The following is a 144,179-nucleotide window of genomic DNA, read 5'->3' on the forward strand; positions in this document are numbered from 1 at the left end:
GTTTTATAGTCTTATATTAAGTCTTTAATTTACTTTGAGTTGATTTTTACATATAGGGTAAAGTACAGATCCAATTTCAATCATCCACATATGGATACCTACTTTTCACATTTATGGAAGAGACTGTCCTTTCCCCCAATGTGTGTTCTTCACACCTTTGTTGAAAATCAGCTGACTATAAATGTTTGGGTTTCTTTCTGGTGTTTGCAAGGGTCTGGAGAAAAGAGAGCCCTTGCACACTGATGATTGGAATATAAATTAGCACAGCCATTATGGAAAATGGCATGAGTATTCCCCAAAAACTGAACAAAGAACTAGTATATGAATCAACAATCCAATTTCTTTGTTATATATCCAGAAGAATTAAACTCTAAGTCAAAGAAGTACCTGCACTCCCATATTTGTTGCTGTGTTATTGATAATAGCCAAGATATGAAATCAATCCAGGTGTCTTTTAATGGATGAAGAAATATGGAATATGTATATATTATAAAAATGGAATATTACTCAGCTTTAAAGGAAAGTCTGTGACTTGAAACAACATGGATAAACCTGAGAAACATTATGCTAAATGAAATGAGCCAGACATAGAAACACAAATACTGCATGATCTCACTTATATGAGAATCTAAAAAAATTAACTCATAAGAGAACAAAATAAAATAATGGTTACTAGAGGGTGTGGGAATGGGGAAAGGGAATGGGGAGATGTTGGTGAAAAGCTATAAAGTTTCAAGCAGACACGAAGGATAAATGTTTGAGATCTATCAAAAAGCAAAGTGACTTTAGTCAATAATATGTGTTATATATTTCAAAACAGCTAAGAGAAGAAATTTCAAATGTCTCATCAGAAGTAAGTAAATAAAGTGATGGGTGTCTTAGTCCACTTTGTGCTACTATAACAGAATACTGTAAAGTAGGTAGTTTATAAAAAAGCAGAGATTTATTTCCTACAGTTCCAGAGACTGGGAAGTTCATGCTCAAGAAGATGCACAGGGCCAGAGCTGTGGCGCAGTAAGTTAATCTGCCTGCGGTGCCGGCATCTCATGTAGACTCCGGTTCTAGTCCTGGCTGCTCCTCTTCCAATCCAGCTCTCTGTTATGGCCTGGGAAATCAGTGGAAGACAGCCCAAGTGCTTGGGCCCCAACATCCACATGGGAGACCTGGAAAAAACTCCTGGCTCCTAGCTTCAGATCAGTGCAGCTCTGGCTGTTACAGCCATCTGGGGAGAGAATCAGCAGAAGGAAGGTCTTTCTTTCTGTCTCTCCCTCTCACTGTCTGTGACTCTACCTCTCCAATAAATTAATTTTAAAAATCTTAAAAAAAAAAAAGCTTAACATGGTAAGGCTTTTTTATTGCACTATAACGTGACTAAAAGCATTTCGTAAAGAGAGAGAGCAAGGCCTCAAGCCCTTTTAGAATCAGCATTAATCCACTCATGAAGGTGGTGCCCTCTTGACCTAAATTCCTCCCACCATTACTGCACTGGGGATTTACATTTTTTTCATGGCATAATTTTTAAAATTTTTTTATTTATATGAGGTGAACAAATTTCATGTATTTCATATATACAGATTTAGGAACACAGCAATACTCCCGCCCTACCCTCCTTCCTGCCCACACTCCCACCCTCTATCCTCTCTTATTTTTTCTTCTAATTTTTACGATAACATACTTTCAGTTTATTTTATAATTGCAACATTAACCCTCTCCTAAGAAAAGAATTCGACAAACAGTAGGTATTGTTCCTTAACAATAGAAACAAGATGTATAAACCATAATCAATTCTCAAAATGTCAATTTTGCTCATATACATTACATTTTTTGTACTCTGTTAACTACCACAGATCAGGGAAAACATACAGTATTCGTCTTTTAGAGACTAGTTTAGTTTACTAAGTATAATGGTTCACAGTTACATCCATCTTGTTGCAAAGACATGATTTCATTCTTTTTCACAGATGAGTATACACACCAAATTTTCTTTATCCAGTCATCAATCTACAGACATCTGGGTTGATTCTATGTCTTAGCCATCGTGAATTGAGCTGCAACAAACATGGGGCACAGGTAACTCTTTCATATTCTGATTTCATTTCCTTTGGGTAAATTTCAAGGTGTGGGATGGGTGGGTCATAAAGTATATCTCTTTTCAGCTTTCTGAAGCATCTCCACATTGTCTTCCACAATGGCTGTACTAGTTTACATTCCCACCAACAATTGATTAGGGTACCTTTTTCCCCTCATCCTCATGAGCTCTTATATTTGTTTACTTCTGCATGATACCCATTATAACTGGGGTGAGGTGAAACCTCATTGTGGTTTTTATTTGCGTTTCCCTAATGGCCAGTGATCCTGAGCATTTTTTCATGTGCCTGTTGGCCATTTGAATTTCTTCTTTAGAAAAAATGCCTGTTCTAGTCCATTGTCCATTTCTTAACTGGATTGTTTGTTTTGCCATTGAATTTCTTGAGCTCTTTATAGATTCTGGATACTAACCTTTTACCAGTTGCATAGTTTGCAAATATTTTCTCCAATTCTGTCAGTTGCCTCTTCCCTTTGCTGAATGTTTCTTTTGCAGTGCAAAAGCTTCTTGATATAGGGGATTAATTTTTTTCAAAAACTGCTTCTTGGATGACACATTCAAATCACAGCAATGGAAGCGTTGGTTAACTTGATTTAGTCTTTCCTCAATGCAAATATATATCAGAAGATCACATTGTGCTCTACAAATGTACATAATTATGGCTTACAAATTAAAACTATTGTTAATATTTTTTGTTGATTTGTTTAAGAAACAGAGAGATACAAACAGACAAATAGAGAGAGGGAGAGCTCCTATCTGCTTGTTCACTTCCCAAATGCCTAAAGTGACCAAGGCTAGGCCAGCTAAAGCCGGGAGCTGGAAACGCAATCCAGGTCTCCCACATGGGTGGCGGGAATCCAACTGCTGGAGCCATCACTGTTGCTTCCCAGGATGCACATTAGCAGGAAGCTTGAATCAGGAGCTGGATATGTGTACTGAACCCAGGCATTCTGATATGGGATGCAGACATCATAACCAGTGTTTTAACCAGTAGGCTAAATGCCTATCCAAATAATTTTTTAATATAGTGATTCTTCCTGGTTCCAAGTGAAGACAGTGTTTTCAGAAGGAAAGAGGAACATTAACACCAAGTGATGCTTATAGAGGAAGTTAGGTTAGGACTCAGGACAAATGATTTAGCCACATAGATCATTGGTAACCTTGACAAAAGTAGTTTCTATGGAACGTGAAGGTGAAAACACCCATGTTGAGTGGAATGGATTTGAAAGAGGATGGGAGGAGAGAAATTGAAGACATAAAGCGTAAATAATCATTCAAGATGTTTTATTGGAAAGTGTTACAGCAAAATAAGAAAATAAGGAGATAGTTTTTATAATAAAGAAGTTTTTAAAGAAGGAGGCATATGGCCGGCGCCGTGGCTCACTAGGCTAATCCTCCGCCTTGTGGCGTCAGCACACTGGGTTCTAGTCCCGGTCGGGGCACCGGATTCTGTCCCAGTTGCCCCTCTTCCAGGCCAGCTCTCTGCTGTGGCCAGGGAGTGCAGTGGAGGATGGCCCAAGTCCTTGGGCCCTGCACCCCATGGGAGACCAGGATAAGCACCTGGCTCCTGCCATCGGATCAGCACGGTTCACCGGCCGCAGGGTGCAGGCCGCGGCGGCCATTGGAGGGTGAACCAACATCAAAGGAAGACCTTTCTCTTTGTCTCTCACTGTCCACCTCTGCCTGTCAAAAAAAAAAAAGGAGTCATATGGTATGTATTTGTTACAGTGGGATTGACTCTGGAAAAAGGGAAATGCTGATGATGTAGGAGAAGGGGTTCTACTGGCTAGTGAGCAGGGGTAAAGGCAAAGTATCTGGCTCCTAGGCCAGGAGCTCGTTACAGATGTAAATAAGTGATTGACCAGAGCGACAGGCAGGGAAAGCAGAGCACATGTGTGAAGATGAGGGTGTGGGGAGAGCTGAACACTGGAGGTCTATAGAAGTTCTCTTCTAATCCTTTCCCCATCTCTGTGTTAAAAGAAGGAAGTTACACAGCTCACAAGGTAAAAAAAGGAAAGATGTTGGAGGTTTGAGAAGAGTAATGGGAAATAGTTTAATAGAATAGTGAAAGAGGAAAGAGACTAGGAAAGTGTATTCTGATTGTGCATCTTCTCAAAGAATGAGTATGGCAGTGCCAAGTCCAGCTTGATTCTCTTCAGATAAGCCCCAAATGAAATCATTACTTTGTTTTTAGGGACTATATTACACACAAAACATGGTATTTTATTTTTCACATCATTGCATGTTTTTTGATTGTTTACAGTTAAGTTTGAGAAATTAAGTGTTCATATGATGATATCCACTGACCTTAATTTATTCACTCACCTAAGGATTCTGTATCCACACCCACACATAGTATTAGTCTCAAAATAATCTTGCTAAGATTAATATCCAGGATCTATAAACAACTCAAGAAACTTAACAACAACAAAACAAATAATCCAGTTAAAAAATGGGCAAAGGACATGAACAGGTATTTTTCAAAGGATAAGATTCAAATGGCCAAGAGGCACATAAAAAAATGCTCAGGATCACTGGCCATTAGGGAAATGCAAATAAAAACCACAATGAGGTTGCACTTCACTCCAGTTAGAATGGCTATCATCCAAAAATAAAAAAAATAACAAATGCTGGTGAGGATATGGGGGAAAATGTTCCCCAGTTCACTGTTGGAGGCCATGTAAGCTAGTGCAAACATTATGGAAGACAGTATAGAGATTCCTCAGAAATATAAAAACAGATCTACCATATGATCCAGCCATCTCATTCCTGGGAATTTGCTCATATAAAATGAAATCACAATATGAAAGTTATCCATATTCCCAGCTTAATTCACAATAGCTAATACATGCAATCAACATAAATATCCATCAGCTGATTTCTGGGTAAAGCAAATGTGGTAAATAACACTGTGGAATATTACTCAGCAGTAAAAAAAACAATGAAATCCTGTCTTCTGCAACAAAATGGATACAACTGGAAACCATTATACTTAGTGAAAAAAAAGACCAGTCTCAAAAACATAAACATTGTATGTTTTCTCCGACATGTAGTAGTTAATACAGAATACAAAAAAGTATAGTAATGAAATGAATATCTTGTGATATGACTGTTGCTTTTAGTCCTTGTTTATTCCCCTGTTGAACTGTGATCTTCCTACATTGTACTTGATGAATATTAAGATTAGTAGCAAATTAAATCTGTGATTAAAGAGTGGATTAAAATTATGTCTTTGCAAAAACTAAAGAAAAAAGAGAAAGGAAGGGGGGAATTGAGGGAGAAAAAAGGGGAGGGAGGGAAGTATGGCTATCTTCTCAGAACTCGATTTACAAATACATGAAATCGCTTCTGTTTATATTAATAAAATTTTAAAAATAAACAAATCATCTTTTTTTTTTTTTTTTTTTTTTTTTTTTTTTATCTTTTATTTAATGAATATAAATTTCCAAAGTACGACTCATGGGTTACAATGGCTTCCCCCCCCATACCGTCCCTCCCACCAACAACCCTCCCCTTTCCCACTCCCTCTCCCCTCCCATTCACATCAAGATTCATTTTCGATTATCTTAATATACAGAAGATCAGCTTAGTATACCTTAAGTAAGTATTTCAACAGTTTGCTCCCACACAGAAACATAAAGTGAAAAATAATAGATGATTTTTTTTAAATGATGATGAAATCAGATCAGACCTATTGTCATGTTTAATCCCAGTGAGAGTCAAGTTGGGAATTGAAAATTTCTTTCTTTTTTTTTTTTTTTTTTTTTTTTTTTTTACAGAAGATCAGTTTAGTGTACATTAAGTAAAGATTTCAGTCGTTTGCACCCCCATAGAAACACAAAGTGAAATATACTGTTTGAGTACTCGTTATAGCATTAAGCCTCAGTGTACAGCACGTTAAGGACAGAGATCCTACATGAGGAGTAAGTGCACAGTGACTCCTGTTGTTGACTTTACCAATTGACACTCCTGTTTATGGCATCAGTAATCTCCCTATGCACCAGTTATGAGTTTCCAAGGCTATGGAAGCCCCTTGAGTTCTCCGACTCTTATCTTGTTTAGACACGGTCATAGTCAAAGTGGAGGTTCTCTCCTCCCTTCAGAGAAAGGCACCTCCCTCTTTGAAGACCTGTTCTTTCCACTGGGATCTCACTCACAGAGATCTTTTTGCCAGAGTGTCTTGGCTTTCCATGCCTGAAATACTCTCATGGGCTTTTCAGCCAGATCCGAGTGCCTTTAGGGCTGTAAACAAATCATCTTGCTCTCAGCAGCCTAAGTGCACAGATGAATGGAAAAGTGTGTAAAAACTTAACCATTTATACTTCTGTTGGTTGACACTTAAGTAGGACAGGTATTGGAGAAGAAGAGATAGACTTGAATTTCCCTGGAGTAGGCAACATTTCTCCCATAAGTTTCACAAACGTTCACAAGTGAGAAAAGTCATATAAGACTTGGTCCTTGGTCTAATTTGTCCCTTGAAAATGATCCATCACTTCTTTACAATTTACAAGGTAGAGATTTTTTTAAAAAACTTTTATTTAATGAATATAAATTTCCAAAGTACAGCTTATGGACTACAATGGCTTCCCCCCCATGACATCCCTCCCACCCGCAACCCTCTCCTTTTCCACTCCCTCTCCCCTTCCATTCAAATTAAGATTCATTTTCTATTCTCTTTATATACAGATCAGTTTAGCATACATTAAGTAAAGATTTCAACAGTTTGCTCCCACACAGAAACATAAAGTGAAAAATAATGTTTGAGTACTAGTTATAGCATTAAATCTCAATGTACAGCACACTAAGGACAAAGATCCTACATGAGGAGTAAGTGCACAATGACTCCTGTTGTTGACTTAACAAATTGACACTCTTGTTTATGGCATCAGTAATCACCCTAGGCTCTTGTCATGAGCTGCCAAGGCTATGGAAACCCCCTGAGTTCACTGACTCTGATAATATTTAGACAAGGCCATGGTCAAAGTGGAAATTCTCTCCTCCCTTCAGAGAAAGGTACCTCCTTCTTTGATGATCCGTTCTTTCCACTAGCATCTCACTCACGGAGATCTTTCATTTAGGTCATTTTTTTTGCCAGAGTGTCTTGGCTTTCCAAGCCTGAAATACTCTCATGGGCTTTTCAGCCAGATCCGCATGCCTTAAGGGCTGATTCTGAGGACAGAGTGCTGTTTAGGACATCTGCCATTCTATGGGTCTGCTGTGTATCTCACTTCCCATGTTGGATCATTCTCTCCCTTTTTGATTCTATCAGCTAGTATTTGCAGACACTATTCTTGTTTATGTGATCCCTTTGGTTCTTAGTCCTATCATTATGATCAATTGTGAACAGAATTGAAGGAGAGTGCATGCCACACAGACAACAGCGGGGAGACTTGGGACGCTCAGGGCTCCGAGTCCACACATCGGCGCTGGAAGGGGAGGTGAGCTCAATAACCCGAGACATTGGTGGGGAAACGGGGGTCAGAATCTAGAGGGGGGCCGGAAAGTGCAGCAAACTCACTACTGGAAAGAAGGGAAAAAAAAAAAAAAAAGCTTCGTGGTTTCTCTTCCCCCTAACCTTGCAAAGGTTACAAGGCTGCAAGGCTTGAAGAATTCCCAAGAGACAAAGAGCAGGCCTCCTCTCTGGATTTACATATCAATGGGGGAGAGCTAAGGAACTGAGTCACTACAATTCAGTAGCCTAGGCAACCCAGTGGGAGTCCAGAGGAGCCAAAGACTGTTCTACTTAATATGACTGGTTTAGTTCTGTAATTGATGCACAGTTATTCTTAAGTGTTGAAAATTAACTGAAATGTGATCCCTGTTGAACATGGGAGTGGGAATGGGAGAGGGAAGAGATGTATAATTTGGGACATGCTCAGGCTGACTTGCCCCAAGTGGTGGAGTTGGAAGCATACCAGGGGATTCCAATTCAATCCCATCGAGGTGGCATGTACCAATGCCATTTCACTGTTCCAGGTGATCAGTTTCAGTTCACAGTTGGTCATGGTGGAGGGACTGGGAGTCAAAGGGAGCACATAGACAAGTCTAGTACCTGCTAATGCTAACCAATGGAGTAAATAAAGGGGAGAGTGATCCAACATGGGAAGTGAGATACTCAGCAGACTCATAGAATGGCAGATGTCCTAAATAGCACTCTGGCCTCAGAATCAGCCCTAAAGGCATTCGGAGCTGGCTGAAAAGCTCATGAGAGTATTTCAGGCATGGAAAGCCAAGACACTTTGGCAAAAGATCTCTGTGAGTGAGATCCCAGTGGAAAGAACAGGTCATCAAAGAAGGAGGTACCTTTCTCTGAAGGGAGGAGAGAACCTCCACTTTGACTATGACCTTGTCTAAACAAGATAAGAGTCGGAGAACTCAGAGGGCTTCCATAGCCTTGGAAACTCATGACTGGTGCATAGGGAGATTACTGATGCCATAGACAGGAGTGTCAATTGGTAAAGTCAACAACAGGAGTCACTGTGCACTTACTCCTCGTGTAGGATCTCTATCCTTAATGTGCTGTACATGGAGATTTAATGCTATAACGAGTACTCAAACAATATATTTCACTTTGTGTTTCTATGGGGGTGCAAACTGTTGAAATCCTTACTTAATGCATACTAAACTGATCCTCTGTAAAAAAAAAAAAAAAAAAAAAAAAAGAAATTATCAATTCCCAACTTGACTCTCACTGGGATTAAACATGACAATAGGTCTGCTCTGATTTCATCATCATTTAAAAAAAATCATCTATTATTTTTCACTTTATGTTTCTGTGTGGGAGCAAACTGTTGAAATCCATACTTGATGTATACTAAGCCGATCTTCTGTATATTAAGATAATCGAAAATGAATCTTGATGTGAATGGAAGGGGAGAGGGAGTGGGAAAGGGGAGGGTTGTGGGTGGGAAGGACGGTATGGGGGGGAAGCCATTGTAACCCATGAGTCATACTTTGGAAATTTATATTCATTAAATAAAAGTTTAAAAAAATAAAAAATAAAATAAAAAAAAAAAAGAAAATAATCTCAAGAACTGGAAAAAAAAAAAAAAAAAGACTGGAAGCTAAATACCATCAATTCTGCACAGCCGTGCCCTGCGGTGTTACTTACCCCCTGAATAAATAAAATAAATAAATAAATAAAAAGAGAGAGATTTACCACGCATAACCTGAGGATGTCACCTTTGCACACCCTTAACCAGGAAGAACCAAGGCAGAGCTCTCAGGCCGCACCCATCTCAAGCCTCCAAGGCTCCTCCAACAGCAGGCAGTCCACTTAACATGGACACAGTATTAAAAAAAGAAAAAAGAAAAAAAAAACGCACAGTGACGCAAGAAGAATTAACTATGCCGAGTAACAAACACAGAAATAGAGGGAGCAAGATCAACAATGACACTATGATGCCTCCAAATAAGCAAAACACCCCAAGCCAAGAGTATGAAGATGATGAGATAGAAGAAATGCAAGATACGGATTTCAAAAAATTTATGATAAGAACATTTAGAAGTTTTCAAAAGCAAATCCTTGAACTACAGAAATCCTTAATGGACAAGATTGAAAATCTCTCTCGTGACAATGAAATTTTAAGGAAGAGTCAAAATGAAACTCAGAAACTAGTAGAACAGGAAAGTGTAATAGTGAAGAGAAATCAAAATGAAATGAAGAGCTCAATAGATCAAATGACAAACACATTAGAAAGCCTTAAAAACAGAATGGGTGAAGCAGAAGAGAGAATATCGGACTTAGAAGATAGAGCACAGGAAAACATACAGTCAAACCAAAGAAAAGAAGAGGAAATTAGAAATCTAAAAAATATTGTTGGGAATCTACAGGATACTATTAAAAAAACCAACATTCGAGTTCTAGGAGTTCCTGAAGGCATGGAGAGAGAGAAAGGATTGGAAGGCCTTTTTAGTGAGATACTAGCAGAGAACTTTCCAGGTTTGGAGAAGGACAGAGATATCCTAGTACAGGAAGCTCATAGAACCCCCAATAAACATGACCAAAAGAGATCCTCACCACGACACGTGGTAATTAAACTTACCACAGTGAAACATAAAGAAAAGATCCTAAAATGTGCAAGAGAGAAACGTCAGATTACTCTCAGAGGATCTCCAATCAGACTCACAGCTGACTTCTCATCAGAAACCCTACAAGCTAGGAGGGAATGGCGAGACATAGCACAGGTGCTAAGAGAGAAAAATTGCCAGCCCAGAATATTATATCCTGCCAAGCTCTCATTTGTGAATGAAGGTGAAATAAAGACCTTTCATAGCAAACAGAAATTGAAAGACTTTGTGGCCACTCGTCCGGCCCTGCAAAAGATACTTAAAGATGTGCTACACTCAGAAACACAGAAACACGGCCATCAATATGAAAGAAGGGAAAGGAAGAACACCTACCAGTAAAAGAGCATGGGAAGCTCAAAGCATATACTAGAAAATATTTCCGGGAAAATGGCAGGGCAAAGTCACTACGTATCAATAGTCACATTGAACATTAATGGTCTGAATTCTTCAGTTAAAAGACACCGTTTGGCTGACTGGCTCACAGAACACAACCCAACTATTTGTTGCCTACAAGAAACACATCTCTCTAACAAAGAGGCATGCAGACTGAAAGTGAAAGGTTGGAAAAAGATATTCCATGCCAACAGAAACCAAAAAAAAGCAGGTGTAGCCATATTAATATCAGACAAAATAAACTCTAATACAAAAACTATTAAGAGAGACAAAGAGGGACACTATATAATGATTAAGGGTTCAATTCAACAGGAAGATGTAACTATTATAAATGTATATGCACCTAATTACAGGGCACCGGTCTATTTAAAAGATATGTTAAGGGACTTAAAGGGAGATTTAGATTCCAATACAATAGTACTGGGGGACTTCAATACTCTACTCTCAGAAATAGACAGATCATCCGGACAGAAGATCAACAAGGAAACAGCAGATTTAATTGACACTATTGCCCAAATGGATCTAACAGATATCTACAGAACTTTCAACCCTACATCTACAGACTTCACATTCTTCTCAGCAGTGCATGGAACCTTCTCTAGGATTGATCACATACTAGGCCATAAAGCAAGTCTCAGCAAATTTAAAAGAATTAGAATCATACCATGCAGCTTCTCAGACCACAGCGGAATGAAGCTGGAAATTAGCAACTCAGGAAACCCCAGAAAGTATGCAAACACATGGAGACTGAACAACATGCTCCTGAATGAACACTGGGTCATTCAAGAAATCAAAAGAGAAATCAAAAACTTTCTGGAAGTAAATGAAGACAACAACACAACATATCAAAACTTATGGGATACAGCAAAAGCAGTATTGAGAGGCAACTTTATAGCAATAGGTGCCTATATCAAGAAATTGGAAAGGTACCAAATAAATGAGCTTTCAGCGCACCTCAAGGACCTAGAAAAACTGCAGCAAACCAAACCCAAATCTAGTAGGAGAAGAGAAATAATTAAAACCAGAGAAGAAATTAACAGGATTGAATCCAAAAAAACATTACAAAAAATCAGCCAAGCGAGAAGCTGGTTTTTTGAAAAAATAAACAAAATTGACACCCCATTGGCCCAACTAACTAAAAAAAGAAGAGAAAAGACCCAAATCAATAAAATCAGAGATGAAAAAGGAAACGTAACAACAGACACCACAGAAATAAAAAGAATCATCAGAAATTACTACAAGGACCTGTATGCCAGCAAACAGGAAAACCTATCAGAAATGGATAGATTCCTGGACACATGCAATCTACCAAAATTGAACCATGAAGACATCGAAAACCTAAATAGACCCATAACTGAAACAGAAATTGAAACAGTAATAAAGGCCCTCCCAACAAAGAAAAGCCCAGGACCAGATGGATTCACTGCTGAATTCTACCAGACATTTAAAGAAGAACTAATCCCATTTCTTCTCAAACTATTCAGAACAATCGAAAAAGAGGGAATCCTCCCAAATTCTTTCTATGAAGCCAGCATCACCTTAATCCCTAAGCCAGAGAAAGATGCAGCACTGAAAGAAAATTACAGACCAATATCCCTGATGAACATAGATGCAAAAATCCTCAATAAAATTCTGGCCAATAGAATACAACAACACATCAGGAAAATCATCCACCCAGACCAAGTGGGATTTATCCCTGGTATGCAGGGATGGTTCAACATTCGCAAATCAATCAATGTGATTCACCACATTAACAGACTGCAGAAGAAAAACCATATGATTATCTCAATTGATGCAGAGAAAGCATTTGATAAAATTCAACACCCTTTCATGATGAAAACTCTAAGCAAATTGGGTATAGAAGGAACATTCCTCAATATAATCAAAGCAATTTATAAAAAACCCACAGCCAGCATCCTATTGAATGGGGAAAAGTTGGAAGCATTTCCACTGAAATCTGGCACCAGGCAGGGATGCCCACTCTCACCACTGCTATTTAACATAGTTCTGGAAGTTTTAGCCAGAGCCATCAGACAAGAAAAAGAAATCAAAGGAATACAAATCAAGAAGGAAGAAGTCAAACTATCCCTCTTTGCAGACGATATGATTCTGTACTTAGAGGATCCAAAGAACTCTACTAAGAGACTATTGGAACTCATAGAGGAGTTTGGCAAAGTGGCAGGATATAAAATCAATGCACAAAAATCAACAGCCTTTGTATACACAAGCAATGCCATGACTGAGAAAGAACTGCTAAGATCAATCCCATTCACAATAGCTACAAAAACAATCAAATACCTTGGAGTAAACTTAACCAAGGACGTTAAAGATCTCTACGATGAAAATTACAAAACCTTAAAGAAAGAAATAGAAGAGGATACCAAAAAATGGAAAAATCTTCCATGCTCATGGATTGGAAGAATCAACATCATCAAAATGTCCATTCTCCCAAAAGCAATTTATAGATTCAATGCAATACCAATCAAGATACCAAAGACATTCTTCTCAGATCTGGAAAAAATGATGCTGAAATTCATATGGAGGCACAAGAGACCTCGAATAGCTAAAGCAATCTTGTACAACAAAAACAAAGCCGGAGGCATCACAATACCAGACTTCAGGACATACTACAGGGCAGTTGTAATCAAAACAGCATGGTACTGGTACAGAAACAGATGGATAGACCAATGGAACAGAATTGAAACACCAGAAATCAACACAAACATCTACAGCCAACTTATATTTGATCAAGGATCTAAAACTAATTCCTGGAGCAAGGACAGTCTATTCAATAAATGGTGCTGGGAAAACTGGATTTCCACGTGCAGAAGCATGAAGCAAGACCCCTACCTTACACCTTACACAAAAATCCACTCAACGTGGATTAAAGACCTAAATCTACGTCCTGACACCATTAAGTTATTAGAGAACATTGGAGAAACCCTTCAAGATATTGGCACAGGCAAAGAATTTCTGGAAAAGACCCAGGAGGCACAGGCAGTCAAAGCCAAAATCAACTATTGGGATTGCATCAAATTGAGAAGTTTCTGTACTGCAAAAGAAACGGTCAGGAGAGTGAAGAGACAACCGACAGAATGGGAAAAAATATTTGCAAACTATGCAACAGATAAAGGGTTAATAACCAGAATCTACAAAGAGATCAAGAAACTCCACAAAAACAAAACCAACAACCCACTTAAGAGATGGGCCAAGGACCTCAATAGACATTTTTCAAAAGAGGAAATCCAAATGGCCAACAGGCACATGAAAAAATGTTCAAGGTCACTAGCAATCAGGGAAATGCAAATCAAAAGCACAATGAGGTTTCACCTCACCCCGGTTAGAATGGCTCACATACAGAAATCTACCAACAACAGATGCTGGCGAGGATGTGGGGAAAAAGGGACACTAACCCACTGTTGGTGGGAATGCAAACTGGTCAAGCCACTATGGAAATCAGTCTGGAGATTCCTCAGAAACCTGAATATAACCCTACCGTTCGACCCAGCCATCCCACTCCTTGGAATTTACCCAAAGGAGTTTAAATTGATAAACAAAAAAGCGGTCTGCACCCTAATGTTTATTGCAGCACAATTCACAATAGCCAAGACCTGGAACCAACCTAAATGCCCATCAATGGTAGACTGGATAAAGAAATTATGGGATATGTATTCTTTAGAATACTATACCGCAGTAAGAAACAATGAAATCCAGTCATTTGCAACAAAATGGAGGAATCTGGAACACATCATGCTGAGTGAAGTAAGCCAGTCCCAAAGGGACAAATACCATATGTTCTCCCTGATCGGTGACAACTGACTGAACACCAAAAAGGAAATCTCCTGAAGTGAAATGGACACTATGAGAAATGGTGACTTGATCAGCATAGCCCTGACTGCTAATGGACAACTTAATATGTTATCCCTCATAGTATTTTTTTTGTCTGTTCTACTTAATATGACTGGTTTAATTCTGTAATTATCACACAGTTATTCTTAAGTGTTGAAAATTAACTGAAATGTGATCCCTGTTAAACATAAGAGTGGGAATAAGAGAGGGAAGAGATGTATAATTTGGGGCATGCTCGGGCTGACTTGCCCCAATTGGTAGAGTTGGAAACATACCAGGGGATTCCAGTTCAATCCCATCAAGGTGGCATGTGCCAATGCCATCTCACTATTCCAAGTGATCAATTTCAGTTCACAATTGATCATAATGAAAGGACTAAGAGTCAAAGGGAGCACATAAACAAGTCTAGTATCTGCTAACACTAACCGATAGAATAAATAAAGGGGAGAGTGATCCAACATGGGAAGTGAGATACTCAGCAGACTCATAGAATGGCGGATGTCCTAAATAGCACTCTGGCCTCAGAATCAGCCCTAAAGGCACTCGGATCTGGCTGAAAAGCCCATGAGAGTATTTCAGGCATGGAAAGCCAAGACACTCTGGCAAAAAGATCTCTGTGAGTGAGATCCCAGTGGAAAGAACAGGTCTTCAAAGAGGGAGGTGCCTTTCTCTGAAGGGAGGAGAGAACCTCCACTTTGACTATGACCGTGTCTAAACAAGATAAGAGTCGGAGAACTCAAGGGGCTTCCATAGCCTTGGAAACTCATGACTGGTGCATAGGGAGATTACTGATGCCATAAACAGGAGTGTCAATTTGTAAAGTCAACAACAGGAGTCACTGTGCACTTACTCCTCATGTAGGATCTCTATCCTTAATGTGCTGTACACTGAGGCTTAATGCTATAACGAATACTCAAACAGTATATTTCACTTTGTGTTTCTATGGGGGTGCAAACGATTGAAATCTTTACTTAATGTACACTAAACTGATCTTCTGTAAAAAAAAAAAAAAAAAAAAAAAAGAAATTATCAATTCCCAACTTGACTCTCACTGGGATTAAACATGACAATAGGTCTGATCTGATTTCATCATCATTTAAAAAAAATCATCTATTATTTTTCACTTTATATTTCTGTGTGGGAGCAAACTGTTGAAATCCTTACTTAAGGTATACTAAGCTGATCTTCTGTATATTAAGATAATCGAAAATGAATCTTGATGTGAATGGAAGGGGAGAGGGAGTGGGAAAGGGGAGGGTTGTAGGTGGGAGGGACGGTATGGGGGGGAAGCCATTGTAACCCATGAGTCGTACTTTGGAAATTTATATTCATTAAATAAAAGATAAAAAAAAATTGTGAACAGAATTGATCACTGGGACTAGTGAGATGGCATTGGTACATGCCACCTCAATGGGATTGAATTGGAATCACCTGGTATGTTTCTAACTCTACCGTTTGAGGTAAGTCAGCTTGAGCATGTCCCGAATTGCACAGCTCCAGGGCAAGCAGAATGCATAGTGTTCAAAATGGAGTGCACGAACATCAGTTCATAAGATGCATTTTTTATTCCTCTTAGACCTAATAAATTCAAATGATCTCATTCAAGAAATAAAGTTTAAGTTCTAGGCTTTGCTTTAGACACAGGGGCTCCAAAGTACTGATGCTAACTCACAGTACAGTGGAAAAGAAAAGAGTTGGAAATTAGCCACCTCCATGGAAGACAGGATGAGCCTGCAGATATCAAGTTCAATATACAGCCAGGTGTCAGGGAGAATCAAGAAGGAAGATTTCAGGAGCCCTTTGGAATGAATGTTAAGTGGAAGATTTGCACTATCAAATGTCCTAGTTCCAACTGTGTGGCTTTTGGCAAATTCGCAATATCTGAGTGAGCAACCATTTTCTCATCTGCAAAATGAAGATGATGTACTACTAATAATGTAAGTTACAAAAGGTTGTGCTACTAAATGAGATGCTCTTCAGCTGCTCAGTTCAAACACAGGGCTTTGCAAGGGCTCAACCAATGCCAATTCTCTGCATTGTTTCTGCCCTTGTTATTTGAAATCCTCAATCATAAGTTGGAGGCAAATATCTTCAGAATAGACCTGGAAACATTAAGATAATCAGAGCTTAATTCCAACTTAAAGGTCATGACTTTGGAATTAGTAAAAGATTTAGAATTAAGAGGTTTCCACAAAATAACTTGCCTACAGTCTTCACAAATGTCAAAGTCATAAAAGACAAAGACAGGGAAACAGATTAAGTGGAACTAAGGAGACATGACAATTAAATGCAACTTGTGATTGTGATTTGTATCCTAGACCCAAAAACATTTTTTCATTTACTACAGAGGACAAGAATGGGATAAGGTCTGTTGATGTTGATTTTTATATACACATAAGGTAAGAGAATAGTTTTGCTTCCAGAAAATACACATTAAGATGCTCTCATTTAGGGGTAAAAAGTAACACAACTACAATTTAATTTCAAGTGGATAAAAAATGTATGTGTGTGTAGAGAAACAGAAAAAGATAATGCAAATGTGTAGAATATTAACATTTGAGTATTGTGCATGTGTATTGTACATGGCAATTCTTAGTACAATATTTGTGATATTTTTGTAAAACAAATTATTTCAAATTGACATTTCTTAAAAGAGAAAATTTCCATTATGCAAGACAAAATAAGAGATTCTTGTGTCATAAAGGCTCAAGAAATCCTATGAGGAAAAAAAAGTCAAAATCAGCAGTCCAGCATTAGAATGGATTCACAATAGAATGACCCAAGCCAGAGTACTGGCAAGGTTCGCAGAATTCTGGAGACACTAATTAGAAGTGAAGAAACCTGAATGGGTAATATCTTGACACACTCTCATTAGCTCAGCTTCAGTTCCTTCTTTAAGGCAAATTCAACATGAGGGCACCATTTGTGTGGTTTCTGAGATGCCCTGAAGGCACTATAGTTTGTTAGACCTTTCTGTTCAAAACCAAAGGAAAGGTAAAAGCTTAATTGTAGGAGCAGAGCAATCAAATCCACACACATCAGCCTCTACCTGCAAATAGTGGGTCTAGAATAATGCCTTATTGTGACTACTTGGAATACTGGTGTTTATGTAATGCAATGTCTGTGTATACTAGTGTTTATTTAAACCTTAACCTGTCATTTTCATTGCCCTGTTTCCATTTCAGATTGATTCAGCCTCCCTTAATTTAACATGCATATTCAATTCCAACAAAACAGACTAAGGAAAATTCACATATGTACTAACAGAAAATATGAACTAATAATCATAATATAATACATTTATGTATATCATATAATTGTGTGGTTACATATAAGTATATGTAATGAGCCCTTAGGAATCCATTAGGAAGTTGCTAGAATTAATAAGGGGCTCAATAAAAAGTGTAAGTACAAAATTCAGATACAAAAATCAGTAGAATACTAGGAAGCCACCTCTCCACCTTCACTCTCATTAAAAAACCTATTTAAGAAAATTTTTTTAGATTTACTTATTTATTTGAAAGTCAGAATTACAGAGAGGGAGAGGCAAAGATAGAGAAAGAGGTTTTTCATCTATTGGTTCAGTCCCCAAATGGCTGCCATGACTAGGGCTGGGCCAGGGTGAAGCCAAGAACCAAAAGCTTCATCACAGTCTCCAAAATGTGTGCAATGGCCCAAGGACTTGGGCCATCATCCATTCTCTCCCATGTGCATTAACAGGGAGATGGACTGTAAGTGGAACAGCCAACTAGTTGAGGCATCATTATCAGCTATCTCCCAATATGTATACTAGCAGAAAGCTGAATCAGAAAGGGAGCCAGGACTTGAAGCAAGGACTACAATACGGAATGCAGGGTCACAAATGGCATCCTAACTATTATGCCAAATGTCTGTTCCTATTGCACTGATTTGACCTGACCTTCTGTAGCCTCACAGAGGAAACAAGGTAGTCGTCAGGGTAAAAACCGTAGATCCCATGAAAGGGAAGTGTCCTTCCATTTCTACCACGGTGGCAATAGTGGCAGACATATTCTTGGTCACATGCTGATTGCTAGAGGTCTTAATCTGATAGCTCTGTTTGGCTTTTGATCTACCCATAAAGAACAGAGAACAGATGTGTCTGACTCTTAAAGCAATACTCAGACACACACAGGTCTGCGATGAGATATTGGCTGACTTAGCTGTCTACAAAGGCATCAGCTATCACTGCTAAATCAGTGAAAAGGAAGGGAAATCCATTCAGGGATCTTGATGTTTGCTACTCTTGTGAGAGTGTCTCATAATCCTCACAACTGTAAGGAAGGCAAATAAGAAGAGAGATCTAAGTTACAAACTTCCCTGGGGGCACTTGGAGGTCAGAACATGCCACACAGCCACCTAGTTTAGGCACAGATAGCACAGGTGACTGGATTAAGAAACTATTCTCTAGCTTCTGCATCAGATGCTTTCACAGTTGGGACCTCCCTGACCAGAGAGGGCGTGCCCCTCCCAGGGTTAGCTAGGTAACAAACTCTCTTGCCAGTGTGCCTTTCACGAGTAAATTAACCAGTTCAGAGCCCAGCCATCTTCCACTTTATGAGTCCTTACACGGTTGGATTCTGCTACCCTGTTCTAATCACCAGAGGCTGGACATCAAGAACTAGCTAATCAAACTAGCCAGTCCTAAGCCTGCCTAGCCTACGTACCCTGCCTCACCCATTCCTTCCTACAAAATCCACAGGAGCAGCTCTTTTCCACAGTCCCCTCATCCTGTGCCTGCAAATGGCCTCAGGGCCCCTCTTGCAGCCCTCTGTAGGTGACGTGGCATGCTTCCTTGCTCTTAGGAACTATGAGTACTAAATTACATTTTCAATGGCAGTGGTTGCCTCCAGATCTGTTGGCCTCACCATACTTGAATCAAAAGTAAAATCTGCGCCAGCGCCACGGCTCACTAGGCTAATCCTCCGCCTTGTGGCGCCGGCACACCGGGTTCTAGTCCCGGTCGGGGCGCCGGATTCTGTCCTGGTTGCCCCTCTTCCAGGCCAGCTCTCTGCTGTGGCCAGGGAGTGCAGTGGAGGATGACCCAAGTCCTTGGGCCCTGCACCCCATGGGAGACCAGGATAAGTACCTGGCTCCTGCCATCAGATCAGCGTGGTGCGCCGGCCATTGGAGGGTGAACCAACGGCAAAAGGAAGACCTTTCTCTCTGTCTCTCTCTCTCACTGTCCACTCTGCCTGTCAAAAAAAAAAAAAAAAAAGGAAAATCGGAAAATCTGCATTTCTAAAACAGTATCTGATGGGCAGATTTTGAGCCTCCAGGCTGACGAGTTTCAGCATTTCTATCTCACTGATTTGAGAGGGTCACAGTGTCTAACTGGCCTAACACCTGGCCAAAGACAGCTCACAGATGTAGAATCGAATTAACTGTGCTCAAATGCACTCTGTGTCCTGTGGGTTTGTTCTGGGAGCATCTGGGTCATTCAGGTCGCAGGAATGTGTGTCCATGTATCCACCCACACTGCAGAACTGCCCAGGAGGCCTATAGGTTCAGGAACTAACTCAATGGTTACATAAACCACTTTAATCTGGGTGAAGGGAGAGATACGAGATCACAAAGACTTCTGAAACGCTGCCTGACATCGTAGAGGTTAGCACTCCCCCAGCCTGACCTGAAAGCCCTTCTTGTGTCAGAGCCTGAACTCACATCCTACAGAGTCTGGAAGATGAGGCTCCCGCCAGCCCAGCAGTGTGTTTGGAATGCATGGGACACATCCAGAGACTGGCACTGAGGCCCACCTCCAGGAGACTGGAGCAACTTCGTCCTGAGGACTATAAGCAGACGCCCATAGAGAAGGGGAGGCAGAGACCTTTCTGTGATTTGGTCTTACAAGTACTAATGTCTCTAAGGAGGTCCAGTCCTTCAACTTTCTTTTCCCTATACACACAGGAAAGAATTCAGATATAAGCCTTGCCATTATTGCTTGTTAACGATGCCTTCGATATCATCATTTAAGAACAAGGCCAAAACAGAGCCTCTCACCCTCTCGCCATTTTCCCTGAATTAACCTTGTCCAAGGAACACTGGGCTGCACAGTCTCTCTCACATATGGGAACAGTCTGCTCTACCACACTGGCATCAAGCAAGCTGACACTCGCACAGTCAATCCTGAGGTTAGGACTGAGCCTGACCTTGTGCAGCACTCAGTGAGTCACAAAGCCAGGCAGACCACCCCATAAACCCACACACCCACAGAGGCTGGGTAAGGAAAAAATGTCCCCGAAAATCAGTGCCCTCAGGGGGAAAAGCCACAGAGAACATGTGTGGGAGAGAGGAGGTTTTCAGGTTTGCTGGCCCGGAAGCCTCTACAGGCAGCTCATAGCCCGGACACCGAGACAAGTAGGGGTAAAGTATCCACCCGTGTTGGCTTTAAAGGAACCATCCCACATGTCCTAAGTGGGCAAATGCAGATAGCTTTTATGGATGGAATGTTTGCAGTCATTGAAAAAAAATTAGCATGTTTCTTGGTAGCAAGACAGACTTGCCCCCTAGTCACACTGGGACATCTTAGGGTAAGCTGTCATCTCACTGGGTCACTGGGGCACTTAACCTAGCCTCTCCTGGCTCACAGGAGTCTGACTGCATGTCTGGCTTTCCTTAGTTCAGTCCTGAATGCTAGGCTGCATTGTCCAGTTACTAACTAGCTCTGCTCATGCCCTTTCTGATTCCCTGGTGAACTTTGCCTCAGCTCTGCCTCACTGCCCTACGTTGGCATGTCAAGCAGAATATTAGCCTGGTTGAACCCTGACCCACCTCCGGCATGGACCAATCCTACCCTGCTTTGCTTCAGTCACTCTGCAGTGTCATTCAGCCTTCCCACGGGGCAACATCCAGCCAGCTTAAAGTGGCCAGGCAGCAACACAGAATCATGATCCACCCAGTTAAGTAACAAAAGACGATACAACTTGCATGATCATACCTCAAAAGGCCTGTGGAAAACTGAAACTAAAAAATAAGTTAATTTTGGCACAAACCATTTTGAAATTCACACATGGTTTTTTTCATTATAAGCCTTTTCCATGAACTTGTTGAAGACTCTCATATGCATTCATTTAAAAAGTAAATTGCACCAAAATAAATATCTTTTAATTCCATTTTCCCAAAATTATGAAAGATCTCTCATAATTTGATTTTTTCTATTATCATTGTTATATTATTATTGTGTAAAGTCTCATCTAGGACAGTTCAAACCATGTTTTATGTGGCTATTTTCCCTCAAAATTGGCGTCAATCATTATCTTTAATTATACCAAAGATCTGCATATATTATTTGTTAGCTCCTTTGTCCCTGGGCAGAGACTGGTAAAGAGGAGCAAGTAATTTGGATTCTTTTGAGTGGAGAAGAGAAAAAATGTAAATGTCCATCCTCAGTGCAATTTATTCTAGAAAATTGAAAGAAAAGAAAGTTTTAACTATTGGCAAAGGGAAATTGCTATTCTAACCACTCCGAAAGCTTTTATTGTGCTGTTCAACTTCATAAAAAGTGTGAGGACCTGAAGTACTCAGACTATAAATGGAAATGTTCATGGCTAAGTAATCATAAGTTTTGCCCAAGTTTACACATTTAGGAAATAGCAGAAATAGGGTCTCCTGCTTGGCATCTTGACTTCCAGTTCTCTTTCCCACCCATATCCACTGGGAAGCTGGACAAAAGACAGGACAGGTGAACTGGACAGGAAAGGGGTGTGACACCTGACTTCTAAACAATTCAATGTAATCTGTGGGTACTGTGGATGAACTGGGAAGGCTTCACTGATAGAAATAATGCATCACCGTTGCCCACCACCATCATCTACATCCTCTTCCATTCTGAGATTCTCTAACTCTCTCGATCCTGTTCATTTCTCCCTGAAAAACTTCCAGGCTAGATTAACGTGAGAGCTGAATCTACAGCAAAAGATGTTAAAGTGATAACATAAATTCTAAGGACAATGTATATTATAAAACAGATTGGCTCCAGATCAGGTTTATGGAAAATTCCAATAAATGTCAGAAAATTGCAAGCTTAAAAGTATGCCATATTTGTGCAAAAATAACATGTTCAACAAGAAAACTTACTGCGGACATTTCCTTAAATTTGAAGAGGAAACTGTGATGAGATTTGACATACATTGAAAAACTTAAATCCATATGGAAATATAAAAACCTTGTTCATGTTTGTTTAAAGCACTTATAGCCATATCTTGATAGGAGATGACCAGGGAGTATTTCCTGATTGCTTTGGTGCCTTCTCAGTAGGCCTCCCCTCCCAAAAGCATCTCTCATTATGTGAGGTTCTGGTTCGTCACCCACCCAGTAAACTCCTCTAGCCCAGATTTTGCCAAGTTAGGCAGCAGGAAAAGGGGAATTGGAATTTTACATCCAGTCCACAAATTTGTATACATGAAAGTGCCTACTTAAAATTGTTTCCTTTCTTTTTATTGAGTTGTACAGGACTTCCTCAAAATCAGAGTTGAAAACATCCAGTATTAGTTATATGTCTGTGTTTATATAACCATCAGTACTTAAATCAACATAATAATTGTACTAGCAAAGCTCCTTTAAGTGTCTAGCAATTTCCTAGAATCTATTCCAAACTGGTTAAACATCTATTTGCAACTGGTTAAACATGAGGCTAGCTGGTTCTCTTCTGACATCTAGTGTTCCTGACATATTATTGCAAAATATTCCCCAGTTAGATGCTATTAGAATGAAAATGCCTGTGTGGAATAAAAAGTTTATTCATTTTAGGAAGAAACCTAAGAGGAATAAAATTCCAAGTGAAATAATAACAAAGCTTCTGTTGCTGAAGAGTGAAAGCTCTCTTTCTCTTAATTCTTAAATAGTCTATTTTCTTACAATTCTGATCAGTAAAAACAGAAGGATTCAACCATGTTTGTAGGGCTGTTCAAACATTGCAATGCAGGGAGAGAAAGTGCAGGAAGGATACTTACTGAGGTCCTTCTGTGTATGGGTGCTCGGCTTGCATACTTTCTCATGCATTTTCTCTGTGCTCTTTGAACCTACAAGACCAACCTAACCAACGAATTTTGGCCTAATGACAAGATTTTTAGGGTTTCCCTACTCTGCAATGTGAAAATACATTCACACCCAACATCCCCTTATAAACCATCTGGTGCCAGGCCTCAAATTACACAAAATTTTGGGCCCTCAAAACTATCTGGCTAAATAGATATAAGCATAGGGCCAGCCCTTTAAGCCCATCATTTTCATTCCATTTGGCCTATCCTACGCAGCAAAGAGCATAGGAAATGCTGGGAAGAACTTTGGCATCTGGGCAGAGGTGTGATACAACTACTAAGATTTAGCTTGGGATAGCTGTATCCCAGATTGATCCAGCTTCCTGCTAATTATGTGTTTCCTGGGAGGCAGAAATTGTGACTCTGGAACCTGAGTCCCTGCCACCCATTTGAGAGACGCAGATTGAATTTCCAGCTCCTGGCTTTGGCCTGGCCCAGCCCCATCTGTTGTGGGCATTTGAAGAATGAACAAGCAAATGGAAGCTCTCTATTTATGTGTGTGTGTATGTTGTGTGTATTTGTCCGCCTTTCAAATAAATGAAAAATAGAAATAAAAATGTTTTTAAAAAATAAGGTGGGCATACATCATTAAAAAAAAGCAAAGAAAAAAAATTTAAAACCAAATTCAACTATAGACCAGTGTAGAAGGCCTTGCTTCCCCAGTACTTTTTCTTTTGTTCTTTCTTGCTGTTCTTTTTTCTAATCTACACATTCACTCCCTTGGTCACGTTTTGTCTTTCAGCCTCAGCTTCTCCTTTGTTGGCAAAGCATGATGTGTCCCCATACCACCCCAGGCTCTGCACAAACTGTCAGAGAGCCCTCCAAGAGTGGCGGCCATCTCCTCCCAGGACTTTCCAGGAAGTTGCTCAGTGACATCAGTAGGTACCCTAACCAATATTCTCTCTTGTTCCTAGTAATATGGTGGTCTCAGGTTTGACAAAGGACAGGCATCCTTGGCCTGAATAGGACTATTCTTCTCCCTGGCCCTCAAGCCTTTGCCTATCCTTCCTGATGGAGGTGATGCATGGGAGGTAGGGCTATGGGCAACCTGGAAAGATTCCATTCTTAGAATAAAGAGATTCCAGCAGAAACATTAAAAAACACACAGTTGAAAAATGGCAAACTTAACATGATCAGAAAACCAATGATCATTCACATTCTCATACACTTGTGGTCATCATCAATGAAGCACCTTTGGGAGCAAGCAGAAGTCAGCTGGCAGAAGAATGGATCTTACACCTCATGAGCAATGCTGTTATCTGTTGAAGAGTTGTTAAGGAACTGCAGAGATAAGCAGATCCACACAGTTTCAACACAAACAGGTTGGGAAGGGCCCTGTCATGGTGAGTAGTAAGTGGCACTACCTTTTTTTAGTGGTGGAAGACATGAACTTGGAACTTGGAATGGTTCATTCAACAATAAACAACTTCAAATTATTCCTTTTTTAAAAAGATTTTATGTATTTATATGAGAGGCATAGTTACAGAGAGAGGGAGAAACAGAGAAAGGTCTTTCATCCTCTGGTTCACTCCCCAAATGGTCACAATGGCCAGAGCTGGGCTGATCCAAAGCCAGGAGCCAGGAGCCTCTTCTAAGTCTCCCACACAGATGCAGGGCCCCAAGCACTTGGGCCATCTTCCCATTGCTTTCCCAGGCCACCAGCAGAGAGCTAGATTGAAAGAGGAGCAGCTGGGACACAAACCGGCACCCACACAGGATGCCACTGCCACAGGCGAAGGCCCCATCCACTAGATCACAGCACTGGCACTCCCATTTTTCTACATGCAAAATCATTCGTAGTTGCATCTTTCCCATTCACTCTCTTCCTGTGTTTCTACCTCCCTAGCAGCAGTTCTGGAAGACCAGAGAACAAAGGCATAACCACCATTTTTTAAACAATTCCCTCTTTCTCCTAGGAGCTTGTAACGAATTATGAAATTTCAGACTTTTGAGGTTTTCTATATGACTGTGAAAAGTAGAGGAAGAGACCACAGATAGAAAACTCTATTAAAATGTACCAAAATTAATATATGACAGCTATTTTTCGTAAGAAGAAAGTTCACCCATAAGGAAGCAGTTATAAGTATTTATTGAGGGCCTACTCTGTGCTTAGATGCCATGGAAGATAAAAAATTCAAGACAGAGTCTGCTTTCAGAAAATGTGTATTTTAATTGTAGACTAAAAAAGAAAAGATAGCATCTATATTTGCTCTTATCTACACACACACATACACACAAGTACTGAGACACAAAGGAGAGTCATCACAGTAAATCATAAGTAAACCATAAACATCTTCAGTATCACTAGAATCAATTAGAAAAAATATATATTTTCAATAAATTTTTTAATCTTCAGATACAAGAATTTTTTCATGAAAAACACTGATTACTTATCTGTCTCCCTGTTTAATTATCAAATATTATATAAATATCTATAAACTGAATGAAGAATCAGAGGCAGTCACATTGCAGAAAAGGACTTTCTATGGTTTTCTAACATTGGCTTAAGAAGCAAGTTATTTTAAGAGTTTAATCAAGGAATTACTTAAAGTTGATCTGTTAACATGTCAAAGACTTTCAATCAAACATGTAACACTGCTGAAATGAAGAAATACTTCCAGTATAAATTGGACGATAGTGATAAATCAGTGCTTCCTTCTCTTCAGATGGAGAATCAAAACGATGATGGTTTTTCTGAGCTGTAAGAAAAAGAAAGTACGAATTTTTAAAAAGATTGAATGAGAAAATTATCAAAAAGCTACTTTATAGCTTTATAGTATAGTATTTCTTCCCACAATCAGCAGTAAGTGGGGGAAAAAAAAAAAAAAAAAAAAACACCAAGAAAAACGCTTAGAAAATTTTCCCCAATACAGCAGCGCCTGATACAGAGCAGTTACCTCCTGAGAGCAGCTTATTATCCTGCAAAGATCTCAAGGGTTACCTGCTCCCCATTCATTCAAACTTATTAAGTGGCTACGTTGCTTAAGACAAAATCTGGAGCTGGAAAATACAAACAAAACAAGAGCCCAACGCTCAAGAACTCCAACCTAGACCCATACAGAAATGAATCAGATGTGATGTTTTTATAATTTATCTCCATTGAACTGCTAAAAAAGAAACTGGTAAAACTGAGGCAGATAGAGATAATGCAGAAATAGGAGAACAGTATGAGACATAGTGAGAAAGTTGGGCATAGCTAACGTTTGAATATCGTGGGGTGAGAGCTCAGACTTTATCCTAAAGTCAAAATGAAGTAAATACAGGCTCTTCTGGTATTTTTAGAAAAAGAAGGACACTGGAAGATAAAGGCCAAATAGAGAGCCATGTATTTAATACTGCCACCCATGCTGCTTTTCGTTCACTCCTACTCAGGACAGGGAACAGTTTCTTTGGGTTAACACTGCATATGGGAGATTTTTTAAAACACATTTAGAATTTTTGTCACTGAATGATCCTTTCAACTGTGCATAATTCTAGAGCAGAGTGAACACAGTAGGACATACTTAACTTTCCAGTAAGGGCGGGAGGGTTGAAAAAGACAGGATAAGTGTGGAGATGAAATGAAAACACTGCTGAATGAGGTCTTTAAATGGCTTGACTCACCCAAGTGAGGCTCCATCTCTTGCAAGTTCTGTCCCTATCTCTGTTTTATACTTACCTTGCTCAACTAAAAAGTAAGCAACTACAATCAAATCCTCAATTTTATCCTCAAACAAAACATAGTATGAAAATGTCTGTGTTTTCCCACCCACACCCAAAAAAAGACAAAGCTTATTAACATTCTGCAATTTGATAGCTTCAGACAGGCTGCCTTAAAATCACAGACCAGTAGGCATAGAACATACCTCAAAACATTCATGGAAAATAGAATTATAAGGTAAGTTTATTTGAGCTTAATTTGGGGCAAAAAACTGAAATCATGTACATGGTGTTGGGGTCTTCAAAAAGTTCCTGGAAAATGTGTATTATGAAAAAACATGCATGGATTTCAAATTCTTTTAAAGATTATTTATTTGAAAGGCAGAATGATGGGGAGGGAGGGAAAGAGAGAGGGAGGGAAGGAGGGAAGGAGAGAAGGAGGGAAGGAGGGAGGGAGGAAGGGAGAGAGTGAGAAAGAGAGAGAGAGAAAACCTTCCATTTATTGGTCTGCTCCCTAAGTTGCTGCAAAGGTCAGGTTGGACATGGTCAAAACTAGGAGCCTGGAATTTTATCAGGGATTCCAACATGGGTGGCAGGGGCCCAAGCACTTAGACCATCGTCTGCTGCCTTCCCAGGCACACAAGCAGAGAGCAGGATCAGAAGCATACCAGCTGGGACCCAAGCTGGCTCTCCGATTTGGGAAGTCAGTATCCCTAAGTGGTGGCTTAACCCACTGTGCCACAACACAAGACTTAGATTTCAAATTTTTTTGCACCAAAATAAATTTATTATCTTTTAATTCCATGTCTCCACTTGCTTTCTGAAGTCCCTTTGTGTATTCAATTTATATCACTGTCTTGAAAAAAATCAGCTAAATCTCAGGGAACATTATAATGAAAACATCCTTCCTTAAAAAAAAAATAGAGTAATGAGAGAGAATCTAAATAGGGACTGTTCAAGAAAGAAAAAAAGAACCCAACATTCTTTATGCTTTTGTTCAAGAATTCAGCCCCTGTAGTGTGAATGACACTGTTAAATCAAATAACTAAGTGTCCTGGTTTTACTTGAGTACCTAACATCTCAATTTCAGGCTTTCATATGATTTAATATTTTTTATTATTTTTATTTAAAGTTAAACCTATCAAATGCCCTAAACAGCACTCTGGCCTCAGAATCAGCCTCAGAATCAGCCCTCATTCATTCGGATCTGGCTAAAAAGCCCATGAAAGTTTCTCAGGCATGGAAAGCCAAGACACTTGGAGGGAAAAAAAAAAAAAAAAAAAAAGACCTAAATGAAAGATCTCTGTGCGTGAGATCTCAGCGGAAAGAATGGGCCATCAAAGAAGGAGGTACCTTTCTCTGAAGGGAGGAGAGAACTTCCACTTTGACTATGACCTTGTCTAAATAAGATCAGAGTTGGCAAACTCAAGAGGCTTCCATAGCCTTGGCAGCTCATGACAAGAGCTTCAGGTGATTACTGATGCCATAAACAAGAGTGTCAATTGTTAAATCAACAATGGGAGTCACTGTGCACTTACTCCCCATGTAGGATCTCTGTACTTAATGTGTTGTACTATGCGAATTAATGGTAAAACTAGTACTCAAACAGTACTTTATACTTTGTGTATATGTGTGGGTGCAAACTTTTGAAATCTTTATTTAGTATATACTAAGTTGATCCTCTGTATATAAAGATAATTGAAAATGAATCTTGATGAAGAATGGGATGGAAGAGGGAGTGGGAGATGGGATGGTTGCGGGTGGAAGGAAGGTTATGGGGGGAAAAGCCGCTATAATTCAAAAGCTGTACTTTGGAAATTTATATTTATTAAATAAAAGTTAAACAAATTTTTTTGGACAGGCAGAGTTAGACAGTGAGAGAGAGAGACAGAGAGAGAATTATAGACAGTGAGAGACAGACAGAGAGAAAGGTCTTCCTTCCGCTGGTTCACTCCCCTAATGGCCACCATGGCCGGCGCTGTGCCACTCCGAAGCCAGGAGCCGGGTGCTTCCTCCCAGTCTCCCAAGCAGGTGCAGGGCACAAGGACCTGGGCCATCCTCCACTGCCTTCCCAGGCCATAGCAGAGAGCTGGACTGGAAAAGGAGTAACTGGGACTAGAACCCGGGATGCTGGCGCCGCAGGCGGAGGATTAGCCAAGGGAGCCACGGCACTGGCCAAAAGTTAAAAAAATTTGTAAAAAAATAAAGTTAAACCTATACAATAGAACATTTATATAACAAAGAGTATACAAAATTTACAGTGAGAGTAATTTCCTTCAAAACTATACTAGATTGATAAGATTATGTATCCACATAGTACCTTCAGAAACAAAGAACTCTGCTAAATAAAATGCAGCCTTCACAGCATTGGGTGCATGGGAAATGCCTTTTAATTTTGCCCACTCATAAGGTGCTTTCTCAGGATGCCACTGAACACCATATACTGGATACTTATAGCCTGTAATGAGAACACAAACTAGTATTAAGAACAGTTTAAGATGTCACATAATTTTTCATGTCTAATGTAGAATAGTATTTTATAAATGACTACAGCACACAAAGTAAAACTGTACGTATTTTCTCAGACAAAAAAAATTTCTTTTCATAGTCAATGCAAAAAATCTCAATAACATATTTCACTGGTCTGTGACCTTTTACAACTTGTAATATGATTTGTTTTCCCAGATAATCACAGTAAGGTAAAATAGTTGAGCCTTGGAATATATTCCAGTTCAGTGGTCAAAAACACATTTTAGTAGACATATAAGTTTCTCCCATAGGTCTCTTTCTCTGCCTTTCATATCATGAATTCTCCCCCAAACGACTTATTCATATGAAAATTAACTACACCAGCACTTTCAGTGTCCTTTTACATAAGCCAATTTGTCTACACCTAAATTGTGTGTCTTTCTCAGTCTATAGAATGATTCATGACTTTATGGTATTAATTCTTAAAACAGTTTTTTTAAAGTTTATGTTAAAGACTGTTGGTAACAATTCAATTCTTTTTACTTCTACTATTACTATTTTACTTATTTCCTTGAGACGGAATGACCATGTGTCCACAGTTGTTGAAACAGAAATGGGCAGCCATTGGTTCATTATATTACTCTCTGTACTTTAACATATGCTTGAAAAATCCATAATGTTTAAAAAATGTGAATATGCATAATATTTACCTTCTGAAAAGTTTACATACTCAACTCTTCTGTTTTTTTCTCCTGACTTTAATAAAAGAAAATATTCCCTCTATTTTTTTTTTATTTTGGAATTATAACCATCAAAAAATAGTTGAAGAAATGATGAGAATTAGCTGAAAGTAGAGACATCTAGGTGAAAGAACACTGTAGAAAGATACATAAATGCACAAACACAACACAACACATACTGATATTTCGAAACAAGGGAGATTTTCTCTCTTTATTTAGCTGCATTAAGAAAGGACCAATGCAGGTTCCTGACAACTGCAGGACAAAGTATTAAGAATGGAAAGAAAAAATGAAATAACAGACCATCTCATGTGTTCCTTTCTTTCAGGTGTCAGGAAATGTTCAGGTGGTAAATTTTTCAAATGAGCTTGTTATGACAACATAGCAGGAATAGAACTACATGAAGCCTGATTCCTTGACTTCCAACCCAACACTCTTTCATGTAAATATTCATTTTTTTTACACCTGTGAGGTTTACTCAAAGTCCTAGAAACACAGGAGAATAAGTACAGTTCCAACTCTCGATGAGTTCTTAGAGTAGAGGGAAAGATAGACTATGAACAAACACGTGCAGTAAGAAACATTCTTAAAGGGCACAAAGCAAAGCAAGGAAGACTCTGAAGATGCGGAGGAATAATTGAAGATGATCTCGGGGAAATGACAACTGACCCAAGTTTTTCAAGATACTGAAGACTTCCTCAGAAGGCAGGATGAGGAAGGGAAGCTCTCAAAGAGGAAAGACGACGAGAAAAAGCACAGAGGAGAGAAACAACGCCATGTGGAGGGCTGTGTGCACCAAACAAGTACTCTGTGTGTGTATATACTGAACAGGTCACCTTATTCCTATGGCTACCGGGGAAGACAGGGGAGAGCACGGAGTTCATAATCAGGTAAGTCCATACTTTAACCTCCATTGCTAGAGGAGTCACTGAGAAGTTCAAGCAACAGAGTCAGACTGGAATTTCAGAGGGATCACCAGTGGTTGCTGCAAGATGGGTTTGTGGGGTGGTTAGGAGGCTGCAGCCACAATCCAGTGGAAGGTGATTGTTTTATTAATGTTTATTTGTTTGTTTATAATTTTAAAGACAGAGCAACAGAGATGGAACGAGAGGCTGATCTTCCATCTGTTTCCCAAATGCCCACAACTGCCCGGGCTGTGCCAGGCCAAAGTCAGAAGCCCAAAACTCCACCCAGGTCTTCCACATAGCAGGTACAGGGATCCCCATACTTGAGCCATCATCTGCTGCCTCCCAGGGGCATTAGTAGAAAACTGAATTAGCAGTGGAGGTGGACTCCATCCTATGCACTCCTATATGGGATGCAGGTGCCCAAAGAGATGGCTTAACCCACTGCAACACAATGCTTACCTCTAAAGGTAGTTAATGCTGGGGTAACACAGAGCAGGCTGGGTACAGAGGAAGAAATAGAGCCAAGAAGGATATGGGAAGCAGAAATTGGCAGAGATGTTTTAAATGTGTGGAGAATGGGGGCAGGAGGTCAAGGACAGTTCCCAGGTTTGGTGAATGGCAATATAAACCAACTGAAGTAAATACACAAAGAACAGGGTTAGAGAAGATGATAGGTTTACCTCAGATTAGGTTGATCAACCTTCCCCCAAAACTGTCCAGAAGTTATCTCTAAATTCTTAGGGGTTACTTCTCTACACAAGCAAGCCAGTGACATAGCCAATCTTTAATGCCACGTGACACTCGCACTTTATTCTTAGTCACTCCACTCCAGTACTCCAGCCTCTCAGGTGATGCTAACCATGCTCACCAACTCAGAAAGACAGGGTAAGGAGTCCATTGGGAGCACAGAACAGATGGAAGACCCTCCTTCTTGGGGGGTCCTTTTCTATTTCTGATTTCTCCTGACAGCATCAAGGCTGTTCACAGAAGGACCCACTTAAGTTGATAGTCGTCGAGTCTTCCAAATCAATGGAAACCAGGGTACAACAGATTCTCCTAATGTGTCACTGTTCACAGTTCACCTTCCAGTGTGAATAAAGGTTAATATTAATAAAGGTTAAACTGCAATATCCTTATTCAAAGTTAAAAATCTACCATGGCAACTCGGCAAGCTATCATCAGCTACCACAATTTTCTCATTTAACCCTTCTCATCAGGACTCAGGGACCATAAAGAATGCATTGGGATTAAAAGATCACTGATCAGGCAATCCACTCACATGACAACCAGAATGATCACTCTATTTCCCCGTTTTTGTCTCCCTATTATTGTTCATTTGACAACATTTCTTTCTTCACCTTCTTTTTCAATTTCTAAAATTAAGAGATTCCACTTGGAACAATGAAAAAAAAATACATACTGTTGAAGAAATAACATGAATACCTGATTATCGCCCAAATAAACAGAACATGATCAAGACTTTCACAGACCCTCAAAAGTCCTTTCCAAATTGCATTCCCCTTTCTGCAGCACAATGAAGATCACTCTAGAAAATCATTCATCACCCTATCCTTTCTCTGGATTTACCACTAAACAATATATCATTTCCTTTTTGCCAAGTCTTGAATATCATAGAAAGGAAAATATTTAGTATGTATTCCCTTTGATTTGCTTCTTTAACTAAAAAAATTGTTTCCAAGACTTATTCAGAGTGATGCATGCAAGTGTGCTCATCAAGTTTAACAGCTGTACAGCATTCTACTTCATTAATTTAGTGATACTTTGCACTGTTTCCCATTTTTTTGCTACCCTGAATGATAATGCCATATACATTTCTATATACATCAAAGAGTTTCACTAAGATGTTTGTAATCAAGAAACAGAATTGCTAAGTATTAGGACTGGGGAATGTTCAACTTCATTAGAAAATGACACAAAGTTCCCAATATGATTGTAATCAATCTTAAGTGCATGAATGCACCCACTGGGTCACATCCTGGGTAGTGCTTATTATTAGCACATAACCAAATTTCGCCAATTGGGTGGAACTAGGATGGTTTTTCACTTTGGTTTTCATTTCTTACACTATCCTCCAGATTCCAAGCTTTCTTTCACACACTTTACATTTCTATGTTGTATCCTGAATGTTTCCTTCAGATCTATATTCTATTCTAGTTCATTAATCTCTCTTCAACTGGATCTAATCTCCTGATTATCTACTGAGTTTTTATCTCAATCATATTTTCATTTCTAATAACTGAATTTGGTAGTTTTCACATCTGATTGTTTCATGCTTATTTTTTTCAAGTGTCCCTTATTTCTTTAATACTTCAAATATGATTATAATGTATCATCCTTTATCTCCTTATTCTAATATCTAGGGTTTGTGCACGATTATCTCTACATCAGGTGCTTCTGCATGTTCTCATGGATGGTATTTTGTTTCCTTCTGCACCAGTGATCTTTTGGCTATGAACTACTCACTAACCTTCAAATCTCATATGGGAAATTCCTTGAAGCCTAGGAGGAAATTCTAAAAAATAATTAAAAATAATTAAAAAATTATTTACAGTTGTCTCTGCCATGGATGTGCAAGAGCTATTGATCTGAGACAACATCACACAAAATTCTTGTCTTGAGATCTGTCCAATGCTATAGTTAGTATAATACAGGCAACACTGGGTGTCAAGCCTGTCATTATGAATGGTGGTTAGAATTATTCACTCTCCTACCCCTAATCCACTGCCTTAGTTCTCTATGCAGTTCTGCACATGGTTTTCAGGTGTATTCTGGGTTCACCCTTATATACAGGTATAGACTTTTAGGCACTGCTTTAGCAAAGATTTTCCATGTAGGGGTCCCCAAGTTTTGTCTCAAGTTCTCCTAATTCAACAATAATGCTGGTTTAAATATTCCAAACAATGTGGAGTTTAGGGACTGGGTATCCTTATTTTCTTGCCACTTCATCCATGTACTTAGAAAGATCTCTACCTGTATCATATTTTCCTATATGTGCTGTCTGGAAGAGAATCTGTCAAGGTACTTATTTAGCAATACTGCTAGAAAACAGAAGTCACTTTCTTAATTTATTTCTCTGTCCCCTTTCACTTATTCTTTACTTTTCTTCTTCATCCTCTAATTCTAAAAAATACCCAGGTAAAATGCAGATGATTTGGAACATGGACAAAACATGCCTCTTGTCTTCAAAAATGCTCTTTCATCATCAGGTCCCAAAGTAACATGATCCCATTCACGTAAGAATATACATAAAATGAAAATAATAATAGAAAGCAGATGAAATAAAGTACATATGTCACAATGATATATATATATATATATACCTTCCAGTGTTGAAATAAACTCAGTCTTGCCATCTGTATTGGTAGTCAACACATTGAAAAACTTCTTTAATTTTTCATTGCTTGTAAAATTCTAGAACACAAAAATAAAATGAAATAAAATGATCAACATTGAAGGCTCTGCAGTCAGATACAGAAAGAGAAATGCAACAAAGAGATAAATATACTGATGTGTCCAAGGTTCTGATGCCAGCTATTCCAAGCCAGTTATTTTTAAATATTTTAATTTCATTGTGTAATTAATGTGATACCTTAACGGAGAGACTCCACTTGTGGAAATTTGCAGTCAGAGGTTCTATTGCTAATGACAACAGCAGTTCAGCAGGAAAATTCTGGAACATTCTACTCTGTAATGCACCTGAAATAATGTAAGCACAACAGAAGTAATTTAAAAAAAAGAAACAATAATTTCCAAGATGACACTTATCTGAAGCCATTACTAGGACATAATCAGGATGACTAGTGCTAAGCAAAACACATCATTTCCACAGAAGTATCCCAATCAAGCACAGAATATGTTTAACATAAACTCAAATACACTCTAGACTTAGCATTCTTCTCCTAGAATATTAATATGAGTAAGTATAATTCTTCTGATATGAGAACTAGCAGGTTAGTCATCGAATATGTACAGAATCCTAACTCAGCTTCCCTAGACAGCTCTGTAAAACAGGTAAGATTTTCCATATATATATATATTTGTGCCCCCAGGAAAGGATCCAAAACTTAGAACATATTTTCAAAGGTATCTGGGACTTAAAAACACAAACAATATAGATTAATAACAACTAATCCAAGAAATTTCTTCTCAATAATCAATTAAGGAAACAACATTAGCCTATCTTAGTGGTCAAGGCTGAAGGCTCTGAAGTCAGACTCAGAAATGCAACAAAGGGATAAAAGTCCTGATGTGTCTAAGACTCTAATGGCAGGTATTTTAAATCAGGTCCCTTTCTTGCTAATGGCTTTCATAAGAACCCCAGTATCTTGGCCGGCGCCGCGGCTCACTAGGCTAATCCTCCGCCTAGCGGCGCCGGCACACAGGGTTCTAGTCCCGGTCGGGGCGCCGGATTCTGTCCCGGTTGCCCCTCTTCCAGGCCAGCTCTCTGCTGTGGCCAGGGAGTGCAGTGGAGGATGGCCCAGGTGCTTGGGCCCTGCACCCCATGGGAGACCAGGAAAAAGCACCTGGCTCCTGGCTCCTGCCATCGGATCAGCGCGGTGCGCCGGCCGCAGCGCGCCAGCCGCGGCGGCCATTGGAGGGTGAACCAACGGCAAAGGAAGACCTTTCTCTCTGTCTCTCTCTCTCACTGTCCACTCTGCCTGTAAAAAAAAAAAAAAAAAAAAAAAAAAAAAAAAAAAAAAGAACCCCAGTATCTTGAAACATTCTTTTTGTATAAACTGAGTTTCTAGGACACATAACCAAAACAGCATGGCCTGATACTTCCCACAGGGTTTTTAACAATCATTGAGATGATGGAAGAAAAGCTATCAAAAGTATAAAGGGTGGTTTCTGTGTAACTACAGTCCTTCTCAAATCCTTAGAACAGTTTGGCCAGCGCTGTGGTGTGGCAGGTGGAGCCACCGCCTGCAGGGCCAGCATCCCATGTAGGTACAGGTTCGAGACCTGGCTGCTCCACTTCTGATCCAGCTCTCTGCTGTGGCCTTGGAAAGCAGTAGAAGATGGCGCAACTCCTTGGGCCCCTGCATCCACGTGGTAGACAGGAAGAAGCTCCTGGCTCCTGGCTTCAGATTGGTGCAGTTCTGGGCGTTGCGGCCAATTGGGGAATGAACCAGCAGATGGAAGACCTCTCTCTCTCTCTGCCTCTCCTTCTCTCTGTGTGTAACTCTGACTTTAAAATAAATAAATAAGGGCCGGCGCCGCGGCTCACTAGGCTAATCCTCTGCCTTGCGGCGCTGGCACACCGGGTTCTAGTCCCAGTAAGGGTGCCGGATTCTGTCCCGGTTGCCCCTCTTCCAGGCCAGCTCTCTGCTGTGGCCAGGGAGTGCAGTGGAGGATGGCCCAAGTCCTTGGGCCCTGCACCCCATGGGAGACCAGGAGAAGCACCTGGCTCCTGCCATCGGATCAGCGCGATGCGCCGGCCGCAGCGGCCATTGGGGGGTGAACCAACGACAAAGGAAGACCTTTCTCTCTGTCTCTCTCTCTCACTGTCCACTCTGCCTGTCAAAAAGTAAAATAAATAAATAAATAAGTCTTTAAAAAAAATCCTTAGAACAGGAATAGTTTGTAAAATTCAACAATCTATAAGAATCATTTTCTACTTAACAGCCAGTGGTATAATAAAGAATCACCGGCTGCTCCACTTCTGATCCAGCTCTCTGCTATGGCCTGGGAAGGCAGTAGGGGATGGCCCAAGTCCTTGAGCCCCTGCACCTGCATGGGAGACCCAGAAGAAGCTCCTGGCTCCTGGCTTCGATTCAGTGCAGCTCTGGCTGTTGTGGCCAGTTTGGGAGTGAACCAGCAGATGGAAGACCTCTCTCTCTCTCTCTGCCTCTCCTTCTATCTCTCTGTAACTCTGACTTGGGTACTTGGGTCTCTGCCACCCACGTGGGCAACCCAGATGAAGCTCCAGGCTCCTGGCTTTGGTCTGGTCCAGCCCAGCTGTTGCAGGCATTTGAGGGGAGTAGAAGATCATCAAAGATTGTTTGTGTGAGCATGTCTACATCACCGTGCCTTTCAACAATCTCTCTCTCTCTCTCTGCCTTTCAAATAAATAAAAAATTGTACATGGGGGAAGAAAAAAAAAAAATAAAGAATCTGTCTGGTCTTCACCCTGGGTTCCTGATGGGAAACTAGTACTAAATCTCTGGGAATTTACTGAGTGTCTGTTACTCTAATGAGGTGACCCAAACTGGGCTCCTAGATTATGTCAGGATGGATGATCACCTGAAAGACTAATCACATAATTAGAGGCTGTGAACTGTGAGCCAACCCAACCTCCAGAGATGGAAGAGGGGCTGGAAATTGAGTTTAATCATCAGGCCAATGATTCAATCAATCATGCTTTCATAATGAAACTCCAGTGGAAACTGCACATCGATTCTCAACAGAGTTTCTGGCTGCTGAGCAAATATAGCACTTTTCTTGTTCACCTGATTGGTGAGCAAATTCTTATATTATCAAATATAAGAGAATCCTGAAAATATCAATATTTACAATAGCTGGTAAGAAGCTCTCTGCTGTGGCCTGGGAAGGCGGTGGAGGATGGCCCAAGTGCTTGGGTGCCTGCACCCGCATGGGAGACCAGGACGAAGCACCTGGCTCTTGGCTTTGGATCTGCATAGCTCTGGCCGTAGCAGCCATTTTGTGGGTGAACCAATGGAGGGAAGACCTTTCTCTCTGTCTCTCTCTCTCACTGTCTAACTCCATCTGTCAAATAAACAAAAAATTTTAAAAAAAATAGCTGGTAAGAAATGTGGGTGGGCCGGTGCCATAGCTCAATAGGCTAATCCTCCGCCTGCGGCGCCGACACCCCGGGTTCTAGTCCTAGTCGGGGCACTAGATTCTGTCCCGGTTGCTCCCCTTCCAGTCCAGCTCTCTGTTGTGGCCCAGGGTGCAGTGGAGGATGGCCCAAGTGCTTGGGCCCTGCACCTGCATGGGAGACCAGGAGAAGCACCTGGCTCCTGGCTTTGGATCAGGCGGTGCACCGGCCGCAGCAGCCATTGGGGGGTGAACCAATGGAAAAAGGAAGACCTTTCTCTCTCTCTCATTGTCCACTCTGCTGTCCAAAAAAAAAAAAAAAAAAAAAAAAAAGAAATGTGGGTGGCCTGGGGATGTGACTTGTGGCTGGCATCTGAAATAGGTTAGTCTTCTTGAGGGTCATACACTTTAACTTATGGAGTATGTGCTAACTCCAGATGGTGAATGCCAGAATTAAACCACAGTATATCCATTTGGGGTTGAAACAGTATACGGACAAGGAAAAAATGGTGACACTATTTTAATAGCTAGCATTTACTTTAGTTATATTTAAAGCACTCAACACACTAGCTGGAAAACATCATCTTATTTAATTCTCACAGAAAACCCTAAGAGGTAGACCCCAGGCAAGTAAGAAAATTGAAGCTAAAAGAGGTTGAATCATTCTCCAAGGCCAAAGTGAGAAAGCTAAGACTCAAAATGATGTCTAATTTTAGAATAAGAGAATCACACATGGTCCGGATATTACTAAGCATCATAAACAAGTTCAAAGGTGATTATTCACATCTTTAGCCTGTGTAAATAATTTAAAAATTAATGGCATAAACTCTTTTTACTTTGACATTTGCTGCTGATTAATCCTGATCAGTAAATGCATCTGAAAGGGCTGAAAAGCATATTCTTACCCTCAGTGAAGTTCAGTGGCAATTTACGTGAAATAGTATCTGTGAGCGTTAATAAGCACTCTCCACTAACCAGATAGGAAAGCTCTTCAAATCCAAGGCATGTGCCCCACACAGGAAAATAGCCTCCATCATCAAAACTCTTTGCAGAGCAAAAGAAAGACAAAGTTAAGTTTATTTAAACCTTTCCAAACAAAAATTACACACAGGGTTTGTCATTACTGGGCAGAAACCTGGGTTATGCATGGATTTCTGAAGAATTCTCCAGGACTAGTAAGTAGCCTATCATTCCCAAGCTCCCATGTAGTCTGGAAAATGTGATCTGTGGACAAACTATGGGTTTTCACCCAAAGACTGTAAGAAGCTATAGATCATTTAGCCTAGATCTTCAACATTTCCAAATAAGAATCTCAAATATATAAAGCAGTTATTTAGGAAAACATTTAAGGAAGGGGGAGGGAGTGTTAGCAACATACTAAGGCCAGAAAAATTAGAGAATTGCTGTTAATAGTTGAGGGAAGAAACAGTAGGCATCCAAGCTAATGCAAAGGAGAAGTTAAGAGTGTATGTTTCCTAGAAAAATGTGAGGTCTAGGGTACCAGGGAAGAAAGGTTAATAGGGAGGCCAGCATTGTGACACAGCAGGTTAGACTGACACCTGCGATGCCAACATCCCATCTGAGCACTGATGCTGGCTACTCCTTTTATGCAAAATCCAGTTCCCTGCTAATGTTCCTGGGAAAGCAGCATAAGATGGCCAAGTGCTGGGTCCCTGCTATGCACATGGAGGACCCAGAAGTTCCAGGCCCAGTCTTGGCTGTTGTGGCCATTTGGCAAGTGAATCAGCTAGAGATCTCTTTCTCTCCCCCTCTGTCTAATTCTGCTTTCAAATAAATAAATACACTTCAAAAAAAAAAGAAAAGAAAGGCTTAATAAGTTATATTTCAAGAGGAGATGAGAATTAATAACAGGGACAATGTCTGGGCTGTACAAGAACAAAAGAGGACAAAGGGGGACACGAGAGTCACTTAGTGCTGGAGGATACTGCTCAATTAATGAGCAGCAATAAAGAGGCCCAGGCAAAGTGGGGCTCCAACAGTTCCCTGGAGGCCTAGACTACGTGAAGCACACTGAACGAGCTGAACGGCCGCTGATTTCTTGAAGAACAGAGGTCTCCCAGGTTAATGGGAGGGGGATCATTGTATAAAGAGCAGTTACATATGCTATAAGAAAGGATCATTCTCAGGGAAACTGGAAAATCCCATCTAGAACAATAGGAAACAACTGGTAATAATAATAGATAGAATTAAAAAGGAGAGAATGTTCCAACATGGGAAGTAGTCCACACAGCAGATTCATAGAATGACAATCGCTTTAAGAAACACTCTGACCTCAGAATCAGCCCTTAAGGCATTCAGATCTGGCTGAAAAGCCCGTGAGAGCATGTCAGGCATGGAAAGCCAAGACACTGTGGCAAAATTTATTCTACATGAAGGATCTCTGTAAGGGAGATCCCAGTGGAAAGAAGTGGCCATCAAAGAAGGTTGTACTTTTCTCCGAAGGGAGGAGAGAACTTCCACTTTGCTTATGGCCTTGTCTAAATACTGACAAAGTTTGTAGATTCAAAAGGCTTCCATAGCCTAGGTGGCTCATGTCAAGAGCCTCGGTTGATCACTGATGTCATATGTAAGAGTGTTAATTGTTAAATTAACAACAGGACTCACTGAGCACTAACTTCCCATGCAGAACTTCTGTCATCAATGATTTGTATTATGAAAGTTAACTGTAAAGCTAGTTCCAAAAATGTGTGTGTGTGTACAAATTGTTGAACACTTTACTTATTACAGAGTTGGTCTTTTGTGTACAAAGTTAATTGAAAATGAATCTTAATGGAGAATGAAACTGGCAAAGGGAGAGGGAGGAGGGGCAGGGATGGGAGTGTGGGTGGGAGGGCAGGTATGGTGGAAAGAATAACTAGATTCCTAAAGTTGTATTTATGAAATTTGTATTTCTTTAAAAATTAATTTTAAAAATTTTATCTAACCAAAAAAAAAAAAAAGAAAGAAACAGCTGGTATTTACCTGTATAGCCAACTTGTAAAAGATCTTGGCCACATGGGCATAGTCTGAGCGTACAAGGTTAACACTTCCTCCAGGGAAAAGGACTCTGAAACAATATCAGATAAGGTACATTCCTCCAACTGTGCTCCCACCATAGAAAATAAACAATCTCTTCATCTTACAACAATTTTTTCCTAAGCAGGAAAGTACTACAGAAAATTAGAAAATGAAGACAAAAACATAAAATACTGACAAACACTAACATTCAGAAATAACTGCAGTTAAAAATACTTTTGGGCATATTCTTCCAAAACTTTTTTGATAAACAAGAATTAAAGAGAATGTGGAAAAATTAAAGGTCAATAAAGGGGAAGGGGCAGAAGAGTGTCATCAATGATTTGTATTATGAAAGTTAACTGTAAAGCTAGTTCCAAAACTGTGTGTTTTGGAAAGAAATCAAAGACAAACAAAAGTCCAGATCTATGGCTAGGTTTATATTAAGGTGATTAGTGCTGTCAAATTCAGCTCCATAATTGTGTGTGGGTATTAGTTCATAAATTACTTTTCTAACCATAAAGAACAAACTGGTCTTTATAAAACAGTATTTAGGTTATAATTAAATACCATTAAGACCATCATCCTGAGATCAATTCAGAAATAAGTATAGGGGCTGGTGCTGTGGTGCAGTAGGTTAATCCTCCACCTGCAGCACTGGCATCCCATATGGGTGCCCGTTTGAGTCCCAGCTACTCCTGTTATAATTCAGCTCTCTGCTGTGGCCTAAGAAAGCAGTAGAAGATAATGCAAGCACTTGGGCCCTGCACCCATGTGGGAGACCCAGAAGCAGCTCCTGACTTTGGAACAGCCCAACTCTACCATTGAGGCCATTTGGGGAGTGAACCAGCAGATGGAAGACCTTTCTCTCAGTCTCTCCCTCTCATTATCTGTAATTCTGTCAAGTAGATAAATTAAATCTTTTTTATAAAAAAAGTATAGAATCAGAAAATGTTGAAAACAAAAACTATGAACTTTCTAGAAAAAAATCAACAAAAAAAGAAAAGTCACATATTTGACTTCATTTTACTTTGTCTATAAAGGTAAAATATAGAAAAAGCTTATTATGCTTCTACATCAACTTTTATAATTAACTTAAAAATTAGTATAGGTGTTGAAATAAGGATGTTCAGAAGAGGTTACAAAAGTTGGTTTAAATATCATAAAATTTTGAAAATATTTCACTATGAATTCAAGATATGTAAAATATCATTTTTAAGACTATTGTTCATTCAAGAAATATATTCTATTTCTCCCATGAGTCAGGCTTAGTTCCAGCCTTGAGAGACAAAGATGATCAGTTTTTGCTGTTAGGAGGATCAAAGTCTAGGAAAAAAAAAACATACAAATATCTGTTTGGTAAAACATGTGCCCCAAAGCCATGCAGAAAACCCTACAATTAAAAGTGCTTCATGAAGACTCATAAGCAGTTCTTCTTTCCACTAACACAATATTTTAAAAGCCACCTCTGAGCAAATTTGATATACCTAATGCTGAAATCCTTTTATAACATAAAACTCAACTGTCTTTCCTAGATGACAAATACCTCTGAAGCAAGGGTCTCTTTTCATCTCTGTACTCCCCCACAAGATAATATGAGGGCCACTGTGTCATGGGAGCTCAATAAAGGTGTTTAGAAGTTGCATTAGAGTACTGCTCATTGACTTCTGACAATCAGACACCATAAACGCGGTCCCTGGCTTTCTCCGCTCCAGAGCAAGTAGGTGCCTGTGTGAGAGAGAATACGTAGGGAAGATAGAAAAGCGACTCCTTTATCAGCTGAAGAGCCACTGCTGTCTTCCCTGAAGGCACAGTGGACATCTGGACAGGCTGATTACCAGAAATATGTATTCTGCCCAAAGTATAAATACTTAAGGTTCCTTTCCAATAGGAATGCAGGTGGAAAGAGAGAAGGGACGAAATGACTCAAAAGGTGTATTTCTGAGGCTCAGCCATCATATTCTCTCCAGAACTTAGCTTTCATTTTCTGTGCCAAAGCACCTTGCACACACTGGGTGTTGTAAATGTTTAACCAAACTGAACTCATGTTCCAGTAAATATTTATTGAACAGGACCAAGAGCAAATGATTTTCTGAACACAGCTTTCTTGAAAGGCAGTAAATGAATAGGTTAAAAAAAGGTAAAATAATAATAATAAAGCTCTTCTAAAAATATATTTACAAAGACTCCCTCTTGGATGACTCCCAATAAAAACAACGACTGTGAAAATCTGTTGGGTTGGGTTGATTTGATAGAAATACATCATGTAGATCTCCTCAGTCCTATCATTAAAACAAAAGTGAATGAGAAACATAAATACCATTATGTACCTTTCTTTTCCCACATAATGTTGTTCACAACAGTGCTCCAAAGTAGCATCAATAGTTATCCTCATTTTGGAGCTACTGCATAGCATTCTATTAAATGCAGTCTATTTTAGTTCCCTCGTTCCCAACTTTAATGACTTCTAAATTGGGGAACTGTCAAACACTACTACAGTGCATACGTTTGGGCGTAAGTCATACTTCAAGGGGCTAGGGTGGGCAGTATGGATAAAATCAGGGTATTTTTAAAAGTTCATGGAAAATGGAATTGAAATATAATGTACATTGCTCACAAATTTTTGATGTGGGTTCATATATTAGTAAAATAAAATTCTTTCTCAAAGGTGATATGAGTTTCTAACTTCAATAGACATTGCAAATTGCCCCCCAATACTATATAAATTAAAATCCCACTAATATTTCTAAGGTGTTAGTGTGAATACTTGTTTCCTGCCACCCTCACCAAAGAATATTAGCAAGTTTTCTAATTGTTGCTAACCTAACAATTAAAATGATCTTAATGACTAACCAGCTTTCATTCCTTAAAGTGAGAGTAATGATGAACAATTTTTCATATGATTAAAAATCTTCTACAAACCAACCAAGTATATCTTTTTTGGTAAAGGCAGAGGATAGAGAAAAATTTTCCAAATTCTATCAAACTACCTCTGAAAGATAACCAATCAGTATCCTCAGATTTAGGATGGAAGCAAGCAGTATGTTATGCTGTTCAAAGTGGCTCCAAAACATCTAAGACAAGCATGTAAAAAGCAAAAATTAGTCATACACTAAAATAAAATTATACATGACTCGTGTAGAGCAATTATTTATTTCTTAACCTGCCTCCTCCCTTTTGTAGGACTTTTGCATCCCTAAAATACCTCCTATAAAACAACTCAGAATACTAAAGTTGCATCACACTGTGATAGTTACATAGAAACATGTACAATATTTATGTGTACTTCTCTGCAAAAGCAGAAATATATGTAGATACTCAAACACTGCATCAATTCAATGTTGCCAACTTACCCATTAATAGATTTGAAAAGCTTCTCATATTCTTTATGTTTAAGATCAAGCCTGGAAACAATAAAAACAGTTATAAAACACCTACTTCTGAAACTTAAGGGGAAAAAAACTTCCAAATGAAATCATTGCATTAATTTATTTATTTATTTATTTATTTTTTGACAGGCAGAGTGGACAGTGAGAGAGAGAGACAGAGAGAAAGGTCTTCCTTTTGCCGTTTTCACCTCCAATGGCTGCCGCAGCTGGCGTGCTACAGCCGGCACACCGCGCTGATCCGATGGCAGGAGCCAGGTACTTATCCTGGTCTCCCATGGGGTGCAGGGCCCAAGAACTTGGGCCATTCTCCACTGCACTCCCTGGCCACAGCAGAGAGCTGGCCTGGAAGAGGAGCAACCGGGACAGAATCCGGCGCCCCGACTGGGACTAGAACCTGGTGTACCGGCGCCACAAGGCGGAGGATTAGCCTAGTGAGCCGCAGTGCTGGCTGCATCAATTTTAAAAAGCCAGATGATTCTTAAATACCATACAATGTTTCCTTTCCTAGAGGCATTTTTTCAAACTACATGATGGCCATGTAATTATATCCGTGTTTTGTTAATAAGATACCCAAACATGTTTTTTCTGTGACCTAATGTAATTAAGTATTATTTATGGTTTCATTTTTTAATTTAATTTTTTACTTATGAGTGGACAAATTTCAAGAATCTCATACATACAGTTTTAATTACATAATGACATGACACTTCCCACCCCTTCCTTCCCATCCTTTCTTATTTTTCTTTTAATTTTTGTGGTAATATACTTTTTTTCTTGAGAACAAGTCTTATCACTAATTGAAGAAGCACCTAAGGAAACAGGCAATGGAATTGGGCACTTAGGCTTATCTAAACTTATGAGACATATGATTATCCTCCACTTAATACACTAATACAAAGTAGAGCTTTGAGAACGAGTTTTACTGTTAACTCTCATAATACAACTCTTTGAGGACAGAGGTCCTGCGAGGGGAGTAAGTGCTCAGTGAGTCCTGTTGTTAATTTAACAATTAACACTCTTACATATGACATCAGTGATCATCAACCGAGGCTCTTGACATGAGCCACCTAGGCTATGGAAGCCTTTTGAATCCATAAACTCTGTCAGTATTTAGACAAGGCCATAAGCAAAGTGGAAGTTCTCTCCTCCCTTCAGAGAAAAGTACATCCTTCTTTGATGATCACTTCTTTCCCCTGGAGTCTCACCCACAGAGATCCTTCATGTAGGAGACACTTTTTACCACAGTTTCTTAGCTTTCCATGTCTGACATGTTCTCACGGGCTTTTCAGCCAAATCTGAATTCCTCAAGAGCTGATTCTGAGGTCAGAGTGCTATTTAAAGTGATTGCCTTTCTGAGCCTGCTGTATGGACTGCTACCCACGTTAGAGCAGTCATACCTTTTTAATTTTATATTTGTATTACCAAACACTTAATCCTACTTATATGATCACTTTAACACTAAAAAATGCTTTATTTCACACCCCACTTATGGGGATTTGGCATCCCATGGCAAGTTTTTGAACTGTACCCTTAGAAATAAGTCCAGGGTCTGGCGCTGTGGCACAGCAGGTAAAACTGCAGCCTGCAGTGCCGGCATCCCATATATGTGCCAGTTCGAGTCCCAGCTACTCCACTTCCAATCCAGCTCTCTGCTGTGGCCTAGAAGAGCAATGTAAGATGGCCCAAGTTCCTGGGCCCCTGCACCCATGAGGGAAGACCCAGAGGAAACTCCTTGCTCCTGGCTCCTGGCTTTGGATCAGTGCAGCTCTGGCCATTGTGGCCAACTGGAGAATTTATCAGCGGATGGAAGACCTCTCTCTCTATCTGCCTCTCCTTCTCTATCTGTGTAACTCTGACTTTTAAATAAATAAATAAATCTTTTTTTTTTAAAGAAGTAAGTCCATACCAATGAATGCAGAATTATACAGCTTTACAGTAACAGGCTTCATAGATTTCATAATTACTGTTTTAGGAACATGGTGATATTTTTGAAGTATGTGTTAAAATGCAAAACATCAAAGACCATGAGATTTTGGAAACAGTAATTTCTCTGTTAGCCAAGAGCTATAAAAGAAATTAAGACTACTTAGGGGGCTGGCGCTGTGGCAAAGCAGTTTAAAGCCCTGGACTGAAGCGCTGGCATCCCATATGGGCACCGGTTCTAGTTCCAGCTGCTTCACTTCTGATCAGCTCCCTGCTATGGCCTGGAATAGCAGTATAAGATGGCCCAGGTTCTTGGGCCCTTGCACCCACATGGGAGACCCAGAAGAGGCTCCTGGCTCCTGGCTCCTGGCTCCTGGCTCCTGGCTCCTAGCTTCGGATCGGCCCAGCTCCAGCTGTTGCAGCTTATCTGGGGAGTGAACCAGCAGATAGAAGACCTCTCTCTCTATCTCTACCTCTCTCTGTAATTCTTTAAAATAAATAAATCTTTGAAAAAAAAAAAAAGACTGCTTAGTATGCTTAGTATTTTTATGGAAAAATTACATAAATAACTCTACTGCCATTCCTAGCTTAGCAAGAATCAGGCAGCTCTAACAGATAAAAACAATATACATAAATACCATGGTCCTGAGGCATCAGTCAGTTGCAATGGTCTGGGGACCACTGTGTATTCAAAAGCCAGAGCAGTTCAGATCTAGTGACAGGGTGACAGATTTCACAGACATACCACATACCTACCTGCCCAAAGCATCCTAGATCAAACAAGCCTGAGGGGTCGCCTAACAATCATCTCATTCTTGAAGATTTTATCCCTTTTCTCCAGAAAAATAAAAAAACTGATATGATTCATCAGTAACAACCTTTAATTGAGGCTCAGTTATATTTGCACTTCCAAAAGTTCAATAAAATGCAAGCACAAGGGAAAATAGCACCATGTTGTACAATCCTTGTATGAACTCTCTTACATTTAGTAGTCACCTGTTTCTACAAAAGAATAACAAGGCACATGCCCTATAAACTTGTTCCAAAAAGAGCAAATTCATGATGAGATGTCAGCCACAGCTCATGCCTGCCCTGAGGAAAAGTTCGTGAGGAGTTAGAACACCTCTCCCATTAGTAAGCAGAAATATGTCACATTCAGAACTTGGCTATGCTTTGCCAGCAAACCTGTCTAGACGCTCCCCTACATCCAAATAAACTGTGCAAGTCCAAGTTCATAGTAAATTCTTCCTGGCAAAGGGTCACAGAGCCGTGGGTGACTCAGGCACAGCGCTTATCATTGTCCTAAATGGACAATAAGCTGGCAGGCAGCCCTCCCTTGGGAAGTGACAGGGAAATGAAATGTGAGTGCACATGTTCAGGGTGTTCCACCAGCCCATCCTCCCTAGACTGCAGCAGCAAAAGAGGAAACAATTGGGACTGAGAATCCTCTGCACCAGTGTTTACACTGAGCAGGCAAGCACTACTGTCTGGAATTAGAGCATTCAGCAGTATTCCCTAGGCCATGCAGGCTGGTTTGCCTTTTCATTAATTCTAATTGCATGTGCCCCCACATTGTCCATGACTGAATTTCCGGGCCCCACTTATCACTATTAAGTGGCCTGTTTGAGGGGAGGCAGGTCATGAACCCTTCAATCTCAGGGGCCTGACAGAGAGAACAGGCCAGGTCACATTTTTTGAACACAAATAGCGTTTGTATGCTGTCAGATGTTTCTTAAAACAAAAGTTCCTCTTAACAAGATATGAGAAATATTCTCTCTCCCTAAATAAAAGAAAAATGTCGAAGCCTGGTACCATGGACAATGGCACTGAGCCTTTGAAGAATAAAAAGGAGGAGCAGGCACAGTCACCAGTGGACAGCATCTGCCTCATGAAAATCAGATCCATTCAACTGTCTGCAGGGGAAGCCAGAAATTCACTTTTATGAGGTCTTCTGATTTGCAAATGCTTTAAAATGTTGTGTGAACTAAACACATTTTTAAAACAAAAGAAGTCCATGGGCCACCTCTCAGAATGCAAGAAAGCAATGTGATTCAGTAATCCCACAGTGAGAATCTATGACAACCTGAGAGCGCCAATACCTGCAAGAGAAGGTAGCAGGAAGAAGGCAGAGGACACCAAAGACACGTTTCTATACTTACAGAAATTTGCCTACACCTCCCACCTTCCTCTTTCTTTCCCTCCCAAATTGCAAAATTGGCCCCATCAACCACAATTGACACACAGACCTAACATCATCAGTGTGATCAGTTCTGTCTCGTTCTTACGGAAGGTTAAGCTTTCCAAACTAATCTTGGATTCAGCCTCTTGTGTTACACTGTTCTTACAGGAGCACATGATTCTAATGCCAAGCAAGCTATCTTAAATGAACTCTAGGGACCCAAGCAGGACACTAACTTAAATGCTGACAGTCACACTTTCAGTGTATGTCATAAATACCAGTATCTCACAAGACATGAGGTTTCAAAATTTCCCGTTTCAAAACCTCTGTCTTCTTCATTTATTACCTCCTCCATATGCCCTTTCATTTAATTACTTATCATGTGTTGCTTATTTCAATATATATCTCTATATATTTACATATCAGTCCCACAACCACTGCTCTGAGTCAAGCCTTCATCACTTCACAACAGTCCCTGAACTGGTCCACCTGCCTGCCTTCCTGGTACCCACCCACACTATCAGCACTAACATCCTAACAGAAGAGCTTGCCTTGAAAAGCATCTGTGACCAAACTTTGAAACCCAGTGCCAAAAATTCTCAGGAGCCTCTTCCACAGCTCTAAAACTCTGACATTATCAGCATTCCAAATAAGACTTCATTTGAAAAACTAAATCTGCCACTAAAAAATTAAAGACTAAATACTTTTTGTAGTTCCAAGTGAAACCATGAGATGAATTCAGCTCCGTTCATATCAAAATATGAGACAAATCTTTTTTATTGGGTTATTTTATCACAAAAATACTGACAGTTTGCACTGAAGCAACACTGCAGCATTAGTCACTTATGAACTTTTCAGGTAGCATGTGCAAATATTTTCCACCTTCTAAAAAATCACTTCATTGTTTCCTTATCCTAATAACACTGAATAAGGTTGATTAATTTGCATATTCTTTTACTCTATTACTTTCATGGTGCCTAGGAGGATGATCTTTTCAAGAATAAAGGAAAAGGAAACTAATTTCACTCTTGATACTACAGTGTATAACACACCTCTATTGATGTAACAGATACATGTGTTAAAAAATTTAATGAGAAACTCTAAGCATCAGGTTTGTGGCAAAAATCAGATGTAATGTTAGTTTACTGAAATGATATAATGACAGAAGAAAAAGAATTAACTATATAAGTAAAACACAGTAATTTGGGGGCAACTGAATGGCACAGCAGTTAAGATGCTACTTGGGATGCCCACATCCCATAGCTCTACTCCCAAGTCCAGCTTCCTGCTGATGCATACCCTGGGAGGCAGTAAGTGATGGCTCACATACCTGATCCTGCCACATATAAGGGAGACCAGGATTGGTCCCAATTCCCAGGCTTTGTCCTGGCCCAGCCCCAGCTGTTGCAAACATTTGGGGAAAGAATAGTAGGTGATCAATTCTCTCTCTCTTTCCCACTGAATTTCAAATAAATAAAACAAAATTTTAACAACAGAGTAATTTTTATGTACAGCATAAAAAAATACTATACCTTATTGGTACAACTCTTGCACCTGCAGACTCCAAATACTTTACATAGGATGCAGCAATATAGTATTTTCCAAGGCTTTTCATGTCCTTATTATGGCATTTTTGCATTAATATTCCTAAAAAATGGGAAAAAAAGTTTTCATTTCCTGCAAAGTCCTTTTCTCCTGCTCACAAACAAAAGCACATCACAATGATAACATCACTATTTTATCCTTTCAATCCACAGCATTAAACAGGAAGCATCTCTTGCTAGGCCATCCAAAGACTTTGGGGAAAGAATGATGAAGGCAGATGTTAGTGTCAAGGAGCCTACTCCTCTCTCTCTCACCCTTTTCAGTAAGGCCAATGAGCCCCCAATGTGGGTTCACAACAGTACCAGCATCCTTCACCCACTGTGGACCTAGCCCAGAGCACAGATCCTTAAATCTACAAGGGGCCACTCCCTTCTCACTTGCACTCAGAGACATGCTGTTTCCTAGACAACAAAGCAAAACAGTAGCAATATCTTCCACCTACCTCTCTCACACCACTTTAATCCAAGCAACCAACATCTTTCCCCCCGTCTCCCTTGACTACTAAAAGGTCCCTATACATCCTTTCTTCAGGAATCCTTCAATTCCCATGAGTTTTCCACGTGAAAACAAGTCTTACCACATCACCACTCTTTCATTCATTCAATGTAATGTTGGATCACACTCTATGCCAGGCATATTAGTGACTAAAATAAAACTCCGTGCCCTGTGAGCTTTAATTTCAAGATGTAGAAAGAAGAAGAATGGGTAATCAATAAACAAGATAAAAAGATACAATGTGTGGTGTAATGGCTGACACGGTAAATGCTAAGAAGAAAAAGTAAAGAAGAGGAAGGGAGGGAGTGTCCTTTCTATAGAGGGGACCACAATGTCTTTATTTTTTATTTTATTATTTTTTTACTTTTTTATTTTTTGACAGGCAGAGTGGACAGTGAGAAAGAGAGACAGAGAGAAAGGTCTTCCTTTGCCGTTGGTTCACCCTCTAATGGCCGCCGCGGCTGGTGCGCTGCGGCTGGCGCACCACGCTGATCCGAAGGCAGGAGCCAGGCGCTTCTCCTGGTCTCCCATGGGGTGCAGAGCCCAAGCACTTGGGCCATCCTCCACTGCACTCCCTGGCCACAGCAGAGAGCTGGCCTGGAAGAGGGGTAACCGGGACAGAATCCGGTGCCCCGACCAGGACTAGAACCCAGTGTGCCAGCACCGCAAGGCGGAGGATTAACCTAATGAGCCGCGGCGCCAGCCGACCACAATGTCTTTAACAAGGTGACTCAGCAAGCCATCCACAAGAAGTTAGAACATAGCATTGGAGCCAGGACTCCAGAGTTAGCCCTTTACAGAAATCCAAGGGAAGGACAATTCAGGGCAAGGCAACAGCAAGTGTAAAGGCCCATGAGTCAGGTGAGTGCCTGCCACATTGCAAATCCACTAGAGCCCTGTAAGAGGAGAGAGAAAGCAATAGGAAATGAGATCAGAAGGAGATATCAGCTGGGGTCACAACATTGCTTAAGCACTTCATTGGGTTCCTGAATTTTTATTTTTATTTTATTATTATTATTTTTTTTGACAGGCAGAGTGGATAGTGAGACAGAGAGACAGAGAGAAAGGTCTTCCTTTTGCTGTTGGTTCACCCTCCAATGGCTGCCGCGGCCGGTGCGCTGCGGCCGCGCATCGCGCTGATCCGAAGCCAGGAGCCAGGTACTTATCCTGGTCTCCCATGGGATGCAGGGCCCAAGTACTTGGGCCATCCTCCACTGCACTCCCTGGCCACAGCAGAGAGCTGGCCTGGAAGAGGGGCAACCGGGACAGAATCCGGCGCCCCAACCGGGACTAGAACCCGGTGTGCCGGCGCCACTAGGTGGAGGATTAGCCTGTTGAACCACGGCGCTGGCCAGGTTCCTGAATTTTAACAAACTGTGAAGTTCCTCCTTGCAACCACCTATTTCTCTGGCCTCCTCTCACCAGCAAAACCCTTGCCCCGGAACTGTTGGCATCCAGAATTCATCAAAATATGTCTGTCCAGTGAGTTCCTTTACCTACATTTACCATTTGGAACATCTTCAAGGTCTCTGCAGGCCACCTAACAGGAAAAGCCATCTCGCAAATCAGCTGGTTTTGTATTCTGAGCTCCTCAAAATGATTGCTATCTATCAGGTATTCACTTAACATATGTCAAATGCCAACATTTGTTCACCAAAATTATCTCCTCCCTGGTCAGAAAGATTGTCTTCACTAAGGAAAATGGTATGTGGCTAGGAAAAATAGTGCCATGGAAAGAGAGGAACGGGGCTGGCAAGAAAGCAGCTACAAAGCAGAGACTGGGGCATCACAGGAATACAAGGCACAAGAATCAGAAAAGCCCATTAGAGTAAGCTCCACCTTCTCCTCCCACAAATATTCACTCTTACCTTCCATGGAAAGCAGCCAGGCTACACTCCCTGTCTTTCATCATGTGACCAGAATTCCACCCCTGCTTTAAGGCCATCTCACAATCTTTGTGGCTCAAATGTCTTTGAATCCTTTGTATTTCCTATTGCAATGCCTTGCATATACTAGGTGCTCAGTTAAATATTTTGTCTAACTAGATCAGGGTGATCAAAAGCATATTCTTTTTTTTTTTTTTTTTTTTTTTTTTGAAGATTTTTAAGTACAGAGTGAGTGAGAGACTGGGTGGTGGGGGAGAGAGGTTGGTCGGTCTTCCATCTGCTGGTTCACTCCCAAATGGCCCCAACGGCCAGGCTGGGGCAGTACAGAGCCAGGAGCTTCATTCAGATCTCCCATGTAGGTGGCAGGGGCCCAAGCATTTGGGACATCTTCCACTGCTTTCCCCAGGCCATTAGCAGGGAGTTGGATCAGAAGCAGAGCAGCTGAGAATGGAATCAGTGCCCCAGGCTGTGGCTTAACCCAATATGCCACCTTGCAGGCTCTCTTTTTCTATATTTGACCTCGGCTACTCTCAATTCTAGAAAAGGGAAATGAATCCATGCTCTTTCTTCCTCTTTTTTCTCTTCCCTGGACCCACAAAAGACAACTCACTACATATAATTGTATTTGGGCTAACTTCTTATAGAATCTAACTATCACTATAACTATACGGAATAAGGCATTCTATGTTCCAAATGTGCGGGACATGAAAAATTGCATGCTCTCCTTTAACACCAAACAGAAGTGACACTACGATCATCATAGTTGCTGCTGGCTGTCCTCTGATGCTGAAGATGACAAAGTCCAAGACAGAACCTTAATCTCCTGATTAAAGTACATTCAATTTTTTATATGCATAATACATGGTAACTTAAAATTCGCCAGCAACCAAGGAAATTTAAATAAATATAATGCATGTGCAGAATCTATAGGCGCCAGTTAGAAATTACAAGCTGCATGCAAAAAAGAAAATGTTTCTTTCAGTACAAATTCCCAGTTATGCACCAGAAAGCAAAATCCCGCAGAAGTTCTCACCGTGCACTCTTCCCCTTGCCAGTTTTGACAGCCTTAGGAGTGCAAGGAAATCAATCAGGCTTCTGCTACATTTCAGTGAGAGCCCAAAGGTGTCGGGCAAGGCTTCTTACTGGTACAAGAAATGCACTCGCACAGTAACCCTCTACCAGCGGTTTTCCAAGGAGTCTAGTGCCTGGGGGCGCCAACCGCCACACGCAAGCCCCCAGCCCCATCCTTCTTACCAATGATGGGCTTCTTGTCGGCGGAGCCGTGAGGTCTGGACAGCCCAAGACTCGCCGCCCAGAAGAAGAGCAGACCCTGCACGCACAGCAGGCGACCCAGGCTCGCCATCCCGCCGGCCGCCTCCCGCCTCCCGCCGCCTTTCAAAGGCACTGCAGGCGCGCCGGGACTGCGGCGGCAGCAGCCGGCCGCTGGATCACACGCCGGGGGCGCGGGAGGCGCAGCGCCGCGCGGGCCTATGGGAAATGCAGTCCTGGCGCGCGTGCTCGGCGGCCGCTGGGCGGGGGCGAGCGGCTCAGGGAGCGCGGACGGCGCGCCCGCCCCATCGCTCGGCCCGCGCTCCCCGACCCTGGCCCCGGCTGTGGAGACCCCCGGGTTCGCCTGGGGCGGGCCCCGGGTGGTTTCCGCGTCCTCGGAATCGGAATCGTCCCTTTCAGCTGTTATGTCGATGGGACCTTACGTGACCGCCACGAAGCCTGGGCGGCCAGCCCGGGTCTTCGAGGAGAAAGCGCTGGGGTTCCGCCTAGCGGAGTGTGGTAACCAAGCAGCCAGCGAGGCTGACGAGAAGTTCTAGAAGTCGACAGAGAACTTTGCGCCACCCGTAGCTCCGGTTTAAAAAGTCAGGGCCCTTCTCTAGGGATGCAGGCAGCAGCGGTTGACACTCCAGCGTTCCATGTAAGGACAGGCTGAGACTTGGGAGGTAATTTTCACACTTGTGGGGGGGGGGGGGGTCCAGGTGTCCCGGGGGTCCTGAGGTAAAGGAGCAGACAACGGACTTGAACCTTCTCACAGGCTCAGCGCCTCACCGCAGAACTGGGTCAGGGAGGGGCCTACTCCTTCTGGCAAAGAGCAGGTGCAGGCCACACCCGCAAACGATGTCTCCTGATAAACGATGTTGTGCTAACTACTGACAACCATAAATTCTCCAATAACCAGAGACACAAGTGATGAGTGTAGGTCCAAAGCGTTTTGAGGGTTCCTAAATAAATGAAATACTCGTATAGCTTGTAACAAGTGTATTCCTTTGTATAAAGGCCAAGTTAAATTCAGAATAAGGTTGAGTATTGGAAAACCTAGTTGAGTAACATTGCTGACGACAAGATGAATTGGACAATGTTCTTTTCACAAGAGGTTTACCATTTGACAAGGGATAAATAATAGGAAGTGCGGAAATATGAAAAAGAAAATGAATCAGAGGAAAGTTTGGGTGCTTTTCAAGGAGAGTAAGTGCAGTAAGTCTGGTTTAACAAGAAAATAATATTACTGTAAAAGGGTGTGGTGAGAGATGAGCCCCAAAGGATGTGATTAGAGATGCTGCAAAAGTGGTTTTGCACATAATTGAGTAGACAAAGGATCCTTTGTAAATATGAATTTGAGGTGTAGGAGCATTGACTATCCACAAAGGAAAAATTGAATTTTTACCTGGCATTACACACAAAAATGAACTCCAGGTGTAGTAAAAAGGTCACTGTGAAAGGCAGAATATTATATACTCTCATAAGAAAGTATATAAGTATGCATGTTCACAACTTTTGTGATCAGAATTAATGAAAATATTAATGGGAAAAATGAATTTGGTAATGATAGCATTTTAAAACTTCATATACAGTTTGAAAAATTAAAGAGAACATAGATTTGGAAAACATCTATAAAATACAGAATTTTAAAAGTAGTTCTAGAGACCACTGCTGTGGCACAGCAGGTTCAGCTGCCACCTACCATGCCATATGGACCCATTTGAGTCCCAGCTGATCCACTTCCGATCCAGCTCCCTGCTAATGCTCCTGTGAAAGCAGCAGAAGATGGCCCAAGTGTTTGGGCCCCGACACCTATGGGGAAGACCTGGGTGGAGTTCCAGGCTCCTGACCTCAGCCTCAACTCTACCTTTCAAATAAATATTTTTAAAAAAATATTTTTAGAGCATACAAAAATAAAACTACAGAAAAATAGGAAAAGAATACAAAAAGTAAACCAAACTTTCAGTGTTAATCAAAGAAATGCAAATTAGGACAAGACAAAATTCAAATTTATTTGGTTGACAAAAAAGTAAGCCACTGACATTAGCAAGTGCATAATGTAGTAAAATAAGAATTCTCAGACAGCACTGCTAGTTACTATAACTACTTTTGAGAGCAGTTAGGCAATATCTGGTAAAGGTGAAGATTCATGTATTCTATAGTTCCATACTTCTCAGATGTAAGTATATACCCTAGAGATACAAATGCACATTTAAATAAAGAAATATATTCAAAAATTTTCCTTGCAGCATGTTTTAAATAGTAAATATTAAATGCAATCCAAATGACCATGGGTAGCAGAATGAGTGAATAAATTGTACAATTAATAGATTTTAACCAGGAAATAATTGAATTGGAGGTACTTATTAACAGATAAGTCTATTAATAAGAGATAACAGAGATAAGTTATACATGGTCTAGAGGATAATTTCAACTACCTGAACCAGAATCTTTCATACATATTCTCCAAGAAAACATGAGATATACAAGAAGCACAAATAAAACTACTCAGGATCCAGGCCTTCTCCAAAACTGGTGAAAAAGAATACCACAAACTTCAAATTAACAAAAAACTGATAAATACAAAATTCCAACTGAGCTTCCTTCACTGCCATAAGACTTAGAGTGCAGAGTGGGAGAGGCAATGCTTCAGAAAATGGTTGAAAAAGAAAATGAAGATTATAGAATCTTGAAAGAAAATCTCAAACAGTAAGTGCCAAAACACTAAACAAGACTGGGTCTTCATAGGTTACAGCACGGACTACAGGCAACAGACAAGAAAATGAGATCAAAGATCACAGCTTCAAATGAGCATTCGGAGGGATCAGTTATATTAGCAGCAGATAATACCCCTTAAAGACATGGCAGTAAAGGGTAAGAAAGTAGTGAGGGGGAAAATTAAAGATTCTGTAGAAACAAGAGAAGTCATGCTTACACTGCACTGCCACCACTAAAACATGTTATCTATTTAAAGAATTGCACTTCATTATACAGACAGAAGAAAACACCTTTCAACTAGGAATGGGTCCACAAAGTACTATTGAAAAAAATAGGATACTTTTAAAAAGCAATACAGTGCAAAACTACTTTTGGAAGAAATAGAAAAGTTGAATTAGAACATTTCCTAATGAAAGGTCTTCCTCACACATACAGCAATGTAAAAAGAAAAAAAAAAACCCTAAGATTAAGCTCCAAACAGATTAAATATCCTCAAACAACTATTAGATTTTGTGTGTATGTGTGAAATTTAGAATCAGAAGTTACAGTTTAACACTTAAGAATAGAAATGGACAAAAAAGGAAGGAATTTCACAAACCAGTGAAAATAGAAGGAAATGACTATATGTCTAGAAATGAAGACTGGATTATCACAGTCTGTCCAAGACAGAAAAAGTTCAAAGTTGAATAATAAAGATCAGTAAACAGAAATAGGAATAAACTAAGGCAATTTAAGTGACAAAAAGAAGTAGAAGCAGATCGCAAAGAAACTGCTAAGGTGAAGAAGACCCAACATATGTAACATGGGAATTCTGAAAGCAGCAGAAAATGAAGCAACAGAACAGGAATATTTTATAAATAGGATCCAAGAAAATGAAAAAAATGACAATTGGTAAAACTGACCTGGAATAATCAAGTCTGAAATTTATCTTACTAAAATTATAGCACATTAAAGAAAAAATTATCAAGACCAACAGGCAAAATAATCGATTTATAATGGTAAGAATATTAAGATTTTCTTGCACTTGTCAAGAGCAATATAAAAATCAAAGCAAAAATGGAACACCATTGTAAAAATCATAAATTATTAGTTCTATAATTCAGCCAAGCTCTAACTGTGGGGGCTTTAGAGACACATTTTAACATGTTATAACAGAATAGTTTACTCTTGAGCCATTAGTGGAAACCCTACTAGAAGATGAACTTTATCCAAACAAAAAATGATAGAGAAAATTTTCCAAATTAACTGACAGCATTTAATATACTTAATGGCAGAGCTAATTCTAAAATAAGAATGCTTACATGAGTCTAAAAATAGAATATGACTATCTTGTTGTGCCAAGTAGAAAGAATACAACTGTGTATATGTAAGCAAAGGGAGAGGGGAAGAAAAGATAAAGTAAAATGCTATAGTTTGGATGTGGTTTTTCTCCCAAAGATTCATGTGTTGAAGTGTGGTTCCAATGTGGCAGTATTCAGAGAGTGGTAGGACCTAGAAGAGGTTGGCCATAGTAGAAAGTTGTTGCTGGCTCCTTGCCTCTGGCTATCTTACTGTGTGACTGATCTCTCACTGTCAAGTGTGGTGGTACCGTGATAGCATACCATCTGCTATAAGATCCTCGCCAGTGCTGAGCAGAGACCAGCACCATGTCCTTGAATATCTAAAACTGTGAGCTATATAAACCTCTTTTCTTTATAAAGTACCCACCCTCAAGAATTTTGTTATAGTAAGAGAAAACAGACTAATATGTAAATAAGATCATTGTGTATAGATAACAGGTAGAAGTCGAAAAGTGCCATTCAAAACTAACCATCTAGATGAAACATATTAGGAGGGATCAAAGACTTAATAAAAGTTATAAATATTTGTACCTATAAATACCTATAGATAGATGATTAATTGGATTGTGGATTAAATACAGAAATATATCCTAGGCAAGCACACATACTACTGGGAAAAAGACAAATTAGTGCATTTTTTTAGTTATATAAGAGTGGGAAAAAAGATAATGAAGAAAAGCATGAGTAAATTTTCCCATGGGATAGGTGGTGAGTTCTGGGATGGTAACAGGGTAGAGCAGGAAAGACCAGTGAAACCTTTACTTGTCTTGCAAGGTTGGGGAGGCAATGTGCTATTAGGAGGGGTGTGCAAGAAACACACAACTACTTACTAGATTTTAACTTGCAAAGGGTAAGAAGTAAGTTTAAAACCTGAAAAAGGAAGAAGCTTAAAGGTTGAGAAGAAAAAGGTTGAGGATAGCAAAGGCCTGATTTGATGACTTACCTGTTACCATATCTGACAAAAGGCAAGAAGAACTACCACTGGTAGAAAATATTACTTCTCTCTCTCTCTCTCACTGCCTAACTCTGCTGTAGAAAGAAAGAAAGAAAGAAAGAAAGAAAGAAAGAAAGAAAGAAAGAAAGAAAGAAAGAAAGAAAGAAAGAAAGAAAGGAAGGAAGGAAGGAAGGAAGGAAGGAAGGAAGGAAGGAAGGAAGGAAGGAAGGAAGGAAGGAAGGAAGGAAGGAAAAAGAAAAGAAAAGAAAAGAAAAGAAAAGAAAAGAAAAGAAAAGAAAAGAAAAGAAAAGAAAAGAAAAGAAAAGAAAGAAAACATTACTGAGGGGGTGGGGTTTGGTGGGAGGGGGCATTGTGGCACAACAGGTTCAGTCGCATCTTTATGTTTGAGGCCCAGGAACTGTGCTGCTGAACCAGCCTCCTCCTAATGCATCTGATAAGCAGCAGAATATGGCCCAATTGCATGAGCCCCTGCCACCCACGTGGAAGACCAGGATAAAGTTCTGTTGCAGCTATTTGGGGAGTGGACCAGCAGATGGAAGACATCTCTCTCTCTCTCTCTGTCTCTCTCTGTCTCTCTCTTGCTCTCACTCTTGCTCTCTCTCTGCCTTTGAAATAATTTTTAAAATTTTTTAAAAAAATAAACTATTACCAGGAGCCTCAATAGTTAAATACAAAGTCCAATTATATAGTAAAAGATTGCTAAAAATATCAAGAAAAAATATTTAGTAATAACCTAAAAATAAAAATAAAATGAAAGATCCATAAATGACCCTGATAATGAAGTTAGTTATTTTAAAATGTGATTAATTTTAAATAAAATAGAGAAAAAGATGGACAAAATGGACAAAGAGGTTTTCAAAGAATTAGAATTTATACAGAAAGAATTTTAAAAATCTCTCTAATTTACCATAAAATCAAGTCTCTGGGGCCTTGTCTCACAGTGGTTAAGCCATTGCTTTGCAGTGTCAGCACCTCATTTTAGAGTTCTGGTTTCAGTCCCAGCGACTCTATTTCCAACCCGGCTTCCTGCTGATGTACCTGGAAAGGCAATGAAAGATGACCTAAGTACTCTGTTCCTGGCCCCATGTGGGAGACCCAGATTGAGCTCCAGGATCCTGGCTTCAGACTGGCCCAGACCTGGCTCTTATGGCCATTTGGGGAGGGAGTGAACCATAAAATGGAAAATCTCTCTCTCTTTCTGCCTTTCAAATAGATAGATATGATAGATAGATAGATAGATAGATAATAAATCTTTTTTAAAAGAATAATGTCTCCTTGTTGTATCTAGTAATTTTAACTTGAAGATATCACATAAGAGGATCCCATTTTACTGGCACTCTTGCTTCTATGACTGTGAGGACTATTAGTTAACAAAAACAGGTAAACAAAAACCTTAGCAAGTTTAACAAAGTGTCATGCAAAACAAAAATCAAAAGTGGATACTTAAGTTTTTGTTTATGACACTCACATTCCATGTCAGAGTGCCTGATTCAAGTCCTGACTCTCCCATTTCTGATCCAGCTTTCTGCTAATGTGTATCCTGGGAGGCAGCAGATGATGGCTCAGGTACTTGTGTCCCTGGAAGACCTGATTGAGTTCTGGTCTACTTCAGCGTGGCCCAGCTCCGGCTGTTACAGCAAAAACCTCTCACTAGGCCCCACCTCTTCTGCCATATTGGAACACTGCCATATTGGGACCACATTTCCAACAAATAAACCTTTGGGAACAAATCACATGCAAACTACAACATTTTACTCTTACTTTTCTTCCCCTCTTCCTTTGCTTTCATTTCCTTAGTTACATTCTTTGTACTTGGCAGAATATGATGTGCACATTCGATTCTAAGACTCATGTCCCCATTCTTATTTTTAGTATTAGCTGTACCATTAAAGCTGCTGGCACGCTGCGGCCGGCGCACTGCTGCTGATCCCATGGCAGGAGCCAGGTACTTATCCTGGTCTCCCATGGGGTGCAGGGCCCAAGTACTTGGGCCATCCTCCACTGCACTCCCTGACCACAGCAGAGAGCTGGCTTGGAAGAGGGACAACCAGGACAGAATCCGGCGCCCTGACCGGGACTAGAACCTGGTGTGCTGGCGCTGCAAGGCGGAGGATTAGCCTAGTGAGCCCCGGCACCGGCCGCTGTCAGTTACTTTGTTAAATTTTCGCAATCACCTTTTATTTGGATAAAAGTCATCTTTTGGCTGGCTTTCCACTAACAGCACAAGAGCACGTCATTTTCTGTTACAAAATGTTAAAATCTATGTCTCTAAAGCCCTCACACTTAGAGCTTGGCAGACATGCACAGAAAATATGTACAGAATTTCTCCTCTTTTATCTCCTATGAAAGTGTACTCTGATACTCAAAATCAAGTGATTCTTCACTGAAGTCAGGAAGGGACATGTCTTTGTAAATCCTTCACTCATTATGACATCCTTTCATGGCATGACAATTAGTGTGGCTTGTTTAAACTGCAGTAGGACTATATGCAAGGGCACAGTAGTTTAAAAAGTGGTTGAGGAAGGAAAAACAATGAAAAATTGAATTTGAAATTATATAGATTTAATATGTACAAATGAAAGGAATAAAAATAAGTATTAAAATTGCCTAATCTCTCTGCCAGAAAAAGTATAGAATTAACACTCAAAAAGAAAAACAGGTGACACATAGTTATTACTAATCCATCCCATTCTATTTCCATACTTTGTAAAGAGTGCGAATCTTGGAAGAGATCTTTTGTTTTGTTAAAGGATATGGGAAAGTAGTTATGGATGTTGAGCAACACCACAGGAAACCCCTGACCAGGAGATAATGAGAGAGAGAAGGGAAAGAAGGAGGGAGAGGAGAGCAGAGATATTTGGATAAATGAATCATCAAATACAAAATCTCTCTTTCTCTGTCTTTCCCTCCTTCCCCTCCCTCTCTCTGCCTTTCAAATAAAAATAAATTTGATTCTATAAAAATTAATTAATTAATAAAAATTAATTAAAAATTAACAAAAATTTGATTTTCATTGTTTTCAACAGATTCAATGTGATTTGACATACAGTTCTAAAAACATAATGATAGCCCCTTCCTCCCTCTCTCCTCTCCCTCCCACATCCCTCTCCATTTCCCTCTATTTTTTAAGTTTTTGAGATAACATGTTTCAAATTTGCATTACAGTAAAAAGTCTCAGTATTTCACCACTTAAAAAGTTTAACAAGTAAGAAGTGAAAAGATCCTACTTTAGTGGGAATACAGACAATGGCTATAAATAATAATTGAATGGAAAATGACCATTTCACTCATATACAGTAAATTTTAAAGTAATCACACATCACTAAAATTGTAGTAGTATAGCATTCTTAACCATTGGTTTGACTAAAGTATAAAACAAAGTTTTGTAAAACTTATAAAGCTAAATTTGTAGTAATATTGATATACAGACATTTCTTTGTTTTTTCCTTTTTGTTTTTTAAATTTTAGCTCCCACATATAAGGGAGAACATCTGGTAGTTGTCTTTCTGGTTCTGGCTTATTTTACTCAATATGATGTCCTTCAGTTGTGTCCATCTTGCTGCAAAAGGTAGAATTTCATTCTTTGTCATAGCTGAATAATATTCCATTATATATAGATTATATAAATTTATATATTTTTCTATATATTTTCTTTATCAACTCATCTGATAATGAACATTTTGGTTGGTTCCAAGTTTTGGCTACTGTGAACAGTTCTGCTATAAACATGGTAGTGTGGATATTTCTTTGATACATTGTGTTCGAGCCTTTTGGGTATATACCCAGTAGTGGGATTGCTGTATCATATGGTGAATCTATTTCTAATTTTTTAAAACATCATCATACTATCGTCCACAGTGGGTACACTAATGTACATTCCCGCCAATAGTTGTATGTGTTCCTCTTTCCCCACATCCTCATAAGCATTTCCTAGTCTCTGTTTTGAGTTTTAGCCATTCTGACAGGGGTAAGATAGTATCTCATTGTGGTTTTGATTTGCATTTCCCTGATGGGTTGTGATGCTGAGCATTTTTTCATACATTTGCTGACGACTTGTATTCCTTCTGAGAACCGTCTGTTGAAGTACTTTGCCCATTTCTCAACTGGATTGTTTGTTTTGTTGTTGTTGTTGTTGTTGTTGAGTTTTTTTACAGTGCTGATATACTTAGGCTATTAATCCTTTACTGGATAGGTGGTGTGCAAACATTTTTCCCATTCTGTTGGATGTCTCTTCATGCTAGTGATCATTTCCTTTGCTGTGCAAAAACTTCTGAGTTTTATGTAGTTCCATTTTTTTGGTTTTGCTTTTGTTGCCTATACTTTGGGGGTCTTGTTCAAGAAGTCATTCCCTACACCAATGTCCTGGAGTGTTTCCCCCTATGTTTTATTCCAGCAGCTACACAGTCTTGGGTCTTAAATTTAGGTCTTTGATCCATCTTGAGTTGATCTTTGGATATGGTGAAAGGTATAGATCTAATTTCATCCTTCTACATACATAAATCCAGTTTTGCCAGCACCATTTGTTGAATGGTCTGAGCACTTTTGTCAAAAATCAGTTGGCTGTATGTATGTAGATTAATTTCTGGCCCTCTGCTTTGTTCCATTGACCTATGTATCAGCTTTTATGCCAGTATCATGCTGTTTTAATTACTATAGGTTTGTATATGCTTTGAAGTCAGGTATTGTGATGCCTCCAGCTTGATTTTTCTTGTTCAGTATCGCTTTGGCAATTCTGGGTCTTTTTTGATTCCATATGAATTTTAGGATTGCTTTTTCTAGTTCCTGAAAGATGTCATTAGTATTCTGATAAGGATTGCATTGAATCTGTAGATTGCTTTAGGTAGTATAGACATTTTAATGATATTGAGTCTTCCACTCCATTAGCAAAGACTATCTTTACATTTTTTTGTGTGTCCTTGATGATTTTCTTATCAAAGTTTGATCATTTTCATCATAGAGATCTTTCACTTTTTTTAAAAAAGATTGATTTTTTTATTTGAAAGTTAGAGTTACACAGAGATAAAGGAGAGGCAGAGAGAGAGAGGTCTTCCATCCACTGGGTCACTCCCTAGATGGCCGCAATGGCTGGAGCTGTGCCCATCTGAAGCCAGGAGCCAGAAGCTTCCTCTGGATCTCCTACGTGGGTGCAGGGGCCCAAGGACTTGGGCCATCTTCCACTGCTTTCCCAGGCCATAGCAGAGAGCTGGATCAGAAGTGGAGCAACCAAGACTTGAACCATATGAGATGCCGGCACTGCAGGTGGCAGCCTTACCCACTACGCCACAGCACCAGCCCCAGTCTTTTACTTCTTTAGAGAACAAAAAAGATAAAAGTTTAAAAGAGATTAAAAGAGATAGAAGTTTTGTTAAAAGAAACAAAGTTTTGTTAAGTTTTGCTAGATGAGCTGCAATTTACCCCTCTTTTCCATTTTTGCATGAAAGCTTTAGTAGAAGCCTATATTATTATTAATATTTTATAGTGATGGGTATGTGTTTACTAGGTATGAAATTTGTCTAGACATCATGGCGTGTGAGGACAGAATTATCTAAAAGAGGCCCAGTTGCATTTGGTGTCTGCATAAAAGTTACATATAGCAGAGGCTGAATAAAAATGAGGTAAGATTATACCTCACAACCCTCCCTAGAATTCCTGCATTGATTCCAGACAGACTACCTGCCAAACTGCAAAGAGTATCTGGGTGGCTTCTGTCAAAGACAAAAACTTGATAAGTAAAGAAACTGTCTTTGTTCTGGCAATTGAAACATGAATAGTTGTGCAGAACTAAATATCAGAGTATCTTAGGAGGATGGTTTTGCCATAGATTTTCATGGAAAGAAGTAAACACATGGCAAATTGGAGATTTACACTAGGGGTTGTTTTATAAGCAGGAAATGTTTCTAAGATAATTCAACACAAAATGTTGGGGGTTCTTTTGTCTGTTGTTAGCAAGTTTTGGGGGACAAACAATTCAAATTTCAGCAAATCAATCATAAAACAAACAGCAGGATAGTAAAAGCAACAATTTTAAGAAAGATTTTAAAATTGAATCATCAATTCACCAAACACCATTGAAAAGTTTTGGGGATCCTGAATTTAATCTGTATATTTTTAAAAGTTGGTGGAAATTGAATTAAAAAGGTAAATTTATTTTGGAACAACATATATTGAAGTTGATGCACAGTTTTCTCTTGACATGTGTTTTCCATGAACTTTTTTGTAAGACCCTCATAGGTAAATGAGGAGTAGAGATGAAGGAAATGTTAGAGGGGGCACAAAAAGGAAATGAGAAGAGACGCTTTCTCCATCTGGAGAAATAGCATGTCCTGGAGACTTGAGAGCTATTAATTGTATTTTGTGTTTAGAGATATTATGTCCCTTGTTGGCAAGGGTTTGGAGTAAATATTGAGATTGGCCGTCATTGATAGCTTAATAAGAAAGTCATCTACCCACTCAATCTACCAAGGCTCAATATTTTCAGAGGTGACTGATGGACTGAAATTCCTCAAAAGAGGTGAACCTGACTTTTAATGGATGAGACTGAGCTGCAGGGAAGGAAGCTGACCATTTCCCATCACAAACCATCCACATCTCCCCAAGCACACGGTCCTCTGAGAAAGAGAGGGGCTCTGCTATGGGAAACCTTCCTCAAGAGCTTAACATAGCAGCTGTAGGTGTTTTCATTTTGGCTGGAGAGCAGGCTATGCATGAGAGCCAAATTATGGTGGGCTTTTATTTAACATTGATTAATGGTTCTCCTGAACAAATCCATAGGGGCCAATCTGAATGTATATGAAATTAAAAGAATTGGAATTTAAAATCAATTAAAAATTGACATTAATATATTTAAAACAGAGAAACCAGAGGGAAGTTGAGTCAAAAATAAAGCCTAATGTATAGGAACTGACCATTATAAGACAGCTAACATTTACAGTGAGAGAAAGGGTGGAAGAAGGTCAACTCTGAGGGTTGTAAGGAATGTGCAGAAGTCAGCCCACTTCCATGTAGACTATATTCTAGTTAGCACATTGCTGGGCTTTAACACGCCACAAAGGCCCTGGGGGCGGGGGGGAGGGGGCTGTCTCCATGATGGTTGTCACCCAGCTTTGAATTAAGAAACTTATCTTGATCAGTTCTGTTTCTGAAAATTTACTCTATGCTAGACCTGGTTAGATACTGGTTATACAAGGATGAAGAAGACAATGTCTGCATTTAAGAAGACTTTCTGGAATAGACATAGGTGGGTAAGCAGCTATACATTCATTCAGAGAAACACACAGGCGGGAACAAAGAAGTCTTACTGAACAGGCAAAGACTGTGAAGATAAGCAGACACTGAACAAAAGAAACAGCAGGAACAAAAGTTCAGAGTATGAAATACAGCTCACATCCCTTCTGTCCTGTGTGGAAGGAGTAATGTTTCCAATTAGTGAGGTTAGTGTGCCTGAAGTATGGGTGGAGTCAGAAGTCCTGCAGTATGAGGATGGAAAAACAGGTTGGGCCTGGGTGTGAACAGCCTTGGGTCCCAATTTGCATTTTACCTGCATGTAGTGTTGCTTTCTTAAAGATCAGAGAAGGCAATCTTGCACAAAGATAATTCTGACAACATGGAATGGTTGGGTAAAAGCAGAAACAATGGGAAGCTCAGTCTAAAAGGGAGCTATTGCAACAGATTGGATGAGAGATTGTTAGACTCAGAAATAGGTCAGGGCTGGACACTTCCAGTAGGACTGATAGAATCTGGTAGCCACTGATTGCCATGGGCTGCAGAGTCAGGTCTAACAGGAGCACTGGGGTTGTGCTGGAATGTGTGTACTTCACAGGCCACATGAGTTCATTCTGGTTCTGTCATCCACTGGCTCTAATTCTGAGCAAAGGATGTAAAAATAGCCGGCACCACGGCTCAATAGGCTAATCCTCCACCTTGCAGCGCCAGCACACCAGGTTCTAGTCCCGGTCAGGGCGCCGGATTCTGTCCCGGTTGCCCCTCTTCCGGGCCAGCTCTCTGCTGTGGCCAGGGAGTGCAGTGGAGGATGGCCCAAGCTTGGGCCCTGCACCCCATGGGAGACCAGGATAAGTACCTGGCTCCTGCCATGGGATCAGTGCGGTGCGCTGGCCGCGGTGCGCCGGCCGCGGCGGCCATTGGAGGGTGAACCAACGGCAAAAGGAAGACCTTTCTCTCTGTCTCTCTCTCTCTCACTGTCCACTCTGCCTGTCAAAAAAAAAAAAGGATATAAAAATAGGCATAATACCACCTAACTCTTTGTTTTCTTCTTTGGAAAAAATTAAATGATGCAAAGTATATTAATCTAACATAGTACCTGGTACAAAATAATTAATCCATAGGGTTAGTGCCTTTCTGCTGGTATTCAAAGCCTCCCATAATTTGACATACATGAATCTTTCTTATCGGATGGTCCACTTCTCTGTACAAATACAGGACTATTCACTATTTCTCAAATATGCCTTATTCTTTCTTATCTCTAACTTTGCTATTTCTTGTCTTGGAATGTACATCCTTGACTCAGTTTTCATTGCTACTGAGGAAGGTTAATTCTCATAAAAGGCTTTGCTTCAAACTACCACCTCTAAGAAGGCATCCTTGGTCACACCACGTGGCAATCATCTTTCCTTCTAATAAACTCCAAAAGCACTTTACTGGAATCACTCTAATGGCCCTTAAAATATACTACTTTTGATCTGGAGTCAATTGTACTTTTATTTTCCTCATTTCTAGTTCCATCTTTGTAATTCTTAGTTCTTCAACAGCATCTAAGAGAGGTAAAATCCAACAAAGAGGGCCTGGAAAGAGGGTTTAAAAAACACCATCTTTCTAGTTGGCTGAGTTTTTTGTTGTTGTTTGTATCTTAACCTGTTTTATGATCTATGGAGCTTAATTTAGATGAGTAGCAAATATAATACTTGCAATAGGACTTCAGGGCTATTTTTGTAAGAAAAATCTAGTTTGACAAAATGATGTGTACTAATAACAGATTGTTTCAAAATTGTCTGTCTTGCACCTTATACTCAATTTTCCTATGAACCTAAAACTTCTCGAAAAAAAAACAAAGTCTATTAAAGAAAATCAAATTATCTGTTTGAGTGGCACTCTATGGCTTTTTTGCTTGGAAGTTTTAACTTCTTAAATATGTATGATTTAGCTTGATGAAATTATTTTGTGGTCCCTTTATGTAAAGCAGTTGGAGAAAAAGTTGGTGAACTAAGCAACATGGAAAATCAGTCTACAGTTAAAACTTACAGAGAAAAAAACTGACTTTTGTGTAATGGACAATTAGTTGTGATACGTTTTCTTAAATTTTTAGTAAGGAAAAAGCAGGTTTTGAAAAAGAATATTTAATCACATTTTAAAAAAGAAAAAACTGCATACTATGGTTTATGCAAAAAAAGTTTATTTCTTTCTGAACAATATTAAATAAATTATTGTGCAGTTCAATAACACAATGAAAACATAATAGAGTTAACCTTTTAGGCACTTCTGGTATGGTAAAGTAATACAGACAATCAGTTATTTACTGTGGCATCTTGCCTGATCATTTCACATTGTTTTTTAATGCTCTTCAGGGAGTTGTTTTATTTATAAAAACCTCAAAACCCATCACAAAAAAAAATTGACTAACATTTTAATTCCATTTACTGTTAACCACATCACCAATGAATTACAGACATTTTAAAATGTTACCCTTTACTTGTATACTAAATTAATCATTCATTTATGGATGATTAATTCATAAGAAATTGTCTTAAATAGCCAAATGTAAATGAAGTGGGATTGTGATATCTACTTCTAGGAATAAAATTTGGAAAGCCAGAGACTTTTTGTTGTTGATGTTTATTCTTTTTAAATTTTTTGTTCCATTATCTTTAATTATACAGTTTAAGACTGTTAAATTTTATAAAGACAGTATTTTTTAAGAAAAACAGAACATCTGATTTTTTTTATAAAAATTATAATGTAAAGTTAGCTTCCCAAAGCTAAATCATAATCAAATATGTTCTCTAAAGAACATTCACAGTTACTCTCAATGTTATCAGACATTTATGTACAGAGAATCACAAGAATCAGCTCACCTGATTATACTAATTTTCTTATAAAGAAAAATATCCTTCTCTTATCCTTGCACAAAGATAGTATTATATAATTAAAGGTGAAACTCAACTGGCTGGGCAAACACTCCATGTTCTTTTATGTTCAAGTTTAAAACAAAATTAACTATCAAATACTATCAAATGTACATCATGAATTGAAAGCATATCATGAAGTGAAAGCCACACTGAATACAGTCTTTTTCAATAAATGAAATACCCTTTGATATAAACTGCAGAACAAACAGCATTTAATTATTGATTTTGTTTAAATAAACATGATTAATTGTGAGATCTGCTTTATTCTGATAATAGAAATGCAAAAATTATTTTTTGTACAACCTGGAAATACAACACAAACTTGAGAATGATTTAAAATTGTAAACAATTCCTTTCTATTGTATAGTTTTGTTATTATTCAACTAAAAATAGTTCATGTATAAAACAATTAAATATTATTATCTCTCTAAAACTATGTATCATCATAAGAATAACCATAAACAAAAGTCAAAATTATATTCTTGATTTATCTGAAAATATAAAATATTACTGAGAAACCAGCAACTGGGCCTGAAATACTTTGTGAAGTATTTGTTAATCAATTCTATCAATATATATGATTCATTTCAGAGACCATGGATGCTCTATACAATATGGCATAAACATTCTTTAATCAAAAGTTTCTATTGTGCAAATTGTGCTAATATAGAATTTCTCTGGGATGAACTATCTTGATGGCTCACAGAAGTAACTATAAACTGTATTAAGATTTTAATGTGAGGGGCCGGTGCTGTGGCATAGTGGGTAAAGCCGCCACCTGCAGTGCCAACATCCTGTATGGGCACCGGTTCAAGACCCAGCTGCTGCACTTCTGATCCAGCTCTCTGCAATGGCCTGGGAAAGCAGTAGAAGATGGCTCAAGTCCTTGGGCCCCTGCACCTGCATGGGAGAACTGGAATAAACTCCTGGATCCTGGCTTCAGATCAGCTCAGCTCCGGCCATTGAGGCCAACTGGGGAGTGAACCAGCGGATGGAAGACCTCTCTCTCTCTCTCTCTCTCTCTCTATCTCTTTCTCTCTCTCTCTCTCTGTCTCCTTCTCTTTCTGTGTGACTCTTTCAAGTAATATAAAGAAATCTTTTTTTAAAAAAGATTTTAATGTGAATTATAATCGAATCTGGCATCCACCCAAAGTGAGTGTTAACAGTTTTTTTATCATCAGTTAACTTGTGCTAATATCTCTTTTTAGTGGGCTATTTATAAATATATTACTAAACAAATGTGATCACAGAACTTGTTTAAAATGAAATATTCCAGAAACAAAGATATATATGAACAGCTACTTTAGAAATAACTTGCTATATTGTCTCTTCAAATGTGAAACTGGTAATCTCTCTGTGGTTTAAAAATGTACTGAACTTTATATTACCTCAAAAGCTTTTTTAAAAAAAGCATTTAAAAAATAAAAAGCCTTCCCAAATACCCATGTCACTCATTTCAGAAAATGTATTTTAAATGATCAGATAAGTAGTAATTAGTTTAAAAGTTTTGCTCTTTTTCTTTCAAACATATAACCAGGTAGATAGGATCTCACTCATATATTTTTAATCAGGAATCCATTCAAACAAAGTGATTTTCTCTCAATGAATGGGCTCAGAAATGCTGCTGAGATAATCTTCAGACTTCATTATAAAATTTGTCCACTCCTGACAGATATCCTCCATGGAAAATTCTTCACCACCATATTCCAGAGGAAGAATGTCTGGGAAATGCTGCAGTAAGCTTTGTTTGTAATTGTTCCCATGCATATGAATCTGAAATAACCGAAATATTTTATAAGGTATTCCTTCTGTTCTAACTGTATTCCCTGCACTTCTGGTTGAAAATCAACATCATAAAACAGGGTAATGTAATAACTTCCAAGACAGGAAAGCAGGTATATATAGTGCATTATCGATTCTATTTATGAATCTAAGAATTTACTTATATTTAGAACATTTTACTGTGAATCTAATAATCTTACTATTTTCTTTGTGTTCTTATAACTGCACAAGATTTATAAAAAGGTAATAATATGTACTATCTTACACATTAATACCTAAAGAAATGTATAAATTCTTATTAAATAAAAGCATATCTCTGAGCACACAATTAGATATATAAGGAATATTTTCTGTGGCATAAGTACAATAATCAAGTGAAAAGATGCTCAAGTTCATTCTATAAATTTTAAAGCAGTCACAAAATCATTGAAACTATAGTGGTATATAATTTTTAACAATTTGTTAAGTTGGCTGGTACAAAATTAAGAGACAATAATGACGGTTAAGAACCTTAGCTTTTTTTGCAGCTCAGTTCACAACAGCTAAGATATAGAATCAACCCAGAGGTCCATCTACTGAAGACTGGATAAAGAAATTGTGATATATGTACACCATGGAATACTACATAGTGCTAAAAAAAAATAAATGAAGTCCAGTCGTTTGCAACAGGATGGATACAATTGGAAACCATTATACTTAGTGAAATAAGCCAGTTCCAAAAAGACAAATACCATATGTTCTCCCTGATCTGTGGTAACTAATAGAGCACCAAAAAGGTAATCTATAGAAGTGAAATTGACACTTTGAGATGGCAATTACTTTGAACAGCCATTAATTTGACTGTAGAGGAACAGATTTTATTATTTCTTCATATTATTACTATACTCTTTACTTAGTATAGGGTTAATCTTATTGGTATAAAGTTAATTGAAAATAGATCTTTGCTTAAAATAAGAATGGGAATAGTAGAGAGAGGAGAGAGGGTAGGGTGGGAAGAATCATCATGTTCCTGAATTTGTATATATGGAATGCATGAAGTTTTATACCTTAAATAAAAGGTTTTTAAATTCACATAAAGAAAATGGTCACAGAGTCAGAAATCCAAACAAGTGGAAAGATATACAGTGAGATGTCTTGCTCCAAACCCTGTCCCCCTCTACGCCACCCAGTCCAGTTTTGTTAATGTAACTACTTACACAAGTTTTATTTTCTTGCATATTTTAATTAATATGCAAAGTAATATACATTCTGATTTCTCTCTTTTTATGCAAAAGGTAGTATACTATAAACACTTCTCTGCATTTTGCTACTTTGCTTTATAATACATTCTATAAATATCCATTATATCCATTGGGTGAATATATATTATGCTTTATCTAACTAGTTCCCTAATGATGAACAGTTGGTGGTGTCCAATCATTCACTGCAGTGAAACTCCTTATACATGTAATTTTCTTTATGTATGGATAAATTCCCAGAAGAGCAAGGTTTTGATTTTGATAACTATTGCCACACTGCCCTCTATAGGGCATATACCATTTTGTACTCCAGTCAGCTGTTAGGACCAGCCCAGTTTCCTCAGGGCTTATAACCAACATTCCTAACTTATTTTTAACTACAAATGAGTTTTAACTTATAAAAGTAGCTGATTTGTGAAAAAAATTTCAAAATTTTGGGGTGTGAGTGAGTGTATATGAAGAAAATAATGAAGCAATCCTAAATGGGAAAAGGTTAAAATGTTTGGCATAGAGGAACTTGAGTTGAATGTTTTACTCACGCGCTCCTTAATTTTTTCAGTTAAGAATGGTTTAATCATGGAAAAGACAGCATGGAAAATGGCTGGTTCATTTATCAAGTGGATTCCACGAACTTTCAATGGAAAGGAATCCTTTTGAAAATAAAGAAAAAACATCTTAATAACAAAACATAGTTTTTGCAATTATATTGGACAAGTCTCTTCCTTGAATACTGTCTATCCTACAGAAGTACATAAAGTATGGTTTATTTTCAAAACATTCATTCCAGCAACACAAAGCCTGGCTTACAGTTCTGTCACTAGATTGAGAAAAGAGTTCTAACAGGTAGATTTCCTTGCAGCTTAGGATAAGTATTTTAAGAAACAGTTGCACATTTTCACCAGAAAATACCTCCCCTAATTACATACAAATGTTCTTTTGAGCAGTGAATCATATTGAATTTTTTTCCCAACTTTTTGAGAAAAAATCAAACTCATAAAATTTGAAAATATAATACAATACACACACATTTGACATTATTGTAAGCCTTTAGCATAAAAGTACTATAGGCTTAATATTAATTTTAAAAGTTAATAGCTAATAGTTGAAAAAAAAATTTAATGGAGAGTTTTTTCTACCCAAAAGTTGTGTAGTTAGTAGAGACTTTTTCTTCCAAAGTCCTTGCATGCAAAAGTCTTTTTTTTCCTATGCATAACTTTTAAAGAAATGTTATTAGTTCAGGGTTTTTCCCTCCAGATTCTTTCAACTTATGATTTTATTTTAAGCATAACTATTAATATTCTCTTTAAATAGCTTGCATCTTGTTTTGGCCCACTGATATAATGCAGGTTTTGTAAACATCATGAGTTTTAATATTATTTCAATTACCTATCAAATGAATGCACCATAATTTAAGTAATAATTTTCCTATTTCTGAACAAATAAGTTGCTTCTAATTTTCTTCTATTAAAACTGATGATGCAGTAACCATCAACATGCAAAGGAAGAGTGGTGGTTATAAACATGGTTTTTACATTCAGAAGACTTGGACTGGAATTAATACTTCACTGCTAACAACTGTGTGTCCCTGAGTATTGCTATATTAACTCTCTAACATAGTTTTTTTTTGTAAAATGGGAAAAATAATGATCATATAGCATAGGTTCAGTGTGCCATTAAATGCTAATGCATTTGAAATACTTAGTAAAGCATGTGGCACATAGTGAGCTATTATTACTACATAAAAAGTATTTACCATATTTACAATTAATTATTCCAGAGGTAGATTCCCAGAAGTAGAATTCCTAGGTCACAAATGATGGCCATTTTAAAAATCTTTTGATTTCTGAAAAGGGTTGTATCAATTTATACCTACCAAGACATATGTCATTTCATTATACCACTGCTGTGATATTTTTTAATGTAGAAAGAAAATTTTAATGTCATGAAGATAAAGTTACCACATTATTGTTTAAATGTATACATTCTATGGTTGAACATATTCTAATTTTGAATATATTTTGGCAGTTTGTTAAACATTTTTTCTTTTATAAATTGATATTTTATTTTCTCTTAGCTTTACTGAATTCTATGTATCATTTCTTTTTTATTTAGGTTTCTAATAAAGCTACTATCACTTCTCTGTTTATCCTATGACAACATTAAAAACTATTAATTGGAAGTATGACACCTAACTGTAAAAATATACACTTACTGTAAGTACAGCAGCAATCTTCTTGGCTACAGATGGAGTAATTTGAAATGCATGTGAAAACTGCCAGCCTTCCAGATCAAAGATAGCCTTGATCCCATTCCGTTGAGTTTCTACTTCCTGTACAATAAGCTCAGATGTGATTAGACTTACACGAAATACATCATAAGCTGTAAAAACTTTTGGGTCCCAGTTTGCTAAAAAAAAAAAAAAGGAAAGCATATCATATCTCAGCTTTGCATGAAGACTTACAAAGGAAAACTAATTCTTTTTATACTCGAAGAATCAGGGGAAATAAAAACACATATCAGGATCATAAAGTGAACAAGAGATCAAACTGAGGTCCAAGAACATGTGCCTGTTTCTCTTCCCTCTCTCAGATCCCTAGTGAAAGCCAGCTTTTTAAGAGCACCAGGAAGAAAAGAATTGAAGCAGGCTGGATTCCATTGCCAGCTGAAACCACAACCTCATGTGCTGGAAAAGGCTGCAGGTAAAGATGGCAATGCTTCTGGGTATGCTGCAAACTCAGAGGTGCTGACATGGGAAAAGCAAGGGCAAGCTGGATTATTAGGAGCAACTAGGGCCTTGTAGTGACCAAAGAAGTTGCTACAGGAAATGCATGAGAAGTAGACCAACAGGTTGAACCTCAGACAGCCCTTGGTAACAATCAGCACATAGCAGTCATGTACCTACAGGCTAGAACAGTTTAAGTGTGGGCTTGAGAGAAAAAGAGCTGGGGGAAGCATTCAGATAATTGCCCACGCCGGCGCCCCGGCTCACTAGGCTAATCCTCCACCTTGCGGCGCCGGCACACCAGGTTCTAGTCCCGGTCGGGGCGCCGGATTCTGTCCGGGTTGCCCCTTTTCCAGGCCAGCTCTCTGCTGTGGTCAGGGAGTGCAGTGGAGGATGGCCCAAGGACTTGGGCCCTGCACCCCATGGGAGACCAGGAGAAGCACCTGGCTCCTGCCTTCAGATCAGTGCAGTGCACCGGCCGCGGCGGCCACTGGAGGGTGAGCCAACGGCAAAAGGAAGACCTTTCTCTCTGTCTCTCTCCCTCACTGTCCACTCTGCCTGTCAAAAAAATAAATAAAAAAAAAAAAACAGATAATTGCCCACACCCAGGAAAACAGGAAGTACTGTGCTAAGAGAGGAGATACTGACATTCTTGTCCACACTTGTCACCCTTCTCTGACATCCCTGGGACAGAGTGTGGCAGGCAGGAATGGTAGAACAGCAGATAATCTCCAAAAAATTTTGCATCTATTAAAAATTATGTTAAACACACACGTACAAAGAACTGAGAAACCAAATTCAATTGATAAAGGCACCAAAATTCAAGGAAATATTCTAAAAATGAAGAAACACTAAAACAAAAGCAAAACATTTTCAACAAAGGGAAAAGGGACACTGTAGGCTACTATTATAAAAATGTTCTAGGGTCGGCATTGTGGCACAGCAGGGAAAGCTGCCACTGCCTGAGACTCTCACATGAGCAACGAACTTCTCTGTTAATGTGCGACCTGGGAGGCAGCAGATGAAGGTTTAAGTAGTTAGATCCTCTGCTGCCCACCTGGGGTCTCAGATGGAGTTCCTGGCACCCAGTCCAGCCCCGGGTACTGTGGGTATTTGGGGGAGGGGGTGAACCACTGGATGCAAGATCTCTTACTCCCTCCCTCCTTCCCTTCCTCTTCCTCTCCTTCTCAAAATGTAAACAAAGAAATAAAATGCTCAATTCAGATTTAGGAAATAAAAAGATGATTCAAAAAAAAAAAAAAACTCAGTTGATGGGACAAATGACAGAAAAGACATAGCCAACAAGTAAATAGTGGTTTGGAAGATCACATTGAGGAATTCTTTCAAACTCAGCAAAAAAGAGCCAAGAGTTCCTATGTATGATTGAAAAATTAAGAAATGTGTGGCTAGGTCCAGATGTTTGAACAGCTATATGGCAGTAACAAATAACAGGGAACAAAGGAAAGAAGAGTAACAAAATTTTTCCAAAGCTACAAAAAGGGTAAATCTTCAGATGGGAGGTTCCATGGAGTTCCTAACAGGATGAACAAAGGGGAAAAAATATTCTAACTAAATAACGCTAACAAAAAAAAGAAAAAAAGCTTTTGACTTGGGCAACCAGGTATGGCGGTACCATTTCAATAATTGAGATAGGACAAGCATTTTAAGTGGAAAAGACAGTGTGCTTGGACATGTTAGAGTGGTGACTGTGAGAGACCTAGGACCAGGAGCAGGGTGCTTGGATATGGATCCTGAAGGAGAAGATACAAACCTGGGGGTTGTCTGTCCTTATGTGACAATCTACGATAGGAACTGTCTTAGATCCATGTGTTTCTCTGTTATGGTAGAGTGATAATGTGGCATGAGAGGATGCTGAGACCCATGTCCTAAGGAATCACATAGAATTTGAAGGCCAAGTAAAACAAGCCAAAAGCATTGAAGAAAGAGCAGCCAGTTAAGTCAGAAGAAAATACCAAGATAATGTGTCACCAAAGAAGCCAAGGGCGGGGGGTATCTCGAGAAAGAGGAAGTGGCTTGCTGGTTCGGGGGTCAAGTAACAGAACTATTGGCTGACATCATTTCAGTAGAGGTAGAAATGAAACCATACCACGATGGGCTGAGGAGGAATTGTGAGAAAGTGTGGATGGCCAACATCCACTAACTTAAGTTTAGCTGAGGGCAGGATGAGTGGAGTGATGACAAGGCAGGGGGTTGGGTAGAAGATGGAGGGTTTTGTGGGGTGATGAAGAGTTTCTGTTTTCTTTTGGTGCTGACCCTTCAGATTTAAATGTTAACTGGAATATCTAGTAGCAAGGTAAAAGTTGGAGATCCAGAAAGGTTCATCAGAAGTTTTCCTAGGAAGGCACAATGGGATGTCCCTGCTTTGTAAAAGCTTCAGTATCCTGGTAAGAATTTGAAATAACCAGTCCACAGATAACCCAACTAAAAATATTACACAGCTACAGACATTGGATGAATACTATAATGATGAAAAATGTGAGCAGGACGATTGAAATTTGCTGATCAGAAAAAAGATCTTACCTAAATTTCTGAGCCAACCAACATGATTATCTGCCTTGTACTGTCCAATATAGAACTTTTAGCCACATCAGCTATTCTAACTTAAATTAAAAATTCAGCTTCTTCATTGCAATAGTGACATTTCAAGAGTTCAGTAGCCACATGTGGCTAGTAGCTACCATAGAACAATGTCATTATCACTGAAAGTTCTACTGGATAGTGCTGGCTAGACCTTAAATTCCATTAGGGTAGGCTGGTGCCACGGCTCACTTGGCTCCTCCACCTGTGGTGCAGGCACCCCGGGTTCTAGTCCTGATTAGGGCACCGGATTCTGTCCTGGGGGCTCCTCTTCCAGTCCAGCTCTCTGCTGTGGCCTGGGAAGGCAGTGGAGGATGGCCCAAGTGCTTGGGCCCTGCACCCGCATGGGAGACCAGGAGGAAGTGCCTGGCTCCTGGCTTCGGATTGGCGCAGCGTGCCGGCTGCAGCACACCAGCCATAGTGGCCATTTGGGGGGTGAACCAATGGAAAAGGAAGACCTTTCTCTCTCTGTCTCTCTCTCTCTCTCACTAACTCTGCCTGTCAAAAACAAATTCCATTAAGGTAAAAAAAAAAAAAGTAAATTTTAAATCCTTCTCTAGCAACTATCTAACATTTAATGAGTGCTTATTGTATACTAGGTAAACACACACACACAATTTAATGCTCACAGTATTTGTAAATGGTAGATTTTTATTATGCCCATTTCACAGAAAATGGAGTAAGAGCTACATAGCTTTTCACACAGCTAAAATGTGACAAAGCTAATATTCCAATCCAGGTAACATGCTTCACAACCTGTATTTATAAGGACTAAGCCATAGGCAAAGGTTAATATGCACTATTACATTTTGCTTTTGGTGCTGTAGTACATTAGCAGGTCTCAAGAGGCATAAACTCACACCCTTTGGCATGAAGCTGACAAAGGCGAACACTTGGTTTTACTGTGGGCTGCCCTGCAGCATGGAGGAAAAGGCTCTGTGCATTTTCTCACTGCTTTTACTGCCCCACAAATAGTACCCAAGGGAGGTCGTTTCAATGAGGTTCTTCAACAAAGGATTTGATTTCCTTCCACAGTTCAATTAAATTAAAAAAAAATTTATGTCTTTATCCTATCTTTTCATTTCACTCATAAGATACCCTGAGAGTCTTCTTTATATCTTAGAAAAAACATAACATATAGGAGATTAGCTATGTTCTGACTAGCACTAAAGCTACATATTTCCTTGATTTTTAAAACTTTTTTGATTTAGGCAACACATTTATAAAGTAATATACTCAAAGACAATGGGCCAGTTGGTTCAGCATTTTTTATTGCCAAAGTAGCACATTTGCTTTCTCACTACCAAGGTGCCATTTTTACTTCTTCAGCTACTCTCCCAGTAAATTTATGAACAAATAAGGAAATATAAAAATCCAGGGGCCAGCACTGTGGTTGCAGCAGGTTAACGCCATGGCCTGAAGCACCGGCATCCCACCGGTTCGACACCGGCATCCCACCTGGCTGCTCCACTTCCGATCCAGCTCTCTGCTGTGGCCTGGGAAAGCAGTGGATGATGGCCCAAGTCTTTGGGCCTCTGTGCCTGCAGGGGAGACATGGAAGAAGCTCTGGCTATTGAGGCCAATTGGGGAGTGAACCAACAGATGGAAGACCTCTCTCCCTCTCTCTCCCTGCTTCTTCTCTCTCTATGTAACTTTGACTTGCAAATAAATAAATAAATCTTAAAAAAAAAAATTCAGCCAGACACTATAGAGCCTAGGCACTTTCAGAAAGAATCAGCTACAGGTTTCAGTTTTGTGTCTCTAGAATCTATGAATACATTGCCTGACAAAATATAAGTTCACCCGTTAAAGTTGGATTTCAGATAAACAAGATATAATTTTAGCATATGTATGCCCCATACTAAGATATGCATGCCCCATACTAAAAGAAGTATTTGCAGGGCTGATGTTGACGCAGCAGGTTAGGTTGCCGCCTGCGATACCAGCATCCCATTTCAGAGTGCTGATTGAATTCCTGTCTGATCCAGCTCCCTGGTAATGCACCTGGGAAGGCAACAGAAAATGGCCCAAGTGTTTAAGGCCCTGCCCACCATGTGGGAGACCTGGATGGATTTGCTAGCTCCTGGTTTCAATCTGGTCCAGTACCAGTTACTGCAGCAATCTGGGGAGTGAACTAGCAGACAGGATTCTCTCTCTCTCTCTTTCTGTCTCTCTGTCTCTCTCTCTATTTCGCTTTGTGCTTTTCAAATAAATAAAATTAATCTTACAAAGACCACAGCAAAGAAGTTGCCTTCTAAGTTCTAAAAAAAAAAAAAAAAAAAAAAAAGGAGAATTATTTATTGGTAATTTGAAAGTGAAATGTAACTCGGCATGTATATTAGTCAGCTTCTCATTACTACAAGCAAAATGTCTGAGAGAAACTACTTAGGTAATTATGTTCATTTGTTAAATACAGCACAGTTTTGGAGGTTCGCATTCAAAGATCAGCTAGCACCATTTCTGGTGTCTAATGAGGTTGCGCAATGGACTACAAAACAGGCATGGAGGGAAGATCATATGGGGGTGGGCCAGGATGTAGAGAGATGTGGAGCACACTCATCCTATGTCTATAGTATCTCCTCGTGAAGCCACCATGAGTTAATCACAGGAGCTCCACTCTAACAACCCACTCCAATCTAAACACTTTCCAAGGCTTTATCTTTAGACACCATAATTGGATTAAGTTCTAGCCTTCATTTGTTAACTTCTAAGACTCTGGAGATCAACACATAATCTTTAGGAGACACCAAAGCTATCATCTAAACCATAACTGTATCGTATCGTAGATTTTTATAACACATAGGTTCATTTGTTAAATATGGCTAAAATATAATTACAGATAAATATGACATACTCCTAAGTTGCTCAAGGAACTTGATTGCTATGAGCTCATTCCACTTCCTTTGTCACTGGTAGAACAAAAAAAGAACAGAAAGGACATTATATTACCTGCTTTATAGACAATAAATTCATGATTAACACAGCATTATTTAACATATAAGCTAGGGCGAAATACAGAATAATTCTATTCAATCTTCTGAGATCTTTTCAATAACTAAACACAGTGTCTCCTTGTAAGGTAGCAACCAGCCAAATTATAGGTATGTATCTAGAAGGAGGTAAGAAACGGAAATGTGTAAATATTTTAGATCTTTAAAGATATATGAATTTCTGTAATATAATTCACAAGATTGTGTTATCATATGTTGGTTATCTTTGTCCTTTCCACTGGCCATGAGAGGCACTGGGAACAGGGCAAGTCTCCTTTACCTGTCGTTTTTAACCACACACTGTTCTAAGGAAGAGGCAAAAGCTATCAGTCATCAATTGCTGTGGTCTGGATTGGTCTGAATGTTTGTGTCCCTCCAGAATTGATATTCTGAATCTTAATTCCCAAGATGATAATATTAGAAAGTCAGGCCTTTAGGTGATTAGATCATGACAGTAGGACCCCGGTGCATGGGATTAGTGCCTTTGTAAAAGAGAGAGAGATTCCCTTTCCCTATTACAGTTATATGTCTATCTGTGAACCAGAAAACAGCCTCAACAGATAATCAATCTGCCGGCACCTTGATCTTGGATTTCTCAACCTCCAGCACTATGAGAAATAAAGGTCTGTTTTTCCTTTTCTTAAAAGATGCATTTATTTATTTGAGAATCATAGTTACAAAGATAGGGAGAGACAGACAGATCTTCCATTTGTTGGTTCACTCCCCAGATGGTCACAATGGCCAGCTTTGGAGCAGGCCAAAGTCAGGAGCCAAGAGCTTCTTCCTGGTCTCTCACAAGTGTAATAGTGGCCCAAGCACTTGGACCATCTTCTGCTGCTTTTCCCAGGCCATTAGTAGGTAACTGGATCAGAAGTGCAGCGGGACATGAACCGACACCCATACGGGACGCTGACATTGCAGGCGATGGCTTACACCACTGCAGTGGCCCCAAAGTTCCGTTTTCATAAGCCACCAGGCTATGGCATTTTGTTACAGCATACAAAGAAAGATCAATTCGCAAGAAACACTAAGAACACCTATGTGGGAAATGGAAGCAGTAAAAAGAAAGAGGAGCTAATGAAATAAAGTGTGTGCAACAATTCCCAGGAATGTTACCTTCCTACTGTACCCTCCGCCCTCCAGGGGAATGAACCCTTTGTTCCACAGCCTAAGAGCGCTGTTGAATTAGTCATTTAATTGCTCATTCTTCAAATGTTTATTGAGTACCCACCATTACTTGACCTTGTTACAGTGCCTGGGATTCATCAGTGAACAGAACAAACAAAATCCATGATCCCATGGAGCTTTTATCACTAGAATTCAGAATTTAAAATTCTTAACTGTATTTCTTACTAAGCATTTTTGAAACACTTTACATGATCTCTCTGTCCGTTCTCACACCTTTCTCTTTTCTGTGTTCCTTTTCTCTTATTTTAAACAACAGACTGTTGAAGAATGGAAGTAGAATTTTCACTGGTTTCTGTTCGTTTTCTCACAACTGCCAAAGTTTCATTGTATTGGGGGAACGTTAAGACAGCGTAAAACTAACTCAAAGCCTAAGAGTTTAAATTCTGAAGGATGGACTCATTTGAAATTCTGTATATAGCAGCCAAGGAAAAATGGAAAGAGAGGAGGCAAGAAGGAGAAGGGTGGAAGAGAGACCAGGACAGGAGAAGGGAGAGGGTGTGTGTGTGTGTGAAGAAGAGCTGTGTGTGACTTACCAATTCTATAAATAAGAACTCTGCTGCCAGTAGGATCCCTTGCTCTCAGGACTCCATGGTAGCCAGCCTTCAGAAGGCCAAGAATACTTCTAGGGTGTAGATCTGCACTTATTTCTGGACATTCTGCTCTCCATTTATAGTAGTTTTTTAATAACTGAAAAATAAAAATGAAATTTTCCACAGATAGCAGACATGGTAAGCATTTTACAAAAAAAAAAAAAAATAGTAAGATAGCCTTGGCATTGTGTATGAAACTTCCCATCTACTACATTAGGATTCTAGTAATGTTATGTCTTCTTGGCTATGGAAAAAAGAAAAGTTCCCTTGATGAAAAATCTTGGATGATAGGAGCTAATCACAAATCCAAATGAGTAATTTTCACTTGCCTCCTTTGGTAGATAGTCTCCAAATACAGCTGTCAACAATTCTTCCCTCCTGGCATACACATGTCATTCTTCCCATCAAGTCCCTCTCTATCTGGGCTGGATTCATGCTTTGTTTTTGCCAATAGAATGTGGCATACACATGTCATTCCTCCCATCAAGTCCTTCTCCTTTATCTGGGCTGGCTTCATGCTTTGTTTTTGCCAATAGAATGTGGCAAGGGTGACCATGCACCCAGTTTTAGGAAGTCTTTTACCTTCCAGATTTGCTTTTTGAGATCCAGATATCACATAAGGTTACTGAATGACAACAGTTCATGCAGAAATCAGCCCTGGAGGATGCAAGACATTCCTGGATAGCCTGACCTCAGCTGAGTTCCCATCTGATACCATATGGAGCAGAGAGGAACCTTCCCCACTGAGTCTTCTCCAAACTGAAGAATCACAGAAAAATAGTAGTGTTTGAACACATTAAGTTTTGGAGTCATTTGTTATTTAACAAAAGATAACTGAAACATCACCTTTAGACTTTTTTTTTAACAGAAATCAATTAAATGATTTTGGAGTGCACAAGGAACAGTAAGTACACCTGGATATTAGATTTTGACAAAATATAGTTTGAAGCAATCCTATTTTCTTTTCTTCCAAAAGAATTACCAGAGATGGTTAACCAAACTATGCAAACCATACAAATATTGCTAACATAGCATGAATCACAATAAAGCAAATTGTGCACTTACAAATTATATTTTAATTTTCAGCATCCATTTTTCTAAAATGACAACATATTTGTTTTGAGTTCAAAGAGCTCTATCAGGAAAATGCCATTCAGATCCAAGAAAAGGACAATTTTCTTAAAATAAAAAAAATATTTTTTATTTATTTGGAAGGCAGAGTTACAAAGAGAAAGGGAGAGAGAGAGAGAGAGAGAGAGAGAGAGATATTGTCCATCTGCTGATTCACTCCTCAAATGACCACAATAGCCAGAGCTGGGCCAGAACAAAGCCAGGAGCTTCATCCGGATCTCCCATCTCCCGTTTGGGGGGCAGGGACCCAAGCACTTGGGCCATCTTTCACTGCTTTCCCAGGCGCGTTAGCAGGGAGTCAGATAGGAAAGGGACCATCTGGGACTTGAACCAGTGCTCATATGAGATGCCAGCATTGCAGGCAGCAACCTAACCCTTTATGCCACAACCTCAGCCAAGAAAAGAACAATTCTATACTTGAGAATCATTTAAATAAATATGGTAATTGTAACCACAAAAAATACTAATGATCCTGAGGAAAATACACATAACAAAGAAAATTTATACAGGATGAAATTCTGCACCTTGAAAAATGTTTTTCTGGAACAGACTGAGGAAAGAAAGAAACTGGTTAAACTGACAGAACCAGCACCATGGTGTATGGAAGAGAGGAAAAAGTGAGCTATGTTGCTCTGCCCTCTCCCAGCCCCAACCCCTACCCTCTCTGGCTTTTGTCTGTCTCTTTCTTTAGGTGTCTCTCTCTCTCTCCCTCTCTCATTTCTGCATTTAATAAACTTCATAAGTTTAAAAAAGAAGAAGATATTGCTAAGAGTTAAATGCAACAGAGAAGTAAGAAAGAATACCAACCAAAAAAAAAAAAAAAAAAAAAGCCATTCAGTTTGCTAACAAAGAAATAATTGGTGACCTACATAGCACTTTCCAAAGGCAATAAGAACAACAGACACATTGTAGACTCTGCTATACTCATTCTATTCTATAAGATAAACTTCTCTTCCCTCTTCCAGGTCTCAGGGGACATTAGCATAAGAGTTAATCACATTTTACAAATCTCATTACCTTTCTGATAGCTTCCTCATACATAAAAACAGTCTTTTTTAATGCTGATTGAAGTAAAATGCCAGAAACAGCATATTAATAACTATACAGAAATAATTGTTTTATTTTCCTGTGGAATGATAAAGTTTGTTCCTTCATCAAAAGGGATCTTTAGGTACTAGATGCAAGGTGCTCAGCTTATTCATCTCTGCAGATTGCTAGGCTCGCAAGAGATAGAAACGTGTGGAATGAAAGAATTACTCAGTGCAAAAGTAAATTAGCTGAATCCTCACACCTGAAGAAAGTTCAAGCACTCACAAAACACTTTTATGTCTCTGACACTTCACTTTTGCAGACTGAAAGATCTAAACATGAATCTTTGATCATTTTTAATTTTTTAAATTGATTTTGTTTATTTGAAATGCAGAGAGACACACTCAGACAGAGAAAGAGAGGGAGAGAGACTTCCCATTTTCTGGTTCACTCCCAAATGCCCTCAGCAGCCTGGCCTGAGATAGGCTGAAGCTGGGAGCCAGTTCAGTCCAGGTCTCCCACATGAATGGCAGCAACCCAATTACCTGAGCCATATCTCCTGCCTCCAAAGGTGCACATTAGCCGAAAGCTATAATTAGGAGTAGACCGACGACGTGAACCCAAGCATTTCTCTGTATCAGATGTGGGCAACCCAAATGGTGTCTTAGCTGTTAGGCCAATAACCAGCCCCCGATCATTACTCTCCCATTAATAAATTCACAAGTACGGCTGACATGAATACATTATGTAAATGATGTGACCTGCTATGAGCAATTCTAAAACAATTCTAAAATATTCTATTTCCACCAAAAAAGAATTGGATGTAAATGAATATTCACTATTGGGAGGTGCCTATTTTGTACAAAAATTATAAGAAATAGTTAAATGTTATAACTTTGCTTTGTAATAAAGTAGTTTTACATTACTAATGTGCTTTTTAAATTTTTTATTTACTTTTTATTTGCAAGGCAGAATGACACACAGAGACAAAAACAGAAAAAAAAATCTCCCATCTGCTAGTTGACTCCCCACAAAAGGCTGCAGTAGCCAGGACTGGACCCAGTCAAAGCCAGGAGCCTAGCACTCCATCTGGGTTTCCTGTGTGGGTGGCAGGTGCCCCAGTACTTGAGCCACCTTTCACTGGTTTCCCAGGTAGAGAGCTGAACTGAAAATGGACCATCCAGGACTCAAATTGTAGCTCTGATATGGGACGCTGGTATGGCAGATAGCAGCTAAAACCTTTGCACCACAATTATGGCCCCACTTTTTAAAAAGATTTATTTTATTTATTTGAAAGGCATAGTGACAGAGATGAAGGGAGAGGCAGATACAGACAGACAGAAAAAAGAAGAGAGACCTTCCATCTGCATGTTCACTCTCCAAATTGCCACAATGGCCAAGCGTAGGCCAGGCCAAAGCCAGGAACCAGGAACTCATCCAGATTCCCCACATGAGTGACAAGAGCTCAAACATTCAGCCATCTTCCCCGCTTTCATGTGCTTTCAAACAAAATAACAGCAATGTTTGTGCCACTTTTATGGGTTTAATGGCATCATTTCAATTCTTCTTCACAAGTACCCTGAGAGATAACTATTATTACCCTCTTACATGGATAAAAATGTAAAACTCTGAGAAACTGTACATCTGTTCAAGGGCGATAACTATCAGGGGCAGAATGGAGACTGAAGTTGACATGTCATAAATTTTATAAAAAGCATCCTCATTTAGAGAGAAATTAGCAGGGAGAGTCATGAAATTTGGAAAACTTCAAAGTCTTTGGGAAAACCATACAGATAATTAAAGGACATCACATGGAAGAAAAGTATAAGGAACCGGGCTATTCATTTGCTAAAGGCAAGAATTAATAAGAATATGTAGGACAGAGAAATTCAGGGTTTTTTAAACATTCATTTTAAAATCAAGAGGGCAGTGCAATGTACTTGAGATCAAACAACTTCCAATCCCTGCTCCAGCACTCAGTAGCTATGTGACTGCAGCCAACCTACTCTTTATATCTCAGTTTCTCCTAAAATCAGAAAATGAGATAATCTATGCAAACCCTACCTACCAAAGTACCTGGCATTCCATAAGCTATTAACTGTTAGGATTTTAAAGGCTTATTAACATGTTACAATTCTCATTAATAATGAAAAATTTGAATACAATTGAGACACTAGCCAAGTTTGCTTCACACAAAGCCTATAGAGCTTTTCTACTACAAATAAAGGATTTTGAGATGAGTTAACTACTATTATGGAGGAAAATGAAAAGATCATTTTACACTCTCATCCTTACCCATTCCTCTCCAGTTGGCAGCAAAGTAAGGCAAAGAGGTCACAGCCAGAAACCTGGTTTCTAGCCAGTGGGTTTACACATTCTCCTGCTAGTCAGTTTCTCAAGGGCATGGTGCAATGAAAACAATTCAGTAAAAGAAAGACTATAGAAAACACAACCATAGATGTGTGGGTGTATGTATATATGTGTCACAGGGGCTGGAGTGAATTTTACTTATTTGTCTAGGTAAATGTTATTTTAACAGCAGTGAAAATGATATCAGTAAGTCTAATATTTCATAATATTAGCTATCTTTATACATAGATTTATATATGTGTTTGATCTCTCATTTAAACCACACTTCCTAGAACTCAAGATTATGTCTTTGTGTTCAGTAGCTGCCAAGTGCATGTTAGACTATTACTCAATGATGTTGGGACACTTCTGTGGCTATCTGACATATTGCCCCAGGAGGCATCAGGTGAGGTTATGGCTCAAGCAGCTGCATCCCTGCCACCCACATGAAAGTCCTGGATTTAGTTTTTGGCTCCTGGCCTCAGCCTGACCCAGCCCTGGCTGTTGCAAGCTTTTGGGAATGATTTAGTCTCTCTCTCTTTTTCCTTTCTCTCTCTCTCTCTCTGCCTTTCAAATAAAATGAAAATAAATTAAAAATCTAAGAGGCAACAAATTAGGATAAAGGCCTACTTTCTTTTATACATAAAGGTATTTTAGGAATAAATAAAACATAAAAATGATTTATAAATGGCAAAAACAGGCAGTTAACTGGAAAATAATTTTAAAATTTTAGGTGTACAATTGAGGATTAACCTTGTTTATAACTAACTAAATGCATATTATAACAGCAGTGAAAGACTATTTTCACCTAGCAAGTTTACACACAAGTCATGGCGTTTAATCATACAGTGTATGTGATAATATGGAAAGAACAAAACACCATTATATAAATCAGAATGATAGAATTAGTGCAAAATCTTTAGAGGGGAGTCGGTATAGCGGCATAGAGGGTAAAGTCTCTGCCTATAATGCAGGCATCCCATATAGGTGCTAGTTCGTGTCCCTGCTGCTCCACTTCTGATCTAGCTCCCTGCTAGTGGCCTTGGAAAAGCAGTGGAAAATGGCCCAAGTGTTTGAGCCCTGCCAACCACCTGGGAGACCTGGAGGAACCTCCAGGCTTCTGGCTTCGGCCTAGCCCAACTCTGGCTGTTGCAGAGTTGGGAATGAACCAGCACATGGGAGATCTCTATATTCCTCTCTGTGTAACTCTTCGAAATAAATAAACAAATCTTAAAAAAAAAAAATTTGGAGGACAGTTTGTTACATTCCTCAACACTGAAAAATGCACAGTTCCCTTCATCCAAAAATGTCATAGGTTGAATTTATTCTCTAGGGACATAATCTTGTTTATGCACAAAGATGAAGCTATGCTAGAATGACCAGTCAGTGACAGAAGAGACCACAGTCTCTTATTTACTGCATCTTGTACACAACCATGCAAATTACAGGAGCTCCTAAAGCCATCACTGAATGAGGAAATGAACTGTGATGCATGGCAGCCCTGGTACAATGTTCAATAAGAGGAGAATGCTTAGATAAAACGTTCACATAGCCATCCAGGGGGATGACAGCAGCCCAGGAAGGAGCAAGCTGTATGCCTAGATGCTGATATGGTCGGACCCCCAGGTAAGAAAGGCAGATGTAAAATGCACACCTGCTTGTATTAGCGTAAACTCTGGAAGAAAAGGGAAACTGTTACAGGCTCTGAGTACCTGACTGCAAAGTTTGCAGTAGGGAACTTTGTTCCTTTAGAGGGGTTACTTTCAGAAACGTATTTTGTGCTTTTCACCATGTTGTATTATTTGGATTATTCCATCCTCATTACATTTTCAATACAAGTTAGTTTAAAACAATTTTAAAAACTCTCGTCCTAAGATATGGTGGACTTCTTGTACCTTCCCTGACACCCAGCTTGCATTGCCAACACTGACCGAGCAAGGCAACTTGGAGACAGGGCTGCACCCTGGCTAGTGGCTGAGTGCTCACCAGGCACTGCGCCCTGGGCTAGGTGTGCGCGTCTTGTTCTAACGGGCCAACTGGGCAGTGTTCTTCTCACCAGATAACAGATAAGACGCTGAGCCTCAAGTGACAGAAATCAAGGTCGCATCTCTCTTTCCCAGTCCTGTCTCTCCAGCAGCCCTTCAAGCAGCAGTAACATACCTGGAAACACAGAAGCACCGGCCCATGTCGCCCCTAACTGTCCCCAGACGCACAATAGACATCAGAATGCTTTCCTGCTTGCCACCCAAGCATTGCTGCTAATAAGCCTATTTCCTTACGCTGGGGCTACAGGCTGTCAATTTTACCGGGAAGTTCATTTCCCCGGCATAAGTAGAGTTATCTGCCCAGGTGCTATCAGTCTGCGCTTCCAGCTTGTCACCTGTTACTTTGTTCTTCCAAGGAGAGGAAGGCATTTCCCCAAAGCACATAAGCTCGGCACACTGGTTCTAGAGCAGCTTCCAGTGATTAGGATCGGCCGTGCCACCACACTGGGGGCTGCAGCACTTTCCAGGTTTTCCGTTCCAGGACCTAGAGAAAGGAACAGCGCGGGATATCCCCCGAACACCCGAAGCCCCAGGGCCTGCGCCTGATGCCTCGCGACGCGAAGTCAGCTAGGCCAGCCAGGAGGCAGCCGGTGCTCCGGACAAAGGCGCAGTTACCCAGCCCGGCCGGCAGGGCGGAGCGCGGCGGGCACCAGCGCTTACCCGCCAGGCACCAGCGCTTACCCGCCAGGCCAGCTCCAGGTCGAAGTCCCGGGCGCGCAGGAAGCGCAGCAGGAAGGCGTCGGTGAGCGGCAGCGGCTCGGACGGCGCGCCCGCCTCCTGGGCCCGGCGCCGCAGCTCGGCCAGGCCTGGCTGCAGCAGCGGCGAGTGGTCCGGCAGCGCGTTGAGCTGCGGCGCGGCCGCGGGCCCGGGCCACGTCTCTGCCATGCCGGCCGCCGCCGCCGCCGCAGCCCTGGCAAGCGGGACCAGAGCGAACCCCGCGCCACCCTCACCTCGCCCCTCCTCCCGTGGCTCGCTTGCCCGGCCTGTAGGGCGGGGAGGAGAGCTGCCTCCTAAAGGGAGCCGGGTGGTGTTCCCATGGGTGCTCTTCAAGTCTGCAGTGGCTTTGGGTGGGATACCCCGAGCGTTCCTCCGGTGAAAGAGGTCACCGCTGGTTCAGTGCTGAGGAGCCGGTGGCAAAAAGTTACTTGGGATGGTTAAAAAAAAAAAATCATCGGCGAAGAAATGTTTTTGTTTCCTCCTTCCTTTCTTCCTAGAGCCTTGGAGTTGGCAGCAGGCTTGGCAAAAAAAACAAAACAAAAACTCTGATGGCCCTATGGCTACTGCGCCCTTGCCCGCTCCTTCATTCCCTAAAGTCCCAGTCTCTATTGCAGGGACGGATTGGAAAACACTCCTTCCATAATGCCACCTTAACAAGCTCACTGCTCCTCCCCTGTAGTTCTTGGCACCTGGTCCCATTAAGGACATAACTATAAATGTCTAGTAAGCGCCAAAATTTAAAAAGAAAAAGGTTTTTAAACGCCATATAAGCTCAGTGGGCTCCCCTGGCACCACTTTGAACCGTGCCCATGTCTAGTTTCTCAGCAAATAGCCCGAAGCCCTTGGCGGATGGCTTCCATGGGGTCCTGGGTAATGGAAATAATGCGGGGAAATGGTGTGGAGACCTGGAAGGCTATTGAACTGGCCACCTCTTGATTTCTATGGGTTGAAACTATGCTAGAATTCACCTCTCTCTCTAAGGGAGAATTCAGGAAACAAATTTCTACTAAATGTATACTATGAGTCAGGTAAAGACTGAACTCGTGGCGGGGGTGGGGGGTGGGAGGTGGGGTCGGGTGGGTAGGGATAAGTTATGATGCCAAATCCTTGCCTTTAAGGAGCTCAGAAGGTATGGAGAGAGACTGCAGAGTCCTTCATTAATAAAAGAGTTGTTGAGGCAGGCATCTGACCTAGTGCTTCATTTGCCTAAGACGCCTAGACCCCATATCAGAGGACTGACTGGATTCTATCATTCCGCATTCCAACTTCAAGCTAATGCACACCCTGTGAGGCAGCAGGTGATGGCTCACACAGTTGGGTCCCTGCCAGGCCTGTGGGGAGTGAACCAACAGAGAAAGCACTCTCTTCCTACCCCTCACTCAAATTAATAAATACGGGACAGGTTTTGTGGCATGCAAGATGCAGCAAGTTAATCCTCAGCTTGTCACACCTACATCTCCTATCAGACTTGTGATTGGAGTCTCAGCTGCTCTGCTTCCAATCCAGCTTCCTGCTAATGCACCTAGGAAGGCAGCAGCTGATGCTCAAGTACTTGGGTCCCCACTGCCCATGTGACAGACCCAGATGGAGTTCCAGGCTTCTGGTTTTGACCTGGCCTAGCCCTTGCTGTTGCATTTGACTAATGAGCCTGTGGATGGAAGCTTCTCTCTGTCTCTGCTTCTCCTTGTCTCTCTGTCACCCTGTAATTCAAATAAATAAAAATCTTTTTAAATTAATAAATGAAAGAACTCTTTAAAAGGTCATTGTTTACCTGTCCAGAACCTCAGAGCATTCCTGTGAGTAATTTTCATTCTTAGGAGTGTGTAGGTGGTGGTGGGGTATGTGTGTGTGTATACACAATAAACAAGATAAACGGGTAGGGGCCAGCACTGTGGCATAGTGGGTAAAGCTTCCACCTGCAGTGCTGGCGTCCCATATGGTCGCCGCTGCTCAGTGCTCCACTTCCAGCTGCTCCACTTCCGATCCAGTTCTCTGCTATGGCCTGGTGTAAGATGGCCCAAGTCCTTGGGCCCCTGCACCCGCGTGGGAGACCTGGAAGAAGCTTCTGGCTCTGGCTGTTTTCCGCCATCTGGGGGAGTGAAGCAGCAGATGGAAGACCTCTCTCTCTCTCTCTCTCTCTCTCCCTCTCTCTCCTGCTGCTTCTCTGTAACTCTGCCTTTCAAATAAATAATTAAATCTTTTAAAAAATGATAAATGGGTAAATATAGTGTAAGTGCTATGAGGAAACAAATAAAACAGAATCTAGTGCCTACAATGTCATTAGAATAGACAGCACACTGAGTTGAGGGCGCATGCTCAAGAATATCCAGGATTACAGGTTTTAGACACTGACTTCTATTCCAAGCGGGGGAGGGGGGTGAAAAGCCCTTAAAGTAAAACCAATTAGAAAGCAATGAGGAACGTAATACAGATGAGGGCTAGTGATTCTAAGCTTTCTACTTGGAGTGAGATGGAAAGCAGCTGGAGTAGAAGTGTCTAAGTCTACATAAAATATACAAAAGAGCTAGAGATACCTACCTCTGAACTGTGAGAGCTACGTAGGAGACTGGACAGGGCAAAGAGGCCCTGGGCTTGGCCTTAGCATTTGCACTGAGAACCTCTGCCAGGTGAAGGAGAGAGGGGGAGGGAAAGGACTACTAGGGAGGTGTTGGAGCTGGTGCTGTGGCTTAAAGCCACTGGCCTGAAGCGCCGGCATCCCACATGGGCATCAGTTGGAGACCTGGCTGCTCCACTTCTGATCCAGCTCTCTCCTAAGGCCTGGGAAAGCAGTAGAAGATAGCTCAAGTCCTTGGGCCCCTGCACCCATGTGGGAGACCCAGAAGAAGCTGCTGGCTCCTGGCTTCGGATCGGCACAGCTCTGGTTGCAGCCATCTGGGGAGTGAACCAGCTGATAGAAGTCCTCTCTCTCTGTCTCTACCTCTCTCTGTAACTCTGTCATTCAAATAAATAAAATAAATCTAAAAAACAAGTTTAAAAAATATATAAATAAAAGATATGTTGATTATGCAATGCCTTTCTTAGAACTCTGAATAATTAAAAAGGGAAGCCAATCTTCTGGAGCAATTTTAAGTGTCTATATAGGATGTTTTCTTATTCAAAAAATTTTTAGTCGACACACTTTCCTGCTGGTTCTTAGTAATTTGCTTCTGCTTTCTTGAAATGGGACAGAAGTTCAGGGAATGTTCAAGGACATTATCTAGCCAGAACCATGTATCCCTTTCTGGACATGAGCTACATATGTGTCAATGTAGGGCCCAGATTTGTTAGTTCTGCATTCCAAGAAACAGTAATTACTGTCTTCTAAGACAAAATAATGTTGACTGATTGATTCCCAATAAACTGCATGAAAATGGAGCTAATGAAGCCCAGCTGGTCATGAGAGGTGGCTCCTAAATAATAGGACAAGAGGCAGCAGTGGAAGTGGTGGTGTCTACAACTGGAATGGGAGGCAATTCCAATACATGTAGTCAGTCCAGTGATAGAAAAGCACACACCATTGAGGGAGGGCAAAACAAAACAGGTAAGAGAAGTGGTAGTGTAGACATAGGAAGAATCTTCAAAAGTTCATGGAAATGCATATTATTAAAAAACTATCCACAGATTTCAAAGATGTTTGCACCAAAATAAATTTAACTTTTAATTCCATTTTCCATTTTATTACAGATTTATTTTATTTATTTGAAAGGCAGAGTTACAGAGACAGGAAGAGAGAGAGAGAGAGAGAGAGAGAGAGAGAGATTCCATCCTCTGGTTTAATCCCCAAATGGCTGCAGTGACCAAAGCTGGGCCAGGCTGAAGCTAGGAGCCAGAGAGCCAGGAGCCTCTTCCAAGTCTCCCAAGTGGGTGGCATGGGCCCAAGCACTTGGGTCAATTTCCACTGCTTTCCCAGGCCCATCAGCAGAGAGTTGGGTCAGAAGTGGAGCAGCCAGGACTGGAACCACTGCCCATATGGGATGCCGGCATCACAGGCAGAGACTTTACCTACTACACAACAATGCTAGCCCCATGCCAAGAATTTTGAAGTATCCTCACATAAGGTGAAACTCCAGCACTAAAACTTGGGTTGTTTTGGCAAAGAATGCAGATATGCTTGCATCTTTCGTCAGTGTAACTTGGATCTGCACAAACACTATAGAATTCTAGCACAACTTTTCATGTTTTTCAACCTTGGTTTTGAAGTATTTTCACATTTGCTATACCCATATTTTACTCTGATGAGGTCTTGTGCTTACTAAAAATCCATCCAAGTTTCTGATATAAAGATTGCAAAGAGTTTTCTGGAACTAATGCTATCAGGAAATAAAAACATTAATTTAAGAAAAATTTAGTTAATATTTGTACAAGAAGCTTCAATGTACTCTGAAATTATTTAACAATCACTCATTAACACATAATATTCATAAGGATATAAGTTAATTTATTTTACTTTCAGCTTCTGAGAAAAGGCAAATAATATTTATCACTGTTAAAAGATAACATGATCCAGGGGCCGTCGCCGTGGAGCACTGGGTTAATCCTCTGCCTGTGGCACTGGCATCCCATATGGGCGCCGGTTCTAGTCCCGGCTGCTCTTTTTCCAGTGCAGCTCTCTGCTGTGGCCCGGGAAGGCAGTGGAGGATGACCACCCAAGTGCTTGGGCCCCTGCACCTGCGTGGGAGACTGGAAGGAAGCACCTGGCTCCTGGCTTTGGATCAGCGCAGCTCCAGCCTTTGCGGCCATTTGGAGAGTGAACCAACGGAGGGAGGACCTTTCTCTCTGTCTCTCTCTCACTGACTGTAACTCCACTTGTCAAATAAATAAATAAAATCTTCAAAAAAGAGATAACATGATCCAAAAAAGGTAAAATTATGACTCTTATTCATATATAAACATGAACATGTATTAAAGATTTTATTCAACATGTAAGGACGGCACCTGTTATAACATGTAAGCAGATGTTATAACAGGTTTAAAAAGAAGTCAAAAAGCACACATTTATATATATAAAGTAATGCTGAAATGAATGTGTGAGTGGAGGCAAAACTAACTTCTTCCATAGTACAGGAAGGAGGATAATTGAAACTCTACCAAGCAGGACAAAATTTGGAATTCATACACAAGAATTATGGGCCACTGCTCTAGTTTAGCTGTGAGTTGTGAAATAGCTTTGAATGAATCAGAATCTGGTCAACCAGGATCTGTCATTTACAGTCTGCACAATACACAACTTTTCGCTGAAGTACAAATTTTATCCTACATCACTTAGAAAATCCCCAAGATGATGGGAAGACTATAACGGTCATTCACCTTAGAATTTCATTGCAAAGAGCTCAGATTCTGAGTTCTAAGTGTATCTGTAAATACCAAACACTGAGTCAAGAGAAGAGGGAATTTGTGTGACTCTTGGTGAGATTTTATTTACATACCAAAGGTCTAGAAGTATGGAGATTTTTTTTTTCTGGGGGGGAAGGGAAGGGGGAACAGCTATTTCTTTCTCCTTTGATAAGCAGAGAAAAATCTGAGGAAAAACCCTCTTCAATAGAGGTGTTTGGCCACTTATGCAGGAAAATTTCCCTTTGGCTCACATCAAGTCATCTGGAGCACAAGAACAAATAAGTTAGGAGGTACTTACCCACTAATTATTAAAAATAAACATGCAGCCGACGCCGCGGCTGACTAGGCTAATCATCCACCTAGCGGGGCCAGCACACCGGGTTCTAGTCCCAGTCGGGGCGCCGGATTCTGTCCCGGTTGCCCCTCTTCCAGGCCAGCTCTCTGCTGTGGCCAGGGAGTGCAGTGGAGGATGGCCCAAGTGCTTGGGCCCTGCACCCCATGGGAGACCAGGAGAAGTATCTGGCTCCTGCCATCGGATCAGCGCGGTGTGCCGGCCACAGCACACCAGCCGCGGCAGCCATTGGAGAGTGAACCAACGGCAAAAGGAAGACCTTTCTCTCTCTGTCTCTCTCTCTCACTGTCCACTCTGCCTGTCAAAAAAAGAAAAGAAAAGAAAGGAAAAGAAAAGAAAAGGAAAGAAAAGAAAAGAAAAGAATCATGCAGTAAGAACATTTTCTCTGACCCAGAACACAGTCCATGCACATTCAGAATAAACTAACAATGATGAATACTAAATATCCAATAATATCTTATCAGGGATACATGCAGGACCTTCAAGAAGTGTGTGGAATAATGGAATTCCAATAATTTATTTAGGTGAAAATACTTTTTTTTAACTTCTATTTAATAAATCTAAATTTCCAAAATACAACTTTTGGATTATAGCAGTTTTTTCCCCCCATAACCTCCCTCCCACCAGTAACCCTCCCATCTCCCGCTTCCTCTCCCATCCCATTCACATCAAGATTCATTTTCAATTATCTTTATATACAGAAGATCAATTTAGTATATACTAAGTAAAAATTTCAACATTTAGATGCAAATATTTTAAAAACACATGTACAGTTTTTCATAATACAAACTTTCCATTAAATTTTTGAAGAACCCACCTATAGGCAAAATTTAAATTTACTAAAAAAGAAATGCTTTTCTCTGTAGTCCTGCAACAGATCTGGCACATAGGGACATTTGTTTCCCTCTTCTTTTTTTTTCAATCCAGTTTTAAGGAATTAGCTTCATTTTACTTTTAATCTTAAAACATTAACTGATTGCAGAATAAAAAAATATAAATGAAGGTATATTTAGAGGAATTGTACTGTCATATCTATCCCCTCCAATCTGTATTGGCTAATACTTCTATTCTCTTTTTGAAAATAAAGTTAATTACATATGTTTAGTTATAGTCTTTTTTACACAAAAGGTAACAATACAAATACTTTTCATAACTTTTTTTCTCAACAGTATCGGAGAGACTGTATCTGATAAGGTTTTAGCGGGAATCTGAGGACACACTCTGAAGGAATGGTTGACATGAATTCACAGAAGATTTAACAGATTTGAGCAGAGAAACCAGCACGAGAGGGTGATACATACCAGAGTCAATTACAATGAGAACTCGCTCCTCACTTGAAAGAATAAGGGCAATGGAGATTTATGGAACCCAACGAAACTGGAAGCTTGAGGAGGGAGCTGTCTCCAGTTACGGCCTTAATTCCACCCTGCATCCTGCCTTTTGGTACATAAGCTTTAAGTACTTCCTATGAAGGAGGCGAGGTCCTTATCCTCCACCCTTGAACATGAGCTGGTGAACAGAAAAGAACAGCCACAATGCAGCGCCAGTTCTCAGCATAGGTCTCAAAATGCCTGCAGGGTTTCCATGTGCTCTTGTGCATTTCTGCCATCGCTCATGCCAGTCTGTTGGAGGAGCAGCAATATCTGCGGCACAGCAGAGTCCCCCATCAGCCTACCTGAATGTCTCACAGATCAGCCAAGAGTCCAGGGATCTTCAGACATGGGAGTGAGTGCAGCCAAGACCAGCCATGTGAGGACCATGTGGGAACAAAGGAATCAATCTCAATTAATCCTAGATATGTGAGCACTAAGCATTATTGTAGTTACTTATTTGCAATATAATTTTGGCAATAGATCATGTATACACTGTTCATCTGTCCTCATTTTGTTTTCATAGCCACTTTTGTCCACTACCCAGTCCATAGCCTTTGTATTCTCTGCCAGTGGAATACAATTCCCCTGATGGGGTGAATCAAAATTTCACTTCTAGACCAAGACCTCCTGGCCCTGACTTTAGTGGGTTTACAGAATTTTCACTGGTTATTACCACAGAACAAGAGCTCCTGGGTGAATTCCCTAGGTTACACACATAGTCCTTCTTCTTCTTGTGTGGTCGAAACTCAAATTCCCCTTGGTAATTTAGATAAATGACTTTGGCCAGCACCATTACCCCATTCCCTTTTTGATGGTCAATTCAGTAGCAAAAGAAGCCCCAAGTGGTTATGGGTATAAGTTCAGTTTCTAATTTCTTGGAATGATAATGATATTCTCTAATGATCAAATTCTCTTGGACACTAGGACCTCCAAATTTTACACTAAAGCTTTTGTGTATGGTAAGCAAACCATTTTTAAAGTAGTTTATTAGATATAATAGTGCATATAATACTTAGATATAATATGGAGGCTGGTGCTATGGCACAGTGGGTTAAAGCCCCTGCCTGCAATGCCCCCATCCCATATGGGCACTGAATTGAGTCCTGGCTGCTCCACTTCTGATCCAGCTCCCTGATAATGCTCTTGGGAAAGCAGCGGAGGACAGCCCAAGTCCTTGGGCCCCTGTACCCATGTGGGAGACCCAGAAGAAACTCCTGTCTCTTGGCTTTGGATCAGCTCAGCTCTGGATGTTGTAGCCTTTTGGGGAGTGAACCAGATGTCTCTACCTCTCTCTGTAACTCTGTTTCAAACACATAAAATAAATCTTAAAAAAAAAGAAATTGGAAAGCCATCAAATAAATAATCTATCATGCATCTCAAGGACCTAGAAATACAACAAACCAAACCGCTAAAAAATTAAAAAAAAAATCATAGTCACTTCCACCCCCTTGTTTTCTGTGACTTTGGATTATGGCAACAGTGTTGATGCACCATATATTGACCACATGTTCAAGGTATATCTGTGTCCTCTAGAACATGTCACAAATCTTCCACAATGCTGCTTCCCAGGTGACAACATAACTGAATCTTACATTGGTTCCTTATCAACCTATAGTTGAATTTGATTTGGTCACCTGCTTCTCAATGATGGGGAACAAGGCAAAAGCACTGTATTCTGTTAGAATGAGCCCTTTGCTGCACTTCCTATACCATAAAATAAATTCTGTGTTCAGAGCCAATGATAAGTAGGATAACCCAATAAAGTTAAGGCATCTGTATGTCCACCCGTTCTGTGATGTTTCTGAAGCTTTGGAAACTAGAGCAAATCTAAACCAGAAATAAGTAACTTTTCCATGAGGACACATAACTATTTCTACCTGATGTAACCAATGGGCATTGGCTGAATTGTCTCCCTGGAGAATGATGCCATATGAGGGCTTAGTGTTGTCCTATATTGCTGCCAAATTGAGAAAAAGCTAGATCAGGCTTCCTGAAAAGAAGTCTAAGCTTTTTAGTCCATACAGACTGCATTCCTGCCATCATTGCCACTGTAGGAGGCAATGCTAGTAGGAGGATGTCTAGAAACAAAGAATCAGAATCACCCTGCAGGATGAATCATCTTATATTAATTACTGTCACTAAAGGGCATTTATCTCAAGAGATATATCCACACATTTCCACCCATCTGCCTGACTGCCACTTCTTCAGTACTAATTTTTCCAAATCCCTTATTCTGACATCCCATTAACTGCTGCCTAGAAAACAGAGTAGATACATATTTCAGGCCTTCTCTCCCCCAACCCAACATGAAGTAGATAGTCTGACATACCACGTGAGTTTCTGCCCACTGCAAGATATCCCTTCACCAATGTCTTTCAGGGATAAATCTAAGTGGGACTGTCTTATAGCAGCTGTCCATATCCAGTTGGTGTCATCATAGTGTAGGCATGTTCACAAATTGGGTCATGCTCTTCCCTTCTCTATTAACTGGGTATGTATTGCCCTATTCATAAGGATCTGGATGTGAGTTACAGAACAGTGAGCAACGCAGGTGATATGGGGATTTGAGTTGCATGCTGGGGCTCAGTTTTGTATATATTCTTTCCATTTAACAACAGAATGCTACTGCTCATACCCAATTTTATGATTCAGTAGATTAGAAAACACAATTCAAGCTGTGTAGTTTCTTGATGTCCCATGGTCAGGTGTTCAATCTCTACTAGGGCCTAACAGAAAGCAAGGAACTTCTTTTTGAATGAAAAAAGTGTTGTGGGACAAACAGGACATACAAGTCTTTAATCAAGACAATACTAGAAATCTGCACAGTGGTTCTTCTAATGTCAGAGACATTTCTTGCACCACTGAGTGAGTCATAAGTCCCAAAAAGCAGGGTAGTTGATACTGTATCCTGACCTACTGCTAAGCCTTTTCTTATCTTTTTATTTTTCTTAATTTTTATTTACTTAGTTCAAAGGCAGAGAAACAGAGATCTTCTTTCCCTGGTTCACTCTCCAAATACTGGCAACATTCAGACTTTGGCCAGGCCAGAGCCAGGAGCAGGGAATTCAAGATGGGTCTACCATATAGGAGGCAAGGACCAAGCTATTTGAGCAATCATTTTCTGCCTCACGGGATGAGCATTAGCAGAAAAGCTGAATCAGGAGCAGAGCCCAGCCTGGAATCTGGGCATTCTGATATGGGATACAGGCAACCCAAATACTCCCTTTTCTTACCTTGTGCTCCATTCAGGACTGAAGATCTGGTAGACGAATGATAAATATGTTGGAACAGTATGCTCAAATGTAGTACATGTTGACAATCCCTTATCTGAAATACTTGAAACTAGAAGTGTTTTGGAATCCAGTCTTTTTTTGGGTTTTGAAATATTTGTGTGTGTGTGTGTGTGATGTGTGTATACACATATAAAGTTATCGGGTTGGGGGGGCGGTACTATGGCACAGCGGGTTAACGCCCTGGCCTGAAGCGCCTGCATCCCATATGGGCGCCAGTTTGAGTCCCGGCTGTTCTACTTCCCATCCAGCTCTCTGCTAAGGCCTGGGAAAGCAGTAGAAGATGGCCCAAGTCCTTGCACCCCTTCACCCACATAGGAGACCGGAAGAAGCTCCTGGCTCCTGGCTTCGGATTGGAGCAGCTCTGGTCATTGTGGCCAATTGGGGAGTGAACCAGCAGATGAAAGACATCTCTCTCTCTCTGCCTCTCTTCTCTCTGTGTAACTCTGACTTTCAAGTAAATAATTGTGGCCAACTGGGAAGTAAAAAAAGCAGCTCCATTGGGGAAGGGAACCCAAGTCTAAAAATAAAATTCATCTATGTTTCATATACACCTTATTTGTACACATTGTCTGAAGATAATTTTATACATCTTTGACTGCAACCTGTCACATGAAGTCAGTGTGGAATTTTCCACATGTGACACTATGTCAAAAGGGTTTACATTTTGAAGCATTTCAGATTTTGGATTTTCAGATCAGAGATGCTCAACCTCTAGTACATTGCCTTCAAAATCCAATGAGCCAGTTAAGTGCAGGATTCTTCCCATGTCCCAGACTAGAAATGTCATTGATGTGGTAGCACCAGAACTAATGTGGGGTTCATCTCTCCTTGTGTGCAGTGTCTTACTAAAGCTCCTGTTGTGGTGGCTATGTCCTGTTCTCAGGCTCAACTAACATGTAATAAGGTGACAGTCCAGTACGCAGAGTGTTTTCCATTTTCACCTCAGATGCACCCTCTACCCTCACTATTCTCTGTTTGCCTAAAGGTCAACCTTTATCGATCAATATTCACTCTTGTCCTTGGGATTTCAGTTGTGTTTGACTATTGAGAGGCACTGTCTGGAGATGGGAGAATTTGTATATGAGGATCTTATTCCCTTGGCTCCCTCCGTCCTTGCCAGCAATCCTGGCATTCCTTGTCTTGCAGCTGTACCACTCCAGTCGCTACTTCCAATGTCATGTAGTATTTTTCCTGTGTATCTGTGTCTCCATTTTCCCTTCTTATAAGGAGATCAGTTGTATAGGAGTACATCCTACCTTAATCAAGTATGACCTCATCTTAACTTGATTACATCTACAAAGACCATGGTTCCAAATAAGGTTATATTCTGAAGTCCTGGGAAGGACATGAGCTTGGGGAGGACACTATTTGACCCAGGACAAGTGTGCTAATATCTCTGTATTTCATAGCTCTTCACAGTTGTAAATAGTCTCTTTGTCAAATCACACTAATTATACAATTTGAGAATGCCCTTTGTTTCGCGCCAGAACTATGACTGGTTGATGTGGGCTCATCATTAAGATGATCCTGGTCTCCCTGGATTCTCCTGGACTAGAAAGCAGGAGAGCTTTCAGAGCCCTGAAGTCAGATCACAGTCCCTTCCACATGAAAGCAAACTTTTTAAACATCTCTTTCTTAAACTTACTTATATGCAACATTTTCCTTTTTCATGTAGTCCTAGGAGCAATATGATATGCGAAAAATTTCTATGTCTAAAAGAGCTCTTTTGAGACCCATATGTTTGGCAAAGCAGTTAAGACACCCACGATCCACAGAGTACTGAATTTTAGGCCCAGTTCTGTTCTCAATTCGAACTTCTTATTTAAGTGCATCCTGAGAGGCAGCAGTGATGGCTCAAGTAGTTGGGCTTCTGCCAATCACATGAGAGATCTCGATTAAGTTTCCAACTCACAACTTTGGTCCCAACCCAGCCCCAGTCCTAACAGGTATTTGGGCAGTGAACCAGCAAGTGGATATTCTCCTAAAATAATTTACCTGGTGTTTTGTTACAAAAATTTCTAGTTATTAATCAAAATCTCTAGGGAAGAAATCTAGAAATCTGAGTTTTTAACAGGTATCTAGGGGATTTTTTGTATAAGGGAATTTGAGAGCTTAAGATAGTCTAGTTTATCTTGCTCACCTACATACTTTATAACTATGAAGTTGGAATGGCACCTTCCTTTTCTCTTGATGAGTCTTTCATGTGGATCAAAGAGGTATCATGGAACTATCTGAACTGTTTAAAACAGATTTGCATATAATCACAATGGAATATCCTTTTAGCTGTTAAAAGGGATGAAATCTTGGAGGAAATTCTATTAAGTGAAATAAATCAAGCACAAAAAGACATGATCTCATTTAAGTGTGGAATTTTAGAAAGCTGACCCCACAGAAATTAAGGGTAAAATTATGTTTACCAAAGAATGGACAGAATAAGGGAAGAGAGGGAAAGGAGAGGTTGGTCAATGGGTTCAATGTTACAGTTAAATTGAAGGAATGAATTTCAATGTGCTATTCCACAGAAAGGTGAATGTAGTCAATAGTAATACATTATATATCTCAAAATAGCTAGAAGAGATGGTTTTAGTTGTACTCATCATAAAGAAATATAAAAAATTTAAGGTTAAAGATATTTGATCATTATACCATGTACATAGGAGTTGAAACATCATAGTGTACTCCATAAATATGCACATTATGGATCAATCAAATATTAATAGTAAGTAATAGGCCAGCGCCACAGCTCAATAGGCTAATCCTCCACCTGCAGTGCCGGCATCCCGGGTTCTAGTCCCGGTTGGGGCGCCGGATTCTGTCCCAGTTGTCCCTCTTCCAGTACAGCTCTCTGCTGTGGCCTGGGAGTGCAGTGGAGGATGGCCCAGGTCCTTGGGCCCTGCACCCGCATGGGAGACCAGGAGAAGCACCTGGCTCCTAGCTTTGGATCAGCACGGTGCGCTGGCCACAGTGCACCGGCCGCAGTGGCCATTGGGGGGTGAACCAACAGTAAAGGAAGACCTTTCTCTGTCTCCCTCTCTCACTGTCCACTCTGCCTGTCAAAAAAAAAAAAAAAAAAAAAAAAAAGAAAGAAAAAAAGGAAAGAAAGAAATAGTAAGTAATAATGTAAAGATATTTGTCTAATAATCTCTTCTTTAAAAAAATAAAATTCAGATTTTTTTTTTAATTTGACAGGTAGAGTTACAGACAGTGAGAGAGAGAGAGAGAAAGGTCTTTCTTCTGTTGGTTCACTCCCCTAATGGACACTACGGCTGGTGCTGCGCTGATCCGAAGCCAGGAGCCAGATACTTCTTCCTGGTCTCCCACGCGGGTGCAGGTGCCCAAGCACTTGGACCATCCTCCACTGCCTTCCTGGGCCACAGCAGAGAGCTGGACTGGAAGAGGAGCAACCAGGACAGAATCCGGCGCCCCGACTGGGACTAGAACCGGGTGTGCCGGCGCTGCAGGCGGAGGATTAGCCAAGTGTGCCACGGCGCCAGCCAAAATTTAGACTTTCTGAATTCCACTTAGCTTAGATCTAGGAATTCATATTCTCAGTAAGTAGGTTTTAATTCTGTCCCGATAAAATATACCTTAGTTAAGGAGGAAGTGATTAAACAATAATCTTTTATGTCCTGAATTTTGTTTATGTGGGCACATAGGTCTCTTTTGTAAAACTTTAGATATATTAATATTATTGGCTGGTAAGACCATGGTCACCCTATTGAAAGATCTTATTTAAGCATTTATTAAACATAATAAACTATGAGCCAGCACTGTGGTGCAGCAGGTTAATGCCCTGGCTTGAAGCGCCGGCATCCCATATGGGAGCCAGTTCAAGACCCGGCTGCTCCACTTCCGATCCAGCTCTCTTCTATGGTCTAGGAAAGCAGTAGAAGATGGCCCAACTCCTTGGCCTCCTGCACCCATGTGGGAGACCCGGAAGAAGCTCCTGACTCCTGGCTTTGGTTCGGCGCAGCTCCAGCTGTAGCAGCCAATAGGGGAGTGAACCATCGGATGGAAGACCTCTCTCTGTCTCTCCTCTCTGTGTAACTCTGACTTTCAAATAAATAAATAAATCTCTAAAAAAACACAATAACTAAAGGTAAACATTAATTAGTTTTAGAAATATGTGAAGTATTTTTTATGTGTGAAGCACCATGCAAGATTTTCAAAATTTCATTTTGGAATCACCAAGCTAAAGTACCTTATTTTGAATCTTACATGACAGAAACTCATTCAATCTACCTCCTTTACCTAAAAAGAGAAGTAACTGAACTAAGTACTTCATTCAGTACAAATTATTAGTGCTTTTGAAAATTTTATCAACCTAAAATTTCTTTTCTCTCCCATAATATTTTAAGTGACAGCATTAATACAGCTAACATCATATTCATTAAAAAACATAAAAATATTTTTGTCATGAAAGAGCTTCTATGTGATAGAAAAGACGTGAGCATGAGTAGCTACATCTACACAGCATGTGGCACGTAGAATTAATACTAAGTAAAGCCATCCCCCAAGTGATGCCCTATTGCCTTCAAGCAGGATGACAGCAGCAGAGTGAAAGTAAGAAAGGAGTTTTATATGAGAGAAGCCACTTCTGTACCGCAGTCACTATGTAGTGTAATATTAACAATATAAACTAATTTATCTTGTTTCATAGGTCAATGTCAACATATAACTTTCCTGTTCCATGCAAATCATTTAAATAGATTCCCATATGCTGGAAGTACCATTAAGAGTCCGAAGGCAAAGCATTCAGAAGGAAGGCAGCATCTGTCACTGTTTATTCAGTGGTGGCCTTTAGTACAGTGCTCAGTGTTGTAAACATCCACAGACCGATTCTGGCACGTGTTTACTTAGCCTTGCCCTTTGAGTCAGTTCTGGAGATCAGTTATACAAATTAACTTTCGTTCAGTATAACTCAAAGTAGTTTGAAGTACATAAAATTGGTGCTTTCAAGAATGAAAAAAATCCAGAATGCATTTCTGTAAAACTGTATCCATGCACCTTTAAGATTCTTTTGTTGATTATAATCAAAGACATAGAACAGTAAAATATTGTTATATTTATATATTTATAAATATATAAATATTTATAAAATATTTATATAAAATATAAAGTTAGATGTTGACATTGACCTATGAAACAAGATAAATTAGTTTATAGTGTTAATATGACACTACATAGTGACTGCGGTACAGGAAGTGGCTTCTCTCATATAAAACTCCTTTCTTACTTTCACTCTTTCAGCTTGCAATTGCTTAAAAGAGAGTTTGTGACTCTTGATAAGAGTGTTAGGAAACCTATCCTCTCATATACAGCTGATGGGAGTGTAAACTGGTACAGAGTTTCCAGGTTTGGCCATCTGAGTTCCAATGTTCTAAGAACATGCTCATAGTTAGACCTAGAGATTTTATCCTAGATAATCGAGCAAGAATACAAAGGTCTACGTACAAGGATGTTCATTGCAGGGGTGATGAACTCAGAGATTTCTCACTAAACAGCTAAAAGTTAAGGATTAAAGTCCCTCTGTGGGATTCCCCCTAACAAGCAGGAAGGGAGACTCCATCCTGGCTCCAGCTCCAGGATTGCTGTGTCATCCATGAGAAGGTTAGGACTGCGACAAGGAACAATGTGTACACATTTCCTGGGGGGCAGTGGCCAAGGCAGAGTGCTTGAGAGCAGTAGGAGAGTCTGCTTGAAGGAGTGGATCCAGCTCTGACAGCAGAAGCTCCGGATCTGTAAGGGTGGCTAATGCATACCTGTGGCCTCCTAGGGATTGCTGAGGGTTGGGGAGAAACTTTTCGAGGGGCAGGAAGATTCTGGTAATTAGATGATATAGCCTAGGAAAGAAGATGGGATTTGAGTAGTTTCTTCTGTCCCTGTCTAACTTCTTCCTTTGGAAAGAAAGGACTCTGGGTTTTTCCTCTGTTAACTGATCAAAGAGGGTCTTCTGAGAACATTCCAAGGCAGAACAGTCCTGTGGTCTGTATGGCTAACATCTCAAGGTTTGTACATTGTTGGTTTTGACTGGATATTCATAATTTTTTTTAAGATTTAATTATTTATTTGAAAGGCAGAGTTACAGAGAGGCAGAGGTAGAGAGAGAGACAGAGGTCTTCCATCTGCTGGTTCACACCCAAGTGGCTGCAACGGCCAGAGCTGTGCCGATCCGAAGCCAAGAGCCAGAGGCTTCATCAGTGTCTCTCATGCAGGTGCAGGGGCTCAAGGACTTGGGCCATCTTCCACTGCTTTCCCAGACCATAACAGAGAGCTGGATCGGAAGTGGAGCAGCTGGGACTTGAACCGGAGCCCATATGGGATGCTGGCACTGTAGGCAGCAGCTTTACCTGCTAAGCCACAGTGCCAGCTCCACTCATATAGTCTTTTTAAAGAGAAGAGTGATAGAGCTAACCATTATCTGTACATTTTTATTTTATATTGATTAATCTCATGTACAGAACTGATTCTCCTGACTTTTTTTTTTTTTGTATTGGGGGCTTATAGAAGAAAGCAATGTTCTATCATGCTTTTTGCTTCAGTGACTTCAGCACAAATTAAAAGTCATAAACTCTGAAGGAAAAGAAAAGAAGAATGATAAAATAACCTAATTTGTACCTACTATCATCAGGGGATACTGGGGATATTGGAGTTGTATATACATTGTAGGCTTTTCAGTACATAACTGGCAATCACAGATGTAACATTTTTGGATTTAGCTATTTCTTTTATTCACCAAACCTATGGAACAACTACTATAGTCCTACTACTATTACCACCACTATGCTAGGAAATATTCTACTATGTTCTACTATGCAAGGAAATATTACACATACTAGGCTCATAAATGTGGTAGTTTACTATTCTATCTTTGGAACTCAATGCTTAAAAGCAAATTAAATCACTTTTTTTGTTGTTTTATATATAGATCACATTACCTAGTTTTGAAATTCAAACTCACAGAAATAACAACTTAAAAATTCCAGATACTGCCTAATATTATATTTGGAAAAAAGTCATATCATTCATTCAAATTTTGGAGATTTTATTTTCCCTGTAAAAATTTTAAATACATGTCTTGAGCTTTAGAAAATAGTATAAGGGGCTGGTATAGTGGTGTAACGAGTAAAGCTGCCACCTGCAAAGCCAGCATCACATATGGGTGCCAGTTCATGTTCCCGCAGCTCCATTTCTGATCCAGCTCACTGCTAAAGGCCTAGGAAAACAGTAGATGGCCCAAGTACCTAGAACCCTGCCGCCCACATGGAGACCCTAAAGAGACTCCTGGTTCCTGGCTGCAGCCTGGCCAGTGCTGGTCATTGTGGCCATCCAGATAGTGAACCAACAGATGGAAGATCTCTCTCTCCCTCCTCTTTTCTTTGTAACTATGACTTTCAAAATAAATAGATAAATCTTTTTTAAAAAATAGTATAAAATAACCAAACAGTCCAAGAAATTGATAACTTTGTGAAGCTAAAATTCTTATGATGAGAATGGAGCAGAAATGAGGCTTATGAATTATTCTAATGTTTACTATATGTAAACATTTAATACAATTAATTTAATACAATTAATGATGCTTGTGATTCATTTCAGAACAAAGCTTATTTAGGTTGTCAAACACACTTAAAGATGGCAACAGGGTTGGCCGGCGCCATGGCTTACTTGGTTAATCCTCCTCCTATGGTGCCGGCACCTTGTGGAGATTCAGACTGACTTCCGGGTTTCTGGCATTTGCCTGGCCCAGACCTGGCTATTGTGGCCAATTCTGGAGTGACAGAGATTGAAAGACCCCACTCTCTCTTTGTCTCTCTCTCTCTCTATCCCACCCCTCTGACTCTGTCTCTGTTACTATGCCTTTCAAGTAAATGAAAATAAACATTTAAAAGTATCAATGTGTGCATATAGTAGAAATTTTGGGAAAATATAAAATACTAAAAGGAAATAGTCCTATCATCTACAGATTGTCACAGGTAATATTAAACATATTTCCTTCCAGTGTTTTGTCTAGAAAGATGCTTTTTTATTGTTAAAAATCATAGGGTCTAAATAGATGCTATATCCTTTTCTTCCATTAACATATGTATGACTATTTCCTCATCGGCTACTTTCTAATGGTTGCATAAGATTTTATCAAGTGAAATACATTATAAATTATTTAATAATTCACAACATTGTTAAAAATTGAACAAAATGTGAAAAAAGGAATTTTTGCTAGATTATCAGATATTTAGATATCAAATATCAAAGTACATTATAGAACAAAGTACTCTTCTAAGAATGTCAACTGAACTCTGTTAAGTACTCTGTAAAAATATCAACTGATTGTCTAAAAACTGGCTCATAACTTTTGAATGGCTTATCCTTATCTAAGCTCTAAAAGGTTCAAAAGTGGAGAGAAAAAGAAAATTTATAAAAAGGAGTTCTTAGGCTGGTTTTGTGGTGTAGTGGGTAAGGCCACCACCTGTAACACTGGCATCCCAAATGGGTACCAGTTTTGAGCCCTGGCTGTTCCACTTCCAATCCAGCTCCCCGACAGTGTGCCAGGGAAAGCAGCAGAAGATAGTACTAGTGCTTGGGTCCCTGAACTCACCTGGGGGACCCAGAGGAAGCTTCTGGATCTTGCCTTTGGACCAGCCCAGCTCTGGTTGTTCCGGTCATTTGGGGAGTGAACAAATGAACAGATATCTTTCTCTCTCTCTCTTCCCCTCTCTCTGTAACTCTGCATTTCAAATATATAAATAAATCTTTAAAAAGAGAGAGAGAGAGTTCTCTGGAGAAATTCAAGCTGAAGCTCAGTGGGAAAGATAGAAGAAAGACTTTCTCCCTTTCTCCTCAAGTCAAGAGAGTTGGTCTTTAATGGATTCAAGTAGAGCCAATATGATCGCTCTGGTGTTAGGGTGGCCCATTAGCCTTGTGTCTGATTCTGGGCTGGATACAGGGCAGAGACCTCTGGCTCCTGCTCTACTGGTGAAGGGAGGGGAGCAGCTGGGCATCCCCTCTTCCAGGGCTTGTCAGGGAGAAGAGACACTGAGCGCTTCCTCTGAATGAGATTGGGCCACACTTGTGAGAAAGAGCTAGCCTGAAGCTGCTTTAAATTGTCCAAGAGAAACTGCCTGGAGGCACCTGGTTTCCAGAAGAGGTCTGTGTGAAGTAAGCCAGTTGTGTCTAATACAGCCCACAAATAAAAATAGGAATAAGGGGCAGAGTTAAGCTGTGGAGAAGTGCATCATCTGCATTACTGACTGATTTCTCAACCAAGGATGATTTTGCACTCCTGGGGACACTGGCTATGTGAGAAGATATTTCTGATTGTCAAAACCAGGAGTGAGAGTGTATGCGACGGGCACAGTGGGTTGAGGTTAGGTATGCTGCTAAATGTCCTACAATGCACAGGACAGCAAATAGTCCTCTGGCCCCAAATGTCAAGAGTGCTGAGGTTGAGAAACTCTGATCTCTATCATGGAAGAGGGAAACGGCCAATATTAAACACCTGTCAAAAACTGATTGTGGAATGATTACACAACTCCATGACTATACTGAAATACTGAAAACCACTAAATTGTATATTTGAAAGGGATGAATTATAATTCAGTCATGTATCACTTAATGTCAGGGAGACTGTGTGAGAGCTGTGTTGATAGGCAATTTTCATAGTTGTGTACACATCATAAAGTGTACTTAGAGAAGCCTTGGTGATATAGGTCAATCACTCAACACAGTCTCTTGATATAGTACTATGTATATGAAATATGCTGTTGACTGCAAACATGAGGTATATGAGGCTGATACTGGTGGAACATGACATATTGTTTACAGTCAACTTCTTAAAAAGTTTTTTTTTTTTGAGAGGCACATGGACAGAGTGAAAGAAGGCTCCCATCTACTGATTCACTCCCCTAATGCCCTGCAATAGCCAACAATGGGCTGAGCTAAAGCCAGGGGCAAGAAACTCAAACGAGGTCTTCCACATGAATGGCAGGAGCCCAGTGACTTGAGCCATCTCTGCTGCCTCCTGGGATCTGCATCAACAGGAAGATGGAGTCTGGAGTCAGCAGTCAGAACAGGGCATCAAACCCAGGCACTCTGATGTGACAGGCTGCCTTACCTGGCATGTTAACCACTAAAGCAAATTTTCATTTTTATATTAGTAAATGGAGTGCATCTAAAATAATGATAAAGACTATAAGTAAGTGTATAAACACTGATATACTCCTTTATTATTGTTTTCAACTTTTCTGTACCATAAATAATTGCATACACTATATTTTTACACAACACAGTAGGCTTGTTTACATCAACATCATCAGTGTCAGTACATATAAGCAAGTAATGCAATACATTGTGACATTATGAAGGTAAACTGTCACTAGGAAATAGAGTTTTCTCAGTTCCACCTGAATCTTATGAGACCATTTCTCTCATGCAGTCTGTTGTTGACTGTAAAACGTCTATGTGGTACACGATTGTAGATGTGAATTAATCTCAATAAAACTGTTATAAAAAAAGATCACTGCAACATTGTAGAACTGAATTCTAATATGAAAAGTGTTAATGTATATAGCCAATACATTGAAGAGATAGGGCTCAAGGAAGTTAATAAAAAGAAAACTTTGTTAGAAAGTTTCATATCATACTGTATCTTTACACTCATCCATTGGTAGAAATTCTTCCTCTACCCCCAAAAATCAATCTCAGGTAATAAAATTCCCATTATCACTTAATTTCATCAAAACAGCATCAGTTTTAGAAATCAGAATGCTTAATCTTAAGTAATAATCAAAACTATGACTTTGATTTAAATTTTCACTTGACTTCCAGCTGGAGCTTTCTAAAGAGGGGAGAGGGGAACACATGATTTCACCCATCCAACACATTCTCTTCATGCTCCTTTCAAGGCTCAAGGGCACCAGGAGAAAAGGGTTGAAAGATGAAAGTTTGGAGAGCAGAAAAATTCCCTTCTGCCTTTTACTCCTTCTGAATGCCTATCTCTTGGAAGGAAGGCTGTGATTACCTCAGGGTCAGGCAGATAACCCTCTGTGGTCACCACAAGCCAACACCCACAAGTGAAGACAATTTACATAGTTCCCCTGTAAGGTAAGATAGCATTCATAAGTTGCAGAAATTGGGTTATGGATACATTCAGGAGCCATTATTCAGGCTATCATGTAAACCTTTTTTAAAAATGTTCCATAAATATATTCATGTAGTAAACTCCAGCATATTTCTAGCTGCTAAGTCAGTTTAATGGTAAAATATTGCAGTTGGTAGCATTAAAATGCACTTATGTATCTTAGTGATACTTACTACCAGAAGAAAGGCTGCAGAGCTTACATTAGAATGAGAGAATTTTGTGACTTCTGCGGCCAGCTGTCAGAGAGATCACTCCAGGACAAATAGGCAGCAAAGGGGTATATGTATTAGCTTCATTGATGAAGGACCTCCGGGCCAGAGCACACAGAGAGATTTCAAGTTGCTTTTGCACATATGCCTCTTCACATCATACATAAAAGTATGCACAGGGCTGGTATTGAGGCACAGCAGATTAAGCTGATGTTTGTGATGCCAGCATTCCTTATCAGAGTACCTGAGTCCAGGCTAATTGGCTTCCAATCCAGCTTCCTGCTGATATGCCCAGGAAGGAAGTGAAGGATGGTCAAAGTGCTTGGGCCCCTGACACCCATGTGGGAGACCATGTTGGAGTTCGTAACTCCTGACTTTGGCATGGTTCAGATGCTATACCCATTTGGGAATGACCCAGTAGATGGAAGATCTCCTTTCTCTATCTCTTCTCCTTTCTGTGTTACTTAAATAAATAAATAATTAAAAAAATAAAAACAGTGTGTGTGTAAGCAGCAGTGTGTCATAATTTAGGATTACTGAGGCTGCATCTTGAGACTTGAAAACTGTTGATAATTAGAAAATTACTGATGCAGATTTCTTAACTGTGTCATAAATTATTGCCTCACAAAATTTGGTCCAGGTACCTCCAGTTATTTCCAACAGCCTCACAATTATAAATATAAGATATCTCATGTTAAATGTTTGTAACAGACCATTGTTTATAGTATCAGTTAGCTGAAGCAATTATTTTTTCATAATATTTGCTAGATATCATCTCTTTAGTATTGCATTAAATCACCCCTAGCTTTGCAGTGAGTTGGTGTGCTTTCATTTTTCAATAGTAAATTTGGGAAACAAATGATACTTTGAACTCCAAAACAAGAATAAAAGTTTGGGAACTAGTGTTTCTTTCATTTTTAAAAAGCACAATTTAATTCTTCTTTAGCTGTAGCACCACCTAGTGGATATTTTGAAGAAATCAATTTTTTCAAAAAGTTTGAATCAGAATTCATTTAAGTCCTCTCAATATGTACTGCGCTTCCTAAAGTTATCAAGACCAATACATCCATTTAAAAATAGGAATAAACTTTATATTTATAAACCTCCTACTTTTTCTAGTTTTAAATTGAGACATAATTCTTACATATTTTACATTTTAAAAAGTATACAAGGGCCGGCACCGCGGCTCAATAGGCTAATCCTCCACCTAGCGGCGCCGGCACACCGGGTTCTAGTCCTGGTTGGGGCGCTGGATTCTTTCCTGGTTGCCCCTCTTCCAGGCCAGCTCTCTGCTGTGGCCAGGGAGTGCAGTGGAGGATGGCCCAAGTTCTTGGGCCCTGCACCCCATGGGAGACCAGGAGAAGCACCTGGCTCCTGCCTTCAGATCAGCGCGGTGCGCCAGCTGCAGCGCACCAGCCGTGGCGGCCATTGGAGGGTGCACCAATGGCAAAAGGAAGACCTTTCTCTCTGTCTCTCTCTCACTGTCTATAACTCTCTGTCTCTCTCTCTCACTAACTCTGCCTGTCCAAAAAAAAAAAAAAAGTATACAAGGATGAAACATTCACAGTTCCACCATTGAATTTCTGAAATTTCAGATTTCTTTTCCAATTTCCCATGTGTATATATTTATTTTCCAAAGTAGAAGTTATGTTGTAGTACTGGCCTCATTTAATGCTTCTTTTGTTATATAGCTATTAAATAGCTATCTATAATGATGTTTCATAGATAGATCCAGTAAAAATAGCCAGTTACCCATCGGTAAGCACAGGGATTCATTCCAGAACACCCCACAAATAGCAAAATGAACAGAAGCTCGAGTATGTGATATAAAATGGTTATGTTTGTATAAATCCTAGGGACAGCCTCCAGTAGACTTTTTTTGGAAAAAAGAAAATTTTGTATTTATTGGTGTGACAGAATGTATGTGTGTGTGTGTGTGTGTGTGAGAGAGAGAGAGAGAGAGAGAGAGAACCCAGCCCAGCTACTGGCTCATTCCATACAGGCCCAATAGAGCCAGGCTGAGATGAAACTTGGATCCAGGAACTCAATCCAGGTTTTCCACAAGGACAACAGGAATTTAACTACTGGAACAATCACTTGCTGCTTTCCAGGGGTAACATTAACAGGAAACTGGAATCAGAAGCCAGAACTAGGTATCTAACTCAGGCACTCCAGTGGGGTGCATAGGTGACTTAACTGGCATCTTAACCCAGGTCAAATGCTCACCCTATCTCCAGTATACTTTATTTTATTTTTTAAAGCATTACTTTATTTTGAAAGACATAGTTAGAGAGAGAAGTAGAGCCAGAGAGAGAGAGAGAGGTCTTCTATTCTGCTGGTTCACTCCCCAAGTGACTGCAACAGCCAGGGCTGAGATGATCCGAAGCCAGAAGCCAGGAGTTTCTTCGGGGTCTCCCACATGGGTGCAGGGGCCCAAGGACTTGGGTCATCTTCCACTGTGTTCCCAGGCCACAGCAGAGAGCTAGATTGGAAGTGGTACAGCCGGGACTTGAATCAGTGCCCATATGGGATGCTGGCACTGCAGGCTGGGGGTTTAACCCATTGCGCCACAGTGCCAGCCCCTCCAGTACACTTTAAATTATCTTTAGATTGTTTATGATTCCTAATACAATGTTAATACTATGGAAACAGTTGTTACACTGTATTATTTAGGGAATAAAGACAAGAAGAATGTTCGTATGTGTTCAGTATAGTCAACCATCACATGTCTAACTATATTTTCAATCCTTGATTGATGAAATTCATGGATATGGAATGCATAGCTATGGAGGGCTGACCACATGGTCTGACAAATTAGCAACACTAAAAACTTTAAAAGAAACAGACTGGAGTTATCCGAACAATTCAACAAACTAGATATGCAACCTTGGGATAGTACTTATATTTCATGATAGGTTATTCTTAACAAAGCAGGAACGTTTTATTTCATAAGTTTAATAGAAAAAAATGGCACATTCTGTGAAGAAAATGGCTAGTACATAGAAAGACAATAATAAATAGCAACCAAACCTGTAAGTTTGTTGATACAACAAAAATAGATATAAAAGCATCACTAGTTATGCCAGAAATTCATTTCATGATTATAGGAACTAGCCTATCACAACTAGACTAAAACTCCTTTATTTGGAAGAACATTAGTAGATTTTCCTTAAAATTAAATCAAGGGGCCGGTGTTGAGGTGCAGTGGGTTATGTTACCACTAGAGATGCCTGTATCCCACATGTGGGTTCCAGTTCAAGTCCTGGCTGCTCCAATTTTGATCCAGCTTCCTACTTACTAATGTGCCTGGGAAAGCAGTGGAAGATGGCCAAAGTTCTTGGGCCCCTGCCTCCTATGTGAGGGACCAGAGTGAGGTTCCTGGATTCTGTCTTTGTCCTGGCCCAGACGGCTCTTGTGGCCATTTGGAGAATGAATCAATAGAGAAAAGATCTCTCTCAATATCTTTCTCTCCTTCGTTCTCTCTCTTCCTGTCTCTTTGTCATTCTGCCTTTCAAACAAACAAACATAAATCTTTAAAAATAAAGATGTTTATTTTGAGGATGCAAAAATTTTGAAATCCATAGTTTTCTCTTGATATGAATTTCACATGAGTGGTTTGAAGACCCATCACTGCACAGATTTCAAACTTTTTACACCAAAACAAAATTATCTTTTAATTAAATTTTTGTTGTACTTTCGTATTTTAGATATCTTCATCCATGATCATATTTAAGGCTTTTAAAAACTGAACTTGGTTCTACTCAGCTGTTAAAAAAGAAAAAGAAAAGAAATCCTGTCTTATGCAACAAGATGGACACAACTGGAAACCATTATACTTAGTGAAATAAGCCAGTCCCCAAAAGACAGATATCATAGTTTTTCCCTGATCTGGGGTAACTAATAGAGTACCCGAAATGTAATGTGTTGGAGTGAAAAGAACATCTTGAGTTTCGATGATTATTTATAGCCCTTGTCTCTTCTGTTGAGGAATAGTGGTTTTTTTTTCTTCATACTATTTGTTGAACTCTTGTACTTAGTACAGGGTTAACTTTACAATCATTAAGTAAACTGAAGCCAGATCTTTGTAAAAATGAAGAGTGGGAACGTGATAGGGAGGAAGAGCAAGGGTTGGAGCACGGGTGGGAGGGAGGGCAGCGGGTAAGGGGGTCATTATTTTCCTAAATCTGTATATATGAAATACATGAAACTTGTATAAAAATAAAAGTTAAAAAATTTCTAAATTACTTTTATCGCTTTTCCCTATAATTCCTCTATCTTAGCTGGATCAAGGTGCTCCAACAAAGTACAGAAATGTGTTTCACAGAGTTCTGGAGACTGGAAGTCTGGGGTCAGTGGCCAGCATGGTTAGATTCTGGTGGAAGCCCACTTCAGGCTGCACACTGCTGACCTTCTGTAGCATCCTCATGTGGCAGAAGAGGGCCAGAATGCTCTCTGGGTTCCTTTCATTAGGCCACCAATCCCATTCATCTGGGCAGAACTGTCATGACCTAACCATTTGCTCATACCAGCACATTACGGTCTAAGATTTCAGCATTTGAATTTGGGAGAAACACAAATATTCACTCTATTGTAATCCCTCTGTCTCCAACCTGTCACCAAATTCTATCACTGTTTTCTTCAAAATAAATGCTTCTGTCAATTTGTCATGTTTTATTTTTTCCTCTGCTTTGAATAAGATCCTCTTTTTATGCCTCAGTCTTAGTGGTACAATCTAACTGGTCTCCTTGCCTCTTGAATTCCCCAGTGTGGAAAACATGTGTGAATTTTTACTTCACAGAATGCTTGTGTAACTCTGAGACTGACGTCAGGCAAGAGGAAATAAGCTGTCTGAATTCCAAAGAAAACAGCGGTTTTATGTGTTTTTACATGGTGAAAAAGCCCAATGATGGACTCATCAAAAAATGTGGATACACAGGTCAAAGACAGGATCTCTAGGAGCAGAATTATGCAATCAAAGGAATTTCAAGCTAGTTGAACAGAGTACATCTAAGCCATTCATTTTACAGAACAAAATGCAGGAATTTAGGAGATTGAGTGATTTGTTCAAAGGTATGTCTAATTATTTTGTTAAGATTTATTTATTTATTTGAAAGTCAGAGTTACACAGAGAGAGAAGGAGAGAGAGAGAGAGAGAGAGAGAGAGAGAGAGTCTTCCATCCACTGGTTCAATCCCCAATTGGCCGCAGTGGCCAGAGCTGTGCTGATCTGAAAGCCAGGAGCCAGGAGCTTCTTCCAGGTCTCCCATGCCGGTGCAGAGGCCCAAGGCATCGGGCCATCCTCTACTGCTTTCCTAGGCCATAGCAGAGAGCTGGATTGGAAGTGGTGCAGTCGGGACATGAACCGGTGCCCATATGGGATGCTGGTACTGCAGGCAGTGGCTTTACCAGCTACGCCACAGTGCCAGCCCCAGGATATGGCTAACGAATTTATATTTACACATGATAATCTAAAATACAGAGAAACATATTAGAATAATATAAAGAAGAACTAAGCAATAAATGATTTTATTAGACTTTATTAATGATATAATTTTTTGCTCTTACTATTAATAACATTTCTGTTGAATGCTAAGTGAATATACATAATAATTTTTTTAAATTTTGGTTTATAACTTTTTGGTACAAAAATCCAAGTCAGTTCTAAGTTGTTTATTTTGACTTTGGCCTATGAAGATCCTTCACAATACAAAGTAGATTCAATATGTGTTTTTCAATTCCGTACACTTGTTCAAAAATTTTTCTTAAACAAGAATCAGTTAGTAGGACAAGTATTGTGGCACAGTGGATTGAGCCACCACTTGCAATCTTGTTATCCCATACTGGAATGTCAGTTTAAGTCTTTGCTTCTTCACTCCAAATCCAACTTGCTGCTAATGCAGCTCAGAAAGCAGCAGATGATGGTCCACGTGTACTTGAACCCCTGCCACCCATGTGGGAGACCAGGATGGAGTTCCTGGCTCCTGGATTCACATTGGCCGAGATTTGCTTTTGGAACCATTTGGGGGAGTGAAACAGCAGATGGAAGATCTCTCTTTAGGTGTGTCTCCCTCTCTCTCTCTATCTAAGTTCCTTTCAAATAAATAAATCAAGTTTCAAGTAAACAAACATACCGTTTTTAAAAGGATCAATACCAAGTACTGTGGCCCCTGCCAACCACATGGAAGATGTGGATGGAGCTGCAGGGTCCTGGCTTTGGCCTGGCCCAGCCCCAGCTGTTAGCTGTTGTGGCCATTTGAGGAATGAATCAACACATGTGAGATCACTCTTGTACACTCTCACACACTCTCTCCCTCTCCCTGCAACTGTTCTTCAATAAATAAATAAGCAAATTTTTTTTTTAAAAATTAACAAGTCAACAAAATAAAAAATCAGTAAAGTTCCTTCTTTCCTAATGTAAATTAACTGTTCTTTAAAAAATAACTAAAAGGTAGTATACTTTCAAATCTTAAAGATTTTGAGTTCTACTGACATGCTTATTTTAAAGCTTCCAAGTTTTGTTAGTATATAGAGATATGAGAATAGTTGATATGTTTATAAATTCACATGGTGATTTTAAAACATTAGATGTTAAAATACTTTTGTTTCTTTTTTGAAAGAAAAACACTTGTATTTATTATTAAAATACCATATAAACTGGATGATTAAATATGAGCATGTTAAATATCCACTAGGTGGAGTAATATTAATAGACCTTATAAAAGTAAGTTGGGATTATTTTTAACTTTTTATTGGAGATTAAAACATACATATCATGTACAAATGAGCAACCCAAATAGGTAATACACCTAGAAGTTAGAGCTAAAACTATACAACTTTTATGAGGAAACATAGGAGACAACTTTTTGTGAACTTGGTTAAGGCAAACATTTCTTTGATAAGATCTAATAAGCATGGGCCATAGAAGGTAAAATCATTTAATTAGACTTAACAGCAATTAAAAATATCTGGTCTTTAAAAGACACTGCTATGAAAAGGAAAATAAAAGTCACGATTGGAAGGAAACGTCTCCAAACCACATAGCTAATGGATTTGTATATGGGATGCATAAAGATTCCTTACATGTCAACAAGAAGTCAAGCAATGTAATAAAAAGGAACAGATGTGAGAGACATTTCACCAAAGAAATGTGGGTGGCACATAAGCATATGAATATATGCACCATTAATTGCATGGGAAAAGCAAATTAAAATCAAAGTGAGACCCCTTTATCCAGTTAATAGTATCTCTAAAATTAAATGAGCTGACAAATAAGGAGCAAGTGGAACTTGCTGTTTTAAAAATAAATTCAGGGGGCTGGCACCGTGGCACAGTAGGTTAATCCTCTGCCTGTGGTGCCGGCATCCCATATGGGCACTGGTTCTAGTCCTGGCTGCTCTACTTCCAATCCAGCTCTCTGCTATGGCCTGAGAAAGCAGTAGAAGATGACCCAATGCCTTGGGCCCCTGCACCCGTGATAGACTGGGAAGAAGTGCCTGGCTCCTGGCTTCAGATTGGTGCGATTCTGGCCATAGTAGCCATTTGGGGAGTGAACCAATGGAAGGAAGACCTCGCTCTCAGTCTCTACCTCTCAAATAAAATAAACAAAATTTTTATAAATGAATGAATAAACAAATAAATAAATTCAGGGGGCCAGTGCTGTGGCGTAGCAGATAAAGCTGCCACCTGCAGTGCTGGCATCCTTTATGGGCAGTGGTTCATGTCCTGACTGCTCCACTTCCGATCCAGCTCTCTGCTATAGCCTTGGAAAGCAGTAGAAGATGGCCCAAGTTCTTGGGTCCATGCACCTGCATGGGAGACCCAGAAGAAGCTTCTGGCTCCTGGCTTTGGATAGGTGCAGCAGTCGTGGACATCTAGGGGAGTGAACTAGTAGATGGAAGACCTCTCTCTCTCTTTCTCTCTGCCTCTCTGTAACTCTGCCTTTCAAATAAAATAAATAAATCTTTAAAAAATCTAAAATAAAAAAATAAATTCAGGGGGCCAGCACTGTGGTGTATCAGGCAAAGCCGCCTCCTGTGACATTGGCATCTGATACGGATGTTAGTTTTTACCCCACTTGCTCCACTTCCAATCCAGTTAATGGCCTGGGGTAAAAATTGGAAGATGGCCTGAGTATTTGGGCCCCTGTACACACATGGGAGACTTGGGTGACCCACATGCACCTCATAGGAGAGCCCACTATTACTCAAATGGTTCCAATGAAGTTCCTGGCTCCTGGCTTCAGGTTGGCCCAGCACTGGCCACTGAGGCCATCAGGAGAGTGAAACAGGATCAAAGATCTCTCTCTGTCTTACCCTCTTTCTCTGTAACCCTTACTTCAAATAAATGAATCTTTAAAAGCAAACAATTGAGGATTTCAAGATGGCAGAATAGGGAATGACATATTGTGCTAGGCTAAGGATTAAAAAAAAAAGTGTAGGAAGTGCACTCTCAGGGAAAAATTAGAAAACCACAGCAGAAATTCTATGGAGGAAGAGGAATGCTGTGGACCTCTGTGAAAGGTGCAGTCACGGAGCACAAACAGGAACACAAGCACAAGTGCAACAGCTGAGAGCAGAGCAGGTGGAAGCTTGGAGATGGAGGTGAGACCAGACTGCAGCAGCCCTTGGTGATGCAGACAGAAGGGCCTGGAGCCCTGGGGGCTAGTGGATACCCACGGCCCAGTGGAAGTCAAAGGGGCACATTCCTCTTACCCTATCCTCCCCACAACAGTGCCCAGCACCTGGCTGGGAGGGGGCGGCTACCATTTTTGGATTGGGTGGCAGCTGCGGAAGCCCTTTTATGCATACACAGTAACTGCCTGAGACAGGAACCATTTTCTTGGCAGTACTGGTGGCAGGGGAAGGGAAAGGAAAATATTCAGCCAGTGGCTCTTGTGTACAAGATTCAGAGATTCTAGCAGAGGAGAAAACCCACAGTCTCCATGGATTGAGCCTGGCTGACAGTTTAAAGAAGGGGCTGGGCCCACAGGTAGGACCATGAGGTGCCCCCAACCTCCCAACATACCACAGGCTCCAGGGCTCAAGCCACTTAGATGGAGCGTCTACAGACAGCTGGCTGAGGGAACATCTGCTTCTCTGTGGACCAGACAGGTTGGCAGGGAACAGCGAACCACTACACTTAGTGACTGTGGGAGACTTATGTGCTGAGATTGTGGCAACTCTGTGGCTGCATGAGAGGTTGCAGGGTTTAACTGGGTCTCTGGGAAATCATTATGTGCGGCTCCACACTCTCGGAGACCCCTGGTTGCCAGGGGCGGGTCACTGCAGCAGGATCCATGTGAGGACTGCTCAGATCATTTGTGCAGTTCACACAGCGCTGCAAATGAGTGTTGCACCCACTGGGGGCTAAAACATGGGTATTGCTCACTTTGGAGGATAGAAGGTGTGATCACACCAACAGAGGTGACCATTCTCCCTGCTTCTGTTAAGCAGGGATCTACCATGCCCAACTTGAGTATTCCCCTGGATACTTGCCCCACCCTAGAGCACTGACCCGAGCTCCCTGGCCACTCCCAGCACACAATTCTTGGTATTCACTGAAAGTACAAAAATTCCACTAAGCCAGAGAAATACTTCAAAGACAAAAAACATTCAGAGGAAAAAGAACCAACAAGTATCTCCACAAATGCCTAAAAATGCAGAAATTCAAGAAACAATAAGGAAGACATCAGTACCTTCTCAAAGGAACACAACAACATTTTAATATTAGAATGTGAAGATGAAGAGGTTGATAAAATGCTGGAAACAGAATTTAAAAGATTAATCATTGGATTACTCTAAGGCAATCAGAAGCAAATCTATGAATTAAAGAAATCCATACATGATATTAATGAAAATTTTTGCAAGAAATTGAAATTTTAAAGTGAAATCAAAATGAAATATCAGAAATAAAGAATTCAATAGTTCAAGTAAAAAATACAGTGGATATTCTTAACAGCAGACTTGGTGAAGAAGAAAGAATATCCAAGCTAGAAGACAAATCTTTGGAAATTTTTTAATCAGACCAACAAAAAAGAAGAAAAAGAACAAGAAGAACAAGAAGAAAATAAAGAAATTAGAAAACTTAAAATTTGTAAGATACTGTCAAACATAAGAACACACAGGTCTTAGGAGTTCCTGAAGGTGTTGAGAGAGAGAATGGGTTAGAAGGTCTACTGAGTGAAATAATTACAGAAAAGTTCTCCAATGTTGTGAAAGAAAGATGTACATGTATACAAGGTATGCAGAACTCCTTCCAGACATGATCAGAAAAGATCTTCACTATGACACATTGTAGTCAAACTTTCAACAACATTAAGGTAAGATTCTAAAATGTGTGCAAGAGAAATGCCAGATTACTTTTAGAGGATCTCCAATTAGACTCACAGTTGATCTCTCATGAGAAACTCCTCAGGCTAGGAGAGAATGGAGAGATATAGTCCAAGTCTTAAGAGAAAAAGCTGTCAACCCAGAATACTGTGTACCCTGAAAAGCTCTCATTTATGAATGAAGATGAAATAAAGATCTTTCATAACAGAGATTGAAAGAATTTGTGATCACACATCCAGCCTTACAAATGATGCTTAAGGATGTGACACACACAGAAACACAGAAAGATAGTCATCATTATGAAAGAATGTGAAGGCAGAAAATCTCTCAGTACATCATGAAAGAATGTGAAGACAGAAAATCTCCCAGTAAAAGTACAAAAGAAACCAAAGTAAACATAGGAATATTTATGGAAAAATGGCAGGGCCAAGTCATTACTTATCAATAATAACCTTGAATGTAAATGGCCTCAACTCTCCAGTTAAAAGATACAGGCTGGCTAAATGGATTAAAAAACAAGACTCATTTATTTTCTGCCTACAAGAAACACATCTCACCAACAAAGATACATGCAGACTGAAAGTGAAAGCATGGAAAAAGATATTCCACTCAAAATAGATTATAAATCTATGACCCAAAAGCATCAATTTACTATCGAATACTGGGGAGACTCTGTAAGACATTGGCATAAAAAAGACTTCTTGGAATAGAACTCAGAAGCACAGACAATCCAAAATTGAAATTTGGGATCACATCAAACTGAGAAGCTTCTGCACTGCTAAAGAAACACTCAGCAAAGTGAACAGGCAACTGACAAAATGGGAAAAATATTTGCAATCTATGCAGTTGATAAAGTATTAATATACAGACTCTATAAAGAGCTCAACAAATTTAACACCAACAATATCAACAATCCATTTAAGAAATGGGCAAAGGACTAGAACAGGCATTTTTCAAAAGAGGAAATTCAAATGGCCAACAGACATATGAAAAAATGGTCAGGGTCACTAGCTATCACGGAAATGCAAATCAAAACCACAATGAGGTTTCACCTTGCCCCAGTTAGAATTGCTCTCATACAGAAATCAACACACAACAAACGCTGTTGAGGATGTGAGGGAAAAGGTACCCAATCCACTACTGGTGGGAATCTAGACTGGTGCAGCCACTGTGGAAGACATTATGGAGATAACCCCAGAAAGCTGAATATAGACCTACCATATGATCCAGCTATCTAATTCCTGGGAATTTACCCAAACCAAAAGAAATCAGCATATGAAGGGCTGGCACTGTGGCGCAGTGGATTAAAGACCTGGCCTGAAGCACCAGCATCCCTTATGGGTACTGATTCTGGCCCTGGCTGCTCCTCTTCCAATCCAGCTCTCTGCTATGGCCTGGGATAGCAGAAGATGGCCCCAAGTCCTTGGGCCCCTGTGCCTGTGTGGAAGACCCAGAAGAAGCTCCTGGTTCCTGGCTTCAGATTGGCCATTGGGGGAGTGAATCAAGGGATGGAAGACCTCTCTCTCTCTCTCTGCCTCTCCTCTCTCTGTGTAACTCTGATTTTCAAATAAAAAAATAAATATTTAAAAAAAAGAAATCAGCATATGAAAAAGTTATCTGCACCCCATGTTCATTGCAGCTCAGTTTACAATAGCTAAGATATGGAATCAACCCAAATGTCCATCAACTGATGACTGGAGAAAGAAATTATGGTATATATACAGTGTGGAGTACTACCCAGCTATACGAAAAAAAAATGAAATCCTGTATTTTTCAACAAGATGGATGAAACTTTAAACCATATTACTCAATGAAATAAGTCAATCCCACAAAGACAGATATGATATATTTTCCCTGATCCGTGGTAATAGAGTACCTAAAATGTAATGAATTTGAGTGAGATGGACATTTAAGATTTGATTATTATTTATTGCCCTTGTATCTTTTTTTTTTTAAAAAAAGAAGATTTTATTATTTATTGAGAATTCAGAGTTACACAGAGAGAGGAGAGGCGGGGGATGGGGGGCCTTCCATCCACTGGTTTACTCCCCAATTGGCAGCAATGGCCAGAACTGTGCTGATCCGAAGCCAGGAGCTTCTTCTGGGTCTTCTATGTGGGTGCAGGGCCCCAAGGACTCGGGACATCTTCTACTGCTTTCCCAGGACACAGCAGAGAGCTGGATCAGGGGCGGAGCAGCTGGGACTTGAACCGACATCCATATGGGATGCTAGCACTGCAGGCAGTGGTTTAACCCACTATGCCACAGGGCCAGCCCCTCCCTTGTCTCTTCTTTTGTTTCTTCATACTATTTGTTGAACCCTTTTACTTCATGTAGCTTTAACCTTATGATCATTAAGTAAACAAAAAGTAGATCTTTATAAAAATTAAGAGTGTGAATGGGAGAAGGAGGAAGAAGGATTGGAGCATGGGATGGAGGGAGGGAAGGATCACTAAATCTGTTCCTAAATGTGTTCCTAAATCTGCATATATGAAATACATGAAAGTTTTATAACTTAAATAAAAGTTTTTAAAAAGGGAAGAAAAATGAAAACAATTCAGTAGTTTCTTGTAACCTTAAATATATACTTACCATATGATCCAGCAATCTCATTCTTACGTATTTATTCTAGAGAAGTGAAAACTCCACAAAGACCTCTATGGGAACATTTATTCATAATACTCAAAATTTGGGGGAAAAACAAATAATCAACAATTAGCAGACAGTTATCCATTTCCTAGTACTTCTTTATAATACAACAGTATTCCACAATAAAAAGGGAGTGCAAAACCAATACACATAATAGGAAGAATGGAAGAATGACTCTCAACAATAGTATAAATCATGTTACAATGAATAATCTACATTACACATATCCCTTTGCAAGTATACGAATACATGTGTGGATTGCATAAATGATTAGAAGGATTACTGAGTCAATGGACATGTGTTTTTATAATTTTGGTAAATATTTCAGAATTGCCTTCCTTAGGGACTGTAAAATTTAAATGCCCACCAACAGTGTGAAAGGTGCCCATTTCCTCAAAATCTTATCAAGAGTCGGTAGAATTTTTGGAATTTTGCTGCTCTGACAAGGAAATGGCAACTCTGCATAGTTATAATTAGTATGTCCCTTTGCACAGAAGCTCTCTTATATTGTTACTCTAATTGATCTGCTTACACATCCCTTGAGGTCCTCGCATATTAAAGACTATAGGACCCCAAACTACCAATTTTACACCTCTGTGCTGAGAACATCCCTACCCTTATTTATTGCCTGTTGAAACCCTTAAATATATACTTACCATATGATCCTCCAAAACTTTCACCACTTTTGTGAAGCTTTCCTTGGTTCTCTTAGATTAAGATCATGCTGCTTTCCTTTGGACTTCTGTTGTGCTTTGCATCTACCATGTTCTATTTCATGGTGAATTATTACTGGTCTTTCCCAATTAGCTGTGAGTTTCTGGACATATTAGTGGGTTTATAGAATTCTATAGGACAAAGACTGCAATTCATTCAGCCGTTTGTCCTAAGGAGCCAGCACAATATCTGGCCTAAAGTAAGACTATAGTAAATGGGTACTGAACTGAAAGGAATGGTCTGTTCAGAAACAAACATGTTTCTGTAAATCCATATGCATGAATGAGTCCACATTTATGAAGGCAATTTTCTAGTGAATAAAATATGTCTAATAATGTAATTCTATAGATAATGGTGATTTGTCTCAAACCTTGCTCCCTGAGAACTCATTCAAATCTAAAATTTCTGTCATTTTACAAGTAATCCAGGATGTTCCAGGGTCAGCCAGTGGAATGAGAAAGCCAACTATCTTCATTTTATGTTGGGCTCCATTTATCCATGATAGACATAAAGGTCTAGACCCTTTGAAATGCTTGCATGGAAGGATTTGTTACCTTCTGTGACACCTAGAGGCCTGGGAAACTCGAGTCACACCAAAAAATAAGATCTGAAGATCTGAGGTATGAGAGAATGTGCAGCAAATGGCTTCAAGTGAGTGCAAGCATCCTTAAATGTGCTTCTCAGAGGACCAGTGCCTGCACCCTAGGTTCGGCGGCTCTGCGTCTGTTCTGAGTACCTAATAGAAGAGCCTACGTCCTGAGTGCCTCATCTACGTCAAGCACAAATCTGTACACTGTCCTAGGCCAGAAGAACAAGGAAAATTCCCCATTTTCTATTCATCAAAGAGTGGGACAATCAGACACAATGACAGGAAATACACTTGGTGCACCAACACCTCACAAACTCAATAGAAAAAATTATTATCTCACTCTCATCCAAGGTCACCACAGAGACTTCTAGAAAATTAGCAGATAACAGTAAAGACAAGAAGAATTTCTTTAAAAGCCATAGCCACTCCTAAAGAATCCCTATAAAGGGAGGCAGAAGGGAATTACTGTGTGTTATTTAGTTATTTTACTCACAATTAACTACCTATGTTGTGGATGTTATGTCAGGCAATGGAAAGAAAAACTTGAACAAAGTAAAGTCTCTCCCCTTATGGAGCTTACAATCAAGTTCTGAGAATCAGACAGCAGCAACATCACTTATTTCTACAACACTTTTGTTTACAAAGCATTGTCATGTGTTGCAAATACACATCTCTGTGCCCTTTCCATACTATGAGGAGGAAAAATCCATCAGCAAAATACAAAATGCAGTGGAGGTTCAAAGTAAGGTACCTACTTGTAGGTAGGTGGTGGAGATGGAATGGAAGCAAAGAATTCATGAAGATGAAAGAAGCATTTCAGGTGAGCCTTGAAAGGTAGACTTGTCTCAATAGACAGCAATTGATTGCAATCATTCTAGTAATAATGTACAGAGACATAAGTAAAGAGGATGTTAGAGCAGATGAATGAAATAAATGAATGGCACTTCAATCTGTGGTAAGAAAATCAGGTTAGCTACAACAGAATACTACCACAGCGGCGACACTCAGCAAGGCTGGGCCATAGGCATTTTCAATATCCTTCAAAAGAATTCCTATTTATTTCAGGATATACCTCTTAGATTTGCATCAAATTTACTTGATCTTCTCTGTGCTGTTCCAAAAATCTCGTCAAAAGCATTGTTTTCTCAATCAAGACATTTATTTCCAATTCATATACATATATTTTTTTTCTCTGTGTGTGTGACATTAGGAGATACATATGTTTTCATCTATGGTTCATAACTCCCTCCCCAAGACAGGCCACAAAAACTCAGATAGTAGGTGCTAAGACCTTCCTTTCTTCAGAGGGTCCTGCCCCGCACTAGGAGGAAGGAATGCAGAACTCAGCAGGCAGGCCTTACTGGGTTTATTGACAACCACACAAACATAATGATGTCTCTATACAAACCCAAAAGGACAGGGTTTGGAGAGCTGCTAGATAGCTGATCATGTAGAGATTTCTGGAGGGCAGTGAATGCAGAAAGGGAATGGAATTCCTGCACCCCTTCTTCCACATCTCATTCTATGTATCTGTTTACCTGTATCCTTTTTTTTTTTTTTTTTTTTTTTTTTTTTTTTTTTTGACAGGCAGAGTGGATAGTGAGAGAGAAAGACAGAGAGAAAGGTCTTCCTTTGCCGTTGGTTCACCCTCCAATGGCCGCTGCGGCCGGCGCGCTGGGACCGGCACACTGCGCTGATCCAATGGCAGGAGCCAGGTACTTCTCCTGGTCTCCCATGGGGTGCAGGGCCCAAGCACTTGGGCTATCCTCCACTGCACTCCCTGGCCACAGCAGAGAGCTGGCCTGGAAGAGGGGCAACCGGGACAGAATCCGGCGCCCCGACCGGGACTAGAACCCGGTGTGCCGGCGCCGCAAGGCGGAGGATTAGCCTAGTGAGCTGCGGCGCAGGCCTACCTGTATCCTTTTTAAGATCCTTTATAACAAATCAGTAAAGACACTTTCCTGAGTTCTGTGAGCTACTCAAAAATTTTTTTTAAATATTTATTTATTTCAAAGTCAGAGTTACACAGAGAGAGGAGTGGCAGAGAAAGAGGTCCTCCATCCGCTGGTTCACTCCCCAGTTTGCCACAATGGCTGGAGCTGCGCTGATCTGAAGCCAGGAGCCTCTTCTGGGTCTCCCACGAGGGTGCAGGGGCCATCTTCCACTGATTTCCCAGGCCACAGCAGAGAGCTGTATCCGAATTGGAGCAGCTGGGTCTTGAACTGGCGCCCATATGGGATGCCGGTGCTTCAGGCCAGGGCATTAACCCACTGTGCCACAGCGCCGGCCCTAAGAGCTACTCAAATTAATGGAAGCAGAGGAGGAGATTGTAGGAACCCAGATTTACAGCCAGTTGGTCAGAAGCACAGGTAAACAACCTAGGGCTTGTGACAGTGGGGGTGTGAGAACTGAGTGCCCAATCTGTTGTATATGATCTGCCATCTCTAGATAGTGTTAGAACTGAATTGAACTGAATTAAGAAGACATCCAACTGACATCCACTGCAGACATGACTGCTTGCTTAGCATGCAGGGAAAAACTGCCACGAATGTGGTATCAGAAATGTCTTGTGTTGTGTGCAGAGGAGGGAATGCTGAGTCAGAATTGTTTTATTTCCTTATGTATCTTCTGACCTCCATTCTCTCCTACATAGAACCTGCCTTTAAGACTGAAAATTTAATTGTTCTTTATTTATTTACTTGCTTGTGGTTTTCTAATTTTCTGTAAATAGCAGGAAGTGTTTTCATATGCAAACCTATTTCAGTAATAAAATATTTATTAGTACCTTACATCATATAATTTAAGATTCACTTGTATAAAACATGTATTGCTGAGGCCAAGGCAACTTCGGCTGGCTGACAAGGTCACAGCAGAAGGTCTGTCTCAGCAAGGCATGAGAAGAACAGACGGTCCTCTTGGTGGTTTTAGGTTTGTTGGGAACTTCACTCTGCTTAAGAAAGCTGGAGCTTCCTGGTGGCCCCGCTAATGATTGCTGTATTGCTAATTTTAGGGAAAATGCTTAGTCTCATTATCCCAAAAATGTCCATTGCTTTGCAGAATTCTAATCAAATCAAATGCTAGCATAGGAGAAGGGGTGATGTTTTACACAAGGTTGAGCTGTTTGTGGAAAAGAATTAAAAGGCAACAGGCTCCCTGGTATATACTTCCCACTAGAATACAGATAAATGTTATTAAAGCTTTAATTCAATATGTGCTACAAATACAACAATAGTTAGGATGTCAAAACTGTAGAATAGATCTAAATGAACCTTTGAATAAGTACAGCAAAAAATTAGAGTTACAGAAAGAGGGGATACATTTGAAAAAGGGCCTGCTTTGAACTTGGGGCTTCTAGTAAAGATTATATTAGGAAGGTAATACTCTAGCTTGTGTTACCAATTTCTGCATAGCTTGACAGCACTCTAGGCTCTGGCTTGTGTGGGCAGCCCATTATCTCACACCTGTCTGTGACTGTAACCCATGCTCCAAATATGCCCTTGAAAATCAAATAAATTGTAATTAGAAAAAAATGGACAATAGACTTGTTATTGTGAGAAAAAAGAATCATTATTTGACGTATGATATAAAAATAAAGTCTGGTGCTCGAGAGCCAGAGCCATGCCATCAGCCTTGCTGTGACTGTGTCTCTCATTTCTTTGAGCGCCGACAACTCCCATACCTTCAGGCCCCTGGACTGTCTGGAGCTTGTCTCCGGCAATGTATTTTAGTTTTCTACAATGTAATGCCATATATACTGTTTTGCAATTCATCAAATAGCAAACAGTGAAGAGCACTTAAAATTACATTAAGATAAATTGAGATTAAAAATATTCAACCCTGCCATTGGAAAGAAGTAATAATACTCAAAGATGCACAAAACATTTCAAAATCATTCCCATCCCCAAGTAATATGTTGACTACCTTTGCTTTCCTCCAAAATACCTTTATCCAAATTGTTTTCAGTCCAATAGCAATGTTATACTATATGCAAAATACCACACTAGCCATCACTAGTGATGATATTAAGGATGAAATATGAGGTAGCTCCAAAAAGTTCATGGAAAATCCACAATCTCTTTGTTTTTAAATGTCACTTATTTAATTGAGACATGGAGATGGACACGGAGACAAAGAGTGTGACAAAGACAGAGTTCCCAACTAGTGGTTCATTCCTCCCATGATAGCCAGGTGCTGGGAACTCTATCCACTATGGTTCCCCATGGGTGGTAGGAACCCAATCACTTGGCCATCTCTGCCGCTTCCCAGGGTGCACTTTACCTGGGAGCTGAAATGACGAACCAGAGTCAGATATCTAATCCAGACATTCGAATATGTAATTCCTAACCATCTACTTAGCTGCTAGACCAAATGTCCTCCCTATTTTCTCATTTACTTCCATTTCTATGAAAATTTTGAAGCCTCCTTGTTGCTGCTCCCTATCCTCAAGGATCTTTAAGGGACACAGGCAATATAAAAGTTTCCCAGGATGCCATGGAAACATAGATAAAGATTCGCAACCCTACCTACGAGGATCAGGGAAGATATCTTTGAAGACAGTAATAGAAGATAAGTCCTGAAGGATGAGTATGAGTTGGACAAAGAAGTGACTAGGAGAATGGGTGTGTTAAAGAGTTTGTATGCAGAAGGAACAATTACAGTGCCAAGAGTGAATATGGCACATTGAGTAAATTCTTAGTGATTTATTGAGGCTAGAAGGCAAGGAATATAGGTGTCTGTTGGAGGAAATTAGGAAGAACATAAGAAGACAGGTGTGCGGAATGGAGGCGCTCAACATGGTACTCTAGAGCAAAGAAAAATTATAATAATTAATTAATTAATTTGAGACACAAGGAGACAGAAAGAGAGAGAGACAGAGAGAAACTCCCATCTGGTTCAGTCCCCAAATGCTTGCAATGGCTAGGGATGGGCAATGGAGAAACCCAGAAGAGAGGAGTTTAATCCATGTCTTCTGTGGGTGGCAGAAACCCATGGATATTGCCTTCCAGGGTCCACATTAGCAGGAAGATGGTATCAGGAGCTACAACCAAGAATCAAACCCAGGAACTCCAATATGGGACGTGGTCATCCCATCCAGAATCTTAGCCATTAGGCCAAGCATCTTCCCCTTCCTCTTTTTTTTTTCTTTAGTTTATATTTTAAAATTTTCTTCTTGGGATGAAACCTATCATAGACCAATAATAGTATAATAAATACAGACATATAAATTATAAAAAATAAATTGGGATATATTGGAAATTAATGCTCCAAATTGTTTTTTCCTGGTCAAGGCTCAATGATGAAGCTTGGAGACAACTGCCAAAGGTTAAGAGAAACCATGAGCAGTTTTGAGGATGGAAATGTGGCAACAAGATCTGAAATTTCAGCAGCTGGTAGAGAACCATTGAAGGCAAAGAGCAGTGCAGAAGCTCTGGCAAAAGAGAAAAACAGGAAGAGCTAAAACTAAGGACTTGGCAGTGACAGTGGTATGGCAAAGTAATGTATGAGATATTTAGGTATAAAACAGATAGGGCTTAGTAAATCAACACTCTATAGGACACAGAGGTGAAAAAGCATAGAAATTACAACAATGGAAAGAAAAGGAAAATACTACAGTCAAAAGTCAAGCACTTGGGGCCGGCGCTGTGGCGCAGCAAGTAAAGCTGCTGCCTGCAGTGCCAGTATCCCATATGGGCGCAGGTTCAAGTCCTGGCTGCTCCACTTCCAATCTGGCTCTTTGCTGTGGCCTGGGAAGGCAGTAGAAGATGGCCCAAGCCCTTGGGCCCCTGCACCCATGTGGGAGACCCGGAAGAAGCTCCTGGCTCCTGACTTCGGATTGGCCCAGATCCGGCCATTGCGGTCATCTGGGGAGTGAAACAGCGGATGGAAGACTTCCCTCTCTCTGCCTCTGCCTCTCTGTAACTCTACCTTTCAAATAAATAAATAAATCTTTAAAAAAAAAAAGGCAAGGGAAGAATTAATGAGTTCTGTAACATTACAAGATGCTTATCCCTGTAGAGGGCACCATTCATAATGTTAGTTTAATGGAAAAATGCACTCTAAGTTCTAAATTTCCAAACCACACGTATTTAAAACAATAAATGTGTGGTTGGAGACAGCTGAAGAAGTAAAACAAATGATCACATTCTGACCCAAAGAAACATTTAAAGTGTAATGAGTTCCAATGGAAGTGGTTTAAAGTTCTGAATTTATTTATACTTGTAAACATCATAAATGTTGTGAAAGACAGTGACATAACTGCAAGTGCAATTCTCTAAAACCTTGAGAGAACTCCCATCTGGACACAATGTAAAGCTAAGATAATGTGTAGAAATAGGCACAGGGTGTAGGAGTGAAAATATTTTTATTCTTTAACTCTCAGTCACTGCAAGTGAATTTGGAACATTGTTATAGAATGCTATTTTAAATAATTGCTACAATTTTATACGTGTTTTAGACCTAAATATGCTATGTAACCTTATTTTCCATTCAACTTACCTAGCAAATAATAATAGACTGAAAACCTAAAAGGTTTTTCAAGGCCAATAATATTCGCTAATATTCTTCCCTTTGCCTTCTCTGCATTCGCTGGACTGGATTTCACCCTCAGTCTGAAACATGCACTTCCCTCTATTATTCCTCCCCCTCTTATACTTGCATTGGATATTCTCCTTTTTCTTTTTCTTTATTTTTAAAGTACTTATTTATTTATTTGAATGCAGAACAATAGAGAATGAGAGGAAGAAGGGAAAGAGAGAGAGAGAAAAAAATATTTCAGCTGTTTCTTCATTCCCCAAAAGGCCACAACAGGGCTGGTTCAGAATGAAGTCAAGAACCCCATCCTGGTTTCCCACATGGATGGCAAGGGCCCAAGCACTTGACTCATCTTCTGCTTCCTTCCCAGGCACATTGGCAGGAAGTAGGATCAGAAGTGGTATAGCCTGTACTGGAACCGGAACACCAATATGGGATGTGTCCCAAGCAGTGGATTAACACTCTATGCCACAATATCCACCCCTTGTTATTCTTCATATTACAACTTAAACTAATTCCTCAAGGAAGCATTTGCCATACACTTCCAGATACTACCGTTTTGGTAACATTTATTTGCCTTGCAGTTACTTTTTATACCAGATTCTCCAATGGACTATAAACATCATGCAGGCTAGGACATGCATGCTTAGCATATGATCAGTTATCAATAAATATTAACTGACCCTGACATTGTGGCACAGTGGGTTAAGCTTCTGCTTGCAACACTGGCATCCCAAGTCAGAGTGGTTTAGTCCTGGATGCTCTGTTTCTTTCTTTCTTTCTTTCTTCTTCTTCTTCTTTTTTTCTTTTTTCTTTTTTTTGACAGGCAGAGTGGACAATGAGAGAGAGAGAGACAGAGAGAAAGGTCTTCCTTTACTGTTGGTTCACCCCCCAATGGCTGCTGTGGCTGGCGTGCTTCAGCTGGCACACCGCGCTGATCTGAAGCTAGGAGCCAGGTGTTTCTCCTGGTCTCCCATGCGGGTGCAAGGGCCAAACACTTGGGCCATCCTCCACTGCACTCCCGTGCCACAGCAGACAGCTGGACAGGAAGAGGAGCAACCGGGACAGAACTGGCACCCTGACCAGGACTAGAACCCGGTGTGCTGGGGCCGCAAGCGGAGGATTAGCCTATTGAGCCATGGCGCAGGCCCGATGCTCTGTTTCTGATCCAGTTCCCTGCTAATGTGCATGGGAAAGCAGTAGGAGATGGCTCAAGTGTTTGGGTCTCTTCCACCAAATGTGGGACATGAGGATAGAGTTCCAGTCTTCTGACTTTGGCCTGTCCAAGATCTGTTGCAGCCATTTGGGGAGTGAATCAGCTGAGGGAAGTTCTCTTTGTCTCGCTCTCTTTGATCTCTCCATCATGCAGCCTTTCAAATTATTAAATCTTAAAATAAAAAAAGCAAATAAATGATAATAATAATGATAATTATGGACTTTCTCAGTCTGGTTCCCGTTCCTATTACAAAAAGCCTGAGGTAGAATCAGCCCTTAAGCCATTCGGATCTGGCTTAAAAGTCCATGAGAGCATTTCAGGCATGGAAAGCCAAGACATTGTGGCAAAAAATGACCTACATGAAAGATCTCTGTGAGAGCCTGGAGGAAAGAAAGGGCATCAAAAAAGGAGGTGCCTTTTTCTGAAGGGAGGAGAGAACTTCCACTTTGACTATGGCCTTGTCTAAATTAAGATCGAAGTCAGTGAACTCAAAAGGCTTCCATAGCCCTGGCAGCTCATGACAAGAGCCTCTGTGATCACTGATGCCATAAATATGGTGTCAATTGTTAAATCAACAACAGGAGTCACTGTGCACTTGCTCCCCATGTAGGATCTCTGTCCTTAATGTGTTGTACTATGAGAATTAACGGTAAGACTAGTCTTCAAACGGCACTTTATATTTTGTGTGTCTGTGTGGGTGCTAACTGTTGAAATTTTTACTTAGTATACAGTTGATCTTCTGTATATAAAGATAATTGAAAATTAATCTTAATGGAAGATGGGATGGGAGAGGGAATAGGAGGTGGGGTGATTTGGGGGTGGGAGGGCAGGTATGGGGGGAAAATCCGCTATAACCCAAAAGTTGTATATATGAAATTTATATTTATTAAATAAAAGTTTTCTATAAAAAACCTTTAAAAAAAAGCCTGAGGCAGGGTAACTTATAAAGAATAGGAATTTTGGGGAAGTCCAAGGGCATGGTATTGGCATCTGCCCAGGGCCTTTGTGCTGCATAACACAATGGAGGACATCACACGATGAAAAAGAGCAAGTGTGATAACTTGAATTTCCTCTTTTTTTTTTTTTTACAAGAAAACACACATAAACTTTATTTACCGTTGAATACAGACTATCTTGGTTTCTGAATCTGTGATACTTCCCAGGTCTCTCGATCAAAGAGGGCAGCAGCAGGCAGGGAAGCAAAGCCAGAATGAAGCACACCACCTGGAGCCAGGGAGGCCTGACTCAGTCTTGGTCTGGGCTACATCTCCCCACACTGTGAGATCACCACAGGCAGCTTGGGTTTATTGTTGGGACCTGTGGGAACATTGTCAATCTTTCTCAGCATCAGAATACCATCAATGGTTTTTCCAAATACTATGTGCTTCGCATCCAGTCAATCGCACTTCAAGCAGGTGATAAAGAACTGACAGCTGTTTGTACTGGGACCACTGTTTGCCACAGAAAGCAGACTTGGAGCTGAGTGCCTTACAATTTTCATCTGCAAATGGCCCCAGGTAAATACTGGCAATGCCAGTACCATCTCCATTATCAAGTCTCCACCCTGAATCATGAAATCCTTTATGACCCTGTGGAAGATGCTCCCTTTGTATCCAAAAGGAACCTCATCTTTTCTAAACTCTCCGGTGCAGAACTGCCTAAAGTTCTCGGCCGTCTTGGGCACAGCATCTGCAAAGAGCTCGATCTTCATGCAACCAACTTCCTGGCTGCCAATATTGACATCAACGAACACCACGGGGCTGACAGGGCTTGGATTTGCCACTGCATGGCTCTGACCCGGAAGCAAAAGTTGGGGGATTTCTCTTCTTATAAGCCAGTGCCACGAAGTCCTTATCCTCATGACCTCATCTGAACCTTATTACTTCCCAAAGGCCCCACCCCCCCAAATCTCATTAACATACAAATTTGAGGAATAAATTTCCAACTCATGAATTTCTGGTGCACACAATCAAAGCATATCATGGGCCAAATATAAAAATCAGGTATATTAGTCCAGAATCTCCACCTACAAATGCAGACATGGAGGAAGCACTTCTTCATTTTGTACTTCATTTTGATTACTATTTCAAAGCATCATTTCATGAGGCTGGCAGAAACTTTTTGTCTTTGTCCTCTCATGATTGTCTGGAGCCAAGGTATTGAAAGGAAGCTCATTTATCCTCAATGGTATTTGTCTCCTCAATCACTTGGGATGACCATGACCCATTTGGCCATTTTGAGTTAGTTCACACTGGTTTTTCTGGAGACCTCTTTGTTCCTATTCCTTTGAATCTGGGTTTCTCTCCTCCACTTCTCTATAATCTTGAGTTTGTAGGACCCATTCTGCTCCTTGATCCTGCGACCAGGCCTTGAAGAACTCCGTATGCGGCTGTTGCAACTCCTTATCTGCTGACACACCACACAGCGCTTCCTCTGGTCTGTCTCCCTGGAGTCTATCCTGGAAGTAAAGCAGTGAGACCCACGCACTCACATGGAGTTGTGCTGTGTCGAGCTCAGAGGTGCAGCCTTTTCCTCTTGTGCTCTCCCTATGCCTCTCAGGCTCTACAAACTCCTCTCAATCTTAGGGACTCTTGTTGCAGAGGAGAGGGGGAGATATGAAAGAGGAAGCTGTATTCCTACAGGTGATATCTTCCAATTATTTTCATTAGTTTCTTTTTATCTTTTTTTAAAAATAAAAGATAGCTTTATTAATTTGTTTATTTATTTATTTGAAAGGCACAGTGACAGAGGGAGCAACAGGGATCTTCCATCTGCTGTTTCACTCCCCAAACGGCTGCAACAGCCAGGACTGGGTGAGGACAAAGCTATGAGCTTGAAACTCCAGCCTGGCCTCCCACATATGTGGCAAGCACCCACGTACCTAGATTATTTTCTGCTGCCTTCCAAGGTACATTAGCAGGAAGCTGGATCAGAAGTAGATCAGCAGGGACTCAAACCAGCACTCAAATATGGATGCTGGCATGGTAAATAGCAGCTTAACCTACTGCACAACATTGATCCTCTTGTTATCTTTAGGCTTCTGATTTTAAAACTCAAAGGTCAGTATAAGAATCTCTCCTCCTATTTTTTCTGTTTTCTTTAGTTGAATTCCTTTCCTGAGTATAAGCAGAAGAGTCTAGCAACTGCTTAAATAAGAAAAAGGGATCAAGACGAGCTGGTGCTGTGGTGCAGTGGGTTAATGCCCTGGCTGGAAGCAACAGCATCTCATATGGGCACCAGTTTAAGACCTGGCTGCTCCACTTCCGATCCAGCTCTTTGCTATGGCCTGGGAAAGCAGTGCAAGATGGCCCAAGTCCTTGGACCCCTGCACCTGTGTAGGAGACTCAGAAGAAGCTCTTGGCTCTGTCTTTGGATCAGCACAGCTCCAGCTATTGCAGCCAATTGGGGAGTGAACCATCAGATTGAAGACTTCTTTCTCTCTGTTTCTCCTCTCTGTGTAACTCCTTCAAATAAATACATAAATCTTAAAAAAAAAAAAAAAAAAAGAAAAGAAAAGAAAAGAAAAAGGAATCAAGAAGCAAAAGGGAAATGTCGAGAAAAAACAGGTGAGGATTTGGATCAAGACTGGTAAATATTGCAAAGTCAGTTTTGTATTTCATACTCACAAGTAAAATTTTGGTTCCTGAGTGAAGTATTTGAGTAACTAAAGAAGAACTTAAGTTTTTTTTTTTTGTTTTGTTTTGTTTTTTGTATATTCTTGATGAGAGAGTGTGGTAAAGTACAATTATGTGCTGTTGTACAGAACATCCCCTCACACCTTTCCCTATAGAGGAATATCCCTCCTTGCCTCTTCCTAGCTTTTTTGGTTTGCTGGTAATCCTTGGCATCCTATTGCTTGCAGATAGGGCAAGTCAGACTGTCTCTATCTTCACATGACACTCCCCTCTTGCGTCTTTGTGTCTCTGTGTACCTCCTAGGTCCCATCTGGGACTTAGGCACATGATTCACAACAACTCTGTAATGGGCACAATGATTTCACTTAAAAAGCGAGGACACTGAATGTTTACTTAAGGCTACACAATAATTAGGTAATTTCACAAGCGTTTGAAGACTAATAATGTGAGTGAAAAGTGCAGGCCGGCGCCGCGGCTCACTTGGCTAATCCTCCACCTGCGGCACCGGCACCCCAGGGGTTCTAGTCCCGGTTGGGGTGCCAGTTCTGTCCCAGTTGCTCCTCTTCCAGTCCAGCTCTCTGCTGTGGTCCGGGAAGGCAGTGGAGGATGGCCCAAGCGCTTAGGCCCTGTACCCACATGGGAGACCAGGAGGAAGCACCTGGCGCCTGGCTTTGGATCGGCACAGTGTGCCGGTCATAGCAGCCATTTGGGGTGTGAACCAACGGAAGGAAGACCTTTCTGTCTCTGTCTCTCACTGTCCAACTCTGCTTATCAAAAAAAAATACATATAAATAAATAAAAAAGAAAAAAAGAAAAGTGCAGGCATTCTCATTATAAATATTTTTCTCTGCCTTTAGTATGAGGATACCTCAAAACATTTGCGGGATTATGGAATTAAAAGATAAATTTATTTTGATGTAACAAATGTTTTTAAATCCACAAAGTCTTTTAAAGACTCCTTGTAAAATTCTGGAGGGTCTCATGGTTTGGTTCAGTGAAGTATTTTGTTATGATTTTTCACTTTATTTCATGATTTTAACCACCCCCCATTTAAAAAATAAAGTTGTTTGATATATTCTTTTTATATTTATATTTTATTTTATTTGAAAGGCAAGGTTATAAAGAGAAAAGGAAAGACAGAAAGAGAAATCATTTATCTGCTTTTTAACTCTCCAAAAGGCCTCAACAACCAAGGCTGGTCCAAGCCAAAGCCAGGAACCAGCAACTCTATCAGGGTCTCCCACATGAGTAGCAGTACCCAAGAACTTATGACATCTTTTGCCATTTTCCCAGGTGCATCAGCAGAGAGCTGGATTGGAAGTGGAACCAGTATTCTAATATGGGATGCTAGTAATGCAGGTGGTGACATAACCCACTGTGCCATTACGCCAGCCCCTTCATTATATATTCTTGAAGGAGATTCAAAATGTATTGTACATTCAGCCTTCAGTATCTGTGAGTTCTACATCTGAGGGAGGATTCAGACAACTGAAAATAGAAAAACACAACTGTGCATGCACAGAACATATGCAGGTTTTTTTCTCTTGTCCTTATTCCCTAAACAACTACTTACAAAGCATTAAACTTTTTATTGGGTACTATATGTGATCTAGAGATGATTTAAAGTATTTGGGAGGATGTGCTTAAGTCACATGCAGCTAGAACATCATTTTTATCTAAGGGACTTGTATATCCTCAAATTTTGGTATTTGAGGGTTGGTGAGGACCTGGAACCAATCCTGTATATACTGAGATGACTATATTAGATTTTTAGGAATGCTGTAACAAGTAGCACAATCTCAAAGGCTTAAAACAATAGAAATGTATTATAGTTTTAATGAGTAGAAGCCCAAAATCAAGGAGCCACCAAGACCATGTTGCCTTTGAAGCTCATGGGGGAATATCCCTCCTTGCATCTTCCTGGCTTTTGGTGGTTTGCTGGTAATCCTTGCATCCTGTGGCTTGCAAATACAGCAAGTCAGTGTGCCTCCATCTGCATATCACACTCGTCCCTCTTGTGTATCTGTGCCTCTGTGTCATTTCTCTTCTCGGAAGGACTCTGGCCATACTATGTTAAGGGCACACCTTACTCCAGTATGACCTAATGTTTAATTATACCTACAGTAATCTTAATTCCAAATAAGGTCACCTGGTGAGGTTGGGGGGGGGGGTTAGGACTTATATGTATCTTTTTTTGGGGGGGGGGAGGGAGACACAATTCAACCAATAACAGATATGTTCTAAATACTCTAATGTTGAATGACACAGCTTAAACATCAATCATCACTATTTTATATGCAGTGAGCTAATACCCAGTGATTAATATTCCATAAAACAAGAAGTGTAAGTAGCTCAAATTTCTTATTATCGTTCACCATATACTTAAGCATTTAATCATTTTCAAAAATGTAAGTGTACAAGCAGTATATAAATAAAACTCAGAATATATAAAAAGAGAGGTTCATATTAAATACTATTTAAAAAAAATTTATGTGAAAATTAGAGCATCAGAAAGAGAGATCGTCTCTTTTCTGGTTTGCTGGTTCACTCCCCAGATGGTCACAGCATTTAGGGCTGGGCCAAAAGCAGGGCCAGGAACTCCTTCTGATTCTTCTATATGGGCAACAGGGACTCTCATGCTTCTAAGGAACGTCAAAGAGCACTACCAGGGAGATGAATTGGAAGTAGAGTGGCCAGGACTTGAACTAGCACAATGATATAGGATGCAGGCATCCCAAGCAGTGGCTTAACCTGCTGTGCAACAATACCTTTGCCCCAAAATCCTGTAGATACAACATATTTCTAAATTCTAAATCATAAAAATCTAAAACTTATTTCTAAAATCTCTTTTTAAGAGATTCACAAAGTGTTTTTGATTGTAGTTTCTTACTGAACCTTCAAAACAAGTTTAATATTTTTTGTCCATTAAAAAATTAGAAATTGAATTGAGAGTGTTAAATACATCTTTAACACATACCTTCTGAAATGGCAGGAGGTGGGATGTGGGACATGGAATCAGATTTTCTTAGAAAAACTGAGGCATCTTGGCACATTTTAATATTTATGACAATGACCATGATAACTACAACTCATTTATTTTATCTTTCCAAGAACCCTAAGAGACAGGTACAAAACCAGTGCACATAGATGGTAAGGATTTAGCCCAGGACATGGTAATGCCAGGGCACCAATTAAGGTGGTCCAATTCCAGAGCCCAACCTCTTCATCACTTATGCATGGACTCCATCACCTGTGACAGCCACCCAGACAGTCTTTGTTCTGGAGTCCTTGTCACTGGAGTCATTGTTACACCATTCCTGACCAATGTGAGAGTGTTTATAGTTCTAAGCCTGTGGCATCTGATCCTTTCCCTCTCTAAAGAATGTCACGCCTGCAGCTGCTGAATTACCTTGGCCAGAGAGGTGAGCACTTTGGTTTGGAGCTGGAGAGGAAGGAAGCTTCCTTATCTCCACACCCACTCTGCTAAGCTGGAGTCGGTGGTAACTCACTTCTCACTGGCCATGTTCCAGTGACCCTGGGACACAGCCATGTTGTCTAATATATTGGGGTGTGGAGAGGACAGAGTAAGCATAAAGGAACTTCTCTGTCACAGTGCTCTTAAGGTTACTTGAGGGAGATTTAGCATTTCTTCTCAAGTCTATGACTCCAGGGTTCTTGCCACCCTTCTCAGCCCGACACCACTGCTGAATTTCTGCTCCCATGTGCCTTTCCGTTATCTACTCTTGTCCTCTTCACCACTCATACAGATGCCATGTACTCATCAATACCCACTTAGTAAGCTCTACTGACCTCTTGAAACTCTTATGTCACTTAGCACATACATTTTATTATTTTGAAAAAAAAAATTGTCTAAAACTTGTTCAGAGAACTGGTCCTAACCCCTAATCCACAAATGTGAAAATCTGTGTTCTAATTCTTGTTCTATTACTCTATCACTTACTGTTTGCATCTGAGTGCAAATTTCTTCCTTCACAAATGGATTAAATATTATATGCCTCACAGGGCTGAGACAATGCTCATATAAGAATGTGAGAAAAATTCCTAAAAAAACTAAATCACAGCTCTCATTTCTTTACCGAGATGCCTGCCCAGTCTGTCTGTTACTTCTTTGCATTAAACTTTGCTAGCACACTTACTGCCAAAAAAAAAGAATCATAAAATTAAAAAAAAATTAAATAAAAAAATCCTGTAAATCCAACTGAGACAGTAATAGGGCTTCAGGGCCACATTTCATCTTCAGAACTGGACAACAAATTCTTTTGAGGCTAAGGATCTTCTCACATCTTGTTCACATCTCCCCCAAAGTCCCTCAAAATGTGCAAGGACTATGGATGGCATTCATATTTGTTGGTTAATATGAGACATATTATTTTTATTAAAATACAGGTCTTCCCGATCACTTTCAGGAATTCAGAAATACTATGCACTCAATTTTACTATTCAAGATTTCATGAATATATTCAATTATTTTAAAAATTCAGGTTTTTTTTTAAAGATTTATTTATTTATTTGAAAGTCAGAGTTAAACAGAGAAAGGAGAGGCGCAGAGAGAGAGAGAGAGAGAGAGAGAGGTCTTCCATCCTCTGGTTTACTCCCCAAATAGCCGCAACGGCTGGAGCTGCACCGATCCGGAGCCAGGAGCCAGGAGCCAGGAGCCAGGAGCTTCTTCCCGGTCTCCCATGTGGGTGCAGGGGCCCAAGGACTTGGGCCATCTTCTACTGCTTTCCCAGACCATAGCAGAGAGCAGGATGGGAAGTGGAGCAGCCAGGTCTCAAATCGGTGCCCATATGGGGATGACAGCCTTCAAGCCAGGGCGTTAACCCGCTGTGCCACAGCACCAGCCCCGGTTTTTTTTTTTTTTTTTTTTTTTTTTTTTTTTTTTTAAAGGTTTATCTATTTACTTGAAAGGCAGAGTTACAGGGAGACAGATTTTTATTAGCTGGTTTACACCTTCAAATGGCTACAATAGCCAGGGTTGACCCAGGTCAAAGCCAGGAGCCTGGAACTCCATCTGGGTTTCCCACGTGGGTAGCAGGGGCCCAAGTACTTGGGCCATCTTCCACTGTTTTCCCTGGTTCCCCAGCAGGGAGCTGAATCAGAAGTGTGGCACTGAGACTAGAACCAGACCCAAATGGGATGCTGAGTCACAGGCAGTGGCTCAACCTGCAATGTCAGCCCCACTTTCTAAGGTTTTTCTGAATGATATTTACAAGCCTGGTGTTTTTGTACTTGCTCACTATCTAATTCTAATTTCATTGTTTTTGTCACATATATCAGGAATGTCAAAATTTTCCATTAGAAGTTTTCAATAAGGGGCCTGGAAGATGGCCCAAGTACTTGGGCCTCTATGCTCACAGGGGAGAACTGGAAGAAGCTCCTGGCTCCTGGCTTTGGATTGTCCCAGGCCTTTGCAGACATCTGAGGAATGAACCAGAGGATGGAAGATCTTTAACTCTCTGTCTCTTCCTCTAACTCTGCCTTTCAAATAAATTTAAAAAAATCATTTCCAATTAATTAATTGTTTTGATAAACAAAACTCAAATTCTTCATTTACTCCTTAAAATATTTTTAAATATTTAATTTGAGGGGCCGGTGCTGTGGTGTAGTGGGTAAAGCTGCCGTCTGCAGTGCTGGCATCTCATATGGGTGCCAGTTCAATACCCGGTTGCTCCACTTCCAATGCAGCTCTCTGCTATGGCCTGGGAAAGTGGTATAAGATGACCCAAATGCTTGGGCCCTGCACCCAAAATCAGGGAGAAGCTCCTGGCTCCTTGCTTTGGATCAGCCCAGCTACGGCCACTGCAGCAGCTTGGGGAGTGAACCAGCAGATGGAGGATCTCTCTCTTTGCCTCTACCTCTCTATAACTCTGCCTTTGAAATAAATAAATAAATCTTAAATATTTAATTTGATGCACATGGAAATACTGGAAAGCACAAATCTAACATGTAGTTGGTCTCTGGGTTTATGTTTTTAGTGTTGACAAAAATGGTGTAATTTCAAAATATTTAAATCTGATTTTATCATAGGTTAGGTTATGACCAACTCACTTCTAATCAGCTACAAATGACATTTTAAAAAATCTACATGTCACTTCCTAATACATTTAATTCAATCAGAATCACAATAAGAAACTCTTAGTTATCACTTATAATATATCAGTAACTGTGATTGGCACTTTAAGTACAATTGATTCTCATTATTCACAGATTCTGTATTGGCAAATATGTCTGCTCATTGAAACTTATTTGTAACTTTGAAGTCAACATTCAGCATGGCAAAAAACAAACTGTATTGCTGGAGGAGGTACATGTTCCCAGCTGTAGTTGAACAAAGTGATGCTATACTTTCTTATTTTAGCTATCACACCATTAACAAGTTGCCTTTTTGTGGTCTATTTATTGCCTATTTTTCAAATTTTTTTGTTCAACAATTCCATTGTTTAAAACAGCTCCCAAGCACAATGCTGAAATCTGGTATACCTTAGAAGAGGCTGTCTTACAGTATGCTAGGTAAGCAGAAGTTAAAGCACTGTTAAGCATAAGTTCAATGCTAATGAATCAATTTATACTAAATATGGTGTCCTTAACAGAAAAACAAATAGAGAAGATTACCTAATTGGTCCATTGGTGAAAATATTGTGACTAGAGACTTACAGAAATCTAACTATATTTCACCCCTGGGAGCAGAGGTTCCGTAACTGTTAATTCAGCGTTCAAAGTGACTCTGGAGAACTTAACTACTATAACAAAAATTAGCTATAGATTCGTTTGTTTTTAATAAGCTAATTCTTCCCTAAATTTTTTTCATTATGAAATGTTGCAAATAGATAAGTAGAAAGAGTATACTGTGTCTCCAGGGAACTGTCACCCAGCCTCAACAATGTCCAACTCATAGCCAGTCTTGTTTCTTCTTTAACTACCTCCGTATCCATCATTTTTCATCACCTGGAAATTGAAAAAAATTCCACATATCATATCATTTCAGACTTATATCACATAGATTAAATTCTTATTACCATAAGAAAATATAGATTAGGAAATCTGGAAATGATAGTTATAAGGAAAAATAACTACCTAAATTAATACTGAATTAACACGTTGATTTATTCCTCAGTCTTTTTATGTGTAAAGTAACCTAAAATGTAGAATTCATATTGATTAGATCGTTCCTTTTTATTTAACATTAACATATGTTTCTATATCTTTAGATATCTGACACTATGGACAATGAGGAATCTCCCTCCCCTGGCTTAACAGCAAGCTTCCCTTAGCTGCCTAACATACTAACAGCCTATAATAGTCATCTGTCTGCCTGTTGCATAGTGACTGGCTATGCCATAAAAGTCTTCTTTGCTAAAAATTCTGCTGAGCTCTCTTTGTAAGCTCCTGATAAAACTGGATAGAACTGGGTACAGTCAAAATTGTGATTGGAACCTGAAGAGATGAACCTAGCCTGACCAGAGAGTCACCTTATGGCTCATTACAATATAGATGACATACCTT

At 40.1% G+C, this 144,179-nt stretch overlaps 2 protein-coding genes and 1 pseudogene across 4 annotated transcripts; all 3 read right to left on the bottom strand.

The window, feature by feature from the left end:
- Positions 1 to 25,601: 25,601 nt before the first annotated feature.
- On the bottom strand, positions 25,602 to 53,969 carry GGH (gamma-glutamyl hydrolase). The gene is made up of 9 exons (XM_002710524.5): positions 53,755 to 53,969; positions 50,047 to 50,161; positions 44,377 to 44,427; positions 40,991 to 41,075; positions 38,914 to 39,052; positions 34,821 to 34,927; positions 34,552 to 34,642; positions 29,414 to 29,551; positions 25,602 to 26,153 (listed from the first exon to the last, which is right to left on the bottom strand). The coding sequence occupies exons 1-9, from the start codon at positions 53,861 to 53,863 to the stop codon at positions 26,032 to 26,034; spliced, it is 957 nt and encodes a 318-aa protein (XP_002710570.3). The 5' UTR covers positions 53,864 to 53,969; the 3' UTR covers positions 25,602 to 26,031.
- On the bottom strand, positions 50,047 to 89,611 carry TTPA (alpha tocopherol transfer protein). Of its 3 annotated transcripts, XR_011389114.1 has the most exons (6): positions 89,265 to 89,611; positions 81,973 to 82,126; positions 74,154 to 74,347; positions 72,481 to 72,591; positions 59,690 to 59,820; positions 50,047 to 50,161 (listed from the first exon to the last, which is right to left on the bottom strand). XR_011389114.1 is itself a non-coding variant. In XM_002710502.5 (5 exons), exons 1-5 carry the CDS (start codon positions 89,466 to 89,468, stop codon positions 70,521 to 70,523), a joined length of 837 nt encoding a protein of 278 aa, XP_002710548.1. In that variant the 5' UTR covers positions 89,469 to 89,568; the 3' UTR covers positions 68,613 to 70,520. The 3 variants fall into 3 exon arrangements, 2 of the variants coding, with proteins under 2 accessions (XP_002710548.1, XP_069931197.1); XM_002710502.5 differs by lacking the exons at positions 50,047 to 50,161; positions 59,690 to 59,820 and adding an exon at positions 68,613 to 70,694 and having other exon boundaries at positions 89,265 to 89,568; XM_070075096.1 differs by lacking the exons at positions 50,047 to 50,161; positions 59,690 to 59,820; positions 72,481 to 72,591; positions 74,154 to 74,347 and adding an exon at positions 70,467 to 70,694.
- Positions 89,612 to 134,149: 44,538 nt separating this feature from the next.
- Positions 134,150 to 135,030, bottom strand: LOC138849918 (peptidyl-prolyl cis-trans isomerase H pseudogene; annotated as a pseudogene).
- Between the last annotated feature and the right edge of the window lie 9,149 nt (positions 135,031 to 144,179).

This window comes from Oryctolagus cuniculus, chromosome 6 (assembly GCF_964237555.1).
Source record: "Oryctolagus cuniculus chromosome 6, mOryCun1.1, whole genome shotgun sequence".
Taxonomy (NCBI): Eukaryota; Metazoa; Chordata; class Mammalia; order Lagomorpha; family Leporidae; genus Oryctolagus; species Oryctolagus cuniculus.

What these genes read in the sequence shown, in the direction of transcription:
- GGH (XM_002710524.5), bottom strand. Translation starts at nt 53,863, where the DNA reads ATGGCGAGCCTGGGTCGCCTGCTGTGCGTGCAGGGTCTGCTCTTCTTC. An exon ending in CTTTTCAAATCTATTAATGG is followed by an intron (nt 41,076 to 44,376) that starts GTAAGTTGGCAA and finishes ATATTGTTTCAG; the next exon opens with AGTCCTTTTCCCTGGAGGAA. An exon ending in GCCACTGAACTTCACTGAGG is followed by an intron (nt 34,928 to 38,913) that starts GTAAGAATATGC and finishes ACATTATTTCAG; the next exon opens with GTGCATTACAGAGTAGAATG.
- TTPA (XM_002710502.5), bottom strand. Translation starts at nt 89,468, where the DNA reads ATGGCAGAGACGTGGCCCGGGCCCGCGGCCGCGCCGCAGCTCAACGCG. An exon ending in AGTTCTTATTTATAGAATTG is followed by an intron (nt 74,348 to 81,972) that starts GTAAGTCACACA and finishes TTTTTTTTTTAG; the next exon opens with CAAACTGGGACCCAAAAGTT. An exon ending in CTGAAAAAATTAAGGAGCGC is followed by an intron (nt 70,695 to 72,480) that starts GTGAGTAAAACA and finishes CGGTTATTTCAG; the next exon opens with ATTCATATGCATGGGAACAA.